Source organism: Epargyreus clarus, unplaced genomic scaffold, assembly GCF_041222505.1.
Source record: "Epargyreus clarus isolate Ecla_fem2 unplaced genomic scaffold, WU_Ecla_fem_2.2 ptg000007l, whole genome shotgun sequence".
Taxonomy (NCBI): Eukaryota; Metazoa; Arthropoda; class Insecta; order Lepidoptera; family Hesperiidae; genus Epargyreus; species Epargyreus clarus.
The window spans coordinates 14,678,744-14,820,504 of NW_027332215.1; the positions used below are offsets into that span (position 1 = coordinate 14,678,744).

The window sequence follows — 141,761 nt, forward strand, 5'->3', positions numbered from 1 at the left end:
ATAAAGTCGTAGGTTAGGCTGAAAGACAAGAAGCCAAGGCCATAAGACGTAACATAAAAAAAAGTCGTGGAATATTAAAAACTGACAATGACACATATGACACTATCGACAACTGTCACCCGCGCAATGTTACAACACTTACGACTATATCATATAAAAATGTCGTGATTATCTTGGTGTAATATTTATGTATTGGTAGTTTTACATTATTAGCATTATAAAAATATATTTAACTGCTAAATATTAATAATCCTGCTTTCATACCAGGTGGATAAATAAAAACACATGTCGAGACTGGCTACACTGACATAACTGTACTGACATGACTGACATAATTAGAAATTTTCTTTGACAATATAAAAAATACTGTTGTACCGTTATGTGATTTTTAGATAACGTAACGTTATTTTAATTCACAACAATGTTTTTCTTTTTTTTTCGTAATCGGCATCTAAAATGTACTTATTGCAATTTATATTTTGATAACTATTTCTATTATGTTTGAAAAAAATTCAATTAAAACATCAATATTTATATGAAAATTATATTACTTTAAAAAATAAGTAGATTTTACTGTCATAATTCCTACTCCTGTTGTTATAGTAACTTAAAATTCAACTAGTATTTAAATATTGTCATTCTTTTTTTTATTTCAATACAAAAAGTTTCATTATAATCGTTCTAGAAGTTTTGACAGCTCGTTCAAACAGAAATAAACTTTTGCTACACATCAAAGATCAATATTACTGTGTCGTTATTAGGTAGAATTACAATTATTTTTAACATTCTACATTATAATTTTCATTCCTTATTTTTTTCCCAGTGATTCTTCTTGTTATGAATCAACGTTGTAATGACATAAAAACTGACTTGTGAAAGAATATAGACTATAGAGCTTTAAAAAATGAGTCGTTGTCAAACTAGCGTATAATAACGTTTGTCGTTGTCGACGTTGTTACTCAATAACAACGTTTAGAAAACGGTCTGTGCTACACAACGCCCACACTACTAGTACTAATCATAAAGTCGGCAATCTCAGTTGAGCGAACAGCGAATTGTAGATTGGCTATAATAACATTGTATCTGTAGACGGGTACAGCCGTCAGCCGAGTGACTAAAAATAAAAAAATTGCTGTGCGGTTCACACACGCCAGCGTGGATAACGTCAGCTACAACGTTAATATAAAAATACTAATTATTAAACACATCGTGTAAAAATGGAATCCACGCAAGTGGAGATAAAAAGTAAACTGATCATAGTGCTATTTTTAATAGCACTATCTTCGTGTGACGTCCTCAAAGGTGAGTTTTGGCTTGCGTCCTGTACAAAGTTTATTTAATAATCGCATTATTTCCTGCGCCTCTACAGCCTTCTCGAAGCGCTGACGTAAATTCGTGATGTAAAGGCTATCCTTTCTTGATTTTCTTTATGCTCACCTACATGATTGTTCACGCCAACGTTTAATACTACACAAAAGAAAAGTAATACGATGCGTTCCCTTTTACTTTTAAGTTGTAAACAAGTTTCTTCGTTCGTATTTACACATGTGTTTCGATTACTACGAGAAAAATGACCTCATTTACAAATTTACTACTGTTGATTGTATTATAAAATATAAATTATTAATGGATGTTCATTGAAATAAATATTCTAGTATATTTATTGAGCTAAACTTCCAATGTAATCAATTGATCAACAATAAAGAATAATATTAATATAATTTACCTTAAAAAATGTGACTACTTTTGTTATTCTTATCCATTCATATGTATTATGTTTGTTGGCTAGGCTATAAAATAAAATAGTATTTATATAAACTTGAAGTGTATTTTAAATTAACATTCATCTTAAATAATTAATGATATGGGTAAAAATATACATTATGTGAACAAAACTTTATTTAAGTTCATGAAAAATGTCTATGGTTCCTCATGCAACTATATTATATTAAAAAAAACCTTGTAATTGCCTTATCATACTATACAACCACCATGTTATTTGCCAGTCTACAGGTAAAGGTAATACAATACTGCATATATATGATTCACCTACTGGATTGACTCGTGAACGATATAGCTTTGGCGAATACATAATCCAGTAAATCTTATGATAAAAAAGAAACATATTCTCAAATTTGTATAGTCAATATGAAGAGTAATGAAAATGTACTTTGAAACCAAAATCAAAAAACAAAATAGAGCATTTATAGATAATATTACATGTTTATTTTGGCATTAACAGTTTATTGGCAGTTTAAACAATTTTTTTCGATGTGTAAGCAGATTCTTTTGAGATACTGAATACCATTATTTCTAAATTTCATTCTAAGATATTGGCTGTAAAAATACTGAAATATGTTCTAAAAAAGGGCAATATTTACACAGTCAATATAATATTTAGTACCAAAATTTGTATTTATATTTGCAATATATTGATTAAGTGCATCTGGTCAATGTTGTAAGTGCATTTAATAATGTGCAATGGCCATTTTTGTCGAACCACTATTAAAAAGAACCATTTATATTTTTATCTTACCACAGTATGAATTTGTAAGACCATTGAAGTATATCTAAAAAAGTAAAAAGCTTACACACTTACCAATGTAAAATTTTTTCAAACACATTAATAAGTTGCCAAAAATAAATAGACAAATGGGAAATTTTGGGAACCATTTTTGTCTTTCTAAAAAAACATTTTAATTTATATTTTTATTTCGTTAATAATGCAGAGTATGTATGAAAATTATGGTATTTTAAATAAGACCTTTAAAGGACTTTAGTTTTTGGATGGGGAATAATACATTTGGGGCATTATCCAAATGCATCCTGTAGTTATGACCCTACAAATAAAATTAACAAATGCATTTGCATGTTTGCATCGACAAATGCAAAATATAATCCTTTTTTTAATCATTCCATATTGTCACTGGAAAGGTTAAAAGTAATACACAAAGTGACCCCTTTGCGATGCAGGGTTGTTTCTCTAAAAATTACTTATTTCGGCAGTCATATCACATTTTCTTAAACGTCCGAAAAACAGTCTTGAAGTATCCAAGTACATTCACTTCTCACACAGTTCATTCATTAAGATAAGACGTCCATGATAAATAAGACGTATAATGATAAAGATAGAAAATAAACTTAGATAGAAACATAAGTTACATATGAGTAATATGTTCATTTTACAATTACACACAATAGTCAATATTGATATATTATCCCTTCATTTTGATTTGTGTACAAAGCATTTACACAAAAGGAAAAATGAATGGTCAAATGACTAACAAATATTATGAAAATTAATATTATATGCTTGTTGTTGTTTTGTTCAGTCATTCACAAGCACATATGAGTTTGAAGTTATTATTAACAGTCTACATTGCATTAATATTCTTTTCAATAATCCATTTTTTCCAATAATATATTATCCAAGTTATTTTCTACCAAACATCAAAATTTTAGAACTTGGAAATTACTGTCTTTCATATGCTAAAATTACGAATAATAAATTGATTATTAAGAATCAGTGTAAATCTTGTTCTATTTTCTTGAAGCTTGAAGACACCTATGTCTTTATCCCATATCATTTTATTGCACATTGGCCTTTAAACATGTTATTATCTTCACTTTTTGGCAATATCATAGGTTCATCACACATGGAGTTGTAAAATCCTTTTGTTTCTACCCTTGGTCAGATTCGACCAGCTTGTCCACTACTGATATCTTGAAGTTATATGAACATAGTACCTTCTATTTTAGTGTATTTTCCAATTTTAGTATTCTGTATCTATGTACAAGTCTCAAAGCTAAATTTATTTTATTGATCTATGGGCAACTTTGAGTTTATTGGAGGCAAATACTCTGTTGACAGACAATATTAGATATATATGTAAATTGTATTATTGTTTTTAATAATTACCCATATTATGATAATTTACCTCATAAGAGATACACCTCTACCTTTAAACAAACTATAGAACATCTAACTTTAAACAACTTTAAATAAACTATAATTTACAGAGAAGTTGTTGTACAAAACATTTCTCTACCCTTTTTCAATGTTAAACAAGTTCTATTACAAGTTCACAAAATTGTTTCTTCCTGCATATACAATTAAATGTAACAGTCACAGTGGAGGATAATACAGTTCAATTACACAATTATGACACCCACCATTAGTTTACCAGTTCCTGTGTCTATCCTTTATTTAAAACATGAACATTATCTTTTAGTTCCCCTCTTGACGCCCACATGTCATAATGATAGGCGTCGCTCCTTACACATTAACTAATTCCTTGACAACTGCTTTGTTCGTTACAACGAACTCTCTTTATTAATACTAGCCGCCCGAGCCGCAAGTTTAAACAGTGCAATGGAATCTTCCCCAACATATTATATAATATTGATGACATATACCAAATGTATCCTTAAAATACATTATTTTTTTGATCGTCATGGCGCGGTTGCCGCAGCTGGTATTATTTTCGTTATTAGACTCTGCACATTTATTGTCACTAAGGGTTCGTACACAAAACTGCGATGCGACGTCGCATCGCAAAAATCTGCGAGCTCCCTCGACGCATCGCAAGAACTTGCGAATTGATTCGCATCGCACAGTGGTTGTTGTTGTTGGTCACCCTGAGAGACGCTACGCCGCACGATATCGCATCGCAGCAATTCGCATCGCAATTTTCTGCGTTGCGAATTCGCATCGCGTCGCATCGCAGTTTTGTGTTCGAGCCCTAATAAGGTACATCGTCAAGTTGCATGCAATAAGGTCTTACAAAAGTCAAAATTTTATTATTACACTTGAATAATTTGTCAACTCTTTTGTAATTTATTTAATGTACATATTTATCTACCAATTTCAAATGGAAATTGTAACACTCCATTTACAGTTACGGAAGTTGAATTTGCAGTTCCTTACGTCAGGTAGGTCAGGTTACGTAGACGAATAGATTAACAAAAAAAGGTCGTCCAGAATAACTAGTCTGAAATTTCTCGATGAAAAAAGGGTCAATTTCTTCTCAAGATTTTTTCTCGCCTATACTAAGGTGTGAGATCTTGAAACACCTTAAATGTTCGCCCATGATTGGAACTATTATATCGGCTACTGCTTACCTAACTCCCATTTTAATTTTAAATTTGGTATACGAAAACGATCGCATTACATCAAAGAGGAACTTTAAGCGTTGCAATAGTGGCAACTTCAATATTCTCGAGACGGAGATAAGTTTCGCTTCTCACAAATTCTCATAAATTCAACTTAACACAAGCGCGCTCGGAGTAAATTGAGCCTTTTGCAGCGTTCTGTTTAAAATTAAATGAAGCGCAGAAGATTCCGTGCAGTTTAGGTATGAATACTTCTCAGATTGCATTGGATTGGATAACAGAATTCAATAATGTGGAGGGCTGATTCATCGAAGATCCGATTCATGCAACCAGTGAATTAAGTTATGAGAAGTTTACGCCCGTCCCCGATAGCGTGCACGATTTTTCAATATTTACATCGAACGTCAAATCTCTTCATATTTTCGGGAATGCTCGTAATATACACAATGTGCACAATTACAACAGAGTCATTTTTTCAGATAACACGGCGTATGCAATGCATGGAGGCTCGTTCCAATATGCCGCCCTGAAACCAGAATTCGCGAGCGTGGTACGCCACCGGCGCGAAATGCAGCCAACTGCCGCCCCACCACCGGCCATGCCTGCACCGACACCTGCTCCCACAACCAATGTTACTGCTACAGTCAATGCAACCAATTCTACTAAGACCAATGACAGTAAGTACCAATAACAGTCCACACTCACCTTCAACATAACTTTAGTCAAGTGATTATTCACATGCACAGCATACATAGATAATAAATATCGAATGTTAAATATATTATCGAAAGTAAAACAATTTACATAAGTATTGGATCAATTTTCAGTTTGCAATTGCAAAAGTGCGGTATTTACACTACACTACGTTATCAGCAAAATTTGCGATGGTTTTCGAATTGCATGCAATTGAAAAGGGGCCGAACGTTATTTTATTTCTTGGATGTTATAACCATAGATAAGTATAGATATCTCACCGCCTTGTAATTGAAGGAAGCCATTAAATGGCTTAAACGGCTGACAATTCTGTCAGCCATTTAATGACTGTCATGGTATAATTTACGCGGAACAATGCCGACATGCGCAGGTAACTGGTGCAAAAACACAAAATCGAATAAAAAGTGCTGAAAAATATCGTAATATTTTTCAAACACGAAAATAGATGACAGTGGCAATTTTAATTGTCAAAACTAGTTACATTTTCTTGTTAGGAGTGAGTAATTTTTACTAATCTATGGTTATAACAGTGAAATGATAAAATTCTTAATATACGAATACGAGTCATGTAATCCTGTAAAAATGTCAATCTGTAAAAACCGCCCCATGACTTTTAATCCTAATAGTCGGAAATTACATATTTCCTCTATTTTCCTAGAGTTAAAATACACTACTCATTAGGTATGTGTCCTCCCGAGGCGGTCAACTGATGTTGCACTACCGAACTCGACGTCATCATCTAATATCGACTCAATCATCTAATAAATAATCTACTTTTATCGACGTTTAAGAAAAAATACTACAAACAATTCAAACAGAATAACAATATTTTTGATTTTATTTAAAATAGTTGATTTTAGAAACAGATATACAGTTGTTATTTCTGATAATCTCTTTTGTCGAATTCTTAAAAGATAAGTTAAGAGTTTCGATAATTATGTGAGACTGACTATTTTAAATCAAGTGACTTGTCAGTCCCATTACTAGGTTTAAGTGACTATAACTTTATGTCAATTAATTTTAATTTATTATAGGCTACCAAGCAATTCAATTTACTCTGTGTATTATTTTGTATAGTATAGTCCACGTAAAACTGCTAGTCCGCTCTGAATATAGAAATGAATCGCGTCGCCATAGCAAATTGTATGACTACACCTGCTCGCAACTTCTGAGCGGGCTAGCAGTTTGGCGCGAACTATACTCATGTTTTATTACAATCTCTACCTTTTTCGTAAAAACTTATCAATTTCTACTAAATACGTTTGTAGCACAACATTTTAATATAGTATGATCGAGAGTGCATGAATGACAGTGTAGAGCTTTTACTGCAGAGGCTGGCACCGTCACACCTATTTCTGCCACAATGCACCAACGATCCTATCCTATGGCTGTGTTCCAATTGAAACTTCAAGGATAGTTTAAGTTGTACAGTACACACATTACACATAATTCAAATTTACACCTGTACAAATAATAAAGTAGAAATGTCTCGAATATTAAATAAATGAAATCGTAATATAGGTATGGTGTAATCTTAGTCAAATAAATCCAGTCTGAAGTCATAACGTAGGCGTGGTGTAATCTTAGTAACGACTGATATGATTTTGCGGGACGTACAACAAAGGGCATACAGAGATAGGGACGTAATCTGTTCACGCTCTGGCGTGACATACTTTTTACCCCAAAAATAACTGCTCAAATAATCTACCCAAAATATATCCCGGTTCATGCGAAAATTGGAAGTAAAGCACGAGCGCAGTTTTTTATTTAGTTTAATGCTCCAATTGACTACATGCCGGTTATAAAATGTGGATGATAGCTGCAATAGCCATTGATTCAGATGTATCGCATTCATATGTAGAATTGTAGATATTCATGAAATATTTAGCCGCGTGGAAACTGGTTTACGCATCTAATAGCTGCCCTGGCGGTTGTTTTTTGTAGCATCTTTGCACAAACAATTATAAATGAAGGTCATTCAACAAACTAATGTTGGTAGTTTCCTTGTTCTGTACAGATTTTTCTGTGTAGAATCTACCGTATCGAAAACATTATTCAATTCAATTCAAAAATGTTACTATATTTATGAATAAATAGAAAGCAACGACATTTACTGGTCATTGTTCTGATCTTCATTCGTTCTGATAACCTACCAACTTTTCTGATAATTTCAATGAATTCTCAATGATAGAAACACAATGATATATCGGCGTGTCTTCAATTATTTATATTTTAACCATTGATTTAGATTAAAATATTATGTTCGAAGAAAATATCAAAACTACATTATTATTATTATTATTACAATGTCAAAATATTTGGTTACCTGGCAATGCAACCGCAGGTTTCTTCATTATCATCATCAACCCATTACTGTCCCACTGTCGGGCAAGGGTCTCCTCACATAATGAGAAGGATATAATCTCTCAGGTATGCAGGTTTCCTCACGATGTTTTTCCTTCACCGTTTTAGCAAGTGATAATTAATTTCTAATACGCACATAACTGAACAATTAGAGGTGCGTGCCTGGGATTTGAACCTAGGACCCCTCGATCGAGAGGCCGAGTTTCTTAACCACTAGGCAGTCACTGCTGGTTTCTTGGTCACGCAATATGATTTAATGACCATTTTTTTTTCTAATTATACTATTATTATGATAAACTTAATTTGGAGTAACGTAATAGTTTTATTATCTAAGTCTTATGTTTAGAATTACTTAGTAAACATTATTTTACGAAACGATATTATAATATGCAATGTGGTTCGTTACTCATCGACAAAATTGACAACGGCTCCGCCATTGTAGCGCGTTTAGTTCGGACGTTCTTGAAGTGCATTGGTAGGTGAACGATAACTATGTATCTATTTTAAAATATTGTTTTAACGTTATTGTCATAAACAATACTCTTTAATGATAACCTTTTAACACCTTTTAAACCAATATATTCATCATACTGCTGATTTACGTTCAGTCACAGTGCAGACATGACAAGGAAAATAGTATCCGTGTGTCATATTAAAAAATGATAGTGATTCATGAATAATAATTTTATGATGTCTGCATCAAGAAAGTTTTGGTGAAAAAAGAGGTTTTGGCCGAAATTTAGGTTTCGTCCGAACTTTTCGGCATAATTGGAAACATACGGTTATGAGCTTTTGGGTTGGGTCGTCTATACATGAGCGTTTGACATGTAGGAGTTTGTTGTCCACTTGACCTTCAGGATTGCGACAAACCGTGTCTGACAAATTCGGTCAATTTAATCTATTTTTGTTTTTATTTTATTATATGCCACTATTGACATACACGATTATCAAATTCACATCCCGCAACATGCAACCTTTAGACTAAGCTTGACCGAAGGCTGCATTTTTTTATATTTGAGCCTAAAGATAAAGCAGACTGCTACCTGATGGAAAGTAGTCAACGTCGCCTGTGGATATTTGCAACATCAGAGGAATCTCCAATGCCTCGCCGGCTTTGAAGGATAGCTCTTTTTGCACCCTTTTTGAAGAGCCCCATGTGATAGCGCATTGGTAAATTTAACAGCATATAACATTGAGTAGGTAAATACAATACAGGTTTGTGTCCTTGACTGATTAATACAAGTACATCGAATAATATAAACATTCTACTCATATTCGTTTGGCAGTGTGATCGATTTGTTAGAATCTAGACGAATTTTCCTCTATTAATGTACCAATTGGTAAACACTGGTCCGGTGTAATCAAAGTGTATGTTAAAACAACAAGTTTATTTATAACGATATATGATGTATGTGATGTTAACTAGGTAGTAGGTAGCGCCTTGTCAGAAGTATATGCGTGACTATAATGAGTTATTTAGTCCGTAGCTCGCATCTATCGGAATCTTGTGTGCAAGTCGCGGATCGCAAGTATCATTCACAATTCTTTCTTTGTTTACAAACGATTATTTATTCGTGCTATAGATAGAACTTAAATACCTGTATCTTATGCAAATGAAATCCTTTATTAATGATACAGACCGATTATAATCGCATACTTGTAACTCCGGGAAATAAGAAAAACTGCGAATAATTTTACTACGTCAATGATACAAACACTTACGAGGGTGCGTTTTTAAGTCCGCGGAATGGCAGGGTTGGAGGGGGGATAGCGGGCTCGTTAAGGGCGGTACGTGTTAAGTGACTCATAAATAGTATAAATATAAAGTTTTATCACAATTGCATTATTAGTTTTAAAACTATCGACAATTAAACAACTCAATCCGGAAGAAAATTGGAAGTATGGAGAAAATCGAGCATCGCGCCGTTATAAAGTTCCTTACCAAGCAAGGAAAGTCTGTGCAAATCATAATGGAAGAGATTTCATCGGTTTACGGGGACTCTTGCCCTGGAAAAACGATGGTTTACAAGTGGAACAACCTTTTTAAGCAAGGCAGGGATTCACTTGAAGACGACCCACGACCAGGACGGTCTGTTGAGGTGACCATTCCGGAAACGATAGCGGAAGTCGAAAAATTAGTACTGGAAGATGCTCGGCTAAAGAAGAAACAGCTTGCAGAAATGGTTGGAGTATCGGATACAACCATTTTTAAAATTCTGCATGACCATCTTGGCATGACTAAGGTCAGCGCGCGGTGGGTGCCGAGAATGCTCACGCCGCCTCAGAAACAACAGCGCGTTGAATGTTCCCGTGCGTTTTTGAACCTCTGTGGAGAAGATAAGGATATTGTACTGAATCAAATTGTTACTGGAGATGAAACTTGGGTTCACCATTATGAACCTGAGTCTAAACAAGACTCCATGCAGTGGCATAAAAAGGGTACAGCACCTCCTAAAAAGTTTAAGGTGTAACAATCGGCCGGCAAACTCATGGCGACAGTCTTTTGGGATGCAGAAGGAATTTTGTTAATAGATTACAAAGATAAAGGTGTCTCTATAACCGGAGAATATTACGCAACAATCTTGGAGCGGTTAAAAGAAGCCATTAAAGAAAAAAGACGAGGAAAATTATCCAGAGGTGTCCTGCTGTTGCACGACAATGCGCCCGTACACAAGAGCCGTATTGCACTGGCTGCCCTGCATAAGGTGGGCTTTGATATTTTAAATCACCCACCCTATAGTCCAGACCTGGCTCCCAGCGATTATTATCTCTTTCCAAAAATGAAAAAAGAGCTTCGTGGAAAGAAATTTTCTACAGACGAAGAAGTAAAGGACGCAATTTCCTCGTATTTTTCCGACAAGGACAAAACATTTTTTTATGAGGGTTTAAATAAGTTAATACAAAGATCTGAAAAATGCATTCGTCTTGCAGGAGAATATGTAGAAAAAGAAAAATAATTTTGACATTTTATTTTCGCTCCTTGTCCCTCATTCCGCGAACTTAAAAACGTACCCTCGTACGTGTTTAAAACCAGTTCCAGGTTATTTTATAAATCCTCACTTTTCGCCGCGTTTAGTTACATGGTCTGTTTGTATTTGGGATTCATAAATATTACTATCAGCCCGTATTATCAATCCCTGAAAAGTATTTTTGCCATGAGAATCAAGTCCACAGTCCAACAAAAACATACAAATTACAAATACGATTACTTTGAAACAGGCGGTAGGTTTGGTCAATTTAATGTTATTTCTGTAGATGGATGTAATGTCTCGCATTTCCACATACTTCCCATATACCGCACAACAGAGTACGAACAGTTGATTAATTGAAATAGGATGATCGTTTTAAAGAAATAAATCTGAATTGCTAGTTTTTCTAACAACACAAATATACTACAGTGATGTGTAAATATAGCAATAATAAATAAACACTTTCAAATGCAAACTGATAGTCACGCAGAATGATATCTCTATGAGAATGTGAGATACAATAATTAGCGAATGCTCCAACACTTATGTGTCAATAATATCTACCTAGTTTACATTAGTAACACGTGATACCGCTACGGTAGTGACGCAGCACCGAGTCTTCTACGTTGTTATATATTACAACCATAGATTAGTAAAGATACTTCGCCGCCTTGAAATTGAATGAAGCCACAAATAGCTTATTTTAGTAAGTTCTTATTTTGAATTCTTGACAAATAAAAACATTTTTAGAGAAAATTTTCGTATAAATAACTAATACTGCGCAATTTACGTAATAAATAAATAATTATTTCAAATATTTTAGAGACATTTTAGCACGGAGACGTGGCAAAACTTTTTTACGCAATAATGAATGAAATAGTTCAATTCTCAAAACTGGGTACATTTTCTTGTTAGGAGTGAATAATCTTTACTAATCTATGATTACAACAACGTACTTACGCGAATATGACCGCGAGAAAACGTTTTTCAATTTTTAAGCAGTCGCAACGGAAAACATCTGCTTCTTCTATCTAATCTTTTATATTTGCATGATAAGTTCTAAACACTAGGACATTTTCTAAGATTTACTTCTATCAGACATACCGAAAATCATACTAATTATACTCTGTTCATTATATTAGTTTATGTTTAAAGTTTAAACTTAATGGCACAATAATGATATATTTTATTTAAAATATTTTTTTTTATGTATCAATAGTAGGTAATATCGATAAAACATAAACTTGTTTTCGTAGTTACTTCGGTTAAGTAATGGAATGTAGTTTTTATGTTCATTATTTAAAAATGGGAACTGTAAATTACACTATATATATATATATATATATTTATATATATATATATATATATATATATATATATATATATATATATATATATATATATTTATATATATATCGGTTATTTATCAATCCAATTCCTGTTCCTAATTTAAAGTCAAACATTTTTAAACAAATTTAATAATCTTGCGTTTGGTATGATATTTGGCTAACATGACGGTCTGTCTCACCCTAATACAGTGTATAAAGAAATTATGAACAATTAATTTATCAATACCTCGAAGGACTGAGCTTCGACCATTGAATGTTTTATCAAGATAATTACTTTTGTTTTGCGAAAGTTTATAATGTATGCTATGCGGTTGTTTCAAAGGAAGTGGATCGATTTTGTGATGTTATGATGGTGACTGTAATTTATATAAACGAAGTAGCAAATGAACATGCAGTCCAAATGGTACCTGGTAATTGGGCATTGCTGCCCATAGACATTTGTATCCTCAGATAAGACTATGGTCCTCTCGGAGGGGACAGCCACAGAAACGTTGCTACCTGTTAGGACTAAGTGAGACGCCTCGGATAAATATATATTATGCATATTTATCTTCCTACCAGGCCCTTCAAACTTGGATATGACAGTTCAACGCTTAGGTATTATAGTTGCTCGGGCAGAAATACGTCAAAGTCCGTTATTTCAGTTGGATCTTACGGTTTCCCATTATACTATTCAAGTTGACATTAAACGCTTACAAAGATAGCTCAAGGCAGTGTCATATGGTGTAGTCGTATGTCACATGGGAAAACAATCGCTGGCGTATCATGTTGGGGCTGCGCGTGTAATCTTTGCATACCACTGAGCTTGGGTTTCTCGTTTCCACTGCACTATCTATACACTGTATAGCTACGGGGGCAGGCCTTTCCAGATAGGATCCCTTCGTATCTAAATTGTATTAGGAGATAATATTTGCTTCGCTAACCGTAACCATATCCTACTTGTTGTGATATTGTTGAACTTTAAGCGATATTCCGAATTAATTAACATAAGTTAAAAGTGTACATTTTTCAGAAATATGATTATTTATCATTGCGAAATGGAAACTTAATTCGAAATTTAATTAATGCGTTCCAAGCACTCGTAGATTATAGGATTTATTTGTTGGTAGATTCATTAATTATAATCGGCTCGCAATAAGTGTTGTAAATCGGACAAGTAATATCTTAATGACTTTTTCGAGTGCTTTAACTTTATGTTTATAACTCCACATGATTATTTATGATAGGGGTGGACCTCTCATGAATGTACCTATTGGTATATTATGTGGTCTTTTTTTAGAAATATGTGCATATATCTACATAGTCTCCTTCGTTATATTTTTCTTCATACTTGAAGTAAATGTTATCTTCATTCTATTACATATCTTAAAAAAGCCAGAACGGCTGGAGATTCTAGCTCTGGATCTTCAGATTCAAGAGTCGAATTTCGTACTCTGTCTATATTAATTTTTATTTGATTAATGCTGGCGAGCTTCAATATTAAATGTACCTAAATTAAGGCACTCGATAACATAAAATTGCTTTAAGAATTTCTATATCAGTCCTTTCAAAAATCGTCATATGATTATTTTGTAATATAAAACGCTCGAAACTATAATGGGACAATAACATCTCCAGCATATCACCAACCAATCAGTGATGTACTACAAAGGAAGGAGCTAGTGTTTCAACAATTAATGGTTCGATCTGTGTACGTCACACAATCTATACGTTTGATACCGATGTCACATCTTACATAAATTAACATGGTATTGTATTACCAGCACAAAGGCCTGGCGCATAGTAATTGTCAAAGCACTGCGATTCCAATTACAATCGAGACTGAAGCGCACTAATATTTAATAACAACGGTAGTGGAACTTGTTGAGTAATTCAATAAACTCCAATATTATTATTTCCAGAGAAAATATATACATTATTAATTCAAAGAATATGGGGTTTACCTGTGCAAAGTGGTAGTTTCCGCTACGGACTTAACCATGTAACTAGAACGGACACGGTCACTTTGACTACGTCATTGAATTACTGCATAAGGATGACATATTGGGACTCCATTTTAGTAAAGCAACATGATATATGTAATAAATATGTAACATAACCTCATCGATCGGCCAAATCATGTGGTAAAATAAAACGAAATAGCATAAGATTTCTTTATAGGTGAAACAGAATGCTATGTCGATACAGTAACGGCGTCTTCGCAAAGTTTTTATATACTAATACATTTATTATAGACGTAGTCAAACTGGTTGTGGACTTAACATATGCAATATAATATTATATAGCTTCGCGAGCTAGTTCGGTTGTCACAGGAAACCCCGATTGCGAATATTTTCTTTTGTAGCTTTTTATGCGAACTTAAATTTGATCAGACATATTTTTTTGCGAACTATATTATCAGTATATTTATTGTGAATTATATTATCAGTGTTGAAAAGAATTCCGTCTTTTGGTACATAATTTAATAAGTGACCAAAACGTATTTTCTTTTAATTTCATTTTTCTGAATGTGGTATTTTAAGTTTTAAAGGCATAATATGAGATTTCAACTTTGCAAATCTTAAAAAAAAATGTCTTTTTTTTAATTTATATCAATTGCAAAGCTATGGCAATTGTAAAGCACGGTATGCTTGGATATTTGGTTCATATCGAAATGTAAGTGTATATGGAGTGCAGGTACTTGACAGAGGTGTGTTTTCAGCGGCTGCGCTCCCGGCGGCGACGGTGACGTCCACGCCGCTGCTCGCGTACGACGGCACGGGGCAACGCCAGCGCGGGAACCTGCCCAAAGTCAGCGATCCCATCCTACCTGATATTGACAGTGAGTACTATGTAGTCCTATGCAACATTTATTTATTTATTTATTCTTCATATACCTAACAGACGAGCATGCAGCCCACCTGATGGTAAGTGGCTACTGCCGCCCATGGACATCTGTAATCAACCCCAGATAGGATTACATATTCCTACCTGAGGTCGGCCACAGATGCGCCGCTACCCCTGAGGACTAAGCTGGGACGCCTCAGAAAAGTCTGTCTCCCTTACCACACCCTTCAATACGGAACACAGCAGCGCATAACACTGCTGTAATATGAATAAATAGATAATATGGTGTAAAGGCGAACTTAATGCTATGAGCATTGCAACATTGTGTACATTCGCCGGATTATTCGAGAGTATGTAAATACTGCGCGCTCATACAGACGCGTAATACAGTAATACCACGAACTTATGCGATTGGTAGGACTGAATGATAACCGCGTACGTCGAATTCGCGTAAGTCGGGGTATTTTCGCATATGAACAACATGGAATGGTTTGATTTCGCATGACTAGTCCAAACATGTATCTATGTTAAATGAGCAATAGTGTGTGGACAGTTAGTCTATAATCGATAATCGAGAGTTCTGTGACCCCCGAATAAATGACAAATCCATGAGATTTGAAAAGTCAGGTTAGCGAAGTCGAGGCGTTACTGTACTTTGATTCGATCCTAAAATACGCTGTACTCGCCGAGTACCTAAATATTGTCCTATTGTGTGGATAGGCCGATATATGCGACTGACTTGGATGCAGCAAAAAGTCGCGCTTTCATAAGTAAATAAGACATATTAGGTATGGGTGAAATTTACGTTTGAATAAGTTTGAATTCGCTAGTTTGAGGTCCGCGGCGACGCGTCCACGTGCGTTTCTTTCCTAAAACATTATCAAGATTATATTTTATCAAATATTTAATTAACATTTAAGTGAACAATGAACAATGCCATTGCGGTTATTTGTTGCAGACATAAGCGACGTGTTCAGGGAAACTCCTGAAACTATTAAGGCGGAACAAAATTTAACCAATTTGACCTATGTAAGTATGTTATGTAATGCGTACAATGTTTTAAAGGTTTATGACCCAAATAGTTGGCCAAGTGCGAATCGAACTCGCACTAAGGGTTCCGTATCACCAATGTTTTTTTTATTATTTGCTATCATAGCAAAAATAGAAATTGAAATGAAATTGATTGAAATTGGATGCATTGAAAATTTTGTTTGTCCGCCTATTACAATTCAAAAGATAAAGTTAAAGGCTCCGAAAAATAGCGGTTTCTTGTATGGCGACCCCCATTTACTTTCAAGCTTTTTTATTTTTTTACCAATTTGTTGTTATACCAGCCACCATAGTACATAATCTGCAAAAAAAATGTCTATTACGGTTCTAGAGATAAACCCTGTGTATACAGCAGAAGCTTAGTAATAGGCTTTTACCAACTGAGTACGGAACCCTAAAAATAACGACACTTTTATCAATCTTTTCTTTGTCTATGCTGATTAATCTTGGAAACAACTGATAGATGAATAGCCAACAGATAGCCATAGATAGCCATGTAATTAATCTCACTGTTCTGGAAATTGAAATCATTCAATGTGCCACAGTCAATCACAGACTAGTATGGTTTCTTTAGTATGACTCGGGCTTACTGCAGATTGGCAGATGGGTTTCCTTGCGGTATTTTCCTTCACAGTTTTGCAATGATTAAATAATTTCTAAATGTTACATTACTCTTACATTTATTTTATGAATCTATCACTAATTTTAGGGTTCCGTACCCAGAGGGTCAAAACGGAACCCTATTACTAAGACTTTGCTGTCTGCCCGTCTGTTACAGTGCTCTATCTCCGAGACCGTGATAGATAAATACTTGACAGTTCAAATTGTTACAATCCGTTTACATATAAATACATACACATAAAAAACAACAAATACATATAAAAACAATAAATCATATTTTAATATAGTTATATTAATTTTATTATACTTTGTTTACATAACATTCATCATCGCCCCAACGCCAACTACTGTTGTTTCATATAACTAAGTATGGTTGAAAATAATAAAATGAATAATAACAAGTAAAAAATAATGAACATTTGGTGATAGGTACCGAAACCTCCATATGCGAGTTCGACTCGTACTTGGCGAATTATTGAGGATGTAAATAAATGTAAATTTATTTTGCAGGATGATCACAATTTCTACAACAGCTCGTTCATTGGTAACGTGGAGTATTTCAACGAGTACTGGGCGAACATCACCAAACAGAAGGCTAACGTTCATGAAATACTGAGCGATTCACACCGTCGCGCCACTGTAAGTTCTTTTTGATGTGAAACATCTATAGCCGCACGTAAAACCGATTTCTGGCGTGGCGACGCATGCCGTGGCGTATATATACCATTGTATAGCGTCGCCACGCTATACGATGGTATATATATACAGTCTATATGCAGCAGTGTGTACGGTGTGGCGACGCGTCGCCATGCGCAATCGAATTCAATAAATAGTCATCGTTATCTGGAAAAAAATCGTAATATTTTATTTTATCATTATGACATATTTAGTTCCTATCACAATATGTTCTTTTCTGCATATTACTTTTACAAAATAATGTCGATGTTTCACATCTGCCAGGCGTCCCGTGACGGCTCACTTTTTTTATAATATAGCAGTAGCATACAAGTATGTATTCCTCTTAATGGTAAGTGCCTACTGCCGCCCATGGACATCCGTAATCAACCCCAAATGAGATTAGATTCCTACGTAAGATCGACCACAGATGCGCCGCTACCCCTGAGGACTAAGTTCGAATGTCTCGGAGAAGTATGTCTCTCTTATATGTCTCCCTTACACGATCGCAAATCGGACGACAAAGATCGGTTTCAGCTGTCAAAGGTTATATTGAAACCCATACTACCACGCCTGTAGCGGGAACAAGGCGTCGCGAAATATGAACCTGCCTTTTATTTACCACTAGCTGACCCGGCAAACTTTGTACCGCTTCAAAATCTATTTATTATCAAATATATTTCATATAAAATATAGGCTATGTTACTCGTGGATAATGTAGCTTTCGAATGGTGAAAGAATTTTTAAAATCGGTCCAGTAGTTTTTGAGCCTATTAATTACAATCAAACAAACAAACAAAGTTTTCCTCTTTACAATATTAAGTATAGACTAGTTGACCCGGCAAACTTTGTACCTCCTCAAAATCTATTTATCAAATATATTTCATATAAAATATAGCCTATGTTACTCGTGGATAATGTAGCTTTCGAATGGTGAAAGAATTTTTAAAATCGGTCCAGTAGTTTTTGATTTGAACCTATTCATTACAATCAAACAAACAAACAAAGTTTTCTTCTTTATAGTATTAGTATAGATACATACATGTACATTTTTACAACTGTTGCGGTTTCGCGACGAAACGAAGGCGGGAAAACGCTCCGTGAGTTCTTATCGTGAGTAAGTGGGAATTTTGGGTGTGTTAAATCGACGTAGTCAGACGACGTTTGGGAATTTTATTTCTCATTAGCTCATTTTGTCGCAAGCCAATATCGATCGTCGCGATCTACTCGTTTTTAGGTAAATCTAGACCTTTATTGCGGGAAGAAGTGACTTTTTTTCTTTTCTTACACCGTTTCCATATAGCTATAGGTATTTGCAATTATATAAAGTTGACTGTGACCATGAGATAATTTTGTCAAGTCTAAAATTTTCATTCGCATTTAAGATAAGAATTCGTATCTAAGATGCCAGTTTAAGAATGAAAGTCATAATAGTATAAATACTATACAAATAACTAATAAGGTAGTAGAAAAATAATCGAGTAAAATTGTCCTTTTTTAGTTTTAGTTTAGATTTTATACAAACACGCAAATGTTATATAAACGCAAATGTTTGTTCTACGTCAATTGTCAGTCTTCATACATATTTTAGCCTACCGCTGTTTACTGTTATTGCTACAGGTTAGACCGACAAGGTCGAATTAGTTTTCATACTTGCTTGTGTAAAATAAATTCAAGAATTACCTACTGTACAGTCGATAAATGCACCTAGATATATATATCTACTAGTGGTGCCCGCGGCTTCGCCCGCATTTTAAAGAATTAATATGACATACATAAAACAGAAAATTTGTACCTTCATTGGAAGGACAGTGGTGCCATCTGTCGAAAATTGGTCTTACCCAACCCCAACCCAACCTTCCCAACCAACGGTCCCAAACCTTCGTGGGCTCTTGGACAACTACTTACGAATTAAAAATTAATTAAAAAAAACCTTTTCCCACGGACTAAATTGTGAATCTAAACCATTATCAAGTCCCCTTGAACACACAACAAATTTCATCAAAATCAGTCCAGTCGTTTAGGAGGAGTTCAGTGATATACACACGCACATAAGATATATATAAGATATCTACTCATCTCACTAACTCGTTAGATGATTTCACGCGAAATGACTGTCGACGTTTGGTATGATCATTGTAAAACCTCAGTTTTTAATATTCAGGTTGGTTCCGCCTGGCTCACAGTTAACTTAGCTTTGTTATTTAGAAAATGCACTCAGTATCTTTGGTTTATAAGGGGTGTGTTTACATAAAAATGACAAAAAAAGCTGACATATCTTGTTTTTTTGTTTAGTTTATCCAATATAAGAAATATTACTCGACAATATTATTACATATCCTTTATGGGAAAGGTGGTAAAACCGGTGTCGTTCGATCGGGGATTTTCCACCGCCACGTGTTTTGAGCGTGAAGCAGATGTTCAGATTCGGTAGAAACGTGTTGATGCCGGCATACGTCACTAGGAGACGACAATTAGTCCTCAGAATCTGGATCCTGGATGTAGAACCCTTGTTCTATGTGTAGTTGCCATGGTTGCAGATGTCCATGGACGGCAGCCATTTAACATCAAGTGCACTGCATTCTCGTTTGTTAAAAGTAACAAGAAAAAAAAGAAGCAGACGAGCATGCAGCCCACCTGATGGTAAATGGTAACCGCCACCTATGGATATGTGACCTCAACCCCAGATAGGATTAGATTGCTACCTGATTTCGGGCACAAAAGCTCCGCTCCCGTACCCTATCCTAAGAACTAAGCTGGAATGCTCCGGAACAGTATCTCCCTAGTGTCCCTCCGTAGATAAAGTGTCTCCCTTGCCACACCCTTTAAACACAGCAGCACATAACACTGCTGTTATAAAAAATATGATAAATAAATAAAGCAACTCATTCACCATAAGTGGTGATACCCTAGTGGTTAAGAAACTCGGCCTCTTGATCGAGGGGTCCGAGGTTCAAATCCCAGGCACGCACCTCTGATTTTTCAAAGTTATGTGCGTATTAGAAATTAATTATCACTTGCTTAAAACGGTGAAGGAAAACATCGTGAGGAAACCTGCATACCTGAGAAATCTTTGAAAAAAGTTTTCAAAGGTATGTGAAGTCTACCAATTCGCACTTGCCCAGCGCGGTGGACTATGGCCTTCTCATTCTGAGAGGAGACCCATGCCCAGCAGTGGGACATTAATGGGTTGATGATGATGATGATGACGATGACCCATTCACCAGACGATCGAGCTGAAGTTCGACTTCCCGTTCTACGGGCACAACGTGCGCAACATCACGGTGGCGACCGGCGGGTTCATCTACACCGGCGACCACGTGCACAACTGGCTCGCCGCCACGCAGTACATCGCGCCGCTGATGGGCAACTTCGACACCACTCTCACCAACGACAGCGTTGTCAAGCTATTGGATGATGGTATGTTCTATTTTTTTTTAATGTTTGAATGACAGGTGGAGTTCAAAATTCATTTACGTGGTAGGTATATATGTATGAATATGGGTTAGGGTAGGTTAGGTTACCTCCGCGGACGAATACTTTTAGCGTACGGTTTTAGTTTTGATATAAATAATAAGTGAAATTTAACATTCCTTTACATGCATATACATCCTTTAGATGTATGCATGTACAAAAATGGGTAAGGTAAAGTTACTGCAGTGGACGAATAATATTAGCGTACAGTCAGGACAAAGGGACTACAGAGGAACACCGTGAGATGTAAGCGGGTGGAAGTTCGGCATATCCTCTCCGCTGCCCCCGCGGCTGAGACAAACCCAGGCAGGGTTTCCCACGTAAAAAAGTTACGTAGCTACGTTAGTAATGAGTAATTACTATTAGAACGTATTTTTTTGAAAAATAATAGGAAAATAAGTAAGAGTAAGGTAAGTTCTTGGTTGGTAGGAGAATATTGGTAGCGTTGGGTATTAATTATATGAAAAATGAGTGTATATTCTTCAGTTCATATTCTATAAAAATGTGTGGTTATTCCGAGCCTGTATCGAACGAAAGACGAAATCTCATTCTTCTATGAATCGATTGATTTATCTTGTCTTACTATACATTTTTATGAACGGCCCGTATCCAACTTTGCGAATATCTAATGTGTATTCGCGTAAATTTGACAAATAAAATAAACTATCCATAGCCGAATGTTTCACGAGTTTTAAATTGGACTCATGCTCGCAAAATGCCGATGACTCAAAATTTAAATAAAACGATTGCATTTTCATCAAGATAACATAACTAATATTTCGTTTGAAAAAACAAATTAAGGTTTAATTATATTTTATTGTTTTACATAATTTGATGTTTTTTAACGCCATTTATGTCGTTTAGTTGCACCCAGTTGTAATGTCTCATAAATATAAGTGCATTACCATGTCCTTCAGACCGGAACATAACCGTGCAACAACAACTGCTACGAAGTAAATAAGGTAGTGCTCCTACTTTGTAAACATAAAGAACACTACTCACGCTACCATACTCATAACAATCCATTTATAAACATTCGGTGAGTTACATAATTGCGTTCCCCTATGCTAGTTGATGGCTAAAATGCTTACTACGCAGCGGAACGTGACAGATTGTCACGTTGCCTTCAATTATTCTTATATACAACGCTGTTTAGTTGTCACGTTACAATGTATAACATACGCTGCACACCGCTCCCACTCTAGGAAGTCAGTAGTGTAGGATTTCCTTTTGTGTCATCCTGTGTTTGAGAGTAGAGCTGAGCAATACATAGTTGGATGTACCCACTGCGTGAGAACGCAATTACTCTCCCACCTTATCCAATCGCTATCAAATATCCATCCATTCGTTGTTTATTTCTTAGAATAAGATATAACAATAATGCTCAACAATCAACGTGTCAAGTTAAACGGGCCGTATTGAAGTGTTATCCTATAATATTAAACACGCGTTGCCATGTTGTATTAGCGCGTCAATCATCTAATGGTCTCAATTCGATTGCGTACTTATGAACATGACCCAATAATTGTTGTGGTACCATAGCAATTGGGCCGTGCGATTGAAACGACAATGGCATATTGTGCGATGTGTCAAACTAAATTGCGGGGCTACCGTGACCGCCCTAGCAAACGAGCTACTTTAGCACTGGCGATTAGCGTTTTAGCGATTACTACTTAGGATGCTGCATCTCGTTTTACTCACTTGCTAGATTCAGCAGTAAAATCCAAAAACTTGCGTTTTAACGATTTTATTGACGCTGCATAGCGTACAGACGTTCAAACATATGCAGGGCGTAGAATTTGTTCGCTGCTTCCAAAAAAACAGTGAAATTCTCAATCGATGACACTAAAAGTAGCATGTCTGATGGGGTCCTTAGCGTGCCGTACTGGTCTACACCAGTACGGCGTGTCGGTTAAATTGCTAAAATTTATAGGACTCCTAAATACCATAACACACCATCAACACATGGACCTCCAATTACCTCCTCAATATATACTTCTGCCATATCTCCTATTCGCACATACTCTTAACTGCTATAGGCGATAAGTGATAACAAAAGCAGTATCTCCACGTGATCTGCATTGGTAAATAGAACACATATGTATATATCGTAACAATGATTTTATTGTAGTTTCCTTGCAAATACATAGGTGGCGGAAAGGATCATTGGCTTACATTGTTGCGAACACAAGGCCGGTCGGTGCCCACTCCAGGCAATCATCTCACACAGCTTGCTGGCTATGAGCGGGTACAATGAATGTCGGTCATTAGTGAGTGATGGACAAATTGCCATTATTTAGCAATTCAGATACAAACCCCAATAGCATCTAGCATCTAGATGCATCCGTGCCTATTTCAGAAGTTGTTATCTAATAGATTCAATCTCCTCTCCGTTATTGGTTAAGTGCAATCGCAACACGTGTTTTTCCAATTGAAGCTGTGATAGGCTAATGGTTGGAACTCAACATCTCAACCCAGGCACGCATTGATTATTCAATTCATTGCTTCAATGCTTTAACGGTGAAAGAAAGCATAAGGAAACCTGCGTACCTGAGCTATCTTTAATAAAAACATTCTCAAACAGGTCTACCAATACGAACTTTGCCAGCGCGGTGCACTATGACGCAATCCTTCTCATTCTGAGTAGCGAGCCGTACCCAGCTACAGTATAGTAATGGGTTGACGACGGTGTAGCAATGACGACACCTGAAAAACAAATTCAGAACTAAGAATGTAAAGCATATTAAAGTATTCTGTAGGTGACGTCAAAAGAAATTTATTCCACACGTTCCAAAACAACTGAGGCCTTCATACATCGAAATGTAAAGTTTATAAATTATTACTATGGAACAAATATGACGTTTTTTGTTTCATGAATTCCTCTATAACAGAAATTAAATTGCTTTGGGTAAAATTACCCCTGTACCTGTTAAGTATATTTATATTTCATTGTGTACGAAATCTAATATACCTACCTACTAAGAAATATACTTTGCAATTTATCCACCATTGTTTTCAAAACATCAACTTTACCTTATTGATTTCATAGAAACGTGCGTAATATGTAATCATTTGTACTAATATTAAGTAAAATATATGTAATGATGCATATATTATAACATAACGAGCTTCCATAACATAGGCTCTGATGACTGTAATTAGTTTTGGATTAATTAAAATATGGCATTCCCTAAAGTTCATTGTATGCAAGCAGTTCGATACAGACAAATAAAATAAATATTTATAGATTTAATATGTCAAAATCGAGATCTTTAAAAAACATCTCAAAGGTACGTGTAGTCTACCAATATGCATTTTGCCAGCGCGGTGGACTATGGCCCATTCCTTTTCATTCTGAGAGGGAATATGAATTGGGGCTCTTCAAGAGGGATGTAAAAAGAGCTCTCCTTCAAAGCCGAGGAATGCATTAGCTACTACTCCTCTACTGTTGACAATGTCCATAGACGGCGGTGACTGCTTTCCACCAGGTAGCCCGTCGGCCTTATCGTTAGGTTAAATATATATAAAAAGGGAGACCCGTGCCCAGCAGTGGGACAGTAACGAGTTGACGACAGTTGCCAAAATAAACTTTCATTTTCGTGTTTCTCGGAAGGTAGCAGTGTAGGTCTAATTAAACGTAGCTCCACGATTATTTCCATTGTCGTCAACGGTCTGTCAACATCGTAAATACAATCGACAATGGTATCTGATACTTGTGCAAACGGTTAATGTTTGCTACCGCGAGCGACAAACAAATATTATAGCTGTTGATATTATATGTACTAACCCTACACCGGCGATCTGAGGCCTCATTTACGTGTTATATCAGATTGAAGTCATATTTTTCTGTGGAATGTTTACACAGGCACGGCTCTTGCTTTTGCGCTCGCCTTTACTATTGTGATCTTATTTGTATTTGTAGTATAAATCTCATAAAATATTTAACGTAACTTTCGAACGTAACACGGAAATCTTTTATAAATTCGTCACTTTTTGCCACGTTTAAAAAATCTTTTGGTTAAATGATATAGATGGCGTTACATACCGATTTCTAAGTAATGTCTGAGAACATTTTGTTGGTTAGAGTGAATAACTCTTTTTTTCTATTATTGTTGCGCATTATGGCTTAAACTAGGTTCTTATTATTGCCATCCTAAGCCACTGTATTTGTCTCGCTGCATACCTCCAAAGATTTAGGATGATGGCAGTGTAGTTTAAAGTAGACACATAGAAATGGCCCACCCCGGTACCACACATAACACGGTCAACCAATTTCTATAAAGGTTTCTACAATTTCTACTTATTCGCATTTAATCAGCGTAGTGGCCGGCCCAGGAATTCATTCATAAAAGGTGGTTTATCAAATAATGATTCGTTTTTTCAGGGCGGCCCTGGAATTAATTGTTGATTCATAAAAGCTCATTAATAATAATTAATGGTTTGTTCTTTCACGTCAGGCGAGAAGTTCAGCGCGTTCTGGGAGGACGTGACCCTTCAAGAGGACACGAACAAGACGTTCACGTTCGCGGTGACGCTGTACAAGAACGGCGACATCGTGTTCGCGTACAAACACATCCCGATACCGGTGCAGTCGATCGACGACGCCGAGCACCCCGTCAAGGTCGGCATCAGCGACGCGTACCTCAACGACAAGATACTGTTCTGTAAGTTGGTCTGGCATAGTTTGCAAGGGTAGTAGTGAGGTAGCCGATAGCACATGCCGATACCGGTGCAGTCGATCGACGACGCCGAGCACCCCGTCAAGGTCGGCATCAGCGACGCGTACCTCAACGACAAGATACTGTTCTGTAAGTTGGTCTGGCATAGTTTGCAAGGGTAGTAGTGAGGTAGCCGATAGCACATGCCGATACCGGTGCAGTCGATCGACGACGCCGAGCACCCCGTCAAGGTCGGCATCAGCGACGCGTACCTCAACGACAAGATACTGTTCTGTAAGTTGGTCTGGCATAGTTTGCAAGGGTAGTAGTGAGGTAGCCGATAGCACATGCCGATACCGGTGCAGTCGATCGACGACGCCGAGCACCCCGTCAAGGTCGGCATCAGCGACGCGTACCTCAACGACAAGATACTGTTCTGTAAGTTGGTCTGGCATAGTTTGCAAGGGTAGTAGTGAGGTAGCCGATAGCACATGCCGATACCGGTGCAGTCGATCGACGACGCCGAGCACCCCGTCAAGGTCGGCATCAGCGACGCGTACCTCAACGACAAGATACTGTTCTGTAAGTTGTTCTGGCATAGATTGTAAGGGTTGGAGTGAACTAGCCAATAGGTGGCTTGGTTATTGTGTAACGAATATGCTTCAAATGAATTCGGAAATTGTTAACTAATATTATAAATACGAATGGGAGTTTGTTTGTTTGCGACACTTTAATGCCTTAACTACGTAAACGATTGTCATTAAATTTTGTATACGCGTTGTCAGGGATTCAGTAAAGGATTTTTACCTTGACGTTTTATTCCTAAAAAAAAAATCCGAAGGATAGATTAAAACCCCCGAATGCGAGCGAAGCAGCGAGTAAAAACTAGTTGATCGTATGTTTTCCTCTATATGTGAATATGTTATCTGGAGGCACGGCAGTGCCGCCGCCAAGAGGGCCCTTTATTGTTTTTTGAAAGTGAATTTAAAGTGTTTCAAGTCATGTTTAACTCACAGACCTTATATAACCCACCAAATTACCTAGGAGTAGGTAACTGTTCTGTTAATTTTAATATTGTTGTATGATAATTGTTTTATGTATAATATGTTTTTCGCACAGATGTGAGGCGCAAGACTATTTACGAGTACCACCGCGTGTCGTTCAAGAACTACAACATATCAAACAACACTATACTGCGGCTCACGGCGCTGCCCACTTGCCTGCAGTACAACACTTGCCAGTCGTGCGTCAACCACGAAACTAAATTCAATGTAAGATGTAACATAATTTGTATTTTCATTAAACTAATATTATTGTCGTCAATCCGTTACAGTCCCGCTGTTGGGCAAGCGGAGTATTTTTTTCAGTATGAGGAGGAATAAGCCATAGTCCACCATGCTGATCAAGTGCGTATTGGTAGATTCTACATATATCTTAGAACTTTTTCTAAAGGTCTCTCAGGTTCATACCTGAAAATGTGTACGCAGGTTTTCTCGCGATGTTTTCCTTCATCGTTAAAACAAGTGATAATTATGTTCTATAACGCACATAACGTAGCAAAATCAAAGAGAGACAAATTATTCGAACCTCAGTTTGAAACAGGAGTGTCTAGCCTTCCTGTCGCTTCTATGCTCTGGTTTGATATTTATAAGGACACTAATATTTCCAAATTAGTCAACAGCAATGGCTATTTACTTCAATATACAAATTAAATGTAGTTACTGTTCCGGTCTCGTCAGAATGTAGAGTTTTTAAACTTAAATTGAAGCTGTTAGAACCAGAGTAGCTTAACTACAAAATACATGTTTTACAATACGGAGAAAAGTAAAAGTGTGCAACATTTTTAAATTGCTAAAATACAGAGAGGTCAAAACTCATTAAAATGCAGTTAGGCCGCTCTGGTTCTAACAGCCTCAATTTATATACAGGTTGATTTTATACTAATTGGAGCAACTCTTTGTTTTTGGAGAATTATAATTGTTTTTTATATTTAATAATGACGTTGGTGTGCCGAATTTATTGTTCTGTTCGCAGTGTACCTGGTGTTCGCACCTCAACAAGTGTTCGAGCGGCACGGACAGGAACAAGCAGGACTGGGTCCTCAGAAGTGAGTAATTAATCTATTTCAACGATCTTTTTATCTTTTTTTATAACAGGAGTAGACGAACATGCAAGTCCACCTGATGGTATGTGGCTACAGCCGCCCATGGACATACGTGATCATTGTAATCAACCCCAGATAGTATTAGATATTCCTACCTGAGGTCGGCGACAGATGCGCCGCTACCCCTGAGGACTAAGCTTAAACGCCTCTGAACAGTATGTCTCCCTTACCCTTCAAACCAGAACACGGCAGCGCTTAATGCTGCTGTTATGAGGCAGAAATAGGTGTGACGGTAGTGGCGCCAGAATCGAACCACAAAGGGTTCTACCTTCAATACCCTGTACAACATTATACAGCTATAATTAAGCGGCATGAACAGACAGCCTAATTACTCGTACATAATAATTACGTAGTTCTCGTCACGCGATAACTGGTGAACTGGTTGATGCATACTGATCGCTCGTATCGTTGATTATCGTTTAGGAAACTTTATTACGTGAAATGGAAAAAATCCGTGGGAATTTGCTAAGTTCGATCAGTGCCCGTAAAGGCAACAAGTGGTAGTAATGACGCATTTATAAAGTATTAATAGATGTCAGGTTAACGCATCACAATTGCCGTTATTACTGTAATTATGTTAGCCAGGTACTGAAATTACAGTCATCTTTGTATATTACGATTGTGTACATGTAAAACATTGTTATGTAGATGCTTAATTTATTAGTTTTTTAACATGGGACACAACTTTCGTAAGTACCCGTTACATAATAAAAAGGACACAACTTTGTTGTTTTCCCGCGAAATCATTGCAATCATTTTCACTCGTCAGTTCTAACTGGGTATATATTTATTTATGTTGATAATTAACACGTTGTCAGGGATCCAAAAAGGAGATTGGTAACTTTTATCCCGAAAAAGTACTGTTTCCGATAGATGAAACGAACTATTATCATTGACCTCTAACCACGAGTGCATTCGCAGGTAGAGTCTGCGCCAAACTACTAGTCCGCTCCGAATATAGAAACGAGTCGCATCGCAATAGCAAATTGTAGATATCAGCGGGACGAACACAGCGCGGTATCCCCCCGGCACCCCCCGCTGCCCGCTCTCGCCCGCGGGTACATAGCACAGTTAGTGTGCTCTTACGTTACGGATTATATTCTTGTGGTTGTGTTCAACCGCATTGGCTCCCTGACACCTGCGCATTAACTTCAGAGCGGACTCGAAGTTTGGCGGGGACTACAAGCGAGTATTTATTAAAATTAACTAAATAAATTTGTTTATTTGTAGACTGCAACAAGGACTTTGTGTCTAACGCGACGTCGTGCCCCGCGCCGAGCACCGTGGACGTCCCCAACGACAACAACACCGCCTACACCACCGACACACAGAGCAACTCCTTCCACGATGCTGTCGTTAAAACAGGTCAGTTTGTTAACAGACAGATACAGAAGGAACGAATCATCTGTATTATATCGACGGCAGCAAAGAACAATCGTGATCGTAATTGAATGTTTACTCGCTTTCTTGTAATTTTTTTGTTTTTTGTTGAGTTAGCCAAATTCTATTTTTCTTTTTGATTTGTTAAAGTTTACAATACCTGTAATCGTAATTTGACAATGACATTTCTATGTTTACATTTTGGACACCTAATTATGAATCAGACTCATAGATAAGTATAGATATCTCACCGCCTTGCAATTGAAGGAAACCATTAAATGGCTGTCATGGTGTAATTTAAACAATGGAACAATGGCGGAACAATGCCGACATGCGCAGTTAAGTGGTGCAAAAACACACTCGTAAATGATTTAAAAACTACATTTTTTTAATATTTTCCAAAAACGAAAATAGATGATAGTGACCATTTCAATTGTCAAAACTGGTTATATTTTCTTATTAGGAGTTAGTAATCTTTACTAATATATAATTATAATTAGTGATGCGCCGAATATTCGTTTGGTAATCGGTATTCGGCAAATTCGGCATCTTTTTTCTATTTGTATTCGGCCGAATTATTCAGTTTTGGTGCCGAATATGTTCGGTTCGAGTATTTCTATTTTCTCGTGTACACGACATAATACCAAACTTCTTATGTAAGATTTATGTTATATTATAAGTCAAACTCAAATCCTATGAAGAATGTGTTGAATAAAGCAAATAAACTTTAAATCAACTTTACTTAATCTATAGTTAGTAGGTATATTCCACATTTATTTTAAACCAATACTGGTTTAAAATAAATGTGGTTTATTTTTAAATCAAATCAACATTTTAAAGTGTTAACGAACACACATAATTGGCAAATTGACAGTAAATAAATGGTAAACCGAATAATTCGACCGAATATTCGTTTCGGTATAGGTTAAACCGAATATTATTCGGTAGTCGGATATTCGGTGAAACCACTATTCGGCGCATCTCTAATTATAAGTAACGCGATTCCCACAGTGAACACGGAGGAGGTGCACAAGTCGAAGCTGGGCGTCGTGGACGGGGGCGGTTCGATGGCGGCGACGGAGCCGCGCGCGGCGCACTCGCCCGTCGGCGGCGTGGTGGCCGCGCTGCTCGCCGTCACGCTCGTCTGCTGCCTCGCCGCCTGGACGCTGTACGCGTTCAAGAACCCGCACACGCGCTCCGGACAGCTGCTCATCAAGGTTATTGTCCTTAACTCAGTTGGCGACACGTTTTCATTGTGCTAGTTGTGTTGAACTACGGCGATTTGGAGGGTTTGGTGCTGGAGAAGAGAGGACAAGCTTGGAAGAAAATGTAAAGAGCTATAAGCACATTGCATAAAAAATTGTCTAATTAATAAAATACTATTTTTGTAACTATGGTACTAAGGTAAACTAAAATGTGGTCTTTTTCCGTAGTCAACATTTGAACAGGTATTATTTGATGATTATAATTTGTTTCCTTGTTCTTCAATAATAAAGGTTTTATTTGAAAATATAAACACGTAATGCTCGCTTCTAAGTACCTAATATATATAAGACTATAAGTACGAGTGTGGTAAGGGAAACAGACTTTTCCGAGGCGTTCCAGCTTAGTCCTCAGGGGTAGCGGCGTATCTGTGGCCGACCTCAGGTAGGTATATCTAATCCTATCTGGGGTTGATTACAGATGTCCATGGGCGGCAATAGCCATTTACCATCAGGTGGACTGCATGCTCGTCTGCTACTCTTATATTATAAAAAAAACGACATTGAGACAAGTTGAAGTACAATATACACGTTTGTCCGACAGTACCGGCCGTCGCAGTGGAGCTGGCGGCGCGGCGAGGCGCGCTACACGGCCGCCACTATCCACATGTAGATGGACGTGCCCGGTGTCATTCGCTGACGACGCAGATTGCTACTCTCGATCGCCACGTGACCGAGCGTGGCACACACTCCTACACATCCGACTGTATCGTGACGGATTCGACGCACACTCACTACATTTAACTGTTTATTAATATTAATATTATCACGAGATGCATGATTGTGACAAACGAGCATCATCACTGCTAGCTATATCTTCTATTATTACTCGAATGCGGCAGATCTCATTTATTGAATGAATCTCTTTTATCACTTTTAAATTAAAAGTAAAGTCTGAATTGGAATTATTTAGTATTTTGAAAACTAATTATGAAACACATTATGTTATAGTTATTTGCTATTGCATGTTGCTATTTGAATTTTAATGTGGTTTTTCTTTATCCATAGGTATTATTTTCTTGACTTATATAAAATTATTGATACTAGTATTCGGTTTACATTTTATACAGAAAAATTTAACTATCGAACAAGAATTATGTTATGAACAATTTACTCTATTATATTATATCATAAAATTTTATTGACGTTAAATATCACCAATGGTTGTATTTTGTATTACGTAATAATATATAGTATACTGTTATGCTTGCACTGCCGCCCTATAAAAACGCTTAAGATTTTACGATCAAACTGTAAAATATGATCAAATGTCTGTCGTAGTTTTCTATCAGTACCATGGATAAATGTACAGAGAAGTATAATTAATTTACATTTTTTTAAAACATATATGCCTATACACATCGTTTGTATTTAAATTTGATGGTTGCTACAATGTACTCGTATTATCTTCGTGTTGTGAATTCAAAACCCGACCCGTCCCGTTCGTTTGTGAAAAAAAATCAATAATGAATTTTGAGATATTTGTTCTTCCCAATGCAAGGTAAGATAGGTTTGAGCTTTTTTTAAGAATTTAATAACTATAAATTACTATTATAATATAATTATTATTATGTATTGCGATATTATAATTATCTTTTTGAGGTTACTTGTAAGAATCCGTTCACACTAAAAAGATTCGTGCAATTCACTCTTATGTGCAATCTGCGATTTGTTTTGCACGAAAATGACCCATTTTGTCCAATACCATGTATGTGCCTTTATGTTCCGTAAGACGAGTAAGAACTCCGTCCTTGAAATTTTTAGATATTATAAATATTATTGGTACTACAATCTTTTATAAAGATTATTTTAAAAACAATTTTATTCACATTTTACTGTGACAATGTTTATATTAGATTATTAAACTTCTATATATTCTTAAATTTGGTTATACTTATAATTAGAGAATTTATGGACGGAAGAGAAATTTCACCCAAAGGGGATATCACAAAAAAATTAAACAAAATTGTTTTGATAATCGTATTATATATTTAGATGAAATTGTAACAACAATTGTGAATCCTGAAGTTATCTGCGACATATCAATGTAATAAATGCATTCCGTAATAAGAACAAAAAACATAGTTTATAATTTCAATGTTTTGGAGAATATCTATAAATATTCTTATAGTTAAAATTTCTTCATACGGATTTTAATCGACCATAAGATGGTTCATATGTATTTTTTCTAAATTCTTGATTATCATAATTTTAAAATATAACTAAATTTTAATTGTTGTCTTACGGAACTCTTTATATTATGTTTTTGATTTTTAGTGTACGAAGTGCATGTTTAACCAAATTTTACTAATTCCTACTGGACGATGTCGGTCGAAGTAGTTTAGTTATGTTAAAGTACGGATATTATAGTGATATTATGTGTAAAGATATATTATTTTCTTATGATTGCACTTTATGATTTGCTTCCCTTACTTGGTATTTGGTGTTTTAAATAAGTGGATTAGTACCTACACCAAAGATGTTGGAAAATTAAAAATCCATGAATGTTTATACATGTTTACAACACTACGTAATATATAAGCTTTAACCCATTTCACTTTGTTTTTTGTAATTATTCAAATATTTCTCGTATTCTCTTTCTCTGTTGAAATATATTTTCGTTTGTTGTAATTTTTCCAATATTTTTCGTAATGTAAGGTTATCGTATGGTGTAATAAATAGGCCGACTATACTATTGAAATGTATTCAATTTTGACAATATTTTAAATGTATATGTACGTGTAAGGGACCATTCATTGATTTCTTTACAATAAATGTGCCGTTAATGTACTAAAAGTGTTTTATTTCATTAACCTCACCTCAGAGTAGAAACACATTTTTAAGTTATTTATAACACTTTTTACATCCCGTTCAAAAATTATGCCATGCTTTCTATAGGATGATATATGACATATAGGAGGATAGATAAACGCATACATACATACAAAGGTGGTAGATCCCATCTCGTTGAACCACAAACTTCAGAAAGTACGACTGTCACTTATTTCTATCTACTAACTGCAATGTTAAACGCTGCTGTGTATTATAGTGTAGTAAACTAGACATTTAGTGTTACATTTGAAAATATGGTTGGCGGAAACCAAGGGTAACAATTACCTTGCAATAAAGTATACCAATCAAAATATTACAGAATTCTAAAGAAAATAAGTACAAAAACCTTATCAGTGCAAGCGTCATTGTTAGTTGAACAATGAGCCGCAGGTGGTAGAAGAGTAATGAATGTACTTAGTGAAGTTTGATATTTCCATCAATTGAATAACTACGTGCTTGTAAATGGATCGCTTCGTAGTCCTAGTACTAATAGTCTGTCAAGTGGAGTCAAGAATATTCTGCGGAAAAACAAAAATGCCTTTGGAAGTTGGCGAATGGAGTCATAACTTAGAACATTTGGACTCCGCCGTTGTTGAAATTCACCCCGTCTCCATAAGTGAGGGTCAGGTCTACGTATATAGAAATTACTTTCCAGGGTACGTCATTGGTTACATCCATGTGGACAACGTAGCCATCCGATCATGCGGTGCTAGTGCGACGATTAAAAAAGGCGGAATTGAGACCTCTAGCGTACTGATAGTGCTACATTCTGGGACTAACGAGGAGATCCGTTCAGTCATAGACATTTGGGGAAAGAAAAATAACGACCCCGAAGTAAAAAAAGTATTAGATAATGGAAATATCAACAAATCGCTATATCTATTTAAAGGTTTGAGAGCTGTAAATCACAATAGTGCCTATTATTAAAATATAATAGTTGAAGTTACGCAGAAATTATATTAGTGAGTTTAATATATAACTTCCTTTACACTTTAATATATAACATATAGGTGTTATTATTAACACGCTTTTATTAGCTTGGGTTGTATGTATGTATGCATGTACGTCACAGGGAAACGGAATGTGTGAACCCGATTTCTATCCACTGTGAACGTTCAATTGAATTAAAAATTTTGAAGAATTATCAAAAACCAATGACAATACACGATTTTAATAATGGTGTACCATTGTCCTTATCAACATCCTCAGGATTAACCATTTTCGAGGCCAGATTGTTTAAGCGCCTTAGAGAAAGTTCGTCGCAAGTTACTAGATTGCAAATGATTATTGCCTTTTATTAGTGTCAGTAACTGTTATAGCGTGATTTTTAGTTCAGAAAATAATAGTGTTATTTCCCTATAACTCGAATGTTCTGAAACATATCTATAATGCCCTCTTGTAGAATGATTTTTAGGATTCCGTACTCAAAGTAGTATCTTCACAAAACCCCCCTCGACATCCAAAAAGTAAAATCCAAAGTTAATAAAATTAGAATGGACTAACAATAATAGAACGTTAACAGGAGAAATAAAACATCTCAATAACAAACATTAGCATGGTTTATTAAAATACAATAAACAATATACTGATAATACATAGCAAGTTAGTTTAAACACCTTACATCAAATAGTAATACGACTTAGTCCTTTAGTGTTAATAAACATTTCAAAATGTAAATCATAATCAATTTTTAAACATGTTTGACTAGAGGTTGTTACAATACAGAATATTAAGGGCTGCTATTGTTTTAATAAGAAATATGTATTGTACGGTATTATACCGTTACATTTTTGTTTAGATTCAGTGTAAGTGACATTTATCCGTAATAATCAAAATTAAGATTAGATTAGCAACCCTTCAATGTAACAATTTTACTGAGAAGTAATATGTATTGTATAAAACACTTTAAAGTACCAATGTACATAAATTGTATACCTTACTTGAAATACTGAATTCTTATTCATCAATTTATTAAAATTTTTAGAGATCATATGAATTACTTCTCATAGAAATTGTTATTTTTTGTATCATAATACAGTCTTAACCATTAATTGAAATTGTTATATGTTGGTACTGTTATATCTGTATATATGGCACATTAAATGTATTATGAAATATCATTCAATTACATCAAGATTAGCCTACGAATAAAATATATCACTAGAAACCTTAATTAACTTCTAAGATTATATTGTAAAAAATGTTGTACGTTACGTAGCTTGTGATGAGCAACCGATGCAAACATTTTCGGAATTGCAACAGGAATTAAAACAGGCATGTTTAATATTAAATAATCTATGCATTAAAATCAATTTGCAAAACAAAATTAATTACAGCCTAACATATTATGCTCATTCATACAAAACGTATTAAACATTTTTCTTTTTTAAATATCACCCATACCTTACATAAGCAATAGAAAGTAAGGGTTTATTTCTATCTACAGACAGAGATCATGTGAGTCGCTTGCCATGACAGTAAAAATAGTATTTCTCCGTACAATGTGTATTAACATATTTACGTGGACTATAAGATGTCCGTTGTCCGCGCAGACATGGGCTATGCTTTTCGACATATTGTATAGAAAAATATGGTTTGTCTGACACTAACCGTGACTACCACGTTCAATGTCTGTAGGTATAAACGGGGCCTTAATGTTACGGCCCAAACGGGGCCAAATAGCACGTATGACATTAAACGAACCTCTTAACTACTTACTAAGCGTACTTAAACAATTATTGTATGTCTACACAACATCGGCGAATATTATTATACCATAAATTGCAAATAATATTTAACGGTAATGCAAAAAAGACACATTCATTTCGATCCTTGTTTCATAGCAATCATTTTACACTACTTACGTGAATGTCTCTTACATTTACACGCGCGTCCATTTAAACGAATAAAAGACCAAATTAGTTATGACAAGAGCGCAAAATTTTATTAATCCTACTTTTACATTTAAAATTATAATTTCGCAGACAAAATGCTCTTTAATAATCTTGTACATTAATAGAATACATATTGAGCAGAAACTTTAAAAGATCTAAATCATAGCAACTATAATTTATGGGTTTTAAAAGTAGGAGATAGTAAACATATTATAAGTTTGTTGATTTTAGATAAAACAATGATGAATCAATTATATTATTACATATTAACATACATCTGCATATTATCGGAATAATGTGTATTTCAACAATTTTATACTATTAAACAGTCGCATATTATATATGGAAATATGTAAATCGTGTATTCATTTCATTTGTGACTTCATAATACACCCTAATACTATCACATTGATATTATTAATTGCCCTTAGACTTGTCAAAATATAATTAATTCGTTGTAACCTGTGTGATATATTTTTATTTTCATAATATGTTCCTATTTTTTTATGTTAATTTTGTTTAGTTTTATAAAATTTATAGAGGAAATATAAATGGTCAGAAAATATATCCACTATAATCTCTTCAAAAATATTTTGTGGCAAATGATCTACAAAAAATCGAAATTTAGTCGATTATTGAAAAGGATCGAATGCATATTGGTTGTGTCAAAATAAGCAAGACTACTAAACTAAATTTTGGTCAAAAATGTTGTAAAGAATCTCATATAGATTGATGAAATTCAATCAATATTGTGGAATTTCAGTATAGCGCGTCCCTGTATCTCGGAATTACACAATTTTCTCACCACCTCCTGCGCTTCCTCCGCGGGGAAAACTGAATGCGGCGGCGGCTCGATCTGCGAAAAGTTATATTGCAAAATAACAATCTGTAATCGGATATAGTCGGCGTAAAACTGCTAGTTCGCTTTGAATATAGAAATGAATCGCGTCGCCATAGCAAATTGTATGACTACACCTACTCGCAACATCTTCAGAGTGGACTAGCAGTTTGGCGCGGACTATGTGTGCTAATCAACAATTTTTATAAATTCTTCGATATTTATTGATTGCGAAGCTCTCTTTCTGCGCATCTACACGTAACAACTTTGTTACCATAAACGTACAGTATGAATTATACGCGCTAACAATTACAAATTGTCTACAGTAGTCTACACTACTTTAATGATAGTACACTGCTTTAATAATCTCCTTCTGGATGAGCGCCAGCATGTCTTTTAACAATGATAAAACCGATTTTGTGAATGTAAAACTGTACATATCTATTTCAACAATATTGTGCATATGGTTTTTAGGCAAATATTAATAGGATATAGACTACATACATATATACGTCTTTTCGATGTATTTTCTAAGTTTAATGTGAAAACGCACTATTAGTAATGATTTTTATTATCAAACGCATTATATAATCACTAATCACGAAAATAGTTCTCATCTTCTCATTGAAATTAAATAACTACATTAGTAATCGAATAATAAACCAATGTAGAAAATGAATACACATGCAGAAGGAAGTTAGAAGGTCACGATTCAAGGAAGGAAACGGTAGCCTTCTCATGAAAACAATACATCTTTACTATTGGTTTTAGTCATAGTGATAAATTCTATGAGTGTCTCAAAACTCAAAGTTGAACATAATTGGAGTTGGAAGCCTGCTACAACAAGTTAAACAAAGAAAGAAAAGGAAACAAATAAATCCAAAAACGTTTTGAGCTGAGTCTAGGTTATAGGGCTCGAACACAAAACTGCGATGCGACGCGATGCGAATTCGCAACGCAGAAAATTGCGATGCGAATTGCTGCGATGCGATATCGTGCGGCGTAGCGTCTCTCAGGGTGACCAACAACAACAACCACTGTGCGATGCGAATCAATTCGCAAGTTCTTGCGATGCGTCGAGGGAGCTCGCAGATTTTTGCGATGCGACGTCGCATCGCAGTTTTGTGTACGAACCCTTAGGAATGGATGTGAAGAAAGAAGGTACATTAAGAAAAAATAAGCAAATCAATGACACGGTGAAATCTAGCAATCTCAAGACCAATGAGTAGAAACTAATGCTTAACAATAGAACATGGAAAGGGTTGCAGATTAAGAGGTGCAACTTATCTAATAAAAGATACAACTAACTTGGTACACTAACATCATGAATTTGATTCATTTGATCATTGAATATGAGCTCAGCTGGCATCCTTGTACTTGAGGCAATGGCTCACAGATATTGTACTTTTTACAGGTATGCCCAGATATGTAAACGGACTTATATTTTATTAGATTCAAGAGACTGTATAGGAGTAGAGCACGCCATAGTTTTTTATATATCTTTTATAATATACGAGCATGCAATCCACCTGATGGTCAGTGGCTACTGCCGCCCATGGACATCTGTAATCATCCCCAGGCAGGATTAAATATTCCTACCTGAGGTCGTCCACACATGCGCCACTACTCTTGAGAACTAAGCTGGAACGCCTCGGAAAAGTATGTCTCCCTTATCAGGCCCTTCAAGCCAGAACACAACAGTGTTTAACACTGCTGTTATGAGGTAGAAATAGGTGTGACGGTCGTGCCGCCAGAGTCGAACCACAAAGAGTTCTACCAATTTTAAAAGTAGGAGGCCACGCACTAGACAACACCTGCTGAATAATGATGGTCATGAAATGGTACAATTCATTACACAACTTACATCGCCACGCGCCACCAACTGTACGAGCTCTCTCAGCTGTTCGATGGTCCCATTTGGAACCACCTCAATGTTGACGTTCATTTCTTCAGATTTCTTAGCAAACTTCGGCAACAGCTTCTCACCGACGTCCTCCGTCACCAGCACCACGCCACCCTGAGAAAAACATGTATCAAAACGGTCTAAAACTATCTTGCCAAAAATAAAATAAAAATCTATCGAAAATTGAGGATATCACCAATTTCAGCTAGAAAAGAGATGGTGAGCTGAAGAAATTTCAAGTCATTTATATGTAAAAAAATCGGAATCCAAATATTTCCACCTGTTAAGCTAAAATGTGACAGGCAGAATCTTAGGCTTATAAAATACCTTTTATGTGAGATGTTGAATAAGCACGCACAACACAACATAATAAAACATTTACCGGAGCCAGACACTGCAGCGAGCGATGCAGGGAGCGCGAAGTGGTGCCGAAGTTGATGACGACGTCCACCGGGCCGCCACACGCGTCCGTAGTGCGCTCGATGAGTTGCCGCTCGTACAGGTCCTCGGTCCATTGCACCACGCTGATACTGTACCGAAAATACCATGATGTATAACAAACTCACATATTGTAGGGCTCCTTCGGAAATATAAGAACCATTAAACGTTTTATGGGAACATTTAGACATACTTTGGATCATTGTACTGAGTAATCATTATTTTTTATCATGGATCAACATGGAAAATAGAGATTCATTATATGCATTATAGAACTTACATATTATGAAAATCACAAACACAATGAACTTACTGATCTCTCTCCTTTGCTAGAACGAAGCCTTCATCCTTCAAAGTAGCAACAGTAATATGAATTTGATCTTTGTGTGGGCCGTGGCTCAGATAATGAGAAGCAATGCGGAGTGCCCACAGAGCTAATCCACCGGTGCCCACAATTAACAGGGTGGCCTTGTCCTTATGATTGGGACCTTCTAAAACCTTGTTCAAACACTCGCTGGCCGAGTGCACCGTGTTTGTGGCAAGCAGAGCACCTGTAGGAAGCATAGCAGCCACACTCAGTGGAAGATTGTCAGGTACTGGCACAAGACACTTGAAATCTGGTACAACAATAAAATCTGCATATCCATGAGGCACTCCTTCATAAGGGTACAGAACTATTCTAGTTCCTTCCGTTATGTCGTCTGTGCGCTCTGCAGCTTTGCCTATCGCATCCACGACACCAGCCACTTCGTAACCAGGAAACAGAGCCCCATCCCGTATGCCAATATGTGCGGGGGTAGAAGAGTGTATTCCAAAACTCTCCATTTCACCGGAGAGACTTCCAATGGAGGAAATTGAAGATGTACTGCAAACAGATGCAGAGCGTGTGCGGTTCACCCGATAGCAAGCGCCGGCATACACAACTCTGATACGCGCACCATACATGGGCACATCTGGTACTGGTACATCAAAGCTGAACACACACTCCTTCAAGGTTGGTCCAGGAGACTCAATGGACACCTGTCTGCAGAGCTTGCTCATTTTTCTTGAATATCTGTGCAAAATAATTCAATAATGTATTCCTAGGTAACATGACTTACTTATAAAACAACTGACATAAAAACTATATCCAATTTGATATAAAAACCTGATGATTGATTTCTTTATCAAGTGTGATTAATAAAATGTAAAACAAAGAAATTATTCGTAGAATTAGATAAGATGTGATATTTATAATATTAAACTATTATTTTCACCTATTATTCGGAGGCAAGTAAAATACTTCTATAAAATGACTTACCTTTCAGAAGCTGCAAAATTATTTTTAGTTTTAAAATTGCTGATATGAGCTACCACTGGTGAAAAAATATTTGAGTTTACTGAAGATAAGGTATATCAATATAATTTAATGCTGATTTTTGAGACTGATATCTTATCTAAGCTAGAGAAACTTCAACATTACAAATTAGTAGATAACAATATAGTTAATTATATGTTCATAAGCTAATTATATGATTATTATGGCAAGTCAATATTTATGTTCTGAAAAAATAAGAGAGTGAGATGTTCTGTTTTTAAATGCTTAAAATAAATATATGATAAAACTATTATTATGAGTATACATAATACATACATATATTAAAGCCAACGAGATTAAATATATACATAGTTGTATGTATTTGGTTAACTGAAGATTTTGAAGATAAGATTATTAATAACACAACAAAAATTTACAAATAAAATACAACCTACCAAACCTCGTTTAGCTTTCATATACGCAATAACACAGTTTTGAAATACACTGAGCTGACTCTCAATCTATTTTCTATAAATAGTGAGGAAATGAAAACTGTTATCATACTAACGGGACTGCGTGTTTTGAATAACGCTCCGTCGGCCGTCGTAAACAAGGACAACGAACGAACAACGACCACTTGATCACACCAACGCTGAGTGACAAAACAAAAGAATACAAAATTATATAAACATTGATATGACCTTCCTCTCTCATGAAGGTCACACTGTACCAAATTCAAAAAATATTTGTAAGGATCACCACATTAAGAGATTGAGGATAGCTAAAAATATCTTCGACACATTTTTCAAAGTACAATCTACGACGATAATAACATAAAAGTGTAAAGTCACATTACGCACGTAATTTCTTTTCTTAATTTCAATAACTAACAACATCCATTAGTACATTTTACACTAAGCATTTTTACCTGTGTTTTCTAACACGGACTTTTGATTTTGATCAGATAGACTTCGCTCTCGGAGATAAAATTATAAATAATACAATTTTACGTCTTTATTTACAACAAGGACAAAAGACGAAGAATGACGTTTATTCCATATCACATTCCGTTTCACGCAATTAGTACTTAGTAGAGTAAGCAAAATAGCGGTAAAGACTTATTTCGTATTTATTTCATTAATTTTATGAGAACAAAACAAATTACTATTATTAGTAATATATAACCATAAATATTATAATTATAATATATTTTATTAAACAATTTAAACATTCATATTTAATAGAAAAACTTGCTTTAGAGTATATACCTAATATTATTTACTTTAGTGTATTAACTTTTAAATCGTCATTTTCATAAGCTACTCGTACTTCAATATTTATTTTATTAAGTTAATATAATATTGTTCTGTGGTCCAATTTTATGAAAATTCCGAATATTAATAGGAACACCTACTTTATAAAGTCTAATAAAAATATTTGTAGAAGTTTGGAATACATAAGAGCATCTATTAACTATTTCGTACTAAAGAAAAGCGTAAAATATATACGAAACTTTATCAATGGCAACAACATCAAATATATTTTATATTCCCTCTTTCCGTTATGGCAACACTGGTCGGCGTGGGTTTTGGTAGTTATTGTTAGCGTGGGTTGATCAATAATTATTAAAATTTATGGACAATTTCAATAAAAAGTGATGAAAACTCCGTAAAGGGTGCATGCAGTTCTGAAAAATGCAGCAAAGGTAAGTAAAGTGTTTCATTTTTAACACAAACGAAGGATGCACGACATTTTGCATTGTTATTGATTGATGTCATTTGTCCGGGGTGGCCTCATCGATTAGTTTTTTGTTGCACCTCTGTAGGTACAAGTGTAATATTCAGATTATTGAAAAGTTGAAATCGTTAAACATGCTGTTGAATTAATTTAACCGTGCGACGATCATTTGTTTCCTGTGATTATGCTACAAAAGCACAATTTTGGTAAGTTCCGCGTAGATCCGTGTTCTACACCCCGCCGCTCCCACCGTGAGATTGTGATACGATCCTAAATCCTTTATCGATTATTTTTAAGTGTCTCTATACTTTCTTAAAATAAGACAGCGTCTCATCTCTGTATTGATAAATAATGAATGGTGGAATCATTTAGATATATTGAACTTTCATTTACACAAAATCATTTTCAAAAACTACAAGGGATATGTGAAACAAAAACGTAACTTCATATTTAGCAACATCAGAACTATTGAATATTTTCTATTTGCTGATAAATTGTTACCTAATTATTATTGTTTGGTGTTGATGTTTTCAATTTTACCCAAAATTGTTTATGTTTAAATGATTCTTTGTCATATGTATATTATATTGCAAGATGGTGTGTTTCTGTAATCTCCAACAAAAATCAATAAACAATTTAAAAAGTTATTAATCGTAACAATGGTTGTGAAATGTTGTATTGACGAAATTCTAAGGGAAAATAGTTCTTTTTTGTTTTAATACAATATTTGCAAAACACATTCTATATATAATGGACCAACCCCGACATGCATAACCAATAAGAAATTTAAGATTATCAATATGATCATGTTAATACAATACATACATTAATACAAATTTATATTGTGAGTAATAAACTGTGTATTTTACCATTTTCAATTCATCATTTTTACATCATTTGGCATAATTATGATACATTGTTTTAAAATTTTACAAGAAACGTAATGTTAATGAAATATCCGTCTATCTTTGCACATATTGACTATATTCAAAGAATGTTCTATATATTGCAGTTGTAATTTGAAGAGTTACATTCTCGTCTTCTCCCTCCGGTTTCTTGTCCCCGTCTTTAATATTTTAGGTTTTATTATTACAAAGCACTTAATCTTAAACATTGTGTGAAGAGTCTCAAATGACTAAATAATAAATAATAAAAAGAAACATGAATTTTTACATGCAACACATTACTTATATTTTATAACAATACAATTAATAATAGTTATTATCACATCCAATTTCACTCTACATGAGTTCAATAGTTCCTGCAGCTATCGAGCCATTGAGATCTATTAATGATTTGAAATACCTACAATAAAAAATACTACTTTATGGTTATTCGTCATTATGGTAAGAAAAATATATACAAATATAGTGTCTTGGTTAAGGATACTACTACATACTGAAATCAAACTCATCTTGTAGGTCTTGAAGTCATGTAATAATATAGTCACATAAACGGTACAGAGTAACGATATAACAATTATACGTAAGTAAGTTCACACTAGTGATTAGAAGTATTATAACTACACAAGTATCTCCGTTATTCGACTGCTCTTGCTGAAGTCTCCGACCAGAATGTCGCTCTCTGTTAATTCGAGCGCCGCCAAGGTGTCGTCCCCACTTCACCTACCCGCATCTGTTTTTAAACTGTAGTATCAAATGAGTCACTTATTACTTTAATGTAACGTTATAAAAATGTGATATCGTTAATATCCAAGCTTCTTATTAACGACGATAACATTCGGCCGTCCTGCTCACACGTTCGTCCTCGATCGTGTATGGTCTGATGCAAGAGCTGCAAAAGAAAACCAGTTGTTTAATGCCTAAGTCCAGAAGAGTTACACATTTTCTTGTAATACCGACTCGCACGTAAGAGGCCCGAACTGTTTATCAAAAACATGGCTTAAACTCTACGCATTTTCTTGCAATACCGACTCGCATGTAAAAAGCCCGAACTGTTGATCCGAACCAAGGCTTAAACTAGGTGATGTTCATATAGAATCACACTAGTTGTGTATTACCTAGGTTATAAATCTGCCCCAACAGTGTTCACCACGGATTTCTGTTGCAGGCATAGTTCATAAGGACTCTTTACATAAATGTCATATGCGCGACAGGTATTGAAGCGAATGCATTAGACCATTGTTAAATAATAAAACACACGGTTTAAACTAGGTGATGTTCATATAGGATCACTCTAGTCATGTATCACCGCAGTTTTTATACCTTGTTTACGATAACATTCGGCCAGTGCTCAACTCAAATTTACTCTAAAAATGCAATATTCACTCAATGTAATACATCCACCCAACATACATACATACATACACCCAACCATATGCATCACCAAGAGACACCCGCGAACATTACACTGCTCGAGGCATCTGCACTAATCCATCTTAACTACAGATAAATAAAAATCAAACTAAAAAAAGTTTCCTACACCTACAGTAATGACAACATCTAGCTGCCCACTTTACTTATGTCTGGATTCTAAGTCCAATAGTTAAATCTCCAACAACTATTGATTCGATAAAGTTACGCATCAGAATAACGACGTTTATCTTATTAGTCCATTTCGGAATGCTCAACAACCTGTTCAATAACTGTTATACTGATAGATAGATAGATCTATAGTTGGCCACTAAATGAATCTGTGCGACTCAAAATACTATTATAAAATTATTTTATTACTACTTAGTACTTCTTTTAATTATTACAATGTTATTTTATACAAATAGTTGCCTTTCCAATGTACGTCTTTTATCAACTGATGAAGCAGTATCAAAATAATAATATATCGTGAATATTTGAAATGAATGATATCAAAGTTAAAGACTAAATAATGGTAAACTAACCATGAATTTCACACAATATAACACGTATAAGTTGTATGAACCCAATTTTTTTACGTTATTTATCACAAATTCAAATTATTTCTTTCAAAGTAGGGCCACATAACCCACTTTTGAAAGTCAGAAAGAAATTTCATTACATTAAATTGAATTTATATTCAATTATAATAATACATACTATTACATGAATTTCAAAATTTAATTAACAAAGCAAAGGACCCATGCGTTCACGTCAGCGACATACTTGTCAATTGTGTATGGCTTAACTACTTAACTTTTTTTTTTTTTTTTTATTTCACCAAAAGTTTTAAATTAAGATTCCCATAAGGAAGTTATAGTTTGGGCTATTTTACTGTAAAAGTTATGCATTATACTAAGGAAGATTTGCTAGACTTTACGCAAACGTCGTTTTTAAAAAAAAATCAAATAATGTTATGGAAAGAATAAACACATTAAAATGGTCCGTTAATCTAAACGGAGTTTAAACAGACCTTGTCTTACATTGAGTTCCTCGGAAGCGGATTTTTTTTTTCCGTAGGTAGTTATCAAACGGATAGTGTTATTGAATACACACTCGTAAACTACCTACCAAGAAAAATGACTTCAGAAACCGGCCATTATTTAACTATACTTATTTGTGTCTACAACTGATAAAAGATTTTTTTTAAACACGCTTTTATTTTTGCCACGCTTTTATTAACTTGACCTGTATGTATGTAACGGAATATTTGAATTCGATTTTTACCTACTTTGAACGGTCAGATTTATTTAAAAATTTTGAAATACCTATGACATGACATGATTTTAATAATCTTGTCCGATTCTAATTTTGTCTCATCACGATCGTCAGATTTAAAACTATAACTGTTTTACATAACATGTGGCTCCTTATCAATCACAACCTAAAATTTCTATGACCTGAAAAAGGTCTATTAAAGTTGATCATGATTTTATACCAGCCAGCCAAACAAACAGTTAGTCAAACTATCTTATGATACACCTTATTACCGAACAATTCATATTTATTATATATATTTCAAACGCCTCGGCTTCACCTGACTTTTATATAGTTTGTAATAAAAATTATATTAGTGCGTAATATCTATATAGATTATATTAATATAATATGTATCATTTACAACCAACACTCTCAAGGAGATGCTCGATGTTTCTATAGAGAAAACCTAGACATGACGCAATTGTGAACCGTATGAAATTTATATGAAAAGTAAATTATTGTATAAGAAAATCCCATCGAAATGTACCTATGCTTTTATTTGATTACATTATTATTCATTTGGCTATGATATACATATAATAAGAATGAAATCTTCACGTGTTTACATCGAATATATTTGAAAAAGAAAAATTGTCTGTCGGTTTGTATATTTGAAAATGCATTAAAACCAAAACTACGAAGTCGATGTCAAAAGTATACATTTTTTTTTAAAAAACATTACATGACCAGGTAATGGACAATTCCAAATTACTAACGTACTCCGTGATCTTGACAGAGGGCATTGTATAATTCAAATTATATTTTGAATCCACATGAACAAAGTCGCAGGCAAGACTCGTTTTAAAAATGCAATTCAAATTATATTTTGAATCCACATGAACAAAGTCGCAGGCAAGACTCGTTTTAAAAATGCAATTCAAATTATATTCTGACTCCACATGAACAAAGTCGCAGGCAAGACTCATTTTAAATATGGTATACAAGAGACTATCTAAATTTATGTAGGCTTCAGTGACCGTTTCTCACTTAATACGTATAATAACTTAATTGCTGTAACTTGTAAATAGAACTAAGCTCAAGTTATAAAAGCATCAATTTATTATTATTATTATTATTATTTTACTTAAAATAATTTATTCTCAATCCCATACAAAGTGGATCCCGTTTATCATTTCGTAAATGGCTCACATAATTAATAATATCGATAGTCTAAGCGTCTCAACGTTTAAGGTACAAACTTCATTTACCAGTATTTGATAGTGCCCAATTTTCAAACCAAAAGGACGTGTAATGTGTCAAATTCAAATTGAAATTTAAAGATTTAAAATTACGAGATGTAAAGAAATATTAATACAAAACGAAACGTTGCATACTAAATTTAAAACAGACATTTAATATTATGTATAAGTGAGTCAGTCTGAAGTAGAATGGGAGATAAGAGAGATATTTTTATATATAATATTCCAAAGACCGCTGCGCATAAGTTTCTCAGTTTTCTTATAGATCATTAACTAATGTGCATTTATACTTTATGGGAGTCAAAACACAGTAGTACACAGTACTGCGTGAATTCGCCTAGAATTGATGGAAATCTAAATTTGGCAACGTACGTATGCTTCTTTCATAACAATTACGTATCAAGTATATGAAATCAAAAGGAAACTTTCATTGATTTATAAAATGAAAATGTGAACAATGTAGATGTGAATGCAAGTTTATTTTTAAATATAGTCAATTAATATCCAAAAAAAAAAAACAATAAACCTTAAACTCATTTACCATTTCCCTCCTGGGTACACTCAGCCACTCAATACCGTGGTCGTGATACTTTTTTGCAGGCAGTTAAATATGTACCACGTAGATATTATACATTTCTGTACAATTATGAATAATCAAAATTTTGCAACTTAATAAACGTGTCACTTATATCAAGTAGGTATACTGTACTCTGTAACTGCGTTTGTTGCTACCGCATAGTCCCTTCCATACAATAAAAACAAACGCATATACGTAAACCCCGTTTGAAACATTAAAAGTTATCAAAAATAAATTCAAATCTAACCTGTATGCAATTTCTGGCGTACATTAGCCTATATTAACAACCATTAGGTTCCCATATCTATAAAGCCTGACATTTAAGATTAAAGATCCTTAAAATATTTTCATAAGTACGTGTATTTCTATATATTTCAAAGTAGGTGTAACTTTAGAACAATTAGGATTTACTTTTTACACCACAGAATTTAACCAAATGGACAGATTTACCACAAGAACTGCCTTGCAAAATTACTTTTAGACACTTCTTCACAGAAAATGCACTTATTTTGAAGTAAACACCTCAGTTTACAATGTTAACAAGTAATTTGATAAGAGTAAAGTTTGTTCACAAAATTTAAGTATATCATTTTCAGAGGGTATTAACATTTCATTGAATTACTAGTCTCAATCTATCCATTTTCTTAATTCAAATGAGTTTTCCCTTACATCAACGACATTTATCTACCCCCATTTTTACTTATTCTACCAAGATAAATTCACATATGACATAATAATGTTTTAACTCACGGTTTTTATTCCTGTGTCAAGTATGTTCGTACTTACGAATCGCCGTCCATGATTGTGAGCTGGTTCTTGTACACTTCTGATGAAATCAAACTCATCTTGTAGGTCTTGAAGTCATGTAATAATATAGTCACATAAACGGTACAGAGTAACGATATAACAATTATACGTAAGTAAGTTCACACTAGTGATTAGAAGTATTATAACTACACAAGTATCTCCGTTATTCGACTGCTCTTGCTGAAGTCTCCGACCAGAATGTCGCTCTCTGTTAATTCGAGCGCCGCCAAGGTGTCGTCCCCACTTCACCTACCCGCATCTGTTTTTAAACTGTAGTATCAAATGAGTCACTTATTACTTTAATGTAACGTTATAAAAATGTGATATCGTTAATATCCAAGCTTCTTATTAACGACGATAACAATACTAATATTAATGTCGTCTTTTATTTATTTTATTTGTCGCTACAACTGGTCAGTAAGTGTCATAGCTGAATCAATGTGCCAATTGTACTTGCAATCAAAGCTACTTCGAGCACAAAAGCCTAAACTTCGTTAAATTGCGCTTGTTATTGAATAAGTAGAGTCAAATGAACTGAGGTACTAGGAATTCTATTTCTGTATCCTGTAGGTCATGTTGTAGGTGAAATTACAAGTTCTAAGCTTCATATAGTAACATATTAAGCTGAGCCCTGAATTATTATTAAAACCTTATTATTAATTTGAAGAAACCTTGTAAGAGTATTTCTATGAGTGGTGAATAGAAAAATGTCTTTAACTAATGAAACGATATGATGCCTTTAAATGAACTAATGTATGCAGTCAGTTGTTCCAATTAGCACAATATATATTATACCAATGAAAAAGTTTTTTTGTTTCTTGCCAACTTATAAAGGGTATGTATATGTTACAAAGTTTACTTCTATGGCTGCTATGACAACAAATATTAAAAATAAAAAATAAATTAAAATATGGTGGTATTAAACCCTCATTGTGTTAGTTTCACTAACATTTGGCCAACAATTAATATTTTTTAACGTAAATTAGTTAACGTAATTTTACCAACACATATTTGTAAAAAAAAAACAAAATATAGAAAATGAGACATAATATATTCATCATTCATTTACAATCATTTATATTTATGCAATCAGGGATATGTGTCAAATTTCATAATAATAAATTATGTAGTTGATAAGGTCATTTTTTTTGTTGTGCAAATCTTGAATTCCATATAAGTGATATTATGATACCAATTACAATTTGTTAATAGGAGATAACAGACTTCACCACACATTAAGGGTAGATTATTTCTTAGTACCAAATAGCATAAATATTATATCTAGGGACTCTAAGTTACTTCTAAAAGTTTCTTTAGCGGATATCAGAAGAATAGGGTATGTGTTATTTTCTCAATTTAAGACAAACTTATAATATGCTGAGCGTTTTAAACTTATTTGATTGCTGGCGAATGATTATTTTGGCTATTGAAGAACACGAAAGTCAAATATTAAATTTGCTAATTTCATAAATAAGCTCGTTGTTTAATAAACTTAAACTACCCGATGTAGAAGTCAAGTACTATGCATTCACAGTTAAAGATTTGCAACAATCAGATTGTGGAAATCCCAGTAGGACTATAATTGCTTATGATTATAATTATATGCCGGAGACGTAAACTGCGACTTGACACATTCAGAAAGACGACTATGGGAAAAGTGTTTTGTATGCATCTACTCCTATCTACTCGTATATAATTGCGAATGTCTGTGCTTGTTAGCGCGTGAGCAGTGCGTTTATAAAGAACCCTGGCGAACAAGTGCGACGTATTTTTTGCCGAGTTCTGTTATATAAATATTTATCATTTAACTATTATTCTTCGGCGATTTTTGTCGAAGCCGTTGAAACGGCGACAGCGCGATCGTACACCGCTTCTAAGATACCTCTGCGATAACAGTCTTAATATAACTGCGCGATATTTTGTACCCATTGTCGGGAGAGCATATTTATGTGCATTTTAAATTTAATCATGAATGATGCATGTAACTAACTGGAAAATGAGCACATACGATAACCTCACTGAATTTTTCACCTAACCTTTCAGCTCCTCACATTGCATTCGCATGCAAATCATTGGAAATATGTAAAGTGACGTCATGTTTGAAATTCAAAACCGATTATAACGGAACTCAGCGGTTTCTGTCCCAACATAATAAATATCCTATTTATGTTCTTTAAAAATAGTCACACTTATTCTATTGGAAAAACTTCTCTCGTAAATAAAAATCCTACCTTCTTCTTATAATTTATTTTTCCCTTTTTTGGTAAATTAAAAAGTTTTCTGTGAGTTTTATACCACATACAGGATTTTGTGTCTTTCGTGAAACATGCATAATCTTCAAACATGTTTTGAAACTAAATACTATATATTTACCGACATTAAGAATTAAAAGGTTCCTTTTAAGTCTTTAGGTAACTAGTATTTGCCCGCGACTTCGTACGTGTCAATTATAAATCGAAATAATAATACAGTCTTTCATCAACCCATATTAGCCAGTTAGGTTTTGACTTTCCGAAAACGGCGAAAAAGATCTTTCGAAAAAGAAAAAGTTATCCCTACTCAGTAAGCCAAATACAAAATTTAAATTAGGGATACCAAAATTCCTTTCTAAGTGCTCACTTACGCTATGTAAAGAAACTACGTGCAACATTACAGGTTTCTAGGTTCCAGCTGTGCGTTGATCTCTGGCACAGTCACCCTACCGATCGATATATAATATTGATCGATCGATCTTATATTATAGTAGATTCCGACAGTCCAAAAGTATCATACTGCATTCAAACACAGGAAGGCTTGGATAGTATCTTTAGCGTGCAGTTTTAAGCTATTTTAATGTTTGTTGATAAAAAATGTGCTTCGCGCGCTGTTTTCTTATCATTAAGGTTATGAAACATAATAATAATGAGACAACCAATATATTTTTGCGAATACTCGCCATGCATTTCTTACTGTTTTGTTCAATGTATTGTAGTATTAACTATAATTAGGATGGTGAACATTATAAGCGGGCCTAAGCATACGTTGTCGTTCACATTGTAGGTATGCATACATGTCTATTGTCTAACTAAGCTAATCAGTATGCAGTCTATGATAATGCAAACAAATGAAAAAATATATATGACTAGGTGACCGGATATTATTGATTTTTTGATGGGAGGGTGTCTCCTAAAACGGGCGCGGATTCATACTCACTCTGTATGTATTGAAAAAATACTACGAGCAGCGCAAATGGCGCGTACGCGTGCGACGAGGTTTTACGTGAGTGGCGGGCGCCCTCTAGAAATGTTTTTCTAAATCAGTTGAGTGAGCGCCGCCGCTACGTACTGCGGGTTCCACGCACGCCGCGTCTCGTGCTTTTTTATACAAGTGCATATCGCGGTGTAAGAGTCAGATGAACGTATCTACATTTTGTAAATTTTACAGGAGAGCAAAAATAGTGTGAAAATTGGCCACTTCAAACTTTACCAGATCATTAATAAAGATAATATACAGTAGTTGAAATAAAAATATTGAATATAGCGTTATGTCGTTTTGCCATTTTATAAAAGACTACATAGTGGACCGTTTTGTGAAAAAGAAACCAATTTTTTATTTTTTGTACATACGTTCATCTGACTTATATTCTAATATTTCTAATATTTTTGGAAAATAAAATTGAACTAATTTCAATAGTTCAAGGTTCCCGTTCCATTATGTGCAAAAACGAATAGATTTAAGCACTTTTATATACCTCCGCGATACTTATATATTTTTTTTATTTTACAGTAGCAATCCTGATTGGTGAGCAAAAAAGAAGTTTGAAGATATAAGCACTCTCAATCAAGGTAGGTAGAAATAAAGTTATGGAGATTTGAGATATCTTTATTCTCATAAGAGTATACATACTAGTGATGCAACGGATATCCGACAACTAGGTATCCGGCCTATCCGGCGACCTAAACACAATCCGGCCGGATACCGGATAGTAGGACTATTCCTCACCGTGGAATCGAACGAGATTATTTTGAAAAAAAAAGAACAGTCTGAATTATTCCACCATCGGATAGTGTTGCTGATAAGGATCAAGTTTTGTGAAGTAATTATCAAAACTGAGTAACTTCTACCAAAGATATATTGAAAATCATATTAAACGTTAGAAAGAAGTTGTATACAACAAGAAATAATAATAAATAAATAAAAAATCTTTATTTCATATACTTTATTAAGTAATTAGTTGTAATTTTTTATTAAAAAAAATATTAAAAATGGTGGGACCGTAGTTGTCAATCTATTTCTCATACTAAGCCTAAGGGACATATCGAAGAATTAGTTAGGAGTAAATATGAAAATGTATGTAATTAAAAAATATATATATTCTTCAAAATAGGCCTTTCCTTTAATTTGTAATTCAAAATTATTTCTCCGAATTTAATCCTTACAAGCGACACTATTTTATAGTGGAATAATATAGGCTGTTTTTTCTTTTTCAAGAAATAGGAAATAGATGTTTTAATAGTCGAATTTGGCAGTTTTAATTTTTATCAAAATCGTTCTCGTACTCCTTTCAGAAATTTTCGCTAATCTTCACAGTTTCGGATTTGGCCTTAAATGCCTACAACTGTCGATGTCCAATTTTTTTATAAGATTCTATTCTATTTTGTATGGTATAGTTATCGCCAAACTGCTAGTCCGCTCTGAAGTTGTTCCGAGCAGACGTAGTCATACAATTTGCTATGGCGACGTGATTCATTTCATTCAAAGCGGACTAGAAGTTTTCCGCGGACTATAGCTTGGTGAAAATGGACAATAAATTCATGAAAATTGTTATCAGGTTGCCAAGATGACGCAGCAATACAGTCTGCGATGGAACAACCATCAGCCGAATTTTATTTCCATGTTCACCACTTTGTTGAACACTCAAACGCTGGTGGATGTTACCCTCGCGGCTGAGGGAAAGCATTTACAGGCGCACAAAGTTGTGCTGTCTGCCTGCAGTACCTACTTTCAGGTATGTATTTTAGCCTAATTAACATTGATGCTGATATATGCTTGTATTGTCATGAAATTGCCTAGTGTTTTCATCGGGTTTTATTATTATAGAAAAAAATGTTCTAAATCTGGAGCTCCTTTCATTTTTGCCTCTTTGTTATCTTTCAATACATTTTATTTATAGGTTTTATATTATTTTATTTATTCTTTTTTCAGGCATTGTTTGTGGACAACCCATCGCGACACCCAATTGTGATTTTGAAAGATGTTACTTTCGCCGATTTGCGTACCATGGTCGACTTCATGTACTACGGCGAGGTGAACGTTACCGAAGAACAACTGCCCCAGGTGATTAAAGATAACAAGTACCAATATGTTATCACATCAACACTGTCTCCTGGCATTGCTTGATAAATGTAAAACAGGATCGAATGTCCCAAGATTATTGTTAAATGATTTATTGAATAACTAAATACTGTTATCAGGGGCACCCTGGTTCACCTATGATACCTGTTAACATTCTGTACAAGCAAAAAGTGCATGGTTTTATTCAATAATTTGTTTATTACGATAATACATGCATCTTATTTACATGTTGTATACAGTTTTACAAATATATTCAGATAAATTAACAAACATATTTTATTGGGTTTAGGTTCTGGACACTGCTAAACTCCTGAAGATTAAGGGTCTGACAGAAATGCCCGACTCCACTTCCCTCACTCGGTCTCAAGGCAACGCGCAGGACTTCCAATCTCCGGGAGATTCCATTGAATCTCAAAGGCACTCGATTTCACCAGCTGCATCTCCTAGGAATAGACAAAAAAGGTTATTAAATTTTTGATATGACATCTATAGATTTTTTTTATAACATGGGAGTAGCAGACGAGCGTGCAGTCCACCTGATGGTAAGTGGCTACTGCCGCCCATGGACCATGATCTGTAATCAACCCTAGATAGGATGAGTTATTCCTCCCTGAGGTCGAGCACAGCTGCGCCGCTACCCCTGAGGACTAAGCTGGAACGCCTCGGAAAAGTATGTACTCCCTTACCACACTCTTCAAACCAGAACACCCTGCTTAACCCTGCTGTTATGAGGCAGAAATGAGTGTGGCTGATGACATGTTAGTTTACAAATGAATAAGCCTGTGTATGGTTAGAAAAAAATGTACAAAAAAGTAGAGTTACACTTAATGAACCCAATATGTGATTAGATATTTGCCCAGGCGCAGGAAGAGTTCCACTGGATCCACTTCACTGAATATGGTAGGGGAAGAGACCAGGACTGATGACGCCGGCCAGCCTATCGACGTAGTCTGTGGCGATTCCATCACCCTGAGCAGCGTACCCCAACAACGACGACTCCGCGAATACGATGACCGAGTAGACAACACACAACAGGTACTGTCCTCATATTTTATATGTAAAAAATCCTATTTAAGACGATGAACAACAATGGTAGATGTATTAAAATATACCTTAACTATTATTTTCACTAAACTTTATAAACGAACCTGAACATTCTGTAATACTTATCATATAATACGTATAGTATAGTAGCATTTGGTAATCACACACAGACACATTTAAATTGGTAAATTGTAGAATATTATGTTTTTGTACCATAAAAATAGCTTAAAAAGAAACAGTGCATACTCTACTATATAAATAATTATCTACCGTTTATTTATTACACTACTGCTTGTTACCATAAAAATAATATTCATAAGCAACTTGTGCCAAAAAGAATTTATCGTATTATCCTAATAAGTTACATCATTGATGATGACAAATGATGATGTTTCATATGTCTTGAATGTTATCAAGAACAATTTTCTATGGTTATTTGTTACAATAATGGTATTGAAAACTTTACAGGCAAGCGAACCCCACAATCTGAATGTCGAACATCTGGCTATGGACAACAACCCAATGGTGATCCCGCAAGGTAAGAGAAAAATATATATCATTACATTTCTTTTATGCCATTTTGTTTGCTTATTTTTTTAATAGTGCTTTTTAAAGTTTTCTCCATGAGCCATGATTTCTTTTGATTTTGAAGTAAGGGTATTTGACAAGAAATACTTTTACTCCATAATTTCATAATCGGACTCCTTCTATCTTTGGAGATATTCACGTAAGCCCGTTAAGTTCATTACCTTTTTATATATTTTTTATCATTGAACATTATTTTTAGTATATTCGTAGTTTTGATATTTTCTGTTCATTTCATTATCACTAAGCTTTTATTGTTTTTTGTTATTTTTTTTTTGCTTATATTAAAACATCCAAATTCATGTGAAATAGTATGCAATTTGTAACACATACAATTTAATGCTCCGGGCTCTACGTTTTATATTCCAGGGAAGGGAGATCAATGAAAAGTATAGATCTAGCTAAAGCTTTTATTTATTGCAGAAATGTGTTACAAAATCATTTATCTCTCTTCCCAGGAGGGCAGTGGAGTATGATGGAGCATACATACCCCCGGTATTCGAACGCCTGCATCGGTGGCAGTGGTGGACTTCAAGCTGATCCTGGAATGTACAATGTTATTAACACTCATATTGAATCCGAGATTAACGATTACGGACAAGGAATGGGCGTGACAGGTCCTTCACCCGGACCCAGCTGTGTCACGGAAACGCAGACCGTCCAAGAAACGCTTCCCACGCCCGTTCCCAAACGTCGGCGCACCACTAACCCTCAATCGGAAGAAAACTTCAAGAGAGCGCTTGATGCTGTTCGATTTGGAGGTATCGGTTTTTGTAAGGCTGCGCGTATGTTCGGCGTTAATAACCGTACCCTGTGGCTCGAATACAAGAAAAAGGGGTACCCAAATAACCGGCCTAGCATTAAGAGCCGTATCAAACGCGAACATACATCGCCGCCACCAGAACATAAGGACGATAATGCCCAGCCCGAGCAACAAATGGCCTTACTTTGCCCACCACATCCAGTTCCAGTCAGCTTTATTGATTCCCGCCCATTAGATTTTCCGATTCAAGGCGTTCCTCACAGCTCTCCTTTGAACATTCTCGGGGTAAACTTTAATTCAATGCAATAGAACGCGGCTAACGGGGCGACAAACGACGAGTCATGCGTTTTGTGACCGAAGCTTCAAGGCGCGGGAAACGGATCGCCCCCCGTCGCGCCTTCCCCAGTTGGGCCCATATCAGTTTCGGCATCGTCTGCCGGAACCATGCACGCGTCTGTATATGTGACCCCGTCAAGTTCGATATGGTCAGTCGAATCATCGTCACTTCCGTCTGTCCCATTTGCAACCGCTTCAAATTCGGCGTCTTCGATTGGAACCCCGTCGTTCGCGTCTTACCCATTTGAGGCCCCGTCGATTACGGCACCATCAGAGACTCAGTCGGTCGGGAACCCCGGAACCCCGTCAGTCGTGGCAGTCCCGATAATGAGCTCGACAATTTCGGCACCGTCGGCCGGTGGCTTACCCCATGCGACTCCGCCACCCGTGGCTCCGTCAGTTTCGGCAGCGCCGAACGAGGTGCCGCTCGTGGCGCTGCCTTTAGCAGCGCCATTACTTTCACCCCAGCCACTATTGCCACCAGTCGTAACACCGCCTTTCTCGGCCTCGCCGTTCGTAGCTCCACCTTTAAGACCCCCGTTGTACGTATCCGTGCCGATAACGCAGCCACCATACGCGATGCCCTCGTATGTGCCCTCATCGTACGCGGGCCCCTCGTATGTAACTCCTTCGTACATAGGTCCGTCATTCGTGTCCTCACCGTATGTAGCCCCGTCGTACGCAGCTCCGCCGTATGCGGCGCCGTCGTACGCAGGCCCGTCGTACGCGGCGACGTCGTACGTGACACCGATGCCCGTCGCTCCGGTGCACGTGGCCCCGCAGCACATTGCTCAGGTGCAAGTGGGTCCGTCGCAAGTTGCACAAGTGCCACTGCACGTCGCCCCGGCGTATGTGGCCCCTTTGCACGTAGCGACATCCTACGTACCCTCGTCGTACATAATCCCGCCCTACATAGCTGCACCATACGCTACGCCGTCGTATGTGGCCCCACCGTTGGTGTCCCTACCTCCTGCGACTCCGTCGCCTTTTGCTGTAGAAGTGCCCGGTCAGCCGGCGAGACAGTCGCCGCTCGCCACCCCGCCGCCGGCCGACGCGCAGCAACAAGAGCCGGAACTGCCACGACCGTCGCGACACGACATGTTTACGCACATGTCGTTGTAAATATTGCCTATATTGTCCAGTATTAATCGAAAATAGCTATTCCTTTCGGTATATTGTAGTGTTACAGGACGCTGGGTGAATCCATATGTGTCTATTTGCCATAATCAATAACGTATGTTTATTTAGATCTCAATAGTAAATTAAGTAACTGGATTTGTAACTGCTTTATTTCTAAGCGGCGTGCGATTCCAGTAGCGTATAAAATGTGATAGTGATTTTATATTGTACAAGCAATGTACAGTACCCTAATTGCATCACCGATCTTCAGGTTTTTACGGCTTAGTTTTAGGATATATACTGTGAATGGCAGGTAACATTCAGTTTGTCAAAACTACCTCTATCCAAGTATTCGTTCGTATATTTTAATTTATGTATTATTTTAGCAGCTACCAAAAATAGGACATTTATATTAACTGTGATTAACAGTACCAGTGAAATTTTTAGAAAAATAGTGATTTCATGCTTTATAAATAAACAAGAACTTCGATTTTGTTGGCATAGTATTATTATTGTATTCAATGGCTTCTATTTGTGTAAAAGCTATTTTGATTTAGCCAGTAACTAGCCTATGTTTTTAAACCTATATTCTTACAATAAGGTGATTTTATTACTTATCGCTTATAAAGGTACATTGTAATATCATGTGAATACATTACTACTATATAGGATAAGAAATTATAACCGTATGATCTTTACTCTCAAAATAATAGAAGGTTAACTTATTAGATGAATTTCATAATTGTGATTGTTGAGTCTGTAACAAAAACGCCATAGACTAGCGTAACAACGTAGTACTTTTGCGTTTATATCTACCATTAAATACTATTAGAACACAGTATACTTATCTCGTTACTGGTTGATGTATTGTCACCACAGTCGTGGCCGCATTGTATTGTTCTCGTGATACCAGAATCACGTGTTGGATCACTTGTAGAAAGCATCATCGCGGTTCGCGGTCTCCGGACAAATTAAATATTTTAAAATATATCTCAAGTTATGTAGGCGTTATAATATACCTGTTAATTAGTACTACGATTCAATAAAAATTGAGTTTATTTTCAAAAGTTATGCCTTTACCATATAATTTGAGACTTTCAAGTGATGTATTTTATTCTACTTTGCCACAATTTAATGGCTTTATATCTTAGAATCTTCCGCCTTAGTATATTATGTTATACACACTAGGTAACTATAAATATTTTGCCAGGAGACAAATGAAGCTATGACCAATATGTATAACATTAATTATGTACACTTGAGTATTTTTTAAATCTTACTGTCAACTACATCTCTCTTCCGTATTCTTAGGTTTGGTTAAAAGTGGTATTGAACCAGTATGCTATGATGAACTTTGTGTATATAGTAATAGATAAATTTATGCATTTTCCGTTCATCCATTAAGGTTAATAATGGATGTGACCTAACCAGTATTTCAATATGGCATTTATTTTTACATTATCTGCTAGCATTATTGACCATATATAAGGGTTTCGTTGAATTTTCGTCTACTAAGAAATAGTTTGGGAAAAATAAGATTTTTTTTTTAATTTTGAATGTAGCCGCAAGAAAGTAGCGTGTTTGAGATAACCATCTCATTTGGCTTTAATAAGATAACATATCGATGTAATTATGCACGTATTATGTATATTACACTATTAGTCCTTGGATGTCCACAATTAAAACCCCTGGCCAAAAGAATTGTATAGAACGATAACTATAAAAATATATATCATAATTATATAATTTTCCTCGCTATGCCGAGGTAACAAAGGCAATAGAAAGGGTACTACAGTACATTTGCAATCTGTGGAATCTACCAAGTGTCTTTAAATTGAAATATTCTATGAGGCAGTGGTTTTAATTTTGGTTACGTTTATATTAAACCCATTATAAGTATAGCAGATCTTGGTGATTTCCGATAAATTGTTTCAGTATTACTATTCACTGGATGAGTAGCTTATAATATATACTTGTAAGGAGTTTTTCAGTGTAACATTTCCTAGTAATTCCCTCATGATTATACAATTACTTGGATTTGAATCAACTCTCAGTTGAACAATAAATTAAAGGTGGTTTAAAAAAATAAGTCTTAGATATAATAACAATATATATGTACGAATGGATGTTTAATGTAATTAGTGAACACAAGCATTTTTGCATAATTAGTGAAGTTAGTAACTATGGTCTCTTTTTTCGGGACATACAACATTTTATTCATCTTAGCTCTATATATTAAATTATCGTTATTAGTATCATTAGATCAAATCAATCATATGAATGTGATAGAATGTAATAATTTAACAACATTCATATTAGTATACGCTTTACATAAACTCTGTTCTGATTATTAATATATATAATTATACACATACGTACCTATTTCATATGTTATATTCTCACGCAAGTAAATGGAAGTAGCAGATTTGTCTTCCATTTGTTGTAAGTGTTGACTATCCTATGATGTTCTTGTTAATGGGGATCGAAGTTTAATACCCGACCAACGTAACACATGTATATGTATCAGGGTCACCTGATTTGTTTTTCGTAATTAATTCAGACTGCGAGGGAGGTGACTCTACTTATTGTATTTATTTTAGCGCGAGGACTTTTTAAAGCCACGTCATAGATATTTACATAATTTTCAAGTTATTTGTCTGTTATAATAATTATATTGCATTCTTTCTTCCTTTTCGTTATTTAATTATGTACTTATAATAACATCTAGACTGTTCAATTTACTAACGCGTCAATTTACTAATTTGAATCATATTAAAAATTACGTGATGACATAATATCATCAAAAACATTCACATCGGTTACCGTATTTTTATTTTCAATTTAATTATATAGATAATTCGTATTTCATCGGCCGTGTTATAGCGTACAATTCTAAATACAAATTGTAATTGTTGTCACATCGCTTAGAGGTCAAAGAACTACAACTTGTTATATATCTTGATAATATAGTATTATTAATTGTTACTATTTTCCAATTTATACGTCGGTAAAGGATATCTTCTAGCCACTTAGGTTAACCTTCACCTGTCTGAAAATTCATAACTTGTACATATATTTCTTCCCTTATATGTCTCAATCTTTCCTATATTTTTAAATTTTCTCTATTACCATATAATTTGAAACTTTCAAGTGATGTATTTTATTCTACTTTGCCACAATTTAATGGCTTTATATCTTAGAATCCGCCTTAGTATATTATTTTATACACACTATGTAACTATAAATATTTTGCCAGAATATAATGGAATCTATGACCACTATGTGTAACATTAATGATATACACTAAGGATATTATCTAGCCACTTAGGTTAACCTTCATCTGTCTTAAAATTCATAACTTATATTTCTTCCCTTATATGTCTCAATTTTTCCTTTTTCAAAATTTATCACTCAATCATTATAGTAACAGATCTCGAGCGTGTAAGATATAGTTACACGCCTTTAAGTAAATAAACATATATAATAACTATCACTTGCATTTATAGGCTAAATAGTTGGTAAGGAATTTATTGAGTGTAAAAAATATGGTGCCAGTGTTTGCATTACCTTATTTGAACTAAATTTAGTCATTTTATCTTAAAGAACCGTAATACGAAGTTTATATTATAATTCATGTACCGTTATATTCTTATCCATGTTCTCATATGTATAGGTCACTTTTAAAGACGAAACAGTAGTAGTGTAAGATATATAGATATTCCGTTATATATATATGTGAGGTGATGAAAGAAATGATACTACTAAACGGCAATCAGAAAACTTAGGTTTGAACCAGGTTTTGTGGATAGCGCAAGACAAAGGATTTAATTGTTTGTTTATAAGGCAATAAGTAAGGTAGTATGTTACGGGAGGGGTTTTAAAGTTGATCAAAGTTTACAGACATAAACGTAGATAGATACCAGGAGGTATTCGTTTCCTCACTTGTTTTTATAGATCTATCCATTCATGCGCTTTGTGTATTATTCTAGGGTGTAGCCTCACGTATAGTGAAGAACTTTGAATTTATGATAAAATAACGTTACACTAAAATGATTGCGGTCCCTGTAATGCTCCCTTGTGGTACTTCGCTATAAATGTGAACTATTTGTATTATTCAAAGCTGCTGTATCTAGATATAGTCCGTGCCAAACTGCTAGTCCGTTCCGAATATAGAAACGAGTCGCGTCGCAATAACAAATTGCAGATATTAGCCTTGCACTCGTCCGGTGTCCGCTCTCACCCGCGGGACATAGCGCATTTAGTGTGCGCAGTTAGTATATGCTAACTAAACCTACGCGCAACAACTTCAGAGCGGACCAGAAGATTGTCGCGTACTATACAGTTAGATAAAAGTTTTCTTAATATTTTTTTATTTATTATTATTGTTCGCGCTTGTACTGATAAAAGTACTGATATATTTGAGAACATTCGTTTTGCACAAAACTTTGATATGTTTTTGTAACAACTTATTTTCAATGTGAGTTATATATGTTTTATCTATATGTACTTGTAAGGGTTGTAGCATTATTTCACTTTAATATTAAGGAATTATTATATTTTTCTATTCATCTAGATTTACAACGATGCTTATATGATTTTTATTATGCGAAGATCTCTATAATTTTCGACTGATTTTTTTACACTAAATTTAAGATCAAGCTTTTATTACATTATAGAATGTTCTTGATATTAATGGAACTACTATTCGTCGGTAGCAATATTTTGTATGTGTTTTATTAAGAACACGAATAATGTGATCGAAATGTGGCTATTAAAACAACCAAGGGAAAAAATGTAGACATGCAGGTAAAATGTCCGTTTCCGTGTTTCAATTTACTAATTTATACATATAATAATCACATCTGTAAATATACGTGTATATAATCCTCTAATGAATATGAATGTAATACACTGATATACTGGCATATTAGTAATGTTACGCAGACATTATATAAATGTTAACCAGCAGACTATTTGTGTTACTGTGGCTCTAATCTTGATGGTTTATACAGTGCCATAACTTTACATAACGTTAGATTTCTGTACATCAGTAAAGATGTTATAATAATTAAAAGATATCTTCTCTTTCCAGTAGCGTTGCCGCAATTGGGCCTATTTTAATTATAAGTATGTGAAAATAATGGAAAATAATAAAATAATAATAGAATTCTTGAATGCATGTTATTTATGTATTTCTTATTATTTTTAATTATTATTTGTTACCAGAACCACACACAATAATGTCACGAGTAAATTTAAGTTGTCAATGTGTAAAGTGCATACCATCCATCATTTAATGCTTTATGAAAGATGAAATTTAATTTTTCTTTATTATCTAACACAAAATAGTGAAAGATTAATTTAATGTTTCGAATTTTTAAACTATATGTTGCGTAAATGATATATGGTATTACGAAACTTCTGCAGATTACCACTGTAAGCAACAGCTGTAACAATATTGCATGTATTTGTGCGTAGCACTTCTTAATTGTTCTATACCAAATTAGGTAATAAATCATTTGGTTATTTTGTAAAATATTTTATTCATTATTTCCTCTCCTATCTCCCTTACGTTTATGTTACAATTGTTTGTACATTTTTACAAGTAATTTAGATTATTTCCGTTCCTACTATATTTTTTATTTTTTAACGGGGATGTACTCATGGGAGTTTTACTTTCATTAATATTTCCCAGTTATTATTTTATTATTATACCCTAAGTATACATCGTTGACAAGTAGATTAATGAGAGATTTATCAAAATATAATATTTATTTACCTATTACACTTTTGCCGCCAAATCGTGGCCAGACCAAATTTACATTGTTACATACATCTATTGCGCATGTCGCCTCATATCGCTTTTTAGATCCCAAAATTATATTATTACGAAGCGACCTGCACGGACCTTAGTTTGATTACAACTTGCTGCCCTATACGTACCTACTAGGTACAAGGAAACATGTGCTACAGGATTCAGTTGACCTTATCTCATTCTCATATGAATTAATGAATAAAAGTATTACATGTGATGAAAGATTACTTTATTTTGAGACATTCTTAATGTGAAAAACAACTATTTATAAAATCTTCCGTTATATGAACCATATAATTATGTAATATACACAGCCTTAATATAAAACCAAGCGAGGCCTTTAAAACATTGTGTACTAGTGAAACTACAATTAAATTAAAAATATAAACTAATATATAAACGTTGTTCATGCCTATAATTGGCACTCCTACGACCCTTATTATTTATTAATACTATTATAGTGTACTTCTAAGTACTATATAATGTATTGTGTGTGTTGCTGTTGGCATGTAAATAAATTAATAAACTCCTCATACCGGCACAAATATAGCCAATTTCCTACGGATTATGAATACGGAATATAAAAAGTGTAAAATACTCAAGTGGAAAAAAGGACCAGATTCTTTATGAAAATTTAAGTGATGCAATTAGAATTTATGGCAATTAAGAAAAAAATACAATACACGAAACACAGATAAACGAAAATACCATTAACAAATTTAAGATATATTCCTTTGTAATAAAGGTCAATAAAATGATTTAATTCGCAGAATCGTTCAGTCCCCAATCTGGTCCTCGTCTGAAGCGTTCAAAGTACTTCAAGCGGCAGAGCCGTGTGCAGCAGGACGAGCGCGAGCTGCGGCGGCAGATGTCGGAGCCGGCGCTCGCGCCCGCGCCGCCGCACCTGCCCCCCATGCCCACACTGCAGAAACACGAGTCCTATCCCCAATACACATCCAAGGTATGCTTTACATATATCCACTTGATACATGGGATAACAATAATCCTTATACGCCTCAAATTTATAAACACAAGGAGAAGTAAGTATGCTTGCGAAGATATTTGCATAGGAATCCGAATCGTAAGAAAAAATACGAATAATGTCTTATCCCCCCACACTACAGTCCAAAACTCGTCACAATTCAGGCATCATTATTTTGATCGAGAAAAAACCTGGCGAAAGGTTTTTCTAAACTCTGGTCGGGAGTATTAAGTACTTAAAACTACAGGAAGCAGTAAGTTTGTTCGTTGTAAAATATTTTAAGGTGATACAGTAAGCAATACACAAATACATCATAATATAGACGTCATTGTCATAGTCGTCTACTAATATACATATCTCGTTCATGATGTACCGTCGTGTTAATATCTTTAGAGCCGTCGCGCCGAGCAAGAGTTGGGCTCGTTTCTGATCCGCGCGGTGGCGGTGGTGGACCGGCAGCCGTCGACCACGTGCACGGCGACCTCGTTCGAGACGGCGGTGACGGACAGCGTGGCGCACGTGCAGCGCGCCAGCCACACGCCCGCCGTGCGCCTCGGCCCGCCGCTCAGCTGCAACTTCTGCTGGAACACCAAGGACGACAGCGGCCGCATGATCCGCCGCAAGACCCAGTACCACTGCCCCGAGTGCCGCACCAACCTCTGCATCGTGCCCTGCTTCCACGAGTACCATGACGGCAACGAGTCGGACGCCGCCGCTAGCGCCAGATGAGCCTACGTTTCCGTTATCAAGGAGACGCGCTCGTATTTGGATGGGAACGGTTGAAGTCGCGACCTTGTGCCCACTTCCTCCACGTTCCTGGACTTTACAAACATTTCTCATGCAGCTCGGACGACACCTGCTATACGGGTAACTGTGCCACTAAGTGTTGCATTGAGATGTTTAGTGTTCCATTTCGCTGAATAATCAGTGTTTTTGTGCTTTTATTATAGTTTTAACTGACAAAACAAATATTATATGTGATTAGATTAGATGCCGATTTCGTCAAGATATTTTTGATTCTATTTCATAATAATGAATTATGTGCAATAAACTAATATGGAACGATATTTTAACTGTCTTGGTTTTAAAAGTTCGCTATATTGTACAAAGTATGACTTTAAAATGTTCTTTAAATATACCTATTACTGTCGTCTAGCAATGTTAAATGTGATCAGATCTTAAACATTTCAATCGATTTGGTGTTCTTGTATCTTGAAATGTTTACTATTAAAATTGATGTATGTTTACTATTAAAATTATTAATTTGATGCCATTTAATATTTCTAGTACTAACTGTTTCTTGTCATATTTGTAGCTTTCAAGATTAAACATTTTAATATATTGATGTGAAGAATTATTATAATATTAAGTACTCTCTATCTTGACAAACAAATATTAGTAGTGATATGTAATACTATTGTAATCAATATTTTCATTATAAGCCTAATATAAAAATATACGTAAAAAGTTGTAACAAGATTAACATTTTAATAATCTGATTACGAGAAAAGTAGACGTGTATATTTCCAAAATACGAATTGTAGAAAAACTGTTTTGACTATTTTACTAATTGTATTTGTGACTGACAAAATTTATATGAACGTGATATTACTTCGTCCTTGTGTTTCCTCGCGCAAGTTTTAAGCAATGTGTGAACAATAAATGTTAATATCTCTTTGCGCTTACAAATGTTTACCAATAAAATATATCTTCCAGAATCAATCTATAAATACATCCATTATGATAACTACTGTAATTAATAAATATTTATGTGCAATGACTATTATTTTGGACGTGAGAATAGATGTAACATTAGAATCGTTTGAGAAACGTTTTAGGATAATTGTAAATAGTCATGGTAAACGTATGGGCGTGAAAAGTGAAATGGATAGGCTGTTTTATATTATTTTTATATGGATGTTTTGGCTGTAACAGCAAAGGGATTTTTTATCTGTAAGGTTATTGAATTATTTTGTGAGTTATTTAATATCGAAAGGTACGTTCGAAATGTGATTATTACAGTTTTAAAACAAAAAAATATCATGGAATATTTGGGTAAATTTAAGCGAATATAACAATTTTTGATATTCTTGATAAAAAAATTATAAAAGACTTGGATGGAAGAGGGACCCATTTTTAAAAAATATGTATGGTCGGCGTCATATCAACTTTTTTTATAATTAAATATTCGTTTAGTTATACAGCTGAAATTGTATGAGTGGATTGTTGCATGAAGGAAATGCCGATTTGGTGGCATCTTTTTTAATATTCGAATAACAAACATACAGTTTTATGCTGATCGTAGTTGATATTATATGTATTTGTCGTGTGACCTCTGCAAAATGATGCAGATCAATAGTGGTTCGTACATAAGATTGTAGGTACCATTCGAACATTTGGCTCATGGTTTAATTACAGATTAATATAAGTAATTCAATGTCTATTATAATATGTATGTGTCTAGTATATTCAAACGTGATTAATTATTGCTACTCGTTCGTTAATCCACATGTAGGTTTTATTAACTCGTATTTTAATATGTAGTAGAAGACTAAAGATTGTCTTTTTATTGATGTGTCATTTAAAATTATATTGTAGAGTTAGGTTTATAGTGATGGACAGTTATAAGAATAACCAACAAATTGTTTTCGATTACTTGCATGCAACTGTTAAGTCATAACGCCCTAAGGCAACCAAGTTATAAAAGTTATAAATATTCTTACCCTATTTATGACTTTAAATATACGTCGTTTTTCAACACTACATTGTAAGTTAAAGAAATTTGATCTTAGTCGTAGTTTAAGATTATGGAGGTGAAGTATAATATATATATTCTTCTCATATGGTATAGTCATGTTAAGAATGAAGTTAGGAATATTCATTAATATATATCTATATATTATGCTGATTAATCGAAGGCGAGTTTGCCCGGAATGTATTTATTAATTTAAAAATCAGTATCTTGGATCTAGTTGTATGGATTATTATTCACTTTATAAACCTTTATCAAGAGTGTCTATTCCTTGCAGTCACTTGATTCAACTTTCTGCAGCCTCCATGAAGCCTTGTGTCCACTTTCCTATAGGGGTCGTCGACATTAACGCCTATTAGTAGTTCGTACCTATGCAATATTTCAATTACGATGTCACTCACTTTTGTTTGGCTTCATATTCACCAATTTCTTATACGGTCCCGGAGTAAAGACACAGAGTGTCACTTTTTAGTGGGCGTCACTAATTCTGGAAGAAGTCTAGCAAGCCTTTTCCTTAAGATTTAGTATCTTTGTGTCCCCTTTGTTGTGGATAAGGAGATCACAGAAGTACTGCATGTTGATGATATCTCGTTTTGTTATAAGACACTTCATTACATTGAATTACAAATGTTTCTAATATTTCTACCATGTTAACTTATGGTTCATTAATAGTGTCTTAACTACGTGTATCGGCTTTTCCCGGTGCTCGTCCATTTTTAATCTGTTGCTACATCACCTTAATTTCCATAATACGTATTTAAATTACATTTATAGTATCATGTGATTGGTTCAATCATATTATAATATTCATGCATTTACATTATTCTTATCCATTTGTATACCTATTGCTAAATAATCGTATAATGTATATCACATTCTGAATGTCCATAAAATAAGTTTAATAAATAATAATGCGAGAATATCTTGAGAATAATTCTTCGATTCACATTTTAAAGCTTTTGATGTATTTATAAACGTAGAATAATATATTTAAGTGGTTTAAAATAGTAAGATACCGTAGTAGTTGTTTATTGAAGTATATTAATATAAAAACATACATATATGTGCCGATTAATTACATATTTCTGACTTTGAATTTATTCGCCGCTATATATAGGTATTTCAGATTTTAGTAGGCAAGGGGTAATTTTAATCAGTAGGGTTTCGTTACAGAGACATGTCAAATTATTCTTCCGACATACAAGTAGAATATGTTGGAAATATTAGCTCAATACATGTCATATGTATGCCCTGCATATCTTGGTTTTGTTTAACGATGAAACAGTTGCTGTTAGTAGTAGGATATTAAGGTTCTTAAATATATATATATATATATATATGTGTGTATTTCAGTATATGATCCAAACCTATGGTGTATAATCAGACTATATATACTATATATAGTGTATAATCAGCCTAAAATATTGTTCGAAATGAGAGAAGAGATCAATTAGAACTTGCGAAGTTTAATTTCAACTGTATACAGAATGTACTCCAAAAAACGTACACCACAAAGATTTTCGCGCGGACTATAATAGTACCATATAATGTGATTTTTTTATTTAACCATACTCTTGATGCCTGTATATAGTTAATCCGCCAAAGAAAGAATCTTTGTAAATCTGATGTATTTCTTATTTATAATGTGCTCCATTTAATAACTACGATCACGGTGTTTACATTTAAATGTTTCAATTGCTAATTATTACTAATAAAAGGTAATACTACTTAAAGGTAATTAGCTGGAATTCTTTTCTGACAACATGGTGTTTAATGGCATGATCGAGTAGCAAGTAATATTGTCATATACCTGCGTCATAGAATTTGCAATACTAGTCATACATGACACTATGAGAATGAGCACAAGAACGATTAATTGCGTTCCACAGTAGATATTTATATTAATGTCAAGTCTTTGTAAAACCACGGAAGGAGGAAGAAAGTATTCTAACACAATTATGTTTTATTTCACAGAACGAATGTCGCCAAACTTATACATATACAATTATGTATTAAGTGATCTCAGTAACAACCTGGAATAAAAATAAGTTTAATATTTAGGATAACTTCATCGCATAAACGCAAGTGCGTTGTCGTGCTAAGTTACAAGAGTGAATGGGAAGTTATTCGATAGTTTTTCAGTCGAGGATTCCTTTATCGAATTGAGAGCTCGACACTTCGGTCACCCTGACGAATCTCAATGCTGCGCCTCCGGTGGTCGTTTCGGAAGCAACGTTTGTCATGGGAATATATGGAGATCGAGTTACCGAGCTCTCAAGTCCATTGATAGAATCCCCGGTTGCAAACTCATTGTAAAGGTGCAGCGTTCGAGAAATAGTGATTTTTATTCAATTTGTATTTAAAAAATATGCCTGAAAAATAAAATTACGTTCATTTATGTTTAACATTTGTGTTCTTGAGCAATGTCAAGAAATATGATAATGTTATAATATTGTATGAGTTGCTATTGAATAATTTTGATGATAAAATAAAGGGTTCCCCTCATAATAGGGGAGCCCAAGAGGGGGTTTCGGCAGTGACTCGAGCGCGGCAGATGATATGGGAGATACCTTACACCCTCTAGGGTATCCTGAACTATATATGAACTTTCTATATAGGGGGGTTTGTGCAGGGCAGCCTGTCAGATTAGTAAAAAAAATCGATGACTGGAAATATTCAAGGCCATCAAATCAATAAATGGATAAATTTAATGCTAAAATTTATTATCTCATAATAATCTGACGATTTGAGTGTGGGGTTCGGGAGAAGGATGAATCCCTGGGAAGTAACGATGTATGACAAACTAGAGGAAAAGACAGTTATTTTTTCGGAAAATACATGATCATTTATACATTCTCATGCTACTTTTAAATGGTCAGAATAGGAAAACCTGGAGGGGTTTTCGTAAATCTATTTTCTAAATCGTCAGATTAAGGATAACTAAAACATCAAGCTCTATTTGCCTGTATAATTTTCTGACGCGCACGAGAATTTCAAGATAGCGTTTGCATATTCAGGGCGCTGTGAGCTTAATCATCAGGCTTTCGAAACGGAAACCGGCGGCCTCGTAAATCCTTTCAGCATTTTAGTTACTTCTTATAGTTTTAGATTGGGCCCTGAGGACCCTATCACTGCACTATCATTATTCTGCCGTGCTGGAGTTTTCCATCTGCCGCATTTTTATGCCGTGGCAGTTGCGGGACAATGTGTATATCTTTTTAAACATTTGACATTTAGTATGCCAAGTTGTACATATTGATGACTACGCGCATACGACTACTCACTTCTGTTTTCTTCCTTGTTCCGTGTTTTAAACTAACTATTACATTTAATATATGTTGTGTCCAATAAAAATATTCAACCAATACAATGTACTTTTATTTTCTTCCTATTTTTTAAATTTACATACATTCTCTTATTTGTTGAAGGACGCCCGCTATGGGTACCCTTCGAGAGCACAAGCAGATTTGATGTTCTTTTAACATTATTTTTACGACACTAGGAACACATATCATTCCCAACTTTGAGAACTCTGAGGAACTACTGTCAGACAAGATTCATCATGTTATTATTTTATTTTAATGTGAAGAAAACCATGAGTAGTGTAGGTTTAAGTACTGTGGCCTACAGCTACTGCTATAGGTAATATTTATCATACCTACATAAGGAAAGGACTTGTAAAAGTAGTAAAATATACATAATGTAATAATGAAAACATTTTATTACTTGATTGGATTACATGTTATTCGTACTCATGTTTAAATAAGTGGTGCAATTTAAACAAGTACTACACGAACAAAACATTCGCAGATCACAATGTTCTAAACTAAATATAAGTTTATCTGAAATTATTTGACGTACATATTATTACTTATATAATTTCAAAAGATAGGTACATGATTATTATATTTATTTAGTTTATATTATTTGTATAAAGTTTAAATGCTAGTATAGCTGTAAAGTTTAAATATTACTATGTAGGTCTAGCGGGTCTTTTTCAATTTAAGATCATAAAGGTGGTGTTATTACTCATAATTCACAATAATATGAAGATACAAACTAATTTAAGTTGAGGAATAATTGATTTAATATTTTATTAGTAAGATACACTTATCGGATCGATAATAGTGTTTACTGAGATTTAAGATGAAATCCAATAACAGTTCTAATCGATCTACGCGTTACATAGATAGCATCCATTAATTTGAATACTAACAATCTAAAGAAAATTGCGGCTAATATCTCAGTTTTACGATGAAAATTATTTTGCAATACAGACACCAAGCTCCTCAACATATACCGATACATGAATAAGCCTAACACGGAAAATATTCTATTAGACAGGTATATAGAAAACACGCTCCAGAATTTTAATGGAAAAGAGGAAGGTATAGATAAATATAATATGAGACTATCTTAAATGGTAAATCACTACTAATAGTTACCTCCCTATGTAGATGACACATAATAGCTATGTATGTGATACATTTATAATTAATCCTTAGTTACTAAAATGCATGTTATTACGAAAACCCTAACTGCTACCCAAATTAATTACATAATATATGAATTGTAAACATACTATCAGAATGTAGCATTAGGATATAGGTAAGTAAATACAAAACCAAGATTTACTTTTAATTATATTTATAAGTAAAGTAAGAATATGTGAATCCACCATCATTTAAGTAAAAGTTTGTTAGTCAGTCGCAAAGAATATTTAATACAAGCCCGCTGAAAACATGAAATTACAATAAATTAAATAATGACAAATTCATTGAAAAACTTTTACTTTAAATTTAATGGGAAAAGTATTCAAGAGATGTTTTGTCTCTTAAATTTTCAGTTATATAAATATAAAAATATAATACATAGGTACTGCGAAACATGTGCACATAAATTATCGACTAACTAAAAGATTTACATATCCAGCATATTACCCTTAAGACATACTTTGCTTTAAAAACTTAAAAACTACCATTAAAATATTGTAATATTTCGGTCTTTTGTTTAGTTGATAAAAATATGGGGATGTAAAAAAATTACAAGAGATTTCTTTAATCTGAGAGTCCAGTCGCAATCAGTTGTCAAAATTTGTAAAATAAGTTTTATGCCCAAAGACAAGCGCTTTGCGAACCACATGGTCGACAGTTATTACATTAACATGTACTATTCATACCACTTATTTGTTTACATTAGGAATTAAAGTTATTACAATAATAATTTCGGTCGAGAAAAACTTATTGAATAGATCAGAAAAATCAAATTAATATTTAGTTTACTTTCTGGTATTCATTAGTGCTTAATCGTTTATCTCCATTTCAACTCTGCACTATAACATAGATTATGTAAGTCGACTTACAATCGTTGCAGAAGAACATATTAACTAGTAAACTGGTTAAGTACGCAATCAAAACTGACCAGATATTTCATGATATGTTGAATGAATCTAAGCTGAAATATACTGTATACAGACCTGCTTAAAAAATTTAATGTATAACTGGACTCACTGCATATTACCTTTTCACAGATACAAGTACATATGGCGGGCTTAATATAGTTGAAATAAACTTATTGCTTTACTCCGCGACACAGGCGATGTGACTGAGTAAGTTACATAATAACGTGTAAACATCGATACACATAGGTATATTTATTCATAAATAAAATAAGCAAAGGCCTTTGCAAATTTAACTAACATATTACAAAAAACTGTCCGTAATCATAAATAGACCAATAATCCTCAACATGTCTCCTTACTCTGTTTACTACAGGGTCAAGTGTAACTAACTAAACAGGTACCTTTATTAGGGAAAGTATTAATTTAGACATTGGAATAATGACCCGGTTTAAGTAATAGGAAATAAAAAAATACATATCAAAATATGCTGGCAAGATGTCTACACATACTAATAAATCTCACTACGACATTAACTTCATCCTATTTTATTTCCGCACGCGTAACTTTTGTGTCATTTGGAAATACGAGTATTCAATTCCATTTGATTTTCACAATGCGCTAATCTCTTCTGATTTGCATAAGATTATGGCTGTTATAACACATATATATAGATATTTTGTTTTATCAGGGATAGGAGGGCATATTGTTAAATTTTACAGATTCAGGAATTTCTCAGGATCCATTAGCTTTCTATTTAAAACTTTTTTGACATAATAATCCTGAAGTCCTCGTAATACAACGATTTCGTTAAATTCTACAAACTTATGATGTCCATTATTTTCCGGTAGCCAAAATAATACTGGCAGGAAATACATCGATCTAAAATATATTTTAATAAGCATAGAACTGAAGTTATACTATTATGCTGCGCATTGTTGACTACGCGACATACAGAAAAATCTGTATTTTTTATGTACAAAACGATTTATCTAAATTGATCGTTAGTTTACATTAATAGTTAATATAAAAACTTGTCCCCAATAAAGGTACATTAATAAATCAATAAGAATTATTCGGCTATTTTAAAATAAGTCCTAAATAAATACCTAAGGCTTACATGTAAATATACTTAATTCCAAACTTTATTTACAAGTGGCATATCGTAATGTCTAAACAGGTGAACATGGAATACAAATACATCGAACCAATGTGTTGAAAATAATCTGTTACAACCAATATTAAATGTGCTCGGCCCACACAGACCTCCACTTAATGTTTACAGGCTAAAAGCAACATTTTTACATACACGAAAATATATTAAAAATATAATGTGCACGACAAGCTAGCTGCGCTTTTAATAGTGTGATATGATCACTCCTTACAATAATATAATTAACTTAATCGTAATAATCCATGTCCACGGTATACTTACCGTAACGTCATAAGTCTACAAACAACGGTTGGCGAGGGAGCGGCCATGCCGCAGAGTACCGAATAGGTAGCATGTTACGTGACGAGCCAATAGATTTTAAAATTAAACCTCAACCTCAGCAAACAACTTTAGTATACGTTCATAAGTCGTTTGAATTATTGAAGACTATTTTACAATTGAGTATTGCAATGTTTGTAGAACTCTGGCGAAGTAACAAACGGTGTCTAAAAGCAGGACGGATGTACATGGACTATACGAGCAAATTTTAAATTCATTAAAACATCACACTTAGATTGGTGTTTACGGTGTATCCCAATTAAGGGATAAAAAGTTTTATAAATTAAGGAGTTTTAATAAAAAAATATATATACATCAAGAGATGTTAAACTTATTTCATATTCGCAGGTTACTTCAAGTATTTCTCTTTAGAAGTGTAATGAACTTTCTAATTTATCCTTCGATCAACCACGTGAAGGATCTCGTACGCATAACTTCAGCTACCATTTGTTATGGACTAGTGTCATTGTTCTGTAGTTGATATTGTTATTGGCACAGAGACCGCTATACAGTACACAAAAACAAGATACTTAGGATGTTTATATTTTTATAAACTTTACCATTGTGTAGAAATGAGAACAGCATGAACACTCTGTAGGATATTATAAGCCGGAATGAAATAAACTAGCGCACAATCCTTAATATAGTTGATCTAAGGATTCATAACATAATGTTATACAACTCATGATCTTTCTAGCGTAGACAGTAATAAAGATATGTTAGGATAACAGTAACCCGTTCTATATTTTAACGTAAATTGTTCTAAAATTTACCTAAACTCCTCAGTCTTCGCTAGTGTCAGTTTTAGAGTTTTCCTCCGATTTAAACCTGAAATAATAAACCGCTGTTCAATGTTACAACCCCAATCTTAACATTAATTAAAGTTATTAAGAATATTCGTCACTGTGTTATAAATTATTTATATATTGACGGTATTCAAGTAATATTAAAGAAAATAGTCCCCAAAAAGTTGTTAATTAAGGGATGCGACTAAAAACTGACATTGTCAGATAAAATTTAGTGAAACATCACAAAACTTTTTTAAAAGTAATATAAAGCCTAATGTAAAAAATCTTATCACACCATTCAATTTTATTTAATCCTCCGTTAACTTTCATCATCGTGGCACAATTATCAACATAAATTATCGATTTATATTTCTTAAAACTCATTTGGAAGTATGAATGAGAAACTATCAATGTGGGGTGCTCATTCAGTGGCTTCAATTAGCAAACGACCGAAAAAATTTCATTCATCTCACATGACGTTAGCGCATGTCTAGACTTTGTCACTAATAGTTAGTTAGAATTGTTAGTTGTGTTGAGTTGTACAAATATGTAATGTCGAATTGACAATCACAAAACCACCTAGATTAGTAACTCTATATATGTTTGTATATAAGATACATACAATACAATGTATAAATACAGTAACAGATTTATGAAATGCTTTGATACGTAGTCACATATACATATCGCGTGCAATTTCACCCGTCACAGGGAAAACGACAGTAACAAATTAATATAGTATTGTGATCAACCAGTAGATATGCACGTAACAAAACATCATAAATTCACACGCGGCTTTCAATTTATAATTAATATTAATCGTAATCAATTTTATGGAAGTAAACCTTACACTAAAACATCAATATTGTTTTTTTATTATTTTTTAAGATCTTCAATATATCTAATGTAACACCTCATTGAAAACATTTTGAACATAAATCATTCAATAATAATATAAGTTATGCATGTAGCTTACGTTACGTGGTAAAAAATCTCATTGAGATGTATATATTTTCACAGACAACACACCGTAAGCATAGTCAAATGCATAAAAATTACGAATATACGTTTAAAAAAATAAAATTCCATTATTTAAGGGTGTTTTAAAACAGAACACATTTCTGTAACCAATACTTAGCAAGCTAGTTTAGAATATGCTGGCAGTCGGTCTTCGAATAATGATATTCAAATAGGGAATACGACTAATACACAAAATTATTGACTTATTATTTGATAACTAGGTCAAAAAACCTCAATTTACTAACCTGAACGTTTAAAGACAATTACATTTATTGTTTATGACGGGCTAATCCTAATTTAATAATTTATAAGAGCCTGTGCTCAAGAATATTGCTCTTAAGCCCTAAATAATCTCAATCGATACCCTTTAAGTATCCTTTAAGAATCTCTATCGGTTATTATGAAAAATCCTTGCTCGTGTAAATGGTAAATTGGTTTGTTTTATTTATTTTTTTTAAATATAAGTATTGCTATTGACTCCATAAGCTTACAGCACCACATGGGTAGGGTGGCCAGACAAGAAACGGAATCTCGTCTCGCCCGTGGGGAATGTGTGAGTAGTGTATTTGTGTGGTGTTTGGGAAGGAAAGGAATAGTTTTTTTAATATGCATTAATTATAGAGATCGCGCGCAATATATTAGTGCGATTAAATCAATTTTCATTTAGTGGTTATCCTAAATATTTTTATTCAGGCATCTTCTCACATTGTTTATTCACTTAGGGTAAGATCGTCAAATATAGAATTATATTCCTGAATATACAGCATATTCAGAATTTTAACCTACAATATTTGTTTATATTCTGTCATATATGTTATAGGTTTTCACCCTAAGTAAAAACCTTACCATATAATTTAGTAATCATACATCTCAATATCTGTAATCAAGAAATGGTCATATTATAATGCCTTTACTGAAGTATCAAAAATGTCATAATAAAGTATACTGTGGTATAACGTCAAGTACTAGAAAACTATGTCTTAACTATTATAAAAAATCCTGTTGATGTAAACTTTCGTTATATACTCATTAAAAATGGAATTATTGAGAAAATCTAAGGCAAACTTGGTTATTACAGTTACTGAATACAATATATGGCTAGAATTTAAGGCTTTGAAGCATTTTTATTGCGTATGTACCTATAACGTGCTTAATTTAAACATTTTTATTATCACACCAAAAGTCAAGAAAGACGATTAAAATATGTATTGCACGATAACATACACTAATAAATACAGGAACCTCCTTTGCAATTAAATTTGATTAAAATCAAGCTCTACTGGTTTACCACTGGTATTTCACGTTTAAATGTAATGCATATGACATTCATGTAATCTTTTCATTATCCACCAAATTGATTAGTTAGTTTAATGTTCGAAATGTATTCATATATTAGTATGTGATACACGACATTGTCTTTTAAATATTACGATACTATATCGATTCCAACATAATTGTGATCATAATTGTGATTCAAATTGATAACTAAATATTTGTAGTTATTTCATCCATGAGGGAAAACTATATATTTTAATATGCATTATGCATAAACATTTACCATTAAACATACAAATATAAAATAATGCTCATAATTTCGTATTGTGGGTCATAATGTTCAATGTTAATTCCATCAACTTTCATCAATTCAATTACTTTCAAAGAAGAAGTGTACCTTATATTACCTGTCAATGTGAAAGTTATAATATAAAATATAAATAGCATACCTACAATTCGTACAATTGGATATAAAAGGATCGTTTCAAAGCATCTACGTGTTTCTGATTATTATCAATATTGTAAAATTTGTAATATAAAAAGACGTTGTACATAAACAGGTGATACGCTATGATTATAAAAACTTCGCTAAACTACTACATTTGTAGAATAAATTCGCTGTAACGGTGTAATAAGGCTTAAAATTTAGAATTCGTCGTGTTGACTACTGGTAACTGTCTAAAGGCTTCTTTATATCTACAGATATTGAACGTGCCAGACACGTGATGTGGAAGACAGGATGTTATTTATCTATACAATGTTTTTAACACATTTGTGTCTATCGTAACACGGCCGCGCAGAGGCCGATAGATACACTCTATAGAAAAATATGACGTCTGACACGCACTATTCGTGTAGATATAAACGAACCTCAACGTGCTACGGATGAGGGGTGGCTACGGTGGCGCCGCGGTGCACCGCCGGCCGAAGTTTCCATAACCAGATCATATCACCACTACGTCACACGGCGGCTACGGTGCTACGGCTAGGTGCGGCGGCGGAGTTAGTGTTTCACGTATGAGTAGATGACAATGCCGGCTATAATGAAGCCGAAGGTGATGGTGAGGGGCTTGTATAGAGACCTCTTGAGCGCGTGCCACTTCTCCGCGTCGCGCGCGCGCCGCTTCATGGCGGACACGCGGTCGGCCAGCTCGCGCGTGCGCCGCCGCCGCAGCGTCTCCGTGCTCTCGCCGCTGCGGACAAACACATCACATCACATATACTAAATATTACATCTACACTAATATTATAAAGAGGAAAACTTTCTTTGTTTGTTTATCTACATTATCCACGAGTAACATAGGTTATATTTTATATGAAATATATTTGATAAATAGATTTTGAGGCGGTACAAACTTTGCCGGGTCAGCTAGTTACATATATTATTATTAGACATCGGATTATATGCACTATCAAAATGCCAAAATATGCATGCAAATATGGACTAAAAGAGCAAAATAATATAAGTTTTACATTTATTTTCGAAAATTGATATATGGTATGTACTCAATGGTGTCAGAATCTTTAGTTATTGGCATTACCTACGTAAAGTTTTATCAATAAATCTAGAATTATTTTTCATTTTTGCCGAACCATAAAAAAATGATAGCCATATTTCTAAGTTACCTACCAAAATGGGAGCATATGAGAACATTTTCTAATATCTACTAAACTAAAAAAATATATTTATGAAGAACTAAAAAAAATATATTTTTAGTACGTGACTGAAAACAATGAACAAAATGAAAAAGTTGAAAAAATATAGCTTTATTAAAACTTCAAATTTTTTAACTTTTCCAAATTTTTAAAAAATCAAGGTCATCGTCACCTAAACTTTAAAGTGTTTTGTAACTAACCGTATTATTCATGTAATATTTATAGTAACGTACTATGGTACGTATTATGGTACTTTGAATATGATGTTTACTTATTGGACGGGAAATAATATAAATGGGGCATCACCCAACTGTAATCTTTCAGTTTTTAACGATAAAAACAATACGCCGAATACGTATAACTACTGATATGAAAAATGCACTATCAATGAAAAAGTACTAAGATATAGTACTACATGCATTTGCATATGCAAATTTGTAATTGCACATAATCTAATGTCTAATTATTATATTTAAAGTAACACATACGATTCGTAATAATTGGACACGATATAATTATATTGTTATTCATTGTAAGTGAGCTATGGTTATAACGATCACCGCCGTACCTATACAGATATCCAAAGGAGGAACCGAAGATTATACCCATTGACAAAGTTGACTAACAAGAAGGTTCGTACTTGTAAGATTCAACTTTAATTTTTTTCTTAAAAAAGGGATGATATCAGCTAACATTTTCCCTTGCTTTTTTATTCAGAGATATTGTATCACAAATGCGTTTTACTTACAGTTTGTTTCTAGTGTCATGGCGGTAATCTTATTATTTTCTATATAGGGTTGCTTAAAGCAACAAAGGACCACGATTTGATACTGCAGTCCGAGTAAAATCTTCTCGATGAGTTCCCTTGGTGAGATTAGGTTAAGTTAAGTTTATTTCTGCCTTATAACAACAGTGTCAAGAGCTGCTATGTTCTGGTTTAAAGGGTGTGGTAAGAGAGACATACTTATCCGAGGCGTTCCAGCTTAGTCCTCAGGGGTAGCGGCACGCTGTGGCCGATCTCAGGTAGGAATATCCTAATTAAATCTAGGATTGCTTACAGATGTCCATGGGGGGCAGTAGCCACTTACCATCAGGTGGACTGCATGCTCGATCGCTACTCCCGTATTATAAAAACGTAGGAATTCTAATCCCATTTGAGATTGATTACGGATCTCCATGGGCGGCAGTAGCTCACCATCCATATTACAAAAACAGGTTAGACTTACGTGTCAACAGCAGTGGCGGCGGATGGCTCGTCGTCCTCGTCGTCGGCGGAGGAGGCGGGCGAGGGCGACTCGCGCGGCGGCGGCGTCGGCGGGCTCTCGTCCGAGCTCGACTCCGCTGACGCCGTGAACTTCAAGTTACCTGCACGCAACGAACAAAATCAATCAAAACTTTTATACACATACACATTATACACATAAACCATAGATTAGTAAAGATAACTCACTCCTAACAAGAAAATGTAACCAGTTTCGACAATTGAACTTGTCACTGTCATCACTTTCGTGTTTGAAAAATATTTAAAAAATGTAGTTTTTAGAGCATTTACGAATGAAACGATATTTCTCCGCACTTTTTCTTCGATTTAGTTTTTTTGCACCACTTAACTAGACATGTCGGCATTGTTCCGCGTAAATTACACCATGACAGTCGGAGACGTAATGGGAAAACTGTCAGTCGTTTTACGTGAGTGTCGGCCATTTGTGGCTTCCTTCAATTACAAGGCGGTGAGATATCTATACTTATCTATGACATACACATACAAATCAAAGTGTTTATTGTGGAATACACATTAAGGTGAGTAAAGACTGTAGTAACGTAATGCAATGTAAGAGAGTTCCCATAGTGTAGACGCCTTTTTTGCATGAACCGTGCACCCTACGCACGCGAACAGATCATTTCAACTCGTGCGCGCTGCGATCCGCCATTTGTCGGCTTTTTCTTCAAACACAGAGCGTAGTGTGAACGGCTCGTGTGTCTGTTCTGCGGAACGGTATAGTCGACGGTGTTCGTTCTGTGTTCTCGACAGACTCAGTTATGTTCGCCGCGTGAATGCCGGAAATATATGCGAGTGGATGAGTTCGTGCGCGCGCTGCGTCCGAACTTATGAAATGCTCCTTTCACGTTACATTACTGCAGCAGTTTGTACCCATCTTTAAATACATACATATTTCACAATAATGTTAACAACACAGAGATTGAAACGCGCTTTTTTGGTGTACATCTCTTGTAAAATTAGTAGGGATCAACCATAAACTACGTCACGTAAATTTTTTGGATGCTTTGATAATTCGTAAAACTCCTACCTGGCTTATCAATAAATTGTGAATCAAAATGCACATAGCATTCATCTTTTTATGTTGCTGAATAATTTTAGTGGATAAATAAACTATAACTGAGTTTAATTCAAAATTAGTAAAGTAATGCCGTTCGCATTTGTTGACAATTATCATTTTGACAACATAAGGCAATAAAATTGTTTACGCGCCTGTAAAATCATATCTTAAATCTTAAAACAACTAACTTAACTTTGAATAATATTCAAATATATAGTCTTTATACAATACTTAACAGTTAACACCGAAGTTACATCAATGCACAAACACTATACCACAATGTTATTCTACCTAAAAACTGTGACATCGTTTATGGGAGTCCTCCCACACGTAGCGACATACAAAGCGATTGACGACGGACAACGCAGCAAGTAAAAAATTAGCTTATAATTACATAACAGATCCCTTAGTATGAGTTTTTACGTATGCTCGAAAAAGTACAACGTTTACGAATTCGCTCATGTAGCGCCCCGTGGACAGTATCGGAAATAAAATTTCGCATTATGAGTTTTAAAAATACTGAATAGTCAATTGTTACAACATTTAATTTTACAAATGTATTATAAATAAAATACATTTATATTTACATTTTTAATTTAATTTTGATAGCGTTATATTTCTGTTTTTACTGCGTTTTCTGTTTAACTTATACTGCGGAATTTTAGTTCCAACACTGTCCACGGGGGCCGTATATGAGCGAATACGTAAACGTTGTACTTTTCGAGCATACGTAAAAAGTTAAAAACTCATACTAAGGGCACAGGTTGCAGTTCTCGAGTTTGCACGTTAAGTGAAAACGGTTGCGTGCAACATTATAGTTCTGTACAAAAAATATAATTTCATGAATAAGTATCATGAAATTATATTTTTTGCTCGTGATTAGGCCAGCGAACGTGCGGACATCCAGTGGTCATCGACTGGGTAATTCTCATATTCTAAGATAAATCTCGTTTAATGAATAACCCCCAGTCGAGATACAACATGGCTAGGATTGCCAACAATACTTTATTACTTAGTATTGTACAAAATTTCGATTTTATGTACAATATACTCTTACAAAAGTATATAATACGCAAAACTACTATATTTTAATTATTTTTTGTCAGTTTCCATTTTCTAATCGGAATGTTATAATATAAAACATTTATTAAAGATAAAAATAAAAAAAACATACAAGAAGTGTAAGAGTTTCTTTTCTAAGTTTACTTAGTAGACACTAGATTTGTGGCCTATTTTAAAAAAATACTAGTCATATAGGAAATATGTTGGCAACCCTAAATGGCACATACAGTGAACAAGTAATACCATCGTGAATACCTGCATGTTCATAATATAACACGAGCTGCTGCAACGTACGGACGCTTGTTAAGTACATAATAAAGAATCAATATTTTTACATAAATACACGTATAATTTGATGTACACTCAAGCATTTCAAGCCTAGAGTTCGAATCCCAGACTCTCTTATGCTATTTCTTAATAATGTGTGAAGTAGATTAACTCAATCTAGTCAGCGCGGTAGATTTTTAGGTAACCTTCACTTTTTATTTTGTAAAGACTTACTTATAGAAGTTTATAGTAAACCATGTGCTATTAGAAGACCTGAGCTTATTAATGGGGTGTTCAGGAATATAACATAAGCCTATAGCTCTGCAAATTAACACAAAATGACTCCTAAATTCGTCACTCGTCGTTCGTACACCATCTCTTTCTGTACCTGCATCCTTCATGTAAAATAGAATCTATCTAATCTAGAAGAATAAATAGTTAATCGAATCTATGGATCTTCTTGTAGCGCCAGAAAACACATGCTATAAATATGCGCGTAGATGTGCATAGACGCGCCTGGCTGCCTAAAATTCCTAATAAATGCTTTATTTTTCATCACATATTTATAACAAGTGTTAAACACATCACTACTGTTGATTTCCAACACTATGCTGCTGTCATAGAGACAGACAGATTCGGTACGCTTTTCGATGAAAAAATATATGGAGGATTCGTAAGTTCGTTGTACGTATGAAAAGTTTAAATATTTATTGCAGTTCTAATAAAAGTTAAAAAAATATCCAAGTGAAGTTGCGTTAGGTTAGAATACGAGTAGATGAAATAAAAGTACGTCGTTAATAAAATACAAAATAAATCGATAGTTAATCGATATACCCATATCGATATTCTACATCCGTTTGTACGTTAGTTGTAAACAAGCTGTAAATATATTGCAGTGGTTACCGAGCGAGGCGCTGGCGGGGATGGCGGGCAGCGGGCGGGCGGGCGCGCGCGTGAGGCTCTCCGCGCGCGGCGGCGGCGGCGGCGCGCGCTCCTCCGCCTCCTCCGCCACCGCCGAGTAGATGCTCTCCTCCAGCTTGCTCTCCTCCTTCTGCATTCACAATATACATCGTGACATTTTTCCCGGTTCCGTACCCGAAGGGTAAATACACAAACACAAAATTATTTCAACTTCTAAAGCTCGGTCTTCAAAGTGGCAGAATTTATTTTGATATTTTAAGGACTTCGGACATCATTGTATCAATTAATCTCACGATTGTCTCCCTCGAACTATACCTATTCAAAACTTGTATTATTATCAAATAAAATACTTACATAGTCGGGACTGAATCTCTTAGCGCCCTCGATGACGGCCTGGTAGGAGAAACGCAGCTGATCTGGCGTCTGGATCAGCCCCATGCGGTCGCGGCGCATTTCCAGCAATATTTGTTGAATGTTCACGCTGCCCAATCCCTCCTTTTCAATCTAAAATAAAATAAAAAAAAATTGAAGCGAAAAACTCAAGGTAACAAATCTCAAATTTCAATAAGATTTATTTTTCCATCATTACGGCATACTCACCATCATACCATTCACCACATACAACTTTAGCAATCGACAATTACATTAGTTGGCTTCGTGTTGTAACCAATTATAATTGACTCCATCACGATCGAGGATACAATCTACGTCCAATGAATCGCAGCCGAACAGAATCTTGTGTATGTTTGTAGTATCTTTAATAAGGCAAATCATGTTTCTTATTCGTTGCCACGGTAAAGAGTGGAAAATATACGGAACATGTATCTTTATTAAGTTTTTTTCATTAACTGGCTGTGCATATATTGGTTAAATGTAAGAAATAAATTTTATCTATTTCCACTTCAAATTTTTGAACGCAAATAACTTCGATGGAAAATACAACAATATGATATTATTTCGCTGGTCGGATGATACTCGTTCATGCTTATTGAAGTCATCTCGATAAGTAACAATAATTTTAGAATACAAGCTAAAAAAGCTCTTAAAAACTTACATGACTTATTCAACATTACTTATCTACTCTTAAGTGGTACGAAACCTCAAAAAAATACGACTTACGATGACAAGACAAGAGTCGACTAAGCAGAAGGTGCCGGACCTGCCGATGCCCGCGCTGCAGTGCACGACGGGCGGGCCCACGCTCGGCTCGAGCGCGCCCGACGCTCGCACCCGCTTCAAGAACTCCAGGAACGCCACGGGCGAAGTCGGCACGCCGAAGTCCGGCCAGGTCGTGTAGTGGAACTGCACCACCTCACGACTCTCGTCGTTCTCCATGTCGTAGATCCTAAAATTAAACCCCATAAATGCTTGAACGCGCTTATAATCAGTGTGCTTATACATTATAATAACATAATCAGTTAGTTTGAATATCTTCAAGGGATAGTAGACAGGATGCTGTAATTATACAACAGCCTTTGAAGTAATTTCTTTAATACATACACCATGTCAAACAAGAGTGGCCATTGCTTGTCTTTTTTCCAATAGGCTTATAGTCAACAATAAATTATTGAGGTATAATTAATGGGACAGGGACGCAATACACCTAAAAGAAGAAAGAAATATTGATTGGCAAAAGTAAATATAATCCTTGGATAGAATACATGCAAGAAGTTTGCTACTTTCATTACCTATTTTATTAATATATTAAGTTAAAATAACTAGAAGATGAAACTATTATATTTCATAACTTCAACTCCGAATGCTAACTAGGTCGCGAGGGATATCAGTATTTATTTAGATAAATAAATGCATATATTGCAATATTTGCAATGACCAAGGTGCAAGCTGGCTAGTTTCTAGAATGCAGCTGCGAGGTTCATTACCTGATGAAGATTAACGTGAGCAAATCTTAAACACGATGTTGATATGTTTAAGATTTGCAACATGTGTGTGGCATTCGGTCTCGGTCATCGTGTGAGGTATTACAAAATAATGATAAGGTTCCAGTTGAGTATTTACTAAAACTACACGCAACTAGAAAAGTATCAGATTCAAAATCAGGAGACTAGGCATAGTATATAGAATATAAATAACTTAATCCGTTGTTAACCCAATATTTTCTACTGCTAGGCACGAGTTTCCTCTCAGGGTGAGACGGGGTTAGCCCATAAATCCCCACGCTGACCAAGTACACATTGGTAGACTTTACACACGGACAGAGATTTTATTTTTTTATTTTCAAGTATTCTCAAGCATGTAGGTTTCCTCATGATTATTTCCATCGCCGTTAAAGCATGTGATAATTAATTTCGAATACGCACATAACTTTTAAATATGAAAGTGTCTGCTTGGAATTCAAACCTCTAATAAAGCGATCGAGAGGACGAGCTTTAACGATTAAACTATCATCTATAACTCAAATGAAAATCTAAAAAATGATCATGACTCACAATAAAAATATTATACAATTATTATATTATATAGACGTTATCAATTCAAATGCCCAACAATGCCTATACGGTCAAATCTATTAACTATATTGGCACCGGACTTCGACGTAATAGATATCGGCATGGCAGTAAATTAATATAAGAGGAAAAAATGTTTCCACGTAATATCTTTATTTCCTTTGAATAGCGGTATTTTATAGCTAAGTTTAAAGTAGAACGCTATGTGGTTCAACCACGACAAAAACATTTCCTTCTTACAACACAGGTGTGAAGATGCCTGGTTTAAAGTCGTAAAGCAAATACACTAGTATATGTAAATCAAATATGAGGCGGTAACTTGAATTATCTTATTCCTAATACGTACATATAAATCACAGTCATGTCGTACTGTGTTCGTACATCGTAATCTCCGTATCCTTATGCCGATTTCAATGATATTTCGTAGGTGTATTGTAGTTGTTCCCAATCAAAGTTTGCTGTTAGACGTAATGAGTGTCAGTCGCTATTGTAGATATCATATTTTGTGTCAGAGCAACTTCTGTTCTGGCCCATTTATTTATATATATAGCATCATCATCATCAACCCATTATCGTCCCATTGCTGGGCACGGCTCTCATAATGAAAAGGCTATAGTCCACCGCGCTAGCCAATTGCGTATTGGTAGACTTCACATACCTTTGAGATTTTTTATAAATCTTTCAGGTGTACAGGTTTCCTCACGATGTTTTCCTTCACCATTTAAGCAAGTGATAATTAATTTCTAAGACGCACATAACCTTGAAAAATCAGAGGTGCGTGCCTGAGATTTGTACCTAGAACCCCTCGATCGAGAGGCCGAGTTTCTTAACCACTTTGCTATCACTGCTATGTATAGCTTATTAAAATGCAATTATGTCACCCATTTCATCGTCAACCCGCAGTAATGGGTCGACGATTAAATGGTCACGGGTCTCCTCGCAGAGTTAGAGGGATACTACAAACCACAGTGCGTGTTGGTAAACTACACACACCGACATATACATGGGCTTATAGTTTGAAAGACAGTAATTTACAAAGTGCTTTGAACCGTCCGCGGCAGTGACATTGCATGCATGTAACGACGACATGACCGTGTCCATGAAACCACGGCACTGTGCTAAACAAAGGTTAAGTCTAATTTTAAAAGCAACGGTCATTTATCACTAATGGTTATGAGGGTAGTAGGGCAATAAAATCGATTTAAATGATTTTATATTAACGAGAATTCTTAATGAAGTATTCTTCTGGGACATTAGGCCAAATTAAGCGAAGCTAAAGCAATTAATAGACGATAAAAGAAGTGATAGCGTAGTGGTTAAAAACTCGGCCTCTCGATCGAGGGGCCCAAGGTTCAAATCCCAGGCACGCACCTCTGATTTTTCAAAATTATGTGCGTATTAGAAATTAATTATTACTTGCTAAAACGGTGAAGGAAAACATCGTGAGAAAACCTGCATACCTAAGAGAGTTATAAAAAAATTCTCAAAGGTATGTGAAGTCTACCAATACGCACTTGGCCAGCGCGGTGGACTGTGGTTTAATCCCTCTCATTCTAAGAGAAGCCCTGTGCCCAGCAGTGGGACAGTAATGGGTTGATGATGACAGCCCATTGTACACAGGGCCAGTATCGATTCGGTGTATCGCTATATCGGTGTGATATCGGTGTATCTATAGAACAATAAAAGTGTACAATCTGTACAAATCATAAAAACTCTCAGCAATATTAGAAATAATAAAATAAACCTAACAGTTGATGAGAAAAGACTAAATAAATTTAATTAAAACGGCAAGAGTAATCTTCTTTGCTAGGATTTCCTGGAATAATCTATCTTGATCGAGTGAAAAAAGTTTTTATTGAGGAATAAAAAAGAACTATGAAGCCTGAAGCACAGATTGTTCAAAAATTAAACGAAAATCTGTATCGCGTTTTCCATTGATTGAAATCCTGAGACGAGACGGTCTAATCGATATTGTTATTTACAAAAGGGCCTTTACCTTACGAAGTATTTAGTAATTATTTGATGGTCATACAGCTGTAACTTTTCTAAGGTTTACATTAAAAAGTAAACCTTATATCATTTACATAAGCGACACAAACAATATTAATCATAAAAAACTCACAAACCAAATACATACAGATACATGTAGATGGATCTTCCCTTACACCCTTTGTCATAAACAAAGCACTATATTGAATAACCCTGTCATTATCTAAAATCTGTTACATAAAGAATAAGCAGCCCTTTCTGTTGTGTATTTTAAGATCTTAAAACCTTAAGGTAAAGTCACCTATTTCCGCGGTATTTTCACCAAAACTAGAAAGAGCGTCAAATATTAAGTATTTACTACGGCTTAATAAGGAATTAGATAATTTTATCAGAAGCTTTATTATCTGTACTCTTAAAATAGACTCGACATTTTACGATTAAATATTGATTTAAATGTGTATTTAAAATAAATATGAAACAAGTCAGAAAACCCTAATTCCGATGTAAAAATCCTTATTCCGATGTACTTGGTTCCTAATTCCGAGTATACAAAATAAGAGAGTGAATGAGATAGAACGACTGCTACATGGTGTATAAAAATAAATGTGATTTATTGAATTTAGTTTCAATTTCGATTTAATTTTATTTATTATTTAAAGAGTAGCTTTTTCAAAAGTGTTCTTAGCTGTAATGAAAGGAAAACTGCCGAAATATAACTTTCTTACAGTATAGTTTCTTGACTGGTTAATTTACCATACATATTTCATGTATTTTTTTCAAAACTGCAGTGTATCTGCAATACAATTTTGGACATTCTTTTTCGTGGACTTTATACAAGGGTTTATTGTTGTACACCAGAAATAATAATAATAATAATATGGAATATCGTCACGCAGTTTATAGAATTATTTCGTTTTGAGTAATTTAATCAAATGAAAATGTCATAAAATGTTCTATTTCTTATTTAAATATCCATTAAAATCGTATAACAATGTTATTTCTTCATTAATTAGGATTAAGATAATTACTGATACAAACAATAAAAAACCGATGAAAACTTGAAACACCCTGTATAGTATTTTGCGGTTATGCCGCTGATTAAGGTGCCCATATAACCTAATTCCGATTTATATACATCGGAATAGCATTTCATAACTAAAAATCACGTTTCCAAATTCCGATTATTAAATATTAAAAACCTTTTACACAATTTAGAGGCAGAACGATGCTTTATTGAAATATGTACATAATAATATACAATACTTGTTTAACATTACATCGATATCTTGATGAACTTCATTTTCTCTCCTTAGTTGTCCCATAGAAGAAATTAGGAAAGTGCATTGTTAGGTCATCTTTGATATTATATAATTAGGTAATGCAGTACAATGCAGTACCTCGGAAAATGATTTCGATATTAATTGATTATTAGATTTGTCAAATTCGAAGCAAGACGTGCTTATTCATAAAAACAACTACAACTAAAAATTAAAAACAAGTATATGAAATTGCTATTCCGTGTTATACCTCGGTTTAAGGGAGAGCCCAAAATATTTGGCACCTAATGCCACTGTATTTTTAAACTTATTTTTACTCCTATCTGCTAAGAAATAAGCACAATATTTAATTGTTATCGATTCCATATATAATCAATATAATGTTTTCATCCAAACACTATCAAACACATGCCAATTTATTGAAAAAATCACTATTTGAGAAATCGTGACATTCACGTGCAAAAGGCCCAAAATATATGAAGCATACGTTTGATGTAGGCACTAATGCGAAACTATGCGATTATTTAAAAAACAATACACATAATACTATTAAGATATCCATATGACAATAGAGTGATGGTTTATTAAATAACATACCTTTCAGTAAAAATGAGTTCGTAAATAGTTTATAAAAGCCGTTTTTGTAAATACCACGGAATTCGGTGCCAATTTCAGAACCCCTCGGCATTAGGTGACTTTACCTTAGTATAAGGTTGTGTAACGAGCGCGGAGGTGGGACTTAACACGACCTATGTTCAATCTTTGTCAACTGTAGGTGGGTAGAAGCAAATATCGACCAGAGTTGTCTCGCCAATGTCGCTTCGTGCGACTAATCGTCGTCTTGCGGCCGGCGGGAGCCTACACACGTTCTGTACGTGCCCTCTCGCTCCTGTTTTCCACGTGCTACCGCGAGTTCATTGTGAAGTGCAGAGACTACTCCTCGGGAAGATCAGGCCGTGCTTGCTTCTTCAAGCCCCGTGACAGCGCCGTGCGCGTCTCCCCTGACACGATTGGAGTCCGCAGATAGACTTGGAAGGCAAGGTTGGTGGTTTTTCTACTCATCTGCTGGGACGAGGATTGGGTCATACCTCTCACACTATACAGTCCACTTATATCCTCCCGTGGGATTGCGTGGCCGTGCCCGCATACCTACACCCTTGCGGTCTGGCCTTTGAGCTGGAGCGCACAACCTAACTCTTTGCTTAATTAGCAATACAATACTCCAGAATTAACGGCTTTTCCACTGTAACTCGGGCAAAATAAGGTATTTCCAACTTAACAGATGATGGTTAAAACGTATGTCCAGTGGACTAAATAATCAATTAATGGGTGAAACGAGAGTACATAAACGCGTACTAAATGGTAAACTGGATGGGCGGAGCAGTCTTAGAATTCCAAAACTCAGGTGAGCAGGACCGGGAACCTTAGGTCGTGACTAAATCCAGGGCGAAAACCAAGACCAAAGAAATATTCCAACAAGACCAAGCAGCCTCACACGTGGTTGTAGCGCTTCAGATGATGTCGATGATGTTGATGATGTCGATGATGGTGAACGATTAAATCAACGATATTTAAATTTCCTCGATATCTTTTTCCTGATTTACAACAATTTATGTGAACGCAAAGACTATATCGTTACCTGTTCTGAAATTGTATTACAACATTGAAATGGGCTTATATTACAAAAATGGTAGAGGAATATACATATGTTTTAATTTTCCTTACTTGAACACCCTCGTAGAGTAGTAGTTGCAGTCCTCCTCGCTGATCTGTTCGACGGTGAGCTTCACGTCGTTTAGTACCATCTTCTGCTGTTCGCCGATGCCGTGGGGCCAGTACCAGTGGCACTTGATCTCGCTCTTCTCAACGATCTTGTTCAGCATGAGGATGGCGCGGCTGTTCTGCTCCCACACCATCAACCAGAAGTGGCCCACGGTGAACACGAGCGGCCCTTGGGTTAGGATGTACTTGCGATTCGCCCGTTCCATCTGAATAGGAAATAATTCCATAACTACATTTTCTATGTACATATACTAATATCAGTGTGATGATTGTCTTTAACACAATGTTTAAACTAAATTTCGATATAACATTAACTACTATGAAATTCCTTTTAGCATTATATTGTACAAGTAGTCAAAGCTGTCTTTCAGAAGGTCGACAAGGAACATTATTTTTTTATATTTTACATGTTGTTCCAGAACCCACTGGTCAACAATACCAATGTATATATGTCATTGGTTTTTAAGCGGTAAGTAATTATTATTTACAAATACCTAAATATATATTTTTATTGATTTTTATTTACCTACATATTTATGAATCTTTATATTGAGAAGTATCAATGCAATTAATTTCTCCTATTCGATCTCAAAGAAGCTTAAAAATAAAGCTGATTGAACGCACGGGCGGAGAAAATATAAAAGTTACTTTGAAGGCTCTCAGCTTATATTTTCCGTAGAACCAATATTTCTAAGAACATGTAATACGAGTCTAAGCTGAATCATTAAAGTAGAATGAAGTTTTCTTTAGAAATAATACTTATAAGAGGAGCTTTACGGGTCCCCCTGCAACTAGGTATTACAATGTTATAAAGCTTCTTAATTATTAATTTTCAAGGAAACTAAGAACTCCACAGATACTCCTACGTGTTATAAAATAAAGAAAATAGTTTACAGTAAGCAACATAATGTACACAACTGGGAGAGATCTGAAGCACCACTCATTGCTGCTTCAACGCAAACTTGTCCGAAATGGATCCGATCAAAATCTCAAAAACAAAAACGTTCCTCTCTAGTTACCTAAGAGGAACCGAGATCGAAGAAGGATCGAGTCACGACTGTTTAAAACGTATTTCGAAGCCGGAAACACTCATTCGCTAAAAGTGATCGCCGCCCTAGCACCGACCATTGGCGGTGCTCTGTGTTGCTTAAATTGACATATTATCATTTACGATACGTCGCCCTTCTAAGATTGCTGCAATTTTATTTGTACACGGCATAGATTAGTAAAGATTACTCACTCCTAACAAGAAAATGTACCCAGTTTTGAGAATTGAAATAGTTGCGTAAAAAAGATTTGCCACGTCTCCGTGCTAAAATATTCCTAAAATATTTGAAATTATTATTATAAATTATTTAATTATCATGTAAATTACGCAGTATTAGTTATTTATTCGTAAATTTTCTCTAAAAATGTTTTTATTTGTCAAGAATTCAAAAAAAGAACTTACTATAATAAGCCATTTGCGGCTTCATTCAATTTCAAGGCAGCGAAGTATCTTTACTAATCTATGGTACACGGGTTGAAATTATTGAATAATATTTTCAATCTTAACACATTTATACAAATACTGACCCGGCAAACGTTGTGTTGCCGTATAAATAAAATAATGTTAAGGGTGAACAACCCTTAACACTTAGGGGTATGAAAAATAGATAGTAGCCGATTCTCAGACCTACTGAATATGCATATAAAATTTGGTGAAAATCGGTAAAGCCGGAGAAGTACGGTAACTAACATTGTGGCACGAGAATTTTATATATAAGATGTTATGCATGCCATGCAAAAACTTTGGAATGATTTAGTTAGACACAATCAATTTTATCTTATTGTTGTTGGTAAGAACACGAAAGCGCGTTAAATGGTACACCATCAGTCCATCACATAACAATAATATAAAACTTAATTTACTTTCAGGATTATTGTAATATGTAATATATTATTATAAAACTTTTTTCAACAGAAAAAAATCACCATATATAGGTAAAGTCAGAAACCTATGCAGCCTTTAAAATATGCATTAAATAAAGCATAAAATATGTCTATGACGCACATTTGTGAAATATAATAAATAATAAAATATAAATAGTAAAATAACAGAGGCTTCTCTAAACCTGCTATTTAAAAAGTGGTCTACTGCGTATTAATTTCTCTTTAAAACACATTGTGTCGATGAAGATTGTTACCCATTGTTGGCGACTTCGTAATTTTTTAAATTACGGGGAAAAACGTCGTCATAATAGTTCTGAGTACCCACGTGCTTCCAGCTATTTACAGGCTAATTAATAAAAATGGTTTGAAATTGCTATTTAAATGATTCGTGTAATCAGAATTATGTCAATAAATTGTGATATTCTGAAATACATACGAATATTAAAAATCTACTACTGACTACCCTAAATGCATCACACATTATTTATATTATTAAATAGTCTGCAAGTATTGTTAAAATATGATATTTGATATATTGAAATTCAAAAAGTAGGTCACGCGGTAATTCAATGCCTGTGGCGCACTAAAATGATACATGTGTGCCTTTATTATAACATCGATATTATTTTAATACTGAAATTTAAAAACAACATCTATATCTGATATAATAAACAAAGCCGTTCTATATACGACTTTATATAACAACTACATAAGTGGTAGCCGAAAAAATAAAGATATCAGAAACCCGACAAAAATGTTTTATTGAAAAAAGTCAATCGCAAACATGATTATATAAGCATGTCCCATTACGAAACCACACAATATCTTTTATCAAATATAGAAAAAAGTTACAATGAATTCTCCAGAATCATTACAAGTCGAATGAAAATAAATACAATCAATTAGGTTTCCTTGTTAGCTCACGCCTTACGAGTGTAATTGTTCGTGATATAGAAAGTGGATACGACTACACAAAGACCTGCTATTTGTTTTATTAAATACGAGAAAAGCGACGTACTAAGTTTTACAAACCCTTCGGAAGTCGGATGTAAATAAGTTTGTTACAATGTAATTGTTGTTTAGACGGTAAGTGTAGGCGTTTATGTAACGGTTCACTTAAAAGAAAGTTAATAATGGTTGGCTTGCATCAATTTAGTTCATCAATGGCCACTTAATAGATGTACAATCAAGGAAATGTTTCGAGGTGAACTTGTTCATTAAACTAGAACTTTTCCAGCGGTCACATGTCGCCTGGGGACTGCCTTACTATGGTTAATGGTTACCAAGGCTGATTACGAAGAAAGAACGTGTAACTGCATTCAGTGGAAATGTGAATAATACAGTTATTTTAAGAATTGAAAGTTATTAACACTTGCATTAGTGTGAGTAAGTGGGTCAGTAGTTAGGAAATTCAAGGATAATAGCGTGCCCGAGGGACAAACAGAATGCATTAGTTGATTGCATGCCGACCTCGATGCAGCAAGTACATAATAGCCAGTGTAGTCGCGTACGGAGCCACTGCGTGTGCCGTGTGCCGTGTGCCTGCCGCACGTTACACTTTACACGCGCCTGCACTTTTATGATTGTTTTGACCACTTATCAAATATTCATTAGATACTTGAAAAAAGTAATTACATAAACAAAGCGGGTTACACAGTTATCGGTGCAAACTAGCAAATTAATTGATACTTTAGTCGCTACGTGAAGTTAAGTTACATGAAAATAAAGTCACATTTTCAGAATTCTTAGAACTTTGTGGACATGCCATCGCCTTGAATTCACTTACAGGAATTAACATTTGAAGGACAACTTCACCGATTAAGGTAATTAAATGCACGTGTAACTTAACAGCACGTAACCCACTTGACACTTAATATAGGAATCTAACATATGAGGCAATTATATGAAAAATTATATAAAAAAAGCTGAATATTCTTGCAATTTTTATAGGCGAGTAAAAAACGAAATATTATTAAATGATTGGAAAATCACAAAAGAACCATATTCATTACGGAGTAATATTTAAAATACTGTGTGTATTTTTTAATATTCTACTACTTAGAATAAGGTATAAGTCTGTAGTTCTCAATTAGTGTCACGCGTACTAAGTTACTAAGGGTCGTTTAAGTTTGATAGCTAAAGTTAACGCGAGCTACGAAATGTTGTCATAGTTATGTTTAACACAGCGAAGGATTGAATACTGCTGCTATGGTACAAGATTTCAGCCCAGAATCAGAATCAAAATAAACCCGCCACGACTTCCATCGCGTAGCACTTATTTATAAAAAACTACCAGGCAGCTTAAATGTTACTCTTATAAATAATTATATACAGAAAAAGTAACCCATCTGTCATGATCTGTCTAGGAAAAAATACGTTTGAACAGTATCTGAATTGAATGTGAAGTTCAGTTGGTCGAATAACGAGCGACACTGATTGATCTGAATTTAACCCTTTAAGGCTGTTCAACTTGTTTTCCGAATTTGTTATTATTAAGGAGAAAGTTAAATCAACTATTAAACATTCCTCAATAGACATGTTTGATTGACAGATTCAAATATGACTAGTATCCATATCAGAAATATCATTGCAAATTGCAATGAATGGGGGTAAACGACCTTTTCACAAAACATGGCAACGACCATCTACCCATTTCTAAGAAGAATTAGCCATCACATACAAAAGCAGAGTCGAACGTTGTTTTGCAATGTAATCAACGGCTAAATTTTTGACAGACCTAATGGATATTTTTCACGATGGCAAAGTACTTGAAATATTTGTTGCTATTTGCGATTTAGAAGTAATCATTCTATTTTCAATCTGATACAAATGCGGAAATTCAGGAATATTTTGAAATGCACCTTACACGTATATTATGTGACTCATCGTTTACGTTACGTTATTACTGTTATTAGCCGTCCTATGCCGCGGGGTGACGTCGCAGCTTGGCGCAAGGTCTACGGGCCTCGAGGAACCCCTACTTTCCCGGGAAATTAAATTTCCTCAGTAAGTACAATGCTCGTTGGTGTTATCGTCTGCCATGAGGTAGCAGTACATCCTTGGGTCTTCGACCTATGCTAGACATCAAATTAAGATATTTTTCTCCTGATGATCGGAGAACATTTTTCCTATGGCAAGGGAGCAGGTACCGGCTGCGGCGTGCGGGAAGCCTGAGAGCCGCGAAAACTCTCAGGGAGAGTGGCTTGTTGTCGGCGCGCTTGTACAACCCTGGAACCCTCAGGTTTCGCTCTAACACTTTATTTTCGACTGAGGTACCTACCAAAGTGTATCAAGTAGGCGCTGAAATTAATCAGGATCGGATGGAAACCATAAAAACCATCACAGTGGTGGTACCATCACACCTTATGTGGTTTTATGGTTAGTGGTATATTTTTGTGACTAGTGGTTTTTAAAAACAAGTGCTACGCGATATAATCCGTGGTGGGTTTATTTTGATTCTGATCGGAGTATCGCACGTGCAGAACAGACCTGTTGGATTTTATGATCTACCTAGGGCGCTATGTACCTACAGCGATCAATGTAATATCCCTAGTACCTAACTGTGGGCTGCCAAGTTACTTCCTGATCACGGAAACTCAGCGACAGCGGCATTGCACGTTTGCGGCTGAAAAGTGTCGCATCCGACTTCCTGACTTTGATGTGACTCATCACAGCTTTCAAATTAAAAACACAGACTAACGTTAATGCACAATAGAGAAGACCTCTAAAATATTAATTTATGTTTTTTCCACGCTATGCGAAAAAGCAGGAACTCTTTAGCATAGGAAAAATATTGTCCATTATCTCCTGTAGGTATATACCTGCAGGAATTTTAAATTCACTCTCTTTGTTCATTAGCGTCTTATCACGAAATATGATGTTATATCAGCTTCCGCTCGCAGTTACGCCCACGCACTCTGGCTTGTGCACGGATTTTATATTTTTTGCAGGATCTATATACATAATTATTTATTTTTAAGAATGTCGAGTTCTGAAAACAAATTCCCTAAAATCCTTCCAAGATTAACCCGCCCATATAAAAGCATTAAAAAACGGGTTTAGGTATTAGGAAAACAGCAAAATAAAAATAAAACTGATTGCAGTGTTAGAGTAATAGAGAGTTAGACGGCCGAGGAATGGTTATGTATTTCGCGCGTATCTTGTGTGTTTGTAAACTTCTATATTACTTCGAATTTCCCAAACGGCTGGATGCAACAGTTATGAAATCGTTATATTTACCTTAAAAACCCATGTGTACATGTTATAAAATACAAAACAAAATGACGGTTTTTTGGCGCGTAATTGTATCGAGATCGAGTAGGGTATCCAAATAAAGGAAATTAAAAGAGGATTACAAAAATATTTAATATTGTGTATGTATATACTTTTACTTAGTCTGGCCATAAATACTGTTAAAATTAAAAGTAACTAATATATTACTTTTTTATTTGGAATGTGTCATTCGTATACGATTGTTAATTGTGTTTTCTTATTTTCGCGCCAATATATTGTAAAATATTTTGTGATATTAAAATGGAGTGGAGTGATAAAGATAATCGAATGGCTGTGATTGCATTACATAAAGTAAGTATGGAGCCAAATACAACTTTTAAAAACCTCCATACGCTTGGTATTAGTCAAATATTTGGGTACCGGGCTATTGATAGGTACAATGAAACCTCCTCTGTTTTGTGACAGAAGACAAAAGATTTTATCTCGGGAGATGAACATAGCACCTAGAATCATGTCACGTATTTTAAAAATGATTTAGGACTTGCAGTCTATAACAGACGTAATGGTCATTTCTTTTAACTGATAATTTTAAAAAGAACACGGTGGTAAATACAAAACAAATACGTAAGCGGTACGCAAAGGGAAGTCACAAAAAAAACATCTTTACGGATGAGATTGTCTTTTTACAATTGAGCAATATTTTAACAAACATAATGACCTTATTTATGCTAAAAGGTCTAAAGAAGCTTCGCAATTTGTCGACAGCGTACAAAGTGGGCATTATCTAGGGTGGGACTTCAGAGATGGTTTGGTGAGAGTGATTAGCTATGAAGTAGTGACTGAACCATATCTCTTTGAAAAAGGTATCAAAACATTAGCACAAATGTATCAAGATACCATTCTTGAGAAAGTAGATAATCCTCTTAATAACATCATGTTCGATAACCGAGAATGGTCCTTTTAGGCGTACTCGGCGCCGGGTCACAAAGCTCGATCCAACCAATTTTTGTTAGAAACGAACGCTCCGGACTTCATCAGGGCTGAAGACAGGCCGTCTCCTAGTGCTGATCTTAATCCACAGGATTATGATTTATGGTCCGTTTTAGAGAGAAAGCTTGCTCTAAGCGCCATGATAATTTGGAGTCCCTAAAACAATCCATACGATTGGCTATGAAGTATTATCCCAAAGAAAGAGTACGTGCCGCTATTGATAACTGGCCTCAACGTTTAATGGACTGTAATGCTGACAATGGAGACTACTTCAAATAAGCTTTATATATTTTTAATGATTTAATATTAATGTATTAAATTAACACACTATAATAGTAATACATTTTAAGTAAAATAAAAAAAAATGTTTTTCTTTCTAACAATATTTATGGCTAGACTAAGGGTGGGTTTCATCGAAAGCCCGATTAAACGTTGCATTAATGTTAAATATAACAGTAACTTTGACGGTAGTGATGGAATGTAAGAATACTGTGTTGGACCAATTGATTTGTCATTAACGTCATTTCTGTCGTTGTCACCGCAATTTTTATTCGAATATGACATTTAGGGAAGTTCACAAATACAGTAACTTTAACCGATCGAAATTGAGCGGTTAAAGTTAAGTATTAGTTATGACGTAATTTCAAACTCAACTAAAATGGTGCATCTATTTTTTTTCTTAACCATGGATTTGACGGTTGGTTAGGCCTCTGTAATAGTTAAAGTTACGTGATGCAACCCACCCTAAGTATATACGAGTAAGACAGTAACGTGACTGACTAAATGACTAATTGAATGCCAGAGATGACAGGTCCGCTGAACTAAGAATTTTGAAATTTTTGCACATTGGTTCTTAAGTGAGCACTATGAAAGTAATTTTGAAAATTCCACCCCTAAGGTGCTAAATAAAACAGACGTGGAAAGTTTGAAGAACAAGATTCAATTTGAAGCAATCACTATGATATTTTGTATTCGGCTTTCTGAATAGAAATAATGAAACACCTACTTTGCCACTCTTGGAAAACCAATCCCTAAGGGCGTAAATGGGGGTTGAAAGTTCGTTTGACAAACCAAAATCAATTTTGAAACAAACACTTAATTTTGTTTTCACAATATAAATAATAAATCATACTTTGACGTTTTTTGGAATATCAACCCTTAAGTGATAAAAAAGGTTTCATTATAGATATGATATAATTTTCTCGTAACCAAAGAAAATTTCATCGACATTATCAGGAAACATAACCTTCCATCAACAGGACTTAAGGTTTTGAATACTTGAGTTGAATAGAGATGGAAATTGTTTCAGCAACCTACCTTCACCAGATTAGCATTGATGTAATCCCTCTCGCTTCGCTTCAGGATGACGCGGCTATGGTCGTACGGGTTCACATCCCTGTAGCGGTTTAGTGGTTTGTTCTGCGGCTTCTTCGCCTCCAGGCAGGTGTATTTATAAGATTGACACTCTCGTCCAATTTTCTGTGAAATAAAAATAGTTTTAATGTGAGTTGTATTACTTACGAAATTGAATGCTACCGTTACTACTTTAACATAGTTACACACATAATTGGCCAAGTGCGAGTTGCACTTGCACACGCAGGGTTCCGTACCCAATTCCATATTTGTTATAGAGGCAACCGTTACACATACTCTGCATAAAAATGCGGTGGTTATCTATTACGGTTCAAGAGACGGAACCCTGTGGTAGACGGATAGACAGCGGAGATGTAAAAGGGTGCCATGGTGCCAATTTTACCGGGTAAAAAACCCTAAAAAGCTTAATCGCTTAAGCACGATAGCGTAGCGTGGGTTACAGCCGCCCCGGGTTGTATTAGCCGCCCGGAGCGTAAGACTAAATAAACTAAGTTGACTGAAAGTGTTCTTATACAAATAATTATTTCATTAAAGATTTAATACAAAGTAGAGAAAACGTTTAAAACTTATTTGTTATATGTCTCACTGATTTACTTTGTCATTAAGGCAAAATTTAATTTGCGAAATCATTTCGCCCCGTAAACAGTGACACCAAGGGCTACCCGCCACCCAGCATTACGAGTGTGCTCAATTATAATACATGGTAACAGCGCTTCTAAAGCAATTAAAATAAATTAATTTATATTTTATTTTATTTTTCATAAATTGAATAAATAACTATACGTATATCGACCGCAATGCATATACTATCTGAGAATTACCTCCATTCGCAAATTCGCACTACAAATACAATACAGACTTTATAAAAAAATCTTCGAAGTCATTTATGGTTCCGTAGAATAGAAAATTTCTACGTAAATAAGAGATCTTACTTCTTTTTTTTTCAAATGTTATTTTCAACAGTCGCTATTTTTTTCAAGACATAAATCTTAACATAGCACAATGTTATATATGTAATTATTATCTTCCTTTGCGACCAATCAGTTATTACATCTGACATGAATATGAACTGAATGTTGGTTGTAAGTACATACCATTCATTGTTTTATTGTTATATGATTTACATATCACAAAAGTGTAGTCGTTCTATTTGTCTACACTAATATTATAAAGAGGAAAACTTTGTTTGTTTGGTTATAATGAATAGGCTCAAAAACTACTGGACCGATTTTAAAAATTCTTTCACCATTCGAAAGCTACATTATCCACGAGTAACATAGGCTATATTTTATATGAAATATATTTGATAAATAGATTTTGATGCGGTACAAAGTTTGCCGGGTCAGCTAGTGAGTTATATATTAACGGCCAAACATTAAAATTAGTAGTACCTACACGTTTAATTAAGTATTTATCATAAGATCATAACTCTTTACTATGCCCACTGTTCTGTACGGCTTTCTCTCCATATGACGCGAAGGTCTGGAGGTTACAACACCACACTGCTCCAGTACAGATTGTAGTATATAGTATGTATATATAATATGCACTTTAATTATATTATAATTAAAGTGCATAGGTAGGATTTTTATTGTTTAACCAAACGATTAGGCAGACGTCCTACCTGACGGATAGTAGTCAACGCCGCCTATGGACATTTGTAACACCAGAGGAGTCGCCAATGCATCGCCGGCTTTATATGACAGCTCTTTTTGCACCTTTTTTGAAGAGCCCCATGTCATAACTCCGGGAATACATCAGGAGGAAGCTCATTCCACATCTTACACGTTCGCGGCAAGAACGTCCGTGCAAACCGAACCGTGGAGGACCGCCACGAGTCCGTTTGGTGTGGATGGAACTTCATCCTTCGGCGAGTGGTCCGATGGAGGAATGGTGACGTAGGCACCAGGTCAAATAGTTCCTCGGAACTCTCACCATTGTAAAGCACACATACTAGGGAAATTCGATTTCCCCATACAAAATATAACGACCGATTACGAGGAAATTTAATTAATCCATTTTAAAAATGCACTTTATTTTTACGCCCGCTTTTTCATTAGTTCCTCTTACATCCGTGGCACTATTGGTCTAGTTTCGAAAACATATAATTCTCATCATCAACCCATTGTTGCCGCAGTGCTGGACACGGATCCTCTCACATGACCAGAAAGTAGAAGACCATACTCCATAGACAAATATTTTAAGACTTGACAAAATTCTCAGACGTTTCATAATGGCTTTCACCACAATGTTTTCCTTTATCATTAAAACAAGCGATAAATAATTTCTGATAAGCAACAAAATCTGGATACGAAGCTCGGACCTTTTGAGGCTGAATTTCAAACCACTAAGCTATCATCTTTTTTAACATTCCATAATAATTTACATAAATTCATAACATTTGTTATGTAAGGCAAACCACCTGATTTTATGTTGTCACAGCCACCCGTCCGAGTTTATAATTAACTGTAAATAGAACAGAAGTCCCACTTATGTTGATCACAAAAGTTTTATACTTGGTTGACCCAGTAAACAAAGTTAGCATTACAACTACTTGTTCTATATATAACTTCTATATTTAGCCCGTAACTTTGTTCGCTATTTTATTACATTAAAATATTTATAGAATTGCTTAAAGACATTTTATTTTTCGCAGTGAGAAATCGGATAATAATAATTTTGGTTGGAAAATAAAAAGATGCGTGTCTTATTAACACCAGGATGTTTTTTGCTTCAGGTTAATTATAGCCATATATTTTAATAACCCCCCCATAAGTAAAAAAATCAGTCAAACCATTTAAGAGAAGAATTATTAAAGCCAGTATTTGAAATATGAAGCTTCTAATCGTCCTATATGATGTTACTATAATGAATGATCCTAACCCACATGTGGTTAGCAGACAGGGAGAATACATGATTGTTGTCAAATATAATGCAAGCAACAAAAAGTATAAGATATATTTTGCTAAGCTTTATTGTATGCACTACATTGGGAAGTTAGTTATTTAAATAATTGTATGTGGAGGTTCCACATATATGGATCCCATATACAATGTTCAAATAAATCTACATAAAGTCACCATAACTGATGAAGTTGGAGGTTTAATGATAGAAAAGCAATATATTTTTTTTTTTAATTCAACCATAATAATTATTGGCACAGTAATTCGCAGTGAGCAATACACAAAGATAACATCGCACTGCAGAACATCATCAGTTTTATTCTAGCAATGAGCGAAAAGTATAATATTATTGAGTTTGCAGTTTTTGAAGTTTTATTTCAACAACCTAATAAGAGAGACGCTATGCAGATTTCATGATGAATAATCTATTGTAATCTTCTTATCCAAAACAACAATATGAGTAACAAAGTCAATTCCAATATAATGAATTACCAAGAAAATTAAACTATTATACCCACATTTGAAATAGAATGATGATTTTCTATTTTAAAGCATGAAATTAAATGTTCTTATGTAATGTACTCAAACATATATTTAACAAAGTCACAATCAATATTTTTTTATTTGCATAACAACTGATACATAAAAGTTAATAAGTCACGTTGGTTTATTTATAACATTTCGATATAATTAATGAGAAAAAATCAGTGCACACATAGATAAACAACTTTAGTATGTAAAAAATATCAAAGTGTTGCACAACTATAAACAATGAAACAGTATTGTTTACATTTTTAACCAAATGCAATCAGTGATACACAATTATCCACAACATTTATCATTATCGTCATACTTATATTGTAACAATGCAACAAAATTGCATTGAAACTTTGATATTGTTTTTACTATTAATATTAAATTGCAACGTGACTTTTTCTTATGTAATGCCTACATTTTCATTACTTTTTCGAAATTGATAATATCATAATAATTTGTGTTACCCACAAATATTTGTCATTTCTGAAAGCAACCATAAGCATTATACACAATCCACTTATGAATTATTTCAGGTTGATCAGCTAACTTGCAATGAACCAATTTTTGCTTGAATGAATACTGAGCTGAGTGATACCTTACACATGTTATGCAGGGTAAGGAAAAGGGAAACACAATTTCCAGCACTAACCCTGGCTGGAAGTATAGTTTGGAAAAACTTTTTCCTTACATATAAGGTAAATATTTGTTCACAACTATTTTGTAAAAGCAATAAGTACAAAGTAAAATTCGCGATAGGTGATCCAGCCGGTCGTAGTTTGGTCCGCATACGCTGTCTTTCCGTCGCCGTGATGATGACTTATTTCGTTTAAACTAGGAATCCTGGCAGTAACTAGTGCGTGGCATACTTGTCGTTTCGTCGTAAAATAACGCGTTACTCCTACGCTACACGTACCTGATAAACGATGGGCCAGGCATTGCTGTTGGCGATGTCCATGTACTCCGCCTCTACGTTGTTCGAAGTCATCTTGCCGTCGTTCATAGTGGAACTATATCATTTCAGACTGGTATGAACAAAGTATCGGTATTTTGCTACAGCCGGATGCCGAAAACTCGCGGGTTGCGAGACGATACTGTTCTCACGCGTGATCACCGACAATGTTCAGGATTTATTCAGACACATCCGCAACTGAAGGGAGTCGGCGGCTAAATACGCGTCGCATGGATGGAACACTTCGTATAGATAGAACTTGAACGGGTTTGTCGTGTACTATACTAGCTCGCCTTCCTGCCTGTCTTGCTTGAATTGATGCACCGCTGTGCTGTCTATTTTGATGTTGTCCGTCTATGTTTCAATTTTCTCCCAAAGAGTATAATAAACTTTTTCTACTAAAATTACGTTAGAGTATTTATTGTAAAAATATCACAATAATTTAAGATTCGCTCTGTAACTTAAATGTTAAAAATATAAATATTTGAATTTTAAAAATAGAAACGTTTAACACAGTACAATCATACATCTATTAAAATAAGACTGTTATTTCTACACTACTTAGTACTTTAAATAAATATTTTAACTTACTATAAACTAAAATACTGCTGTATGAAAGAAATAGAGTAGAATAGAAATAGAATAGATTTTAATTTTTTTGTAAGTTTTGACTTTTAAATTTGTGTCCTAGAAAAGGTTTGCTTACATGGATACAAAGCTTTTAGTTCAAAACAATAAGGCCTCTTAAATTTCGTAAAAACAAATTATTACACATGACATGACAAAAGTTTATTGACATCGAGAGGTCGTTCGTATGTTCGTATTTAAATAAGTGCCATTTGTATTTTAGCGTTTTCACCTAAAAGCTACTATCATTGTTAAATAATAACATATAGCAACATTAACATTTATTCCGTATCTTGATTATATTCTTTTTGATCTTGACTGTTGTCTATGAATCGTAATTTGCCAACTGGCTGGAACTTGGAACTAGACTGGAGATAATGGATTTTGTTTGATTTGACATGTAATTTCGTCGTGTCGATGGCTCAGGTCGATTCGATCTCAGTCATATTTCATCACTAGCACAGAGTGTAAAATCAGAATTACAGTATTATCTCAAGTCTAGGTTAGTCCATCAATAGATAGGCCTTTTATTCTGTAGGTAGTCTTGTTCTATAACTTGTTTATTCAATTCTGTTACTGATTTCTTTGTCGTGGAGTGGTTGTCTATCGTGTCGTAAGTGGACCCTCGCTTAGGATTGATAAAATAATGGCTTCGCCGCGGACCCGACGTAAATTGAACTCCATCCGCACTCAAGATGATAACCACGTAAGTATTTTAGTATAAACAACAGGCCGTATGGTCTGTACGTCACCATATTTACTGTATACGTAGTCCAGTATAGTTATAGATTCGTGGATTTTTTATAGAAATGTTTCGAGTGCGGCAGCTTGAATCCCCAGTGGGTTTCCGTGACATACGGGATCTGGATTTGTCTAGAGTGTTCTGGAGTACATCGGAGTCTAGGCGTACACCTCTCGTTTGTTCGTTCTGTTACCATGGACAAGTGGAAGGATATTGAGTTAGAAAAAATGCTGGTACGTAAGTTTGTATTAATCGAATTTGTTTTATTATTATAACAAGACAGAAAATCGACTTACATGTCTTCAATTATTAAATAACATACTTGTATGAATAATGTTGTATACCAGGTAGGGGGCAATGCTAAGGCGCAAGCATTCTTTGAGAGCCAACCTGATTATAAATCTGAAATGAAAATACAACAGAAGTATAACACTAAAGCTGCAGCAATGTATCGTCAAAAGGTATGCTTCCTTTCCTTAATTGGTATTATGTGTACAAAATGTTTTAAATGCTGAGTAAATATTGCATTGACATAATAAAATCACTAAGGTACTAGTAAGTACTCTAGTATACTGCAAGGGTTGAAAACTGTATCCTAGACTAATCAATAAGACATAATACATTCAGGACAAACATGAGAATGTCAAACAAAACGAATGTGTGTTCAATTATTTTGGGAATATTCTTGTGCTATAAATAAAGTATGATATTCATATTTATGATGTATATTATATGTTTATTAATATTCCATTTAATTGAACATGAGATTTGGTTGTATAATACAAGCAATTTTATTTGGGATTACGTAACTTACTACTTAATAGATTATTATATTGTGATATATCAGATAACTGCGCTTGCGGAGGGTCGCAGCTGGAGTCCAACTGATTACAAGCCCGAGGTTATGGAAAAGTCATCGGAGTGGAATCAACGAGACTTCTATTCATCGAACGACAATGCTTTCCACACAAGCGGTTCCGACAATAATATCAGTTACCAGTAAGTGTTATAATTTTAGTGTCGATTACCAATATTCTTAAGATAATAATTAGGTTAAATTTAAGTTATTCATGTTAATTTTTTTAACATAAAATGGACAGGCTACCGATGAGGATGCTGCACTTGAAGCAGTAGTTTGCACGCAGGATAAATACAGTATAGACTTGTTTAAAATATGACCTTGGTCTTTGAATGCAAATACTTTAATTATTTTTATAAATATTATTGATGAATATGATGGTGAAATATTAAGTACAGTTTCTGTAAACTGAAATGTCATTAGTATGTCATAAAAATCTTTCAGGTGAATAGAAATTTGTCATCAGTCTTAATGCTTATGTAGATAGACATATAGCAAATGCAAATAGCAGATATAGTTCTGAGATACTATTACGGCACGATTCACTGTGCCCACACAAGTCTCCATTCTCCGGGACGGTACAGTTAATTGATGACGTCACAAATGCCTCTGAATTAGGCCTTTATTATTCGATTTCAACAATCAAAGGAGTAAGAAATATCTTTAACCAATTTACCTCCAAACGAAAGCAATGTCTATAAGTTTGTCCTCAATACGAAATGATATATTATTTATTTATTTATAGTAATAATTATATATAGCATACTGGCAATCATATGGCTGAAAATTCCAACGCTTTCATTTATCTCACATTATTTTAATGGCCAAAGTTTCATGTTACGTAAGTTAGTGAACGTGACACTCAAGGTTGTTATTTGTCAATAGCAGCGAGTACGGTAGCGGACGGTATACCGGATTCGGCAACTCGCAGAAACAGTCGCAGTCCACACCCATGTCGCCAATACACAGCGGCAACGAGGTGGTCGACAACACACTCGCCTCACTCGCCTCGGTACGTAATGTTCTATTACTATTACTAACAAGCATTACATACGTATTGTATTTTGTAAACTACGCATATCATGTCACGTATCGATTGTGTTGAAATAGCACTATTCTTATTTTCTAATACTAACAAGTTCATAATTATTTTGTTTAGTAAAGTTTCCATTTCATTCTATGTTTTTTCTATTATAGATGCACGACCGCGTGTCGTCAGACTTTGCTTTAACATTATTTTTTATCAAAGATGGTTTGGAAATCAATGAAAAGGCGAAATCACTCGTTATGAACCTCCTTTGACATTATTTTAATATCATTCAGGGTTGGTCGATTTTCACATCATCGGTGACGAAGGCTGCTCGATCTGCTACAGAGAATGCGGTGCGCTATGGAGGCATCGCCACCCAAAAGGTTTCCGAGATGGCATCTACGGTCACGGAAAAAGTATGTACTTAAAAGTAATATAACCATGAGCTCGAAATTTCAGTGCTGTTTTTGGTAATCGGACAATTGAATGTTAGGTACTTTAAAGGGAAAACTTTCTACTTGTATATTAAAAAACATTTATATTTCACACATTTTTTATCAGTGCACAGTTTTTATGTCTTCGTATTTTACAATGTTTCTAAGTATTACAGTAGCATGTGTCCACTGTGGAATAAATTATAAATTTATATGTAATTGGCACCGTAGTTCAAGGATTTTAGCGACGTGTTTGTTTCGAAGAAATACCTTCCTCGCATTGGTGCATAAATTCTACTGTATAGTAAATTAGTGTTTATTGATCAGTGACATTTACACTTATAAGCAAAATTGTTAAAAAAAAATCAGCAGTTTGTATAAGGTAAGCAAAGAAGGTAGATAACATAATTAGTGACCACAAGGATCTGAGACTATTAGTTTTAGGTTGGTGAATTAAGAATCAACTCGAATTTTTGCAAGCGTTTCATATTGACTTAAATATTGTTAATAATTGTAGTGTTAATTAAATCGAAGTGTACATGAAAATGTCTGTTTCACAGGTGAACAATCGCGGCGGTTGGAGCTCGCTGGGCGGGGCGAACGACACGCGGCGCATGAGCAACTCGAGCGCCAACTACCCGTCGCACAGCTACGGTGCAATGAAGAGTTCCACCTCGGAACCCTATTCACAGTGGTTAGTCTAAATAATAAATAATTCGCCAAGTACGAGTCGAACTCGCACATGGAGGCTTCCGTACCACCAAATGTTCATTATTTTTTACTTGTTTTTATTCATTTTATTATTTTCAACAATACTTAGTTATATGACACAACAATAGATGGCGTTAGGGTGATTATGAATGATACATAAACAACATATAATACAATTAAAATAAGTATATTAAAATATGTTTTATGGTTCTTATTTGTATTTATTATAATACCAGTTATAGTAGTAAACGGATTGTAAAAATTTCAACCGTCTTCCTAGTACGGTTTAGTAGTTAGACCGGTTTGTTGTATGGAGATCCCCTTTAATATTTAACTTTAATTTATTTTTAGTATTTATTGTTATAGCGGCCACCGTTATGCATCCCATGTAAAAATTTCATGTGTCTATCTATTACGGTTCCGGAGATATAGCCCTTTGACAGACAGACAGACAGGGAAGTCTTAGTAATAGGGTTCCGTTTTTACCCTTTGGGTACGGAACCCTGAAAATTACCATAAAGTAGTCAGATGCACTCTTAATGCACAAATTACAGTGTCACGTCAGTCAATTACAAGCTATGTAAACGATTATTAGCCCTATTGTGTAGTGTCCTTGTCGTAGCTAATCACTGAACAATCCAGGCTTATTAACTTGCAGTTTTAACATGACCATGTTGACATATCCGTTATATTCAGGCTCCACTTCTGGCACATTAACAATTGAGCGTTGTTATTACTTATTATCTTCTTCTTAAAGTGCCTCTCCATACTATTGAAGGTTGGCTATCAGCTTCTTGCTACCCTCTTTGCTTTTAGCTCTGCGAAATAGCTCAGCGGCGCTGGCTATTCCGGTCCACTCTCGGATGTTACGTAACCACGACTTCTTTCTCCTGCCAACTTTCCGTCTTCCAGCGACCTTTCCCATCATTATGAGTTGGAGGAGATTGTATCGTGGATGTCGAAGAACGTGGCCCAAATAGGAGACTTTCCTTTGTTTTACTGTGAGCATAAGTGCGCGCTTCTGGCCAACTCGCTCTAGAATTTTGACGTTGGTCACCTTCTGAGTCCAGCTTATAGACAGCAAGCGTCTGTATGTCCACATTTCAAAAGCCTCTATTCGCTTACGAAGGTCTTCTTTTATGGTCCAGGCCTCACATCCGTACAATATAATGGGCCAGATGTAGCAATGAACCAAACGAGTTCGTAGCTTGATATTGATGCTACGACTACATAGCACTTTCCTCATTGTATTGAAAGCACTGCGGGCAATTTCGATTCGCGTCTTTATTTCTAAATCGCTATTCCAATCCTCGTTTAGCCATGTTCCCAGGTATTTGTACTTCTGAACTCTTTCTAGATTTTGACCTGATACCGTAATTCTCGTGGTGGAGTGAGATGTATTAGAAATGACCATAAATTTCGTCTTCTTAACATTCATTTTAAGACCGGCTTCGTTGCTATATACCTCTAAGCTGTCAACCATTTGTTGAAGATCAGCCGCTGTAGACGCTATCAAGACTGTGTCGTCAGCGTAACGTAAGTTATTAATATTGCGGCCATTTATTTTTACGCCACAGTCATGGTTATGAAGAGCCTTGGTTATTATATCTTCTGAGTAAAGGTTGAAGAGGAGAGGTGATAAAATGCATCCCTGTCTTACCCCTTTTTGGATAACAACAGAATTGGTTTCTTCTCCATCTACTCTTACAGTGGCATGTTGATTCCAATACAGGTTCCTGATGAATCTGATGTCTTTGTCGTCGAGGCCAACGTCCTGTAGTATGTCGAGCATTCGACCATGTAGTACTCGATCAAATGCCTTTTCATAATCGACAAAGCAAAGAAAGACATCCTGTTGCATTTCTCTGCATTTTTGGACCAAAACCTGTATTGCAAACAATGCTTCTCTTGTGCCCACTCCGGATCTAAAACCAAACTGATTGTCACCAAGTTGTTCATCACATTTTACCCTGATGCGCTCGTGAATGATTGAAAGAAGTAATTTCAGTACTTGGCTCATTGAACTGATTGTCCTGAATTCCTCACACTTTTTCGCATTGGGCTTCTTTGGGAGAGTAATAAAGACTGATTTTAGCCAGTCGTCCGGAATTTGGCCTGTGTCATACACCAGGTTCATGAGCTTCGTTAATGCATCCAAATTTTCTTCTTCCACCAGTTTAAGCACCTCTATATAAACGTTGTCTGGACCTGCAGCTCTGCCTGTCTTTGCCTTGAGTAGTGCCTTTCTGACTTCATCTTTAAGGATTGGAAGTCCCTCATGTATGTTTGTATCGGCATTCGAGCTTCTTGAGGCGTCCGCAAACATGTTCTTAATGTATTTCTCCCATATACGTTTTTTATCCTCGGGGTCTAATACTGGGAGATTATTTGCGTCCACTAGTTGGTGCGTTGGGTTTTTTCTTCCTACCATGGCTCTGATCTCTTTATGCAGATTGAATGCATCATGTTTGTTATGAAGCACTTCAAGACGATCACACTTTTTACTATACCAGGTGTTGCGGGCGTAGCGAACTTCTCTTCTAATTTCTCTGTCTATGCTTTTGTACTGCTTATCGTCGTTTTTGTGAAGTCTTCTTTTCTCCATTAGTTGATAGATTTTTTCGGACATCCATGGCTCCTTTGCAACCCATTTGTCTGGTTTCAGAATGTCTGCGTTGATTTTATCTACTGTGGTTTTAAGTTTGGACCATTGGTTTTCAACAGACTCCTGTGAATGCTTAGCTTCCATAGCCCATTCATTAATTTCTCTTGCTGCCTCTGATTTGCAATTCGTGCTACCTATCTTTCGTATGTTGACTATATTGTTGGTCCGTCTTTTACGTATTCTCTTTAGGACAAGTAGGATTTCTGCAACCACTGGGTTATGATCCGATCTTATGTCAGCACCTGGGTATGTTTTAGCGCTCTTCACACAGTTTTTGAATCGACTGTTGATCATAATGTAGTCGATTTGATTTCGAACAATATGGTCGGGTTTATGACGAGGCGAGGTCCAAGTGTATAGTCTTCTAGGTGGTAATTGAAAAAAGGTGTTCATAATGACAAGGTTTTGATCTTGGCAGAACTGAACTAGTCTATCTCCTCTGTCATTTCTTTCGCCCAGTCCATGTTTCCCCACAGTACCTTTTACTTCTCTCCGACCGACTTTAGCGTTCATGTCTCCTAATATGATGTTAATGTCATGCTTCTTGGTTACTCTTATTAGTTTTTCCGTTTGCCTGTAAAATTCTTCGACTTCTTCATCTGAACCTTCCGTGGTGGGGGCATAGAGTTGGATAATATTTAAGTTTCTGGGTTTTGACTGGATTTGAATCATCATAGCACGATTTGATTCAGGCACGAATGTTGTAGGTGTGCTTAGCGCTTTTGTGTTTATGATCACTGCTACCCCATGCATGTTTGACGATTCCTCTGACCCAGAATAATACATTATATGGTTGTTATCCACCCGGTGTTCACCATGATGTTTCCATCTCACGTCGCTTAGTCCAAGGATATCAATGTGGAGTTGATCCATTTCCTTGCACACATTATATATTTTCTCTGGACTGTTAAGACTTCGTACATTCCAGGTTCCTATTTTAAATGGCCGCCCGGAGATTCTTCGCACCCCTGTCCCATCTAAGGGACGCCGGGCACTCGGGGCCGTGGTTATATTAAACTTTTCCATGCTGATTTACTAGGGAATGTTAATGCAGTGGTTTCCCCTTGCCTTCTGCATCAGGCATTTTTGAGGTTATTTACTCCTCTAGGCCGCTGTAGCCTCTTCTGACCGATTGCTCGATTAGGTGAGTAGTTATACCGCTACTGACTCGGTCGCCAGGGCCTCGTCTGTTATCCAGCATGTTATCTGTTATCTGTCTGTTATCTGTTATGCATATTGATGGTGCATATTGAATTACTTATTATACAGGTATTATTATAGAAGCACATAGTAATATGGTGACTTCTTTTCTTTGCATCTACTAACATATATACAATTTTGATAATAGCAAAATGAAACCATAATAACATTGTAGAGCACAATAAAATGTGTCCAAATTTAGAAAAAATGAATGCATCAATATGCCATTGAATTTGTTTCTCAAAAATTAATGTTAAAGTAAGTTAAAATACAGTAAAAATGAAGAGATCGTTGTTTATTTGAATGCACTTAATTTCTGGGAATATTAATGAGGTTTGATCAAATCCTTTTGTGTTTAATATGACATTTTTATGGAAAGGTTTTATTCCGTGTAACATCAAGCAGCGATATTAACGACAATCTGTTTTTAATGTTAACCGAACTTTGGGCCTTTTTTCTGTAATCTGAGCTGCATTCTGTGTTCATAAATGCTAATGGTAAAAATTTACAGGAATGAACAAACTCAGCCGTGGAAGGACTCGGTCGCTACACGCAATAATCTCGATACTCGCGATTTGTCCACTGTTGGGGTGTCGAGCCCACCTCCGGACATCAAGAACATTACTATCAAGAAGAAGCCAGATGATGATTCTTGGGACTGGCTTAACAATTAGATCTGGTGAGCACAATATATTGTCACGACATCAGATAACCATTTTTATGACTTGTATTAATTTATACTCGTTCCTAAAAATGATTCGTATTTAATATGTAAATTTGTGGCCATATTAAAAAGAAGTATTAAGTGACACTGCAATACGAAATTGAGACATCTGTTGCTTTTTTAAACCATCAATATAAGCGCTTCTGTATTCTGATTTAAAGGGTGTGTAAATAGCATGCTAGGGGTGTAGGAAAATAATTAACGACGCGTTCAAGTTAGGTTCAGAACACACGGAGCGTTTCTAGCCGCCCTCGTGCGCGGACGATGTAACGAAATACTTCTACGATAATGTTTAATAAAGAGTTTCCATTTTCATGGTGCAATTTATTTTTGCGGCGTTTGCGATTGTCTGCTGTTTCCGCTGCAACTGTGGACAACATAATTATACCGATTTCCTTTTGTCCTGTCTGTGGTTGTGGTGCTACGACCATTACGTAACCGAGCAAAACAGCTACTCTACGTCTCCGTTTGGGATGGGGAAGGAAGCGCTCCGTGAGTTCTCACTATTAAATTAGTCATCAGGCAATAATAGTAACAAGGATCGTATAATTGCAAATATTACTACAAATAGGTATTACAAATTTAGATTTAGTTATAGATTTAAAAATAATACCTCTGAGTTATAATCTGCATGTTTATAACTAGTTGATATATTACATTTCAGATTACCAATCTGCGAATAAACTGCTGTATCGTACCGCTATCGTTCAATTGTCGTGGAAACTTTTTAGAAAAGTAAGTTTTACAATGTAGGAAAAATTATTCAGCTTCACACGAACGTATGAATAATGAGATATATAACACATAAAATAGTGCATTTATGGAATGACTATTGGTTTTAGACAAATTTCCTCAATAATAGTATATTGACAAGAAAATACTTCATCAGTAATAGAGCCCAGAGGCCAAACTAAAATATGTGAAATTTACAAAATACATAATAATAGTTAGATCCGTAAATCTATGTAATGTAACATTAAGATCTTTGTCAAATACACATAAACTAATAGTTGGTTTGATTTAGCCTGAACTAATAACTTGAATGATCTACAACAAGTGCCCTTTCAGTGTGACCCTGCTGTGATAATTATTCTGCAGCATGATATAATGCCATTGATGTCCATAGATTTAAATCGTACTTGCATCGGGCATTCAATTGACGATCAATGCTAACTTTAGTTCCTTTAGCGTGGTATCAGTATTTTTCTGTGCCATACTGTCATACAATTTGGAAACGAAGAAATTTGATACTGAAGCCCTTAACTATGTATTTATGGTTTAAATCTGTGAATTATGTTAATAAATCTCTATTATAAAAAATTTATTTTTATAATATAATGATAGCTTTAAATAAAAAAAAAGCTAGCTATGCTCTATGTAAATTAAGGATAGCTATAAAAGGTGAAGATTAACATGATTCATGTCATGATTTTGTAGGGATAGTTATGAAATTAAGCACAAGCAAAATCGCATGCCTAAATATTTCTCTGACAAATAGTTCAATACATATTATATTCGTAATTCGCAATTCGTTTTCATAAAAAATATTTTATAAGCTAACGTATCCAAGTGGTATTAATTCCGTTGAGCCTAAGATATAGTATTTTTATAGTCACCTTTTTAAAGCAATATTATTAATACACCAATAAAAATAGTACAGTACTTTTTTCTAGCGAAATATTATTGGAAGCTGGAAATAAGTGCAAAAATACGACATCTACTTACATTTAGCTTGCTAGTATTATCCTAATCATACTATTTTTTGGCAAAATCTATTCTCATTTTTAAGCGAATGAATTTCTTGCAATTTTTCTGGCAAGTAAAAAATATACTTTTTTATTCCGTCATTTAGAAATTTATAGAAATCTTATAGAAATACAAATCATTCATTAAGATTGACTACGCTATATAAAATCACATACTCAGCGGTGTCGATTTTAAGCATTATAGACAGTGAGTTAAATTGCACCAAAATTTACCTGACTGGCCGATATTTATATGCATAGCAGTTACACACTGACACCTTAATTGATCTACACATATCTTTACACCGGTTATTAATAATCTATCTGTCCAATGTTCCGCGTACCAAAGATCGATCGTGGATTTCTGGTTTCGACAAATTCCAATCTGTAGTAGAAAAAATGGATAGACTGATTATTGATAACGGATCTTAATCACTTCTATACAACAAAGGACCACTGATGAAAGAATAGTAGTGAGAGCAACATATTAGTTAGCTGATCGAATACACATAGCTACAGTTTTTGAAATAGAATTTCCTTTTTATCGTGACAATTAGCTCACATGTAAATATTAACATTATCTGCAACTACAATAACAACATTATAGAGTCTCGGAAGGTAATCTAACTAGCTAGAGATACAGAATTTTACGAAATTAAAATTTTAGATAGAGAATAATGGAGATATATTAACAATCGAAATCGTAATCCCATGTGCATTTCCGTGCAATGTATTTCCATCGAATGTTTTAAGTCTGTTAATAAATTTAGGATTATTGTACAATAATTATAGGCCTGCCTATAGTGTTTATAAAAACTTGGTCTCGCGGTTTAGATAATATAACATGTGCTACGATATGTACCTACAAAATTTTAACAAACGGTATATTTAAACTATAACGTAATGATTGTGAGCCAAATTATTAAGAGCCTAAAATAAGTATTGCTTATATTATGCATAAAAACATTCCTATTTATTTATTATCTTGAAAGCAATGGTCGTGGTAAGATTTCAAATGAAAAAAAAACTGTTATTACTCATTCAATAATTTAAATTTTGTATTGTGATAACGCGTAGAAGTATGTACAAATGCTTTTATAACAAAAAAATAAAAGAAAGAAAAAATTAGGAAGTAAGCATATCTCAAATAATTATATCTACTATTTAGAATGTTATCGTAATAGAACTTATATTACTTTGTAAGATAAAGCGAACATTAATTTAATACGAGTTTCCGCCCACTTACTTAGTCTTGTTATCCATACATTTAATATATTAAGTGCAGTTATTAGACAGTATACTACATGTGGCCTTAATGGCAGTGGCAAAAGGTAGGTGAGGGTTTGTTAATTACCGTAAAGCAATCATATGGTTCCGATATAAAATCCTCTATTTTACTGTAAAATGAGATATAGTAACTTAAGACAATTCTTACACATTTCATACAGAAAGACAGAAAATACAATTAAGAAAACGAGGAAAAATATATTAGCTTACGCGACACGCTAAGATTTACGTTTAACATTTCTACTTTCAAATGTCGATCATGAATTGCTCGGGTTTTAATATTTCGTTAAATTATTTCGCCTAAAAGGGCCTCGGAATTCTAATTTTCCAGGGACCCCGGTATTGGTTACGACGGCCCTGATTACAGAACAGATTTTACAGCGATAGTGTAACAACTATGTTATTGACAAAACGAGCAATGCAATGCCAAAATATGGACAGGTATTTCAATTTTTAATTGTTGTCTATGAGATTGTTTTTTAATTGTAATAAGTAGAAAAAATTATCTGTTTGATGTTAAGATGGTGCATATTGAAATTGATGTGAAATGTGTGTGCTTACGGATACATGCGCAAGCCCACACTATCTGCACTCAAACTGGACAGAACTACTGGCACTTATACGTATTGTTTCCGACATAACATACATATTACCTACTTGTTTGGCATTCTATTTTGTATCATTTTTATGGGTACAATGTTGTATTTATTAAATAATTGATAATTAGTTTACTTTTATATACCTAATTGTTATTTTTTAATATTGCATCAATTATAACATTGTATTGAATGATAATGTATATTGTATAGAAAGCGCAATTAAACTGAATGTGAGATATAACTGTACGTTTGTACGTGCCGATGTGCCTATAAAACTTTATTAAAGTCGTTAGTTTCAAGACTCAAGCTAGTAAATGTGTTCAATTCTTTCAAGCAAATAAACATGTACAAATAAATGTATGTAACATTTAAAAAAGCGTCCGTCTCAGTCCAATGTGGTTAAATGAGCAATATTATCAAAATATTTATTTATGTAATCCATATTTTTAGCAAGTATTTATGCTAATTATTGTAAATAAGAGGTAAAAGGTATTTTAGCAGATTTTATTGCACTTTTACCTTTATCACATTACTAGCATCTACATTAGACAAAAAGTAGCTAAGTTTCGTGCCTACAAATATTATTAAGTTTTTATAATAAATTAATTACTTAAAGGTAAATTGTATATTTAAACCCATGTCATCTTAGGGTGTCATCTAATACCACAGCTTATGTCTGCAAATCTGCTGTTCTTTCTCTACCTCACTGAATGAAATGATTATTATCTACATTGTATTTTATTGAACATGAAATTGTTACTTGTATTTTATTATAATTTCATTCTTCATCTTCTATACAAATTATGGCAATATTTTTGTAGATATAGTATTTTTTACATTATACATATTATCTATATTTTTAATGTTGTAATTTAATGTCGTTTTCGTAAAATCGAGATGATAGTGTAAAGATAAGACATTTATTAATTCGATCCAAATAAAATTATCAATGAAAACTTATTAAATTAGTGTTCTACTATCTTTATCGAACTGCGTCGTGTAATTATGTATTTAAACGCGTAGCAATAGATAGTAGGCTTGAATTAGTACAACCAAATGTGAGTTGGTCAATTTATAATAATGCGATAATTTATTAATGCTATAATATAATATTTATTATGCTAATAATATAAAAATGACGGCGGGTAGAAACCTACAAGTTCGAATGCCTTTCATTATAGTTAAATTTAGTAACAATTTGAATAAGTTTTAAGATCAACATTTTCTTTATATTATAAAATACTTTTTTATTTGTGTGTAAATTACTTTAATTTGTATAAGGGTATATATACCTTTTTACTAAATAGATAAATTAAGTAGTATAATGAAATTATTAGTTATTGGCCATTGACACCTTTATCTCAAGTATCTGAGTGATGTCTGTTACACAAAAAAATGTGAAATTCACTTACACAATTGTAAAGTTTACTTACTTTTTCAATATCAATATAAATTTACCATAACTCTAAGTATAAACATAATACATTGATAATAATGAATATCAATTTGGTATACCCGTTTTATTACATCATTCAAGATCATTAACAATAATTACGTGTTATGTAATTTTGTAACAAACTAAAGTAATTGTAATAATCATGGACGGGATATTTTGTCACATATTGTTCATAATTCATTGGAAATTATTATATATTACAGAAATTGTTTTATGATTATAATACACTTATTATTCGTATTTAAATAAAGGAGGATGATAGTTAAGTGTTTTTATTTTTCTAATTACATTGAAACATTCATTAATATATTTTAATTGAAAAAGTAAAAGATATTAACTCTAATTGAAACAAATAATTTAATTAAAAAGTCTTAAACCCGACACTAAACAGGCTGAAGTTAAATTTCCAAAAACGCTGAAATAGTTATTTCATTATTTTATCCAGAAAGCCAAATGCAAAGTTTCTTTATAGGCATGTGCTTCTAAATCAAGAGTTACAACAATATTATCCTACCTAGAACCTATGAGTAAAATTCCACTTTTGCGCTTTAAGAGGCCGATTTTGATAAAAACTTAAACTGAATCATTACTTTTTAAAAAATATTTTTCCCTGGCCGGGAAACGAACGAGTTCATTGAAAAAAAAATACATCCTCTATATTATTCCACTACCTGATAGTGTCGCTTATAAGGATCAAATTCTTGGAAGTAATGGTATATGACAAATTAAAGGTATTATATAGTATATATAAGTGCTTTATCTTGTCTGTTATGTATGTTTTCATTTAATTTACAATTTTTGTTATTGAGATTTGAACCTTGAAATTGACCCTCTCGAATTGATGCCATAAAAGTACAGTGTTGTTTTGAATTGATTGAACTTTACCTAGTTCGAATCTTAAATATGGCAGGCATGTTTTCAAAAATCTTTTCAGTTTTGTACCTTTTCATAAAGATATGAATGTTTCCCTTCTGTGAAATTTAATTAGTACTGAATTTAAAGGTTCTGTCCAGGTGGTTTTAAAAATCGCACAGAAACGCACTACATGGAAGACCATAATACACAAGGATGTTCTTGACAGTCACAACCCTCGGTCATGAGGAATCGACTAAGGTGTTAAAAAATCCAACTTGGAAATCTGTTATAGAATTTATTGTGAATTAAATTTAAATACCAAGGACCAAGGACAATACTTTTGCTCCTTTCGATATGATTTTAGTATCATGATGTATGGAGTGCATTTCTCAAATTTAAGCCTTTCAGCTGATCCAGCCGAAGTCACGTAGTACTATATTCAATCATTTCAATTTCAAATATAATTATTTATTACTAAATAGTAAACTTAAAATTTTAAATTGGAATAAAACAAAATAATTATAACATTGATTTATTCAATTACCCTACACATATTACAATTAACTTATTTTAATGCCCAAATACCATATATAATATTTATAAAACATATTTAATAAAACATAGAATAACTTTAACAAATTATTAGACACGCTTGATTGTCTTGTTTTATCCCCATGACATAAATATAAACTATTATTATAGGGTAAGCAAGTTTATAATTATGTTGTTATTATTTTGTCGTAACAACTATAATTATGATTTAAATTATGGCTAGTACAGTACCTTTGTATGTACAAATACTGAAATTTACAATATGTTCACACATTTCACTAAACAAAATATAAAATTCAAATGAATGAAATTATTATGGAATGTTTGTATACTTGGAACATTATAACATGCATCAAAAACAAAGTAAGAAGTTATAGCCTCTAATTTCTGGAGAATAAGTCAACAAATTTTAAATTTCCTGGCTCTTCATAAACTGTCTTCTAGGGTGTTTAGTTTATTATTGATTTTCAGGGCACATTTATGTTCATAAATCGTAACATTATATTTTAGCAGAATCTGTCATAGTCATAGGTCATATTTAACTTCAGTTTAAGTGCAGAGTTGTTTATTAAAGATTGATTAAAAATTATAGTTATTTCGTTATAATTGAGGTTTCTATAAAAACGGATTGGTAATTAATTTTCTAGCTTTGATAACTTGTGAAAGAATCCCCAAGACTCAAAATATTTATAATATTTTGGGATCTTGAATGTATAAACTAAGCCGAGTTACATTGATTATTTAAAATAATAACAGAAAGTACCCAACTTATACTATACTTAACCTACACAAGTATAATACAAAATTCAACTCATACTGAGTAAACCTCGGTATGACTTGAATTTGGTGAATTTCAAATAATCATACATAATATTTTTTATTTAAATAACATTTATCAACTACTTCACTTGGGTTTTGTTCTATGGAGTTAACATATTATATGTTTTTTTTTCAATATTATCTCATAGAAACATTTGATACTTTCATATTAATTTGAACATAGCAGATTGATTAAATTTGAAATAATAATTTATGACTTCGTATACTATATGACAGCAACATACAATATGTTAAAAATATATTTGTGGCAATACAAGTGGCTATTCTCTCTGTTTCTGTTAAGTTTATGATGCCCACATGTAGAAATAAATATCTTGCCAATGATTTAAATATTGTATAATGGGTCCACATATGAATGCCATAATTGGCATCTTTTTAGAAGCAGAATTAAGAACATTTTCAATGACATTTTTAGAATACCCATTGTACATCGGGCTACGAAGTAAATACAGCACCAGGCTTAACTTCCTGCGACTTATTTCTAACCTCTGTTCATATGACAATGTCTTTATATGCCTATTGTACAGTTTAAAACTGACTATATCAACTCCCAAAGCGATAATCCATTGCTTCCATGCCTTTGTTCCAAAAATTCTCATAGCGGTAAGATGTATCAATGGTTTTAAAATGTGCAACAATTCGGCATGCAGCAAATCTTTTACTTCTATGCTTGGGATTGTATCATCTTTGACCTTAATTGGTTGCCAGTCACGCAGTGCTACTGGAGGCGCACCATCGATACGGCGCACGACGCGTCCGGATCGCTTCAAAGTAAAGAAAGACGCCCTACCATCTTCTGAATCTTTACCTTCAGTGTACTTTTTCCGTTGCAACACAGGTACAGGTGGATGGGGAATAGGAAGCTCCTTAAACCTAAAGAGCAATACCAATCCTGAGAAGCATTTGAACATTTGTAAAAGAGTGGCTGCCGTCCATTTTCCACGTGTCCCATACTTGCTCTTGATTACTAATTCCACAAAAACTTCGCAATAATGTATAATTGTCAACCACATTTTAATTTGTTCTCGTAGTCCATATTCAAGTTCCGGTCCATAAGCTTCCTTGATGAGTTTATCATTGAATAATGAAAGAAGTTTAGATAAAGAATATACAAATTCTGAGACGATTGGCGATTTATTGATCTTACCCGCGACGAAATATGACGACCATGTAGCAACTGTCTCTACGTCAGTAACGATACTTGGATTGTTTACCACCCAGCGCTTATATTTTGCGTACAGATCGAATAAAATTGAAACATTACTCATATTGTACTTTAAAGGTTATGAGAAATAAAATATGCTATGTACAGTAAACGCCACTGAATTATATCTTCTCTCACTTAGCAAACGGAGGGCATGACAGGAAAATAGGATAGGAAAATAGGAATAATCACGAAATTATGTGTTATTATTATATATATATGACTTGCTGGATGTATGTATTAATGTAATGTCAAATTTTCTTAGCCTGCCCAAGCTGTCACTATACCTTTGACTGAAATGACTCTTAACAGCAGTGTTGCCACTTGGCAATAATAATTATTATGGTTGAACATTGTTCACAAGCAAAGAAGGGAAGACTATTGGCATCCAAATTATTGGAGTCTAATTTGCTTGAACATTTCATAGGCGATGATAATAATTAAATCTTACGCAAAACGAATCTATTTTTTATTTACCTGCATCCAAAAATTCATACTAGTAGGTATATATAAAACACTCTATAGTCCGATTCATAATTAGGTGTCCAAAATGTAAACAAAGGTGTTGACCTATCAAGAAAATATGTGTCAAATGGCAGTTTCTTATTTTTGACAATATTAAATTAATACATCGATAATAAAATAATAATCTAAATAAATTAAAATCAATTCACATTTTCCAATATTTATATTAAGTCAATTTCATTTCATACAGTAATATTATTATTTTATATTTTTATTATTAAAAAACAAGATTTATGAGAGAAAATTAAATTGTGATAATGGTCACACAATCGGCACCCAAAACATTTTTTGAGCCGCCATTTTTAAGTTTCGTAGTTGATATTATTCATTTTCGTGATCGTGATCGAACTCGAATTTTTTCTAGTTTTCTTAGCGCGTTTTCTTTTTTAATTGTGTGCAGTTATTAAGTTTTTGTTTTATGTTGAATTTTGTGAAATTTTTCGTTTCTTGTTATTTTTTAAGGTTTGCAATGCCTGTAGGCTGTAATCGAATTTTGACAATGACATTTCTTTGTTTACATTTTGGACACCTAATTATGAATCAGACTGTAGAATCTCTCTCTCTCTCTCGTCTCAATTCCATGCAACATTTACGCAGAGACACTCACTGGCTTACGTATTTTTCCTTTAATACTAATACAATATTAAATTAATTCTTATACGAATTTATTCTCTGTATACCAAGCACAGTATAGGTACTCTACAATTAATTCATATTAATTATATCGCATCTAACTCAAATTCATCTTTGACGAATAGTCATCATGACTGCCACGCATAAAGTTATATATTTATCCCTTTTTGCACATTCAGTTAGACGTACTGTCCTACTTGCACCTCTTGACTATTTATTAGTGTGTTGTTTTAATATAATATTTGTAAAGTAGTATGCATTTCTCGCGATGAGTGCCACCAACAACAGCGGGTTGTTTTGTTAGTAACTTATCTACGTCTTTATTAGTAGTATATCTATGGAAATAGCCTTGGGTTTTCTTTTGGATATAGGGAGACAATCATTTATTGGTTGGTGGGTATCAATTGTCAAGTAAAACAAAAAATAATGCTATCATATTTATTATTAAGATTTGGATATTGAGATAAACCCGCTGGGAATAACATAATGTTAAATTAACTTAATTTTATTTCCTTTAACAGGCACAAGTACAGTTTACCAATACTTGGCTTTTGACAAGACCTTGCTAATGACACTAACATTTTAATCACAATCTACTCCTGAATACATATGGAATACACTGAATACATATAGAACAGTTAAAAACAATCTACTCCTGAATACATATGGAATACACTGAATACATATAGAACAGTTAAAAATCTACACCACAGCTCTTTATGCTTTCGATAAGCCTAGCACTGGTAGCCTTGTAATCAATTGCTTCAACATTCAAAACTGTAGTCGTAAATGTGGTTTCATCCTGGAAATAGAAAATAACTTTAGCATAAATTTTGTTTTTTTGAACTTGAATTCAGTGGACCAATTAAGTACATGTTAATTTTCATAAGGTCTAATGGAAGTTTATTACTCAGACATTTTCAGATTTATGATGCTCAGATTAATGATACATTGCCTGCTTATCTATCGAGACAGGTATGAAATACTTGGCGAACAAAGTTAATATCGCTTATAAAATTGAAAAGTCAAAGTAGTTAATTGAAGAATATCTATAGTCGTCACAATTTAATAGGCCCATTTTGACTCATGCCATCCCAATGTCATTAATATCTTAAACTATCTTTTTAGTAGGCAGATTACGACCACGTGACGGTTAGAGCTTGCGGCTTCAAAGTATTCGGAAGAAACCATAATCGATTAACTTTCAAGTAATCGAAACTTAGAATTACCAATAACTAATTATTTATCCCTACAATAATCAAGACTTTGTTTCTTAGTGAATGATAAAACAAAAAAAAAAGTTTACGAGCGATGCTTTATCTTCTAAAAGTGATTAAATTTTTAAATTACACTAGAATTTATTTTCTTTTCTTCTTTTTATTGTATATTTAGATGATTTAGAAAAAAATATAATAAATATTCTGTTTACAAAATATTAAGTAATTTATACAAAACTATGTGTGGTTGTAATCGATTTGTCATAAAAATCGCTTTCTTTGGTTATCGATTTGTATGTCACATGCTTAGAGACTAGCGATGGCATGTGTCAAAATGGACCTATTAAATTGTGACGACTATAGGCATAAGAACTAACAACTTAAGGTTAACCCTTAAGGAGGATTACATCATATCATGGTCTTCAGAACTCATACCATTATTTAACCTAGTAAAGACCAGAGTTGGAGGACAGCATTTTTTTGGGTGTTTTTAAGGCAACTAACTGGTCAGCGCCTTAATTTATTTCTACCATAAGTGTAATACTCACAGTGCTGCTCTCTATTTTAGAGTAGAGCTTGAATTCATAGGACTTGTATTTCGCGTTCTTGATGACCTTTGCGTATGATTTCTTGTCGTGCTCGAACATGCGGCCTATTTCAGCGGCTGTGTGACCCAGCATGAACTCAGCTGCCTCATTGTACGCGATGACGCGCTGGTTGCCGGTGGGGTCCGCTACTGACGCCTTTGAACAATGCAAATATTCATATTCATGTTTATATTTATGTTATCAATACCACTTTTTACATATTATTGACGAAGCACAATATGAGGCTTTAGTTCATCAAATATTAGTTACTGCCGCTGGAACATAATATACGGGTGAATTTTTCAAATAGGCCTTCAGGGCTAGACCCGAAACTATAAGGATTAGCGAAAAATGCCGAAAGGAGTTACGAGGCCGATTTTAATAAAAACTAAAACTGCATCATTAGTTTTTTAAAATATATTTTTCCTTAGCCGAGAATAGAACGAGTTCATTTTGAAAAAAATACACCCTCTATATTATTCTACTATCTGATAGTGTCGCTTATAAGGATCAAATTCTGGGAAGTAATGTTATGTGACAAATTAAAGGAAAAGGAAAAATTTGAAGAAAATACATATTTTGCTCCATTTATCAGGTTCGAAAAGCGCACCACACTTTTTCCACAATTAAACTATTTACTGTTCCTTAATTGATTCCTAGATTGAAGATTATTTTTTGCTTTTTAGTTGATTTTATCATAAAAGCGTGTTTTTTAGTTTTTTAAACTATATTTAATTTATAAATTTTTAGTATTTGTTGTTATAGCGACCACCATCATGCATCGTTTGTAAAAAAATCAAGTGTCTATCTATTACGGTTTAAGAGATAAAGCCCAGTGACACATGTACAGACAGCGGAGGGTTTCGTTTTACCCTTTGAGTACGGAATCCTAAAACACATTCTACAAGAGGCATAGATATGTTTCAGAACATTTGAGTTATAGGGAAATAATATTATTGAAATCGTCTATTGTCATCGGTTTTTGATAATTCTTCAAAATTTCGAATTAAACTGAACGTTCAAAGTGAATAGAAATCGAGTTCAAAGATTCTGTTACTGTTACTTACATACATACAACCCAAGCTAATAAAAGCGTGTTAAAAAGTAAAAAAATCAATAACTTTAAAAATATTATAGATAGACCCCCCATTTTAAAGTTTATTTTCCATATTTTTTATGAATATTCAGAATATTTCGGGCGGTCACTTGTCGATGGGCGACATTGTATATGTCTATAAGCGACAACCTCTATCTGGAGACAAGATTCCTATCTAAGTTTAGCCAAGAAATGTTGCCAACCCTGAGGATTAACAGTCATTAATAAAAAATCCACCCAATGATTTGCTTACCAAATATCAGCATTTGACAATTATTTCATACTAGAAACTGACTACTTTCGATGTTTGGTATGTAAAATTTGGATAGATGGAGTATTAATAATGGCCGTTAGTTAGAACGCCTCGGATAAAAGCATCTCTTTTATCAGAATACAGTATCGCTTAACATTGCCGTTGTTAAATTATAAGTAAGCGTAATTTCTCATTGGCGAAACTAACTGACAACATTTTACTAAGGATCTTGCAGGTAATAGTAAACTCACCACTAAGAGCAAGCAATACTTGAAGTTTGGGTACTCCTTATTGCACTCCTCGCAGCGATACAGTCCGTTCTCCTGGTCGACGAGTTTCACTTCGTTGCACTGGTCGAAGGGGCAGGCCTTGAACACGACGTTGTCGTTCGTGGAGATGACATAGCCGAGCAGCGAGAAGTATAGACCCTTTTCACCGGCGACCAGCAGCCCTGCCTCAGCCTCGTCGAACGTCAGCCAATCGTCGATGTCGGCCTCTGCAGACTCGCCCGCTCTGCGATCGACATTTATAAATCTCTTAAACTGCTTAGGTCTAATTTAGATATTAGAGTACAACGAATTCAGGTTAAGGGATACAAATCTTTAGGTTCCTGTGTTAAAGTAGGCGTCCCCGAGGCTCTATTTTAGGGCCATTCTTGTGTTTGGTATACATTAATGATCTACCGCATGATATGCAGGACTTATCGAGGGTTGTGTTGTTTGTTGACGATACTTCCTTAATATTTAAAGTTAAAAGACAAACTAAAGATGTCAACGATATTAATAAAGCACTTGACATAATCCACAACTGGTTTAGCGCAAACAATCGTGTATTAAATTAAATAATAAAAAGACTAAATGTGTCCAATTTGCTTTGCCTAATTAAAAAAAACTAACAATGAGACAACTTACCGATATACCAACTGCTAGGCTCGTTTACTTTAGTTATTTTCATAGCATTATGATAACATAATGCTATCAAAATATACGGTATTCTGCTGCGGGGTAATGCGGCTAGGATTAGATGTCATTTTAATACTACAGAAACGTGCAATTAGAGCCATTTATGGTCATCGCCCCCGTGAATCCTTACGAGAATTGCTTAAATCTATAAATGTTTTGACAGTGCCTAGACAATATATTAAAAGCATTTATTTTATAAAAATATTTTATATGCTTGCAAAAATTATTCTTTTTCGAAAAAAAAAAACATAATAAGCATAAATATAATACTAGAAATAAAGTAAAACTGGCGCTACCTTAACAAACAATTAAGCAAGGTGTGTATTTTTTTTTATGTGGACCTGTATTCATTTCTACAATAAAATACCAAAAGACATTATCTACCTATTCGAGAAAAGGTTTAAATCTTCTACTATAAAATTGACTTTATGTAAAAAGAACTTATTATAATATAAATCAATTCTTAAATGATAAATCCGCATGGTATGACAACTCCAGCTCCAACATCTATAACTAATTGTATGTACCACTATATAAAATTGTATATTATTTACTCTTTAAAAGATGCAAATTTGCACACGTATGGAGTTTCTTTCGCCGCGTCTTCTCCATAGCGAAAGTAGTTGTAGATTGTTGACTTTCAAAATGTATTATATATGAATCTATTTTGAATACATGAGATTTAATTTGATAAACGCATTTTAAGTCTGTCTACCTTCGAGTTTTGAATTTAAAAAAAATATATTTTATATCACGGCGTGCGTAAATGGACGTTTTACGCACGCTTCGCGTGCGCAAAACCCCCATTTCCGACCCCGTAATATAAAATTTTATACAACACGCGGACGAAAAATGTTTTTCTGACTCGTGTCACAAACTCACACTTGTCAGAAAAAAATTTTTCGTCCTCATATTGTAATGTACTATCTTTTGTGCAGTGTACCTACCTAGTAACATATTCTTATTTTACTTTTAAGAAAATTTCATGTAAGTAAATCTATGTTCTCATGAAAATAAATATATCTCAAACCTTAAACATGTCAATTATTGTAACTTTTCGGTATTTTTGGTCGTAATAGTACGAAGACGGTGTGCGAACGTGTTGTGTGAATGACAGACAACCATTCCTACTATCGGCCACACATACTCTGTCAAATAAGCTGAAGCGCCTCTGATAAATAAGTCCTGGACCTGGGAGATAAAAATGCAAATTATTCTCAACAATATAAAACACAAAAGTAATATATAGGAAAGTAAAATTAAAAAAAAATAATAACAATAAGCAAAAGAAAAGGAATATAACTTAGCTAATAAGAATATTTGAAGCTAGGTATTGCAAAGATTGTTATATATATAGGAAACAAGTTGACAGATTGTATTGGAAAATATTTAATTGTTAATCGCAATAGGATTAAATTATAAAGACAATTAATTGTTCTAACAGGCTATTCAAATTTGATCTAGAATTTAGATGTTTTGAGATTACAATACATACATAGATATATAATACACACACCGGCCATTAACAAAAAGTAATTTATGTTTTTAAACTCAATATATATAATATTAATATTATATATTTTTTAAATTGTTACTCTTACAAATATTATTCCTCAAAGATAAATTATACCGTGATAAGCGGTTGTTTACACTTCAAATTCTTAAGCATTACTGTTAAGAATTTGACTTACTGTGGTCTAGGATTACTTTAGATTTGATCATTTTACTGTTTACAAATTCTGAAGACCATTGATTAGCCCTATTAGCATAAGAGGAAGGTATATCAACGAAATACAACCCCTAGGAATGCCGAAGAGTTCAAATTGGCTTTGCTTGAGGAGTGCGAGAACTTGAACCAAGAAATGATTAACGGCATCATTAGCAGTATGGCAAAACGTATTTGAAACCTCATAAAAGCCTGCAGTGGCAATACAAGCTCTTAGTTTCTTTATAATTGTTTAAAAATAAAAATCAGATGTTTTTACGACACATAATACCATATTAATACCATATTTGCCAACCTTTTTACCTAAAAAAATATACGGACTAGAAAAAACAAATTAAAAAATCAAAAATTATTAACTTTTATACAGCATTCCTCTAATTTTGCCGGCGTGTGTAGATATAAGAATAGATATATGCTAATAGTGATACAACACAACTGACATTTCCATATTAAAACTGGAAAAACTAAAAGTCTAACACATAAGGGCTTCTTTGCATTTTAGACGTTTAGCCTTTCCAGTGACTATATTATTATACTAATCTTTCTTATTTGCATAATAATGCAATAATTACTCACTGGTAACTAGGACTCGTAATGGAGTGGGTCATTTGTTTGGATATGAGGCTGTTGTTCAACCCTGATCCGGTGGAAGGGAGTGTAATAGGCGTGGATGAAGCGGATGCACCCATGGGTGCTGGCGCTGGTGTACCAGCTGCTGACTCCGCTGTCCAGTCGTGAGGGTTGCCCAGCTTCTTACCCACTTCGGCACCTGGTGCCAAGACAGTCACATCCAAGATCACCATGATTCGCCTGGAAATACAAATTTAATTAAACATGTTAATAGTGTACACTAAGATTCCCTGTATCATAGATGTCATAGACATACAACAGTGCTCATTTGTTACTTCTATCTTATAAAGAAATCTTACCTTTCTCCTTTCCCAACAATATTGAGCAGCTTTGTGACAAAGCGATTAATCTGGACCACTGCGTTATCACACAGCTCCCCTGTAATGATCTTATCATTGAGGTGTGACGCAAGCATCACGAGGCTGTGGGAATGTTTCCCATCTGACAACAGCAGTCTGTATTTCTCTATCCCCTCACTACCCTGTATCTTCTTATTTGCAAGAAGTTGTAGTATTGGTTTGTCGTAGTCGCCACCATTCATAATAACCTACAGAATGAAGTAATTTAATGTAGGTAGTCTAAAGACATAACAAGAAATATATGGATCGAAATAATAATCTCTTTCTGGAAAATAAATAAAAACTAAGTCGAACATACAATACTGATACTGGAGGATTTGTTTATAAAATAGTAACGCCATTTACCAGCTCTTAAATTATTATTTCAATACATTATTATGAACATTTAATAGTAAATATAAGGGTAAAAGTGGTCATAGTAACTTCCCTTGTGAAGGGGGGGGGTTGCGGAACCCCCCCCCCCCCTATTTTTTAATGATTTTTGTTAATTTTGAGTTTACCTATGTATTTCATTGGGATTTAAGACTAAAAAATTAGAGGATGTACCCCTCTCACCCCTCATAAATACTCTCTAAGCTAGTTCTGAAACAATTAAAACGGCAATTTAAACCTAGTACTTATTTAAGTATACTAAGGTCGACGGAACCCAGCTTTGTTGGGTTCCTATTTTTTTGTATTCATTAAACCGTCTAACCAGAACCTAATCAACCAATTCTATTTAATTAACAAAATTTATCCAATTTAAACCTAGAATTTGATTATACTAAGGTTGTTCGGCCAGGCCTTAATGGACGAGGCATCGATGACGCAAAAAATTGGTTATCCAAAAATCGAGTAAATGACAGTCGTATTATTAACAAATTTGGCAATTACGAATGACTATATTGACGTGATTTGACGTTTCTTGCGGATGAAAAGTCGAGGCTAAACTGACTGGGACTTTTACCGCACTAACAACCCCTCCGGTGGCCGTCCTCGGCGCTGCGTAGAGGACTCCGGTATCTCCAAAGGAACGAGACTGGAGTCCTCTCAGCGCACTGCCTCGTCGGGCTCCGCCCAGTTGAGTTTGCATCAACACACCGTCTGGTGTATACGACGGAAGGCTGGTCGCCTTACCCACATAACACATACCGCCGTTCTCCCCGGGGTCGCTAGCCTGGCGGTTCGAGCTCCCACTCTTGCCACGCCCGCAACCCCGGAAGCCCCCTTTTAGTCGCCTCTTACGACAGGCAGGGGATACCGTAGCCCTATTCTGGTCCCGGAACTACAGGGACCCTCCCCCCCCCTACCCACCTGTATGACTCGCAACTCAAAATTCGACGGGTCATAACGTATAGTTTTACCAAAATCGATTTTTACGAGTCAAAATTTTATCTCAAAATTTAAAAAAATCATTAAAAAGAACGGGTGGTTTCCGCAATTCCATATTCACAGGCACTTAAAATTCAACGGGTCATAAAGTACAGTTTAGCCAATATAAGATATTTCATAAAACCCATATTAAAATTATTTTGATAAATATATATTTAAAATATTACGTTAAATGAATGGCGTACTACCTTCGATCAATTAGTGATCGAAGCGAAATACGTATAAAACAAGTCACGACATGCTTACTTACGTCCAAGGATCCTTCTGATAATGTGTACATTTTGGAATATTTAACTATTGTAATGTAACAGAATAATAGTCAAACAGCGTACGATGAAATCAATCTATTAATTATGAAAAAGCCGAATCATGAGTATTGATTGATTAGTTCTTATAGGTGGGTGACCGCCGGACGCCGGTGAATTCAGTGTTGCCAGGACAGATTTGTAATATAGTAATATTACAATGCGCTGATTGAAAAATTACAGTATATGGGCATGAAAATACAGTGCATCATAAAGTATAATTATACAGTGTTTTTGCAGTAAAAAATACATCATATTTTTGAAAAATCACATATCATTTGGAATAGGTTTATTTTTATTATAAATTTAATCAGTGAAAGTTTTATCAGTATGTTCAAAATTTACACAGCTAATTGAATAGAGTATTTGACAAGTGTTGGGAAAGTGTTTTATTATTTACATACGTGTATCAGAAACGTCTTTCTATGACGTTTTTCTCGAAATAAGGGATATTTATTAGCAAAAAACATATTGTATTACGTTAAACGGAACGTCGTGCGAAAACAGTCGGTCACATGCCACGTCGTATGTCAGCAAGTGACGTCACAATATTTTTAACGAAGTTAATTACGAAAGTACAATAGCTATACGCATTATTCAGAAGTTAAACATTGAAAGTTATTTAACTTTTATAACGTTTTGAGAAATAAGAACCTAATAAAATCGAAAAATTGTCAATGAGTGCCGCAACAACAAACGTTTGATTGACATTAGGTACAAGAAGGTGACGTCACTTTAGCTTCAGCCAATCCCGTGCAATTTCAACCATGTGGACGAACATGAAAATTTAATGATTTTATTATTGATTCAGAGATACGTCTACGTTAAATAATAATAAAAAAGAACATCATCAGTGAAAGATATTGATTTTAAATACAATAAATATGTTTTTATAACAATATTCGAAAACAGACCACTGACGATGTCGCCATGACAGATGTTATTATGAACTGACAGTTGACAAGTAAGAGGTTTAGTTTGTCACATATTTTTATAAACAATAGCATTATAATAAAAGGTGACAGTGTGAATAACTATATAGTGAAAGTTACCCTCTCATACAAAAATATTCACGAGAGGATTTCAGTAGGTATATTAGATAATGTAAACAAAAGTTTTACAAAGTGCGAATAGATATTACACAGTTGTTATTATTTTTTGTACCTTGCTGCACGCATGGATTTCATATGCTGATCAGCTGCGGGCGCAGGGGACGGAGACCTCGTACCTGGCAGTTCCTGGACATCTAGCAAGTTACTGGCTGATGCAATAATGCCCTTGAGATCGTCCTCACCAAACATGCGATGCCTAGAACCGTCTGACAGCTTAACAATAATAACGCCGTCTGCAGCCCAGCAATTCTTCATCCCGACACGTTGACGCGCTTGAACAAACAATGATTGGCGGTGTCGTGTAAGGAACACAGAGACAACGTACGGAGTTCCATTGAATGATGTTTTCTTCCTCCACACCGAGGACCTACTGGTGTAGTCATTGAAACGTACGAGAACCGGACGACACTTTCCCACACTGAGAACACCAAGGCGATGACATGCCTTAAATTTATCACCTGTGATGTCCAATATGCCAAGCTTATTGTTAAAAAGCTTGGCTACATACACTGGCAGGTCTTCAACATCCTCTGGTATCCCGCTGACAAGAAGATATTTCTATGGTCTCGCATTTCACCAGCTTTAACTGTCCGTGCTATCTCTGAGATTTGCTGCCGAAAAAAGTTTAAAATTGTCCAGACATGTGTCTTAAATTTGGACACTTCTTCCTGCAAACGATGCAGTGTGAGACCACTGCGTTGGGCCGATGCCTTCAACTGTGACTCCAAGTCGGCAAACTTCTTCAACATGGTAGCCTCCAGAGCTTAATGCGTTTCAAGAACTGCAGCGTAGTTGGCCATAGTTCACTCAGGAGTATAATTCACACGGAAATAATTAGTGCAGAGGTGTGACAGTGGTGCAGACAGAGACAGACAGGACAGTGCAGTTTTGTTATCAAAGTTTTAGTGCATATAGAGAGTCACCAACACTTGTAAGTAGTAATTGAGAGTAAACTGATCTATTTTTAGAAAAAACTCAAAGAAAATTGTTGTAAATACTATTAAATTCTAATTATGACTCAAGAGCACATGTTACTTTTTTCACCTACCGCCCAAAAAAAAAAGTTGTCCGTCGACCTTAGTATACTCAAATTCTAGGTTTAGATTGGTGTTTTAATTGATTAAATTGTGTCAATTAAATAGAATTGGTTGGTTAGGTTCTGGTTAGACGATTTAATCAATACAAAGAATAGGAACCCCACGAACCAGGGTTCCGTCGACCTTAGTATACTCAAATTCTAGGTTTAGATTGGTGTTTTAATTAATTAAATTGTGTCAATTAAATAGAATTGGTTGGTTAGGTTCTGGTTAGACGATTTAATCAATACAAATAATAGGAACCCCGCGAACCAGGGTTCCATGGGCCTCAGTATATTTAAATTCTAGGTTTAAATTTCCGTTTTAATTGTTTCAGAACTTGCTTATAGAGTATTTATGGGGGCTGAGATGGAGGAGGTTGGTTTCTTTCAATATTATGAACATCCCCTAATTTTTTAGTCTTAATTCTTAATGAAATATATAGGTAACCACAAAATTTAAAAAAATATTAAGAAAAAAAGGGGGGTTTCCGCAACCCGCCCTTCACAGGGGAAGTTACTATGACCTCCCCCCTCCCCCCACAAAATCAACATCAAATTCTACGGGTCATAAAGTACAGTTTTACCAAAATCGATTTTTACGAGTCATAATTTCATCTCAAAATTTAAAAAAATCATTAAAAACATCGGGTGGTTTCCGCAATTCCATATTCACAGGCAACTTAAAATTCAACTGGTCATAAAGTACAGTTTAGCCAATATAACATATTTCATAAAACCCATATTAAAATTATTTTGATAAATATATATTTAAAATATTACGTTAAATTAATGGCGTACTACCTTCGATCAATTAGTGATCGAAGCGAAATACGTATAAAACAAGTCACGACATGCTTACTTACGTCCAAGGATCCTTCTGATAATGTGTACATTTTGGAATATTTAACTATTGTAATGTAACAGAATAATAGTCAAACAGCGTACGATGAAATCAATCTATTAATTATGAAAAAGCCGAATCATGAGTTCTTATAGGTGGGTGACCGCCGGACGCCGGTGAATTCAGTGTTGCCAGGACAACAAACGTTCGATTGACATTTAATGTTTAGGTACAAGAAGGTGACGTCACTTTAGCTTCAGCCAATCCCGTGCAATTTCAATACTATAATTGTTACTTATAGGTTATAGTGTATAATCTATGTTCAACCATGTGGACGAACATGAAAATTTAATGATTTTATTATTGATTTATTAAAAAGATCCTAGGGACTATTTAATTATTTGTGGGTTTAGTTGGCTTATAAAAATATCTGCTTTTAAATTAACAAAAATAAAAATAACTTAGCGAAATTTACTTTTTATGATTTAAAATGATGTTTGCTGGAAGAGCTGCGCATTTATTTTCAGAGATTACTTTTTTTTTTTATAATATAGGAGTAGCAGACGAGCATGCAGTCCACCTGATGGTAAGTAGCTACTGCTGCCCATGGACATCTGTAATCAACCCCAGATAGGATTAGATATTCCTACCTGAGGTCGGCCACAGATGCGCCGCTACCCCTGAGGACTAAGCTGAAACGCCTCGGAAAAGTATTTCTCCCTTACCACACCCTTCAAAACGGAACACAGCAGCGCATAACACTGCTGTTATTAGGCAGAAATAGGTGTAGAAGAAATAGGGTTGAATGTAGAGCACCTTAAATAGTTTCAAGTACAACAGCTATACATTTTGTTGTAGATACAGCAAGTTTCTGTTGTACCTCTGAATTCACCCCGGAGACATCCCAAAGACCAAACCATCAGATTTTCTGAAAGTGATTGCAGAGTTTGCACTCGAATACCCTACCACGAAAGAGAGGGTACTGCAACAGTTGGAGAAGAGAGCCAATCACAGAGAGACGAATAAAACAAGAGGGAAAACGATTATAGATGTGTGTTTCAGCGGATTTTATTGCTATTGTCGTTAAATTTGATTTGTTCATCACGTGAATTCAGCTGTCCGCACTCGGTGACCGTTGGGATTAAACAATATAGAAAACAGGTATTTGGTTAGAATTGCTATACAATAGTGTGAAGATTACAAAAAATATTAATAGCGTGTAAGTAAAGTATGACAACAATAATGTAGCTATTTTAATTTTTTTTTTATTAGATCTATAGCTATTGACAAACACGGTTCTAAAGTTCTAGACAAAATTCCTACTTCATCAGATCAAGCCAGAACTTTTAATATCTATAACTTATAATTAAAGGTAGAACCCTCTGTGGTTCGACTCCGGCGGCACCGTCAACCTATTTATTTATTTATTTAAAAAACCTATATACCTATATTCACAAATAAAGATATTTTTTTTTTTGCAAGTTTTTGCATTTCTCAGCTAAAGCTGGTAAGATTTGCAACATTTACGGGTAAAACCAAATGTTGCAGTATTTATGGGGGACCTGTAGGTTGAGTAACATTATGGGGACCTACTTCCTTTTCATCTATTTGCATGAACTTTCTCACAATTCGACAAGTAAATAATGTGGCTGCGTTTTGTTAAATTATATATATGGAATGTTTTAAACCGATGAGTTTGATGCTTTGATGGAGACGATAAGGTATCACCCCGGTGGTAGAGAGGACAACAGGGACTACATAAACTTTTTATTTTGTTCCCGTGTTGGGCACTGAAACATCTATCAGGTAAGTAATTTTATTTAATTTGTCTTGTAAAATTATGTCCGGTCTGTTATAGTGTATAGTTCTATCGGTAAGTATGGCGCGATCGTAATAGTCATAGAAGAGAAAAATAAGTAGAAATGGAGCGAATGTATCGGCACCGTTGTCCCCAAACTCACACTTGCGTTTTTCTTGTTACATATAACACTACTAAAGTAAATTACATTTTATTGGTCGTTTATAGTTAACTCGAAAGTATTCTAAAATATACAGAATGAATGTTTAAAAACAACTTAGGCGCATATAATATTAAGGTTTATTTTGCTACAAAATTTAAAAGTTTTTATGTCATTTAGCATTTGAAGATGTAATTCCGCTACTTCACCATAGATGACAGTAATAGATAGCTTCTTGCAATTATAGTCGTGAGCACATAAAAGTTACGGACCAAAATTGCGTAACATTTCTGCTACCGGTTTCATAATGCTATTGAAAAGGGAAGCTTAAGATTTTGTTACATATACAGGGTAACAGATAAAGTTTTTAGCTATTTAAGCTGCCGCTTAAAAATATGTTATAAAAAATAGTTAGGTTAAAATATTCAAGACTACATAATTTACATATGTTTGTACATAGATATATTTTGTAAATGAGATAAAGTAAATATATAAATGTTAAACATTTAGTAATTGGCCGCATCCTTAACAATTATATAGCATCTGTCTATTTCTCCTTACTAATAATACATAAATCCAAGCTATGGAAAAATAATGAGATATATATGATATGTGAGTACACCTCAGTAGCTATTACGTAGTAGGTATTACGATACTTTTCGCTGCAAAAACCTAATTTTAGATATATATAATTTTATTTTCTAAATAAAATATTTTACCTTTATAATGTATATTATAAAATGTCGATAAGAAAAATTATACTTGCCCCCATCACTTATTGAGTAGCGTGGATTTTTCTAGACGTTTTGATATGGAGGAGTTAATTAAAAAATGAACTTCATTTGAAAGCAGTAAGGTTGATTTTAGCAGGACTTTGTGGAAATTATTTATAAATTTGATATTTTTAAGATTTTAGGAAAAATAAAATAAAATTATGCTCAGTGATGGTACGAAACACCTCCATTTTTAATTGTCTTCTTTCTGTTATCATTTTTACATTCTAAAATCGCATAATATGTCTTAACAATTTATTTGATTGAATTTGACAAACAGCGAAAATATTAAATCTGTCTTGAATGCAGAACAACCAAAAAACGTAAACGAGTTGAGAACTTTTCTCGGTATGGCAAATTATTACAATAAATTCATACCTAATTTAGCTTCAATAACAAGTCCCCTTAACGAATTACTAAAGAAAAATGTGAGTTACTATTGGACTCACAAATGTGAAATGAGTTTTAATAAAATAAAAGAAGAAATCTTAAGCGAAAGAGTGCTTATTCATTTTGACCCGAAAAAGCCTTTGATACTGGCTACAGACGCCTCACCAATGGGATTAGGTGCAGTACTCTTACACAGATTACCTGATGGTTCAGAGCGTCCAATTGCCTTTGCTTCTAGATGTCTTACAGGCAGTGAAAAGAAGTACAGCCAAATTGATAAAGAAGCTACGGCTATATACTGGGGTCTTAAAAAGTTTTTCCATTACTGTTATGGACGAAAATTTACATTAGTAACTGACCACAACCACTTACTTCCATTTTTCACCCGCATCATACATTACCAGCATTAAGCACGATGCGCTTATTCCATTACGCACATTTCCTTTCAGGATTCGATTATGACATAGAATATCGGACTTCTAGTAAAAACTCGAACGCTGATTACTTATCTAGATTTCCAGTTGAACAAATTTGTAAAAAAACTATTGATCAGCACTGCGCATTTCAAATACAACATATACATAGATTACAAATTTGTCCTGAAATAATAGCGAAAGAAACAGAATTTGACCCGGAACTGAATGTTTTGATCGAAGCGTTAAAAACAGGCCGCACTGTACAACAATACGGATACAAAGATAACGAGCTAACTCTACAAGATAATTGCATTCTTAAGGATGTAGAGTCATGATACCCCGAAGTTTACGAGTAAAAGTCCTTAATGAATTGCATGCCGGTCATACTGGTATTTTAAAAATGAAACTCCTTTCTCGCAGCTTCGTTTATTGGAAAAATATAGACAAAGACATAGAAAATAAAGTGAAATCATGCAGACCGTGTCGATTACAACAAAATGAACCATCGAAACCTCCTAATAGCACTCATATGATGATGTAGCCAGGGGCGATACTCCACCTCTTCCGCGACTAAAGGTAAAAAGTGTAGATCTACCATCCATGTCCTAGCTCCATCATCAGATCAATTCCAAGATACCAAATTATCGCATTGTCATACAAATTACATACACACATGAAGTTTCACTTCAACATGACAGTTAAAAGTAGGCAAAAACAGCCTTTACTTTTTTCTGCAACTTTAAATAGTAAGTGTGGTACCTTTTTGAATTCTGTATTAACTATATTTTTGGGCAATGAGCACTTATAGTTCAGTACATTTTTTTTCACGGGGAATAGTTAAAGTTGAGAAAAAAATAGTAAAAAATGCGAAATCTTAAAACAGCTCTATTTTTTTCATAGTTCCTTTACATCTTTTAACCAATTTACATTTCAATATGGTAGACCAACTATGTGATAGTATTTAACAGAAAAAATAAACACTGCATCATCAAATTTGTACATGCAGTTAACGAAAGAAGATGAAGAGGGCTGAATTTTTCAAAAAATATAAAACAATTGATAGTGCAAAAACGGTGACACTTTTACTAAGGTAATTTTTCTTTTCTCTGAGAGGTCAGACCCTAACCTATGTTCTCCCCAAGTTTATCGTGGTACTTACGGGACACCCTGTATATATAGATAAAGCTGATAGTATACTACAATTATTACAAAAAGAAAGGCGTACATCTGTTACTAAGATACTCATGTTATCAAGAGTACCTATACCTCTCCTAAATCCATATTGACTATCAGCCAAAAGTTTATTACTTTCGACAAACCATTCAGGTCTATTTTTAACTAGATGTTCGGCAAGTTTTGCTATAGTAGTTGAAAGAGCAATGGGGCGATATATACTAATATACTGCAATTATTAGAAAAAGCAAGGCGTACATCTGTTACTAAGATACTTATGTTATCAAGAGTACCTTTACCTCTCCTAAATCCATATTGACTATCAGCCAAAAGTTTATTACTTTCGACAAACCATTCAAGTCTATTTTTAACTAGATGTTCGGCAACTTTTGCTATAGTAGTTGAAAGAGCAATGGGGCGATAAGATAAAACTTCCATTGGAGATTTGTCGGGTTTTAAAATGGGTATGATAATCTGAGATTTCCATGATGGAGGGATGTGCCCGCTAATCATAACATAATTAATAAGATTTAAATAATATTCAATGACAATGACACCATAACGATTATTTGAAAGAAATGAGTATGGTATGCCATCAGCGCCTGGTGCAGAGTCTTTTAAGTAGGTAAGTTCAGATGTTAATTCAGACATGCTAAACGGTGAGTTTAATCCGTCGCGATCATTGTTATATGAAATAGAAATAGGAATTATGTCATGTTCAGGAACTGAGGCTGGGGCTAGTTCGTCCCTAAATTTACATGCAACTGATAATGGCATTGTATGAGTTACGGATGGGTTAAAGGCTGATCTATTTTTTTTAATATTCTACCAAACCAGAGTAGGACTAATATTAGGGCATAAAGAAGAACAAAATTTTTGCCACCCTTCTAATTTTTTATCTTTAAGAATTTTCTTTGAAGCTTGTGCCACCTGACAGTAAATGTCAAAATTCTCAGTTGTCATTGAATTGCAATTATCTTTTTCAATTTGTTTTATTTTCTAGACTGCTTTAGAACAATCTTCATCCCACAAGGGTGGTGAAGGAATTTTATCGGGCCTGCCTTTTCGAATAGGAAAAGATTCGTCAGCACCTTCGATAATAAGTTTTGCCAAAACCTCGGCGCAAACTGTCTCCTGACTCCTGTGCTTAGTATGAAATGTCATTGCCTGTACTCTACAAACTTTAGGCAAAGTTGATAATCTTTTGTCGACATTGGACTTAAATAAAGTCCAGTCCGGGCTATTAAGTTCATATTTTAAACGGGAGGATCTTTTGAAAGTATGTGGTTTAAGATGGGGGAAAAGAGATCACTAATGGCATATGATCACTACATATGAATAAAAATATGAATAAGGCTAGAATAGATGCAAGATCAGGAGTGCATATAGATACATCTGGGACACTATCACCTTGTTCAGGCTTAGTTCGCCGAGTAGGTGTTCCAGTATTAAGTACACACAAACTATTTATATCTAAGATTTCTAATAAAGATTCTCCATAACATGTAGATTTTGAACTTCCCCATGTAACATGTTGACAGTTTAAATCATCTAATAAAAAATGGCTCTGGTAATCTGCTTAGAAAAACACTTATTTCAGATAAAATTGCTGAAGAAGGATTAGGAATGTACATAGAAATTATATTTACATTATTAACATAAGCTTCAATAACACTATTCCAATATACCTTCACTATGGGATGGCAATATAAGTGGAGTAAAGGAGACTGAATTGTGTATGAGTATGGCGACTCCACCATACCTATAGGCCTGTCTTCTCTGAGACATGAAAAACCTGTAACTCTAAAAGAGTTACCTGGCTTTAACCATGTCTCAGACAGAGTAACAACTGTAGGGTTATATTTGTTAATTAAGTATACTAAATCACTTTTGTTGCTAACTATGCTGCGGCAATTCCATTGGACTATGTTGGTTAACTTGTCCTTCTTGGTTTTGGGCATTTTTCATTTCATTTATTAAAAAGGCAGCATTGTCCGGTTTTACAATATTTAACTTTATTAAAGTATTAATAAATTTATGATATCTTTTACAAAAACAAATTCAATTGTACCATTTGCAATATACCATTAGGTGCAGAAAGATTTGGGATTTGGGTATCTTTAATAAGAGAGTTATGAGCTAATTTGTCATATCCATTCACTTGTTTAGGTGGTTCATGTGGTTTCAAAAATATTGATTTTTTTTGTAGATTTATTAGTACTAGAGTACGGTACTGTGGAAAGAATAGATTCAGAATGTAATGTATTTGGATCAGAAAGTAAAACTTCAGCATATGACTTGGATATAGGGGGATGTAATTTAGAAGCTTCAAGATATGACATGCAACTTTGGGCTTTTGTCAGCTTAATCCTTTTTTGTCTTTAAAATTCTGGACAACATTTATTTATAGCAAAGTGAGATCCTGAACATGAATAGCAGTATGCATTAATTTCATTGATACTACAAGTGTCTCCTGTATGTTTCTGACCACATTTATAGCAACGTGGTTTAGATCTACAATGCACCTTAGTATGACCGTATTTACAAAAATTGTAACATTGTATAGTTGGATAGATATATAATTCCACACTTATGAATTATAGCACATGAAAATTCTCTTAGGTAATATCTGTCCATCGAAGGTCAGTACTACAGATTGAGAGGGTTTCCAT

The 141,761-nt window shown here is 34.5% G+C and overlaps 8 protein-coding genes across 15 annotated transcripts; 4 read left to right on the plus strand and 4 right to left on the minus strand.

Annotated features, from left to right (window-relative positions):
- Positions 1-827: 827 nt before the first annotated feature.
- Positions 828-33,414, plus strand: l(1)G0289 (plexin domain containing lethal (1) G0289). Its single transcript, XM_073074794.1, has 12 exons — positions 828-1,302; positions 5,592-5,789; positions 15,210-15,329; positions 16,293-16,363; positions 17,516-17,644; positions 20,908-21,100; positions 25,612-25,818; positions 26,932-27,083; positions 27,847-27,919; positions 29,207-29,341; positions 30,368-30,573; positions 31,163-33,414. The coding sequence occupies exons 1-12, from the start codon at positions 1,218-1,220 to the stop codon at positions 31,229-31,231; spliced, it is 1,638 nt and encodes a 545-aa protein (XP_072930895.1). The 5' UTR covers positions 828-1,217; the 3' UTR covers positions 31,232-33,414.
- A 1,577-nt stretch (positions 33,415-34,991) lies between these two features.
- Drat (Death resistor Adh domain containing target) lies at positions 34,992-41,885 on the minus strand. 2 transcript variants are annotated; one of them, XM_073074795.1, is made up of 6 exons: positions 41,749-41,885; positions 41,389-41,472; positions 39,837-40,577; positions 39,468-39,615; positions 39,047-39,199; positions 34,992-37,200 (listed from the first exon to the last, which is right to left on the minus strand). In XM_073074795.1, the coding sequence occupies exons 3-6, from the start codon at positions 40,562-40,564 to the stop codon at positions 37,084-37,086; spliced, it is 1,146 nt and encodes a 381-aa protein (XP_072930896.1). In that variant the 5' UTR covers positions 40,565-40,577; positions 41,389-41,472; positions 41,749-41,885; the 3' UTR covers positions 34,992-37,083. The 2 variants fall into 2 exon arrangements, with proteins under 2 accessions (XP_072930896.1, XP_072930897.1); XM_073074796.1 differs by lacking the exon at positions 41,749-41,885 and having other exon boundaries at positions 41,276-41,399.
- A 499-nt stretch (positions 41,886-42,384) lies between these two features.
- Positions 42,385-65,994, plus strand: LOC140743492 (uncharacterized). Of its 6 annotated transcripts, none has more exons than XM_073074802.1 (9): positions 42,385-42,525; positions 52,538-52,596; positions 53,583-53,759; positions 53,957-54,088; positions 54,396-54,568; positions 54,955-55,141; positions 55,619-55,688; positions 64,539-64,729; positions 65,144-65,994. In XM_073074802.1, exons 3-9 carry the CDS (start codon positions 53,592-53,594, stop codon positions 65,477-65,479), a joined length of 1,257 nt encoding a protein of 418 aa, XP_072930903.1. In that variant the 5' UTR covers positions 42,385-42,525; positions 52,538-52,596; positions 53,583-53,591; the 3' UTR covers positions 65,480-65,994. The 6 variants fall into 6 exon arrangements, with proteins under 6 accessions (XP_072930903.1, XP_072930904.1, XP_072930899.1 ...); XM_073074803.1 differs by having other exon boundaries at positions 54,967-55,141; XM_073074798.1 differs by lacking the exons at positions 64,539-64,729; positions 65,144-65,994 and adding an exon at positions 56,194-57,235.
- On the plus strand, positions 56,943-60,375 carry LOC140743493 (uncharacterized). Its single transcript, XM_073074804.1, has one exon. It carries the CDS (start codon positions 56,943-56,945, stop codon positions 57,954-57,956), a length of 1,014 nt encoding a protein of 337 aa, XP_072930905.1. The 3' UTR covers positions 57,957-60,375.
- Positions 65,995-71,205: 5,211 nt separating the features above from the next.
- Bmptp-Z (protein tyrosine phosphatase) lies at positions 71,206-104,502 on the minus strand. Its single transcript, XM_073074805.1, has 8 exons — positions 104,119-104,502; positions 99,709-99,870; positions 91,180-91,442; positions 84,840-85,065; positions 84,075-84,224; positions 83,703-83,850; positions 80,358-80,496; positions 71,206-78,668 (listed from the first exon to the last, which is right to left on the minus strand). The coding sequence occupies exons 1-8, from the start codon at positions 104,203-104,205 to the stop codon at positions 78,479-78,481; spliced, it is 1,365 nt and encodes a 454-aa protein (XP_072930906.1). The 5' UTR covers positions 104,206-104,502; the 3' UTR covers positions 71,206-78,478.
- Positions 104,503-105,084: 582 nt separating this feature from the next.
- On the plus strand, positions 105,085-118,499 carry ArfGAP1 (ADP-ribosylation factor GTPase-activating protein 1). 2 transcript variants are annotated; one of them, XM_073074808.1, is made up of 9 exons: positions 105,085-105,487; positions 105,589-105,756; positions 105,871-105,984; positions 106,371-106,522; positions 107,271-107,394; positions 107,706-107,828; positions 108,407-108,540; positions 112,934-113,101; positions 113,811-118,499. In XM_073074808.1, the coding sequence occupies exons 1-8, from the start codon at positions 105,428-105,430 to the stop codon at positions 113,094-113,096; spliced, it is 1,038 nt and encodes a 345-aa protein (XP_072930909.1). In that variant the 5' UTR covers positions 105,085-105,427; the 3' UTR covers positions 113,097-113,101; positions 113,811-118,499. The 2 variants fall into 2 exon arrangements, with proteins under 2 accessions (XP_072930909.1, XP_072930908.1); XM_073074807.1 differs by having other exon boundaries at positions 105,086-105,487; positions 107,268-107,394.
- A 1,106-nt stretch (positions 118,500-119,605) lies between these two features.
- Positions 119,606-121,984, minus strand: Pex16 (peroxisomal biogenesis factor 16). The gene has a single exon (XM_073074809.1). The coding sequence runs from the start codon at positions 121,746-121,748 to the stop codon at positions 120,765-120,767; it is 984 nt and encodes a 327-aa protein (XP_072930910.1). The 5' UTR covers positions 121,749-121,984; the 3' UTR covers positions 119,606-120,764.
- Positions 121,985-123,266: 1,282 nt separating this feature from the next.
- Positions 123,267-131,482, minus strand: LOC140743497 (replication protein A 70 kDa DNA-binding subunit-like). The gene is made up of 6 exons (XM_073074810.1): positions 131,294-131,482; positions 129,613-129,860; positions 129,260-129,493; positions 126,247-126,508; positions 124,608-124,802; positions 123,267-123,644 (listed from the first exon to the last, which is right to left on the minus strand). The coding sequence occupies exons 1-6, from the start codon at positions 131,321-131,323 to the stop codon at positions 123,537-123,539; spliced, it is 1,077 nt and encodes a 358-aa protein (XP_072930911.1). The 5' UTR covers positions 131,324-131,482; the 3' UTR covers positions 123,267-123,536.
- Positions 131,483-141,761: the final 10,279 nt, after the last annotated feature.

Bases quoted from the DNA above. Each gene is read 5' to 3' on its own strand.
- Drat (XM_073074795.1), bottom strand. From the start codon at position 40,564: ATGAGCAAGCTCTGCAGACAGGTGTCCATTGAGTCTCCTGGACCAACC. The intron at 39,200-39,467 runs GTAAATGTTTTA...TGTTTTTCTCAG, and splicing joins CGCTGCAGTGTCTGGCTCCG to GGTGGCGTGGTGCTGGTGAC. The intron at 37,201-39,046 runs GTAAGTTGTGTA...AACTTTTCGCAG, and splicing joins AGTTGGTGGCGCGTGGCGAT to ATCGAGCCGCCGCCGCATTC.
- LOC140743492 (XM_073074798.1), top strand. From the start codon at position 53,592: ATGACGCAGCAATACAGTCTGCGATGGAACAACCATCAGCCGAATTTT. The intron at 53,760-53,956 runs GTATGTATTTTA...TTCTTTTTTCAG, and splicing joins CCTGCAGTACCTACTTTCAG to GCATTGTTTGTGGACAACCC. The intron at 55,142-55,618 runs GTACTGTCCTCA...AAAACTTTACAG, and splicing joins GAGTAGACAACACACAACAG to GCAAGCGAACCCCACAATCT.
- LOC140743493 (XM_073074804.1), top strand. From the start codon at position 56,943: ATGCACGCGTCTGTATATGTGACCCCGTCAAGTTCGATATGGTCAGTC.
- Bmptp-Z (XM_073074805.1), bottom strand. From the start codon at position 104,205: ATGAACGACGGCAAGATGACTTCGAACAACGTAGAGGCGGAGTACATG. The intron at 99,871-104,118 runs GTACGTGTAGCG...TTTATTTCACAG, and splicing joins CCTGGCCCATCGTTTATCAG to AAAATTGGACGAGAGTGTCA. The intron at 85,066-91,179 runs GTAAGGAAAATT...GTTTAATTTTAG, and splicing joins TACTCTACGAGGGTGTTCAA to GATCTACGACATGGAGAACG.
- ArfGAP1 (XM_073074807.1), top strand. From the start codon at position 105,428: ATGGCTTCGCCGCGGACCCGACGTAAATTGAACTCCATCCGCACTCAA. The intron at 105,985-106,370 runs GTATGCTTCCTT...GTGATATATCAG, and splicing joins CAGCAATGTATCGTCAAAAG to ATAACTGCGCTTGCGGAGGG. The intron at 108,541-112,933 runs GTTAGTCTAAAT...AAAAATTTACAG, and splicing joins TCGGAACCCTATTCACAGTG to GAATGAACAAACTCAGCCGT.
- Pex16 (XM_073074809.1), bottom strand. From the start codon at position 121,748: ATGAGTAATGTTTCAATTTTATTCGATCTGTACGCAAAATATAAGCGC.
- LOC140743497 (XM_073074810.1), bottom strand. From the start codon at position 131,323: ATGTACACATTATCAGAAGGATCCTTGGAC. The intron at 129,494-129,612 runs GTAAGATTTCTT...TTGTATTTCCAG, and splicing joins ATTGTTGGGAAAGGAGAAAG to GCGAATCATGGTGATCTTGG. The intron at 124,803-126,246 runs GTGAGTTTACTA...CATTGTTCAAAG, and splicing joins AGTATTGCTTGCTCTTAGTG to GCGTCAGTAGCGGACCCCAC.